General features: G+C 46.8%; 9 protein-coding genes, 1 long non-coding RNA gene and 2 pseudogenes across 18 annotated transcripts in view; 11 read left to right on the top strand and 1 right to left on the bottom strand.

The window, feature by feature from the left end:
• The window catches only part of KLK14 (kallikrein related peptidase 14), a 5,405-nt gene extending 4,315 nt beyond the window's left edge, over nucleotides 1-1,090 (top strand). For both annotated transcript variants that reach the window (XM_066371925.1, XM_066371924.1), the window contains exon 5: nucleotides 576-1,090. In XM_066371925.1, the coding sequence (XP_066228022.1) occupies nucleotides 576-728 (153 nt within the window). In that variant the 3' untranslated portion in view covers nucleotides 729-1,090. The remainder of the gene's footprint in view (nucleotides 1-575) is intronic.
• Nucleotides 1,091-15,260: 14,170 nt separating this feature from the next.
• Nucleotides 15,261-28,323, top strand: KLK13 (kallikrein related peptidase 13). The gene is made up of 6 exons (XM_066374148.1): nucleotides 15,261-15,416; nucleotides 15,895-15,981; nucleotides 21,285-21,474; nucleotides 21,738-22,006; nucleotides 24,535-24,671; nucleotides 26,682-28,323. The coding sequence occupies exons 2-6, from the start codon at nucleotides 15,930-15,932 to the stop codon at nucleotides 26,868-26,870; spliced, it is 837 nt and encodes a 278-aa protein (XP_066230245.1). The 5' UTR covers nucleotides 15,261-15,416; nucleotides 15,895-15,929; the 3' UTR covers nucleotides 26,871-28,323.
• An 8,477-nt stretch (nucleotides 28,324-36,800) lies between these two features.
• LOC136398198 (transmembrane protease serine 9-like) lies at nucleotides 36,801-46,534 on the top strand. Its single transcript, XM_066372573.1, has 12 exons — nucleotides 36,801-37,009; nucleotides 37,179-37,234; nucleotides 37,737-37,905; nucleotides 38,688-38,947; nucleotides 40,046-40,179; nucleotides 41,091-41,245; nucleotides 42,936-43,069; nucleotides 43,875-43,949; nucleotides 44,388-44,544; nucleotides 44,929-45,194; nucleotides 45,731-45,867; nucleotides 46,220-46,534. Exons 1-12 carry the CDS (start codon nucleotides 36,981-36,983, stop codon nucleotides 46,370-46,372), a joined length of 1,725 nt encoding a protein of 574 aa, XP_066228670.1. The 5' UTR covers nucleotides 36,801-36,980; the 3' UTR covers nucleotides 46,373-46,534.
• Nucleotides 46,535-49,103: 2,569 nt separating this feature from the next.
• Nucleotides 49,104-53,554, top strand: KLK10 (kallikrein related peptidase 10). Of its 3 annotated transcripts, none has more exons than XM_066374146.1 (7): nucleotides 49,104-49,170; nucleotides 49,253-49,443; nucleotides 49,570-49,674; nucleotides 50,357-50,537; nucleotides 51,186-51,460; nucleotides 51,659-51,792; nucleotides 52,964-53,554. In XM_066374146.1, the coding sequence occupies exons 3-7, from the start codon at nucleotides 49,584-49,586 to the stop codon at nucleotides 53,114-53,116; spliced, it is 834 nt and encodes a 277-aa protein (XP_066230243.1). In that variant the 5' UTR covers nucleotides 49,104-49,170; nucleotides 49,253-49,443; nucleotides 49,570-49,583; the 3' UTR covers nucleotides 53,117-53,554. The 3 variants fall into 3 exon arrangements, with proteins under 3 accessions (XP_066230243.1, XP_066230242.1, XP_066230244.1); XM_066374145.1 differs by having other exon boundaries at nucleotides 49,253-49,457; XM_066374147.1 differs by lacking the exon at nucleotides 49,253-49,443 and having other exon boundaries at nucleotides 49,115-49,170.
• A 4,759-nt stretch (nucleotides 53,555-58,313) lies between these two features.
• LOC136397417 (kallikrein-9-like) lies at nucleotides 58,314-64,082 on the top strand. The gene is given in 5 exon segments (XM_066371923.1): nucleotides 58,314-58,425; nucleotides 58,604-58,760; nucleotides 60,913-61,178; nucleotides 62,696-62,832; nucleotides 63,182-64,082. Coding segments are annotated over 5 exon segments (825 nt in total). The 3' UTR covers nucleotides 63,335-64,082.
• A 339-nt stretch (nucleotides 64,083-64,421) lies between these two features.
• On the top strand, nucleotides 64,422-112,662 carry KLK8 (kallikrein related peptidase 8). Of its 4 annotated transcripts, none has more exons than XM_066374142.1 (6): nucleotides 64,422-64,522; nucleotides 64,896-64,973; nucleotides 65,425-65,584; nucleotides 65,916-66,076; nucleotides 68,010-68,143; nucleotides 69,595-69,785. In XM_066374142.1, the coding sequence occupies exons 1-6, from the start codon at nucleotides 64,486-64,488 to the stop codon at nucleotides 69,748-69,750; spliced, it is 726 nt and encodes a 241-aa protein (XP_066230239.1). In that variant the 5' UTR covers nucleotides 64,422-64,485; the 3' UTR covers nucleotides 69,751-69,785. The 4 variants fall into 4 exon arrangements, with proteins under 4 accessions (XP_066230239.1, XP_066230238.1, XP_066230237.1 ...); XM_066374141.1 differs by lacking the exon at nucleotides 69,595-69,785 and adding an exon at nucleotides 112,463-112,662 and having other exon boundaries at nucleotides 64,423-64,522; nucleotides 65,817-66,076; XM_066374140.1 differs by having other exon boundaries at nucleotides 64,424-64,522; nucleotides 65,817-66,076.
• LOC136397416 (small ribosomal subunit protein uS15-like) lies at nucleotides 74,726-75,237 on the top strand (annotated as a pseudogene).
• Nucleotides 78,554-93,771, top strand: LOC136397100 (kallikrein-7-like). Its single transcript, XM_066371697.1, has 5 exons — nucleotides 78,554-78,626; nucleotides 79,106-79,259; nucleotides 79,363-79,610; nucleotides 79,937-80,073; nucleotides 93,703-93,771. Exons 1-5 carry the CDS (start codon nucleotides 78,554-78,556, stop codon nucleotides 93,769-93,771), a joined length of 681 nt encoding a protein of 226 aa, XP_066227794.1.
• LOC136397098 (heterogeneous nuclear ribonucleoprotein A1-like) lies at nucleotides 94,082-97,935 on the top strand (annotated as a pseudogene).
• Nucleotides 99,574-107,594, bottom strand: LOC136399192 (uncharacterized). 3 transcript variants are annotated; one of them, XR_010750111.1, is made up of 4 exons: nucleotides 107,473-107,594; nucleotides 107,037-107,097; nucleotides 100,388-100,631; nucleotides 99,574-99,741 (listed from the first exon to the last, which is right to left on the bottom strand). It is a non-coding gene; the product is annotated as an uncharacterized lncRNA (long non-coding RNA). The 3 variants fall into 3 exon arrangements; XR_010750109.1 differs by having other exon boundaries at nucleotides 99,574-100,631; XR_010750110.1 differs by lacking the exon at nucleotides 107,473-107,594 and adding an exon at nucleotides 107,221-107,407 and having other exon boundaries at nucleotides 99,574-100,631.
• Nucleotides 101,676-106,953, top strand: LOC136399190 (kallikrein-9-like). The gene is made up of 5 exons (XM_066374139.1): nucleotides 101,676-101,733; nucleotides 101,913-102,069; nucleotides 104,262-104,530; nucleotides 105,705-105,841; nucleotides 106,284-106,953. The coding sequence occupies exons 1-5, from the start codon at nucleotides 101,691-101,693 to the stop codon at nucleotides 106,434-106,436; spliced, it is 759 nt and encodes a 252-aa protein (XP_066230236.1). The 5' UTR covers nucleotides 101,676-101,690; the 3' UTR covers nucleotides 106,437-106,953.
• A 9,046-nt stretch (nucleotides 112,663-121,708) lies between the features above and the next one.
• LOC136398197 (kallikrein-7-like) lies at nucleotides 121,709-128,581 on the top strand. Its single transcript, XM_066372572.1, has 6 exons — nucleotides 121,709-121,781; nucleotides 122,262-122,415; nucleotides 122,575-122,822; nucleotides 123,179-123,315; nucleotides 125,069-125,198; nucleotides 128,415-128,581. The coding sequence occupies exons 1-6, from the start codon at nucleotides 121,709-121,711 to the stop codon at nucleotides 128,579-128,581; spliced, it is 909 nt and encodes a 302-aa protein (XP_066228669.1).
• Nucleotides 128,582-139,366: the final 10,785 nt, after the last annotated feature.

Genomic DNA, 139,366 nt, shown 5'->3' with positions numbered 1-139,366 from the left:
GCAACAGAGCTATTTCAGCACCTGAGGCCAGGTCATGGAGCCATTGTCAGTGCCCAGGGCCAACTTGCTTAAACTATTCGAGCCATGGCTGTGGGAGGAGAAGAGAGAAAGAGAAGGGGGAGCGGGAGGGGAGGAGAAGCAGATGGTCACTTCACCTGTGTGCCCTGACTGGGAATTGAACCTGAGACTTCCACACGCAGGGCCAATGGGCTACCACTGAGCCAACTGGCCAGGGCCTCATTGTCATCATTATACCTGGACACCTGGAAACCTGTGCTCAGGGACTCTAAACATCTTAATCTATCCCTGGGAGATGACTCCAGAGACAGGTGGATAAGAAGGGACACACACAGTTTTCTAGAGACCAAGCAAAGAGGAAGAGGGGTTCAGTGAGAGCCAGAGACAGCAGGAACCAAAGAAGAGGAAAGGAAGTAACCTCACCTCTGGAGCTGATAGCATCACAGTCACCCTCAGGTCTCAGCCCCTGTGGTCCCCCACGTCCACCTCTCCACATCTCTATGTACATGGCTCTGACCATCTGTCTGTGGGTGTCTTCACTGGTCTCTCCCTTTCAGGGAGATTCTGGGGGGCCCCTGGTGTGCAGAGGACAACTCCAGGGCCTCGTGTCCTGGGGGATGGAGCGCTGTGCCCTGGCTGGTTACCCTGGAGTCTACACCAACCTCTGCCAGTACTATACCTGGATCCAGCAGACCATGCAAAGGGGATGATTACCAGTGCGACAGAGTATCACTGCCCACTCGCTGTCCAGACCTGGTCTCTCCACTCAAGACCCAGGCCCCCAGCCCCTCCTCCTCCCTCAGACCCAGGAGTCCGGGCCCCCAGCCTCTCCTCCATCAGACCCTCGAGTTCAGACCCCTGGCCACCATCCTGGACCTGCCCCTGGCTCAGAACTCCCCTCGCCCAGAGCAGTCCCTCAGATGCTGTCTCCCACCCCCAGCACATCCCTACCCTTAGACACAGAGGGTTGATGCATGAAGGCAGCAGACCAGCAACATATTCCAAAGAACAGTGTTCAAAACTCTTAAATGTCTCTAAAATCCAGATAAATGATAATAAAAAAATCCAATAATCCTAAATTCCATTCATCTATTCATTTAATTCATTCAACATACATGCACACAGAAGCTCTGTCGGGCACAGCTAGGAGCCCTGAGTGACACGGGCCGACTGGAGCGTGTGTTGTTCCTTGTGGGTCCATCCTCCCAGCCACTGTACTGGTGTGAAGACAGAGCCCCCTCCCCAGCTTTGCAGTGGGACCCTGTGCGGGACCACTACTCCCCTACCTCCCGTCTGGGTCCTGTGAGCAGGGACTGCTGAGGTCCAGGGCAGGGAAAGCAAAGATGTACGCTTTCCTGGAAAACCCTATGCAAATCGAGAAGTCTTCGTTTTCCTAATTAGATCTCAGGTGAAGAGAGTTGAGTTCATCATACTCCAAAGTTCAAGTCCTGCAGAACCCTGATTTCCACCTGTCATCCCTGGCCTCGGTCTCCTCCCTCCCCACAGGCACTGACACAAATGGCCTCAAATACCAGTGCATGGTGGCATTGTGTTGCTTCTAATTTACAGGAAACCACGTGTTAGAAATTTCATATTCTTTCTTACTTTCATTGATCAATAACTATTTTATGGGGTACCTACTATGCACTAGGCATTGGTTTATTTGTTGGACACCTACTGTGTGACAGGTATTGGTCATCTTCTCAGGTACCTACAGTGTGCCAGGCATTAATCTATCTATTGGGCACCTACTGTATACCAGGCATTGGTCTACTTAATAGGGACCTACTGTGTGCCAGGCCTAGTTCTACCTGTTAGACACCTATTGTGTGTCAGACGTTGGCTTATTATTGGACACCTATGTGACAGTCATTGGTCTACTTATTAGGCACTTACTGTGACCAGGCATTGGTCTATTTATTGGGCACCTACTGTGTGCCAGACATGGTTCTAGAAGGTTCTGCTGTGAACAAGCTGGATAAAACTAAATGTTTCCTCTCACAGAGCTTACATTCTAGCAGGAGGTGACACATAAGAAACAATAAACTTAATTTAAAAGTGAAGCAGAGAGTCCTGATGAGTAAAAAGGTCAGTACAATAAACTTGGGCTGGGCGTCAGGCCCAGGATGTCCCAGAGCCAACTCATACCAGCCCAGAAGGGCCTATTGGCAAATTCTCAGGAATTTTGAAAGCAGGTTGCTACACACAGCCATTATTAAAAATTAAATTACATCAACTTACAATTAAACAAAGCATATTAAAAACAAAGCCCATAAGCACTCAAACTCATCCGTTCCACACTATTTTTTTTACCAGTATCCATGCTTTGAAGTTATTTATGTGTACCATACTACATGGTGGGCTTCTGAGCATCTCTTTCTGATTCCATGTCAAGTAGCTTTGCATTGGTACATTGATATCAGCCCAAGGGGCAGTATTTACACCACAGAAATTGGCAAGCAGTACAGATCAGAGAGCTGTTGTTAAACATTTACTGACACACTACAGAGCAGGTCAGCCTGGGAACGAGCTGATAGTCTTGGTGTCTGTCTTCTCAGAGTTTTGTGCTTGGGTGCTGCGGAGTTCAGACAGAGTAGAATGCAGTGTGGCCTCACCAGTGTCCACTTGCTATGTTGTGGGGCACAGTGTAGAATTGGAACATTCTACACTGTGTAGCAGGTCTGGGTCCTGCGTGGCCACAGCAGTTCAAATGATTGCTGGGAAATGGAGGCTGCACCTTCTGTCAGGGTGATATCGACACACTGTGGCTCTCATATGTGGCAACCAAACAACTCTGGGGGAAAGGGAAGAAAAATAGCTGGGGGAAAGGGTGACATGAGGATACAGCCTTGCTGTAGTTCTTCTATAAAGCTAAGTAAACATACTTTAAAGATGTTTACTTTCATCTGACTTCCAACCCATACTGTGGTGGTTGAGTACCATACTTTATTGCTTCTCGGATGCTCATTTCTTTCACATCTTTAATGAAAGTGGGAGGTACCTGACCAGGTGGTGGCACAGTGGATCGAGCATCCACCTGGGATGCCGAGAATCCAGGTTCAAAACCCCAAGGTCATCAGCTTGAGCGTAGAATCATAGACATTACCCCATGGTTGCTGACTTGAGCCCCGAGGTCGCTGGCTTGAGCCCCAGGTTGCTGGCTTGAGCAAGGGGTCACTGGCTCAGCAGGAGCCCCCTGGTCAAGGCACATATGAGAAAGCAATCAATGAACAACTAAGGTGCCGCAACCAAGAACTAATGTTTCTCATCTTTCTCTCTTCCTGTCTGTCTGTCTCTCTCCCTCTCTCTCACAAAAAACTAAAAATAAAAGTGGGAAGCATAGTATAACTAACTGATCGCATCTTAGCATTATGTCATAATCTCATTGACTCCCCTTTTTTCTTTCTTATTGGTATACAAAATGATAATGAAAATATGGTCCACGGCATGAACCAAAATAAGGAGGGGGCGCTCTATGAAAAGTACTTCATTCGGTGATCTGGTCATGAATTTCTAACTAGGCAGTTCATGGTGAGTAGTCATGCCCCCGTCCTGTAACTTCTTTAGTAAAAGGTTTCAAACCAGACCTGGCCATTGTTCTTGTGCATCTAGATTACTACAGCTTTGAGATGTCAGAAGTGATATCCTTCAAAGTGGGCATAATCCAATCTCCATCTTGCTTTCTTTCACCTCCATATCATCTTCCTTAGTTGCCTCCTTAATTTCAAGTGTGTAAAAGAAACCCCAAAATATTTATTCTCCCAAGCATCTGAGATCATACTTCCTGGCATGTATCTTTAGTTCAGCTCAAATAAACTCTTATAAAAATTCTCTACAGGTTTCCCTGACCAGTGGTGGCACAGTGAATAGAGCATTTACCTGAGATGTTAAGGTCCCTGGTTCAAAACTTTGAGGTCAATAGCTTGAGCACAGGCTTACCACAAGGTTACCAGCTTGAGCTCAGGATTGTCAACATAATCCCAAGGTCTCTGGCTTGAGCCCAAAGGTCATTGGCTTAAATCCCAAGGTCACTGGCTTGAGCCCAAGGTCACTGGTTTGAGCAAGGGGTCACTGGTTCAGCTTGAACCCCCTGGTCAAGGTATATATGAGAAGCAATCAATAAAAAAGAAAATGAAAAAGAAAAACTAAAGTGAAGCAACTACGAGTTGATGCTCATCTCTGTCCTTCCTGTCTCTCTAAAAAACAAAAAACAAAAATTTCTCTACAGGTTTGGATGTTTCTTACATTGACAACATTTTAGATGTAATGAAATAGAGTACGAAGGAAAGTGAGCGTGGGTGAGGAGTCAGATTGCTGTATCAAGTAGGTGACTTCATTCCACCACACAGTGATAATCTATCCATGTTGTTGTTTGCTCATCTAGTTTATTGCTTCTAACTGCCACAGTCTTCAACCTGTGTGGTCCAACATAGTAGCCACTAGCCAGTTGTGGTCATTTTAAAATTAAGATGAGCTGAGTTTAACATGTTAAATGTCTATTCCTTAGTCGCACTGACTCATTTTGGTGCTCAAGAACCAAATACGTTAGTGGCAGCTATATTGGATAGTGCCAATAAATAAAATAGAGTTGTCATAACAGAAAGTTCTATTGGACAACTCTACTCTGTACCCTTGCTTCTCATAGCATGGTCCTGAGAACAGCCGAATTGTAACCACCTGAATCTTATTAGAAGTTGAGTCGAGCCCTGGCAAGATAGGTTGGTTGGTTAGAGCATTGTCCCGAAGCGCAGAGGTTGCCAGTTTTATCCCTGGTCAGGTCATATAGAGGGACAGATTGATGTTCCTGTCTTTTCCTCTCTCTCCCTTCCTCTGTCTCAAATTAATAAAATAAACAGAAGAAGAAGAAGAAGAAGAAGAAGAAGAAGAAGAAGAAGAAGAAGAAACAGGGGGGGAGGAGGAGGAGGGGGAGGGGGAGGGAGAGGAAGAGGATGAAGAAGGAGAAGGAGAAAGAAGAAGAAGAAGAAGAAGAAGAAGAAGAAGAAGAAGAAGAAGAAGAAGAAGAAGGGGAGGAGGAGGAGAAAGAGGAGGAGGAGGGGGAGGGAGAGGGGGAGGGAGAGGAAGAGGAAGAGGATGAAGGAAAAGGAGAAGGAGAAAGAAGAAGAAGAAGAAGAAGAAGAAGAAGAAGAAGAAGAAGAAGAAGAAGGGAAGAAGGAGGAGGAGGAGGAAGAGGAGAAGAAGAAGAAGAAGAAGAAGAAGAAGAAGAAGAAGAAGAAGAAGAAGAAGAAGAAGAAGAAGGAAGAAGAAGAAGAAGAAGAAGAAGAAGAAGAAGAAGAAGAAGAAGAAGAGGAAGAGGAAGAGAAAGAGGAAGAAGAAGAAGAAGAAGAAGAAGAAGAAGAAGAAGAAGAAGAAGAAGAAGAAGAAGAAGAAGAAGAAGAAGAAGAAGAAGAAGAAGAAGAAGAAGAAGAAGAAGAGTCTTGACTGACCTGTGGTGGATCTGTAGTAGATAAAGTTTTGACCTGGAACACTGAGGTAGCCGGTTAGAAACTCCAGGCTTTTCTGGTCAAGGTACATATGAGAAGCAACTACAATAAGTTGATGCTTCCCTCTCTTTCTCACCACCTTTCTTTCTCCTGTCTCCTTTCTCTAAAAACCAATAAAAAATTGTTTTAATTGAAAAAAAGAAAAAAGAAGTTAAGTTTTGTCCTAGTCAGGTAGCTCAGTTGGTTAGAGCATCGTCCCAGTCAACCAATGCTGTGGATTCCATCTCTGGTCAGGGCACATACAAGAATCAAACAATGATGCATAAATAAGTGAAACAACAAATCAATGTTTCTATACAGGTGTGTGTGTGTGTGTGTCTTTTCCTTTCTCTCTATAATCAATAAATATTTTTTAAAATGTTAAAGAAGTTGAGTTTTGGACCCCTACTCCAGACCAACTAAACTAAAATCTGCATTTTTTAAGCTGCTCAGAAGACTCGATACATATTAAAGACTGAGAAGCACCACCCCATGGTGTTGACATAAGAAATGTCCAAACTGGCCAGTTAGCTCAGTCAGTTAGAACAGTGGTCCCCAACCCCCGGGCTGCAGACCAGTACCGGTCCGTGGGCCATTTGGTACCGGTCCACAGAGAAAGAATAAATAACTTACATTATTTCTATTTTATTTATATTTAAGTCTGAATGATGTTTTATTTTTTAAAAATGACTAGATTCCCTGTTACATCCATCTAAGACTCACTCTTGACGCTTGTCTCGGTCACGTGATACATTTATCCGTCCCATCCTAAAGGCCGGTCCGTGAAAATATTTTCTGACATTAAACCAGTCCATGGCCCAAAAAAGGTTGGGGACCACTGAGTTAGACCATTGTTCCAAAACACTAAGGTTGTGGGTTTGATTCCTGGTCAGGACACATATAGGAAGAGACTAATAAACACACAACTAGTAAAACAACAAGCGAATGCTTCCCTCTCTCTTTCTCTCTCTTTCACTGTCTCTCTAAAATCCATCAATAAAAAGAAAAAAACAGAAATGTACAAACCCGTAGAGAATTTTTATAAAAGTTTATTTGAGCCCAACTGATGCCATATGCTGAGGAGCAAGATTTCAAATGCTCTGGAGAATAACAATATCGCAGGTTTTTTTATGCATTTGAAATTAAGGAGGAAACTAAGAAAGATTACATAAAGGTGGAGAGAGCAAGACAGGGATTGGATTATAGGATAGTTAACAAGATTATGTGTTCTCTTAAGGGTGGTTATGCCTTCAAGGGGTATTACTTCTGGTATTTCAAAGGTGTGTTAACCTAGATGTACATGAACAATGGACAGGGCTGGCTTAAAAACCTTTTACTAAAGAAGTGATAAGCCTGGGCTCTGACTATCCATCATGCTCTAACCAATCAGGAATTTGCAACTTTTATCAGCACCACTTTTTCATCCATCATGTTAATGACCCAGTCCCACAGTGATGGATGGGCACACCTAAAGTTTCCTCCACTACCCAAGCAATGGCGCAATCACGATTTGGGGTGTCAACCATAAACAAAAGTCAAGTAGGTATTCAGTCACCAAAAAGGATTTATTCAGGAAGAAAGGACTACAACCCAGTATGTGCAGCCATGGCCAGCCACACAGAAGCTTATGCCAAGACAAAAAAGAAGGAAGTACTTTATAAAGAGGAAAAGAAAGCTAAGGGGAGGGGCTGTTACAACCATAGAGCTATATTGTAAACATAGAGTGGTTCCTGAAGGGTTCTCTCAACAATACAGGGTGAGAGCTCCTCCTAGAGGCCCTTCCAATTTCTGTCTAGGGTTAGGTCTCTGTCCTAAGTTTTTGTTTGTTTGTTTGTTTGTTTGTTTGTTTTTAAGTGAGTAGAGGGGAAAGAGACAGACTCGCGCATGCACCCAAAACAGGATCCACCCCACAATCCCCTTTCTGGGGCTGATGCTTAATCAACCAAGCTATCTTCAGTGCCTGAGGCTGACTCTGGGACCAGCCAAGCTATTCTCAGTGCCCAGGCTGACGCTCAAACCAATCAAGCCTCTGGCTGCAAGAGAGGAAGAGAGAAAGAAGGGGGAGAGGAAGGGGGATCAAAGCAGATGGTCGCTTCTCTTCTGTGTCTTGATTGGAGACCAAACCCAGGATGTCCACAGGCCAGGCTGATGCTCTGTCTACTGAGTCAGTTGGCAAGGGCCTCTGTCCTAAGTTTTGACAGGGCACATGCCCCTCATGTACCTATTGGAGATGGCAGGACTACTGGACCAAAAGGCCTATTTTTTGTTTAATTTTATATTGAATTTATTGAGGTATCATTAGTTAATAAACTTATACAGGTCTTGCCCTGACCGGGTAGCTCATTTAGTTAGAGCATCATCCTGAGTCAAGGTTGCGGGTTCGATCCCTGCTCAGGACACATTCAAGTATCAACCAATGATGGCAGGAATGAGTGAAGCAACAAATTGATGTTTCTCTCTCCCCCCTCTCTCTACCCCCTTACTTTCTCTCTAAAAAGAAATAAATTTAAAAATATTTTTAAAAAATAAATAAAATTGCCTTGGCCAGACAACTCAGTGGATAGAGCATCATCCCAGCGTGCTGAGGTCGCAGGTTTGATCCTTGGTTGGTGTATGTGTGAGAAGCAACCAATGAGTCCACCACTAAACGGAACAACTAAGTGGAGCAACAAGTTGATGATTCTCTCTTTCTCTCTGTCTGTCTCTGTCTCCCTCCTTCTCCCTCTCAAATCAATGAGGGGAGGGAGTGACTCTAAAAGTAAATAAATAAATAAATAAATAAATTCATACAGGGCTCTGGAATACAGGAGGACTACTAAACCTAAAGGCTTATTCTTAATCAACTTTAACAAGTGCCAGCTGATATTTGTCCAGATAAGAAGAAAAGATTTGTATTGCCCTGGCTGGATAGCTCAGTTGGTTAGAGCATCATCCTGAAACACAGAGGTTGCCGGTTTGATCCCCAGTCAGGGCACATAGAGGAACAGATAAACATTTCTGTCTCTCTCTCTATCTCCCTTCCTTTCTCCAAAATCAATTAAAAAATAAACATTTAAAAAATAAAAGATTTGTGCCTGGCCTGTGGTGGCGCAGTGGATAAAGCATCGACCTGGAATGCTAAGGTCGCTGGTTCAAAATCCCGGGCTTGCCTGGTCAAGGCACATATGGGAGTTGATGCGTCCTGCTCCTCCACCCCCTTCTCTCTCCTTCTCTCTCTCCTCTCTCTAAAAATGAATAAGTAAAATCTAAAATTAAATAAATTAAATGTTGGGTCTCCCCATACCCTCAATAATTCCAGGAGTTCATTCATTCAGCAAATAGTCTTTGAGTCCTATTATGTGCAGACTGTTCTAAGAACAAAACAGACCAACCTCTCTGCCCTCAGGGGACTCACTTCTAGAGGAGAGAGAGACAAAGACACAGGTGAGTAAGTAAAACATAAAGTAGTACAGATGGAAGTAATCTATGGAGGTTGAGGACATAGAGGATTGCAGAGAAGGGTTGCAATGTTTTGTTTTTTTTAAGTTGTCAATTACAGTTGACATTTATTATCTTTTTATATTAGTTTCAGGTGTGCAGCATAGTCATTAAACATTTATATAATTTACAAAGTGATACCTCCAATAAATCTAATACCCACCTGGCACCTTACATAGTTATTACAATATTATTGACTATGTTTTTCATGCTGTACTTTACAAGGTTGAGGGCTACAATGTTAAGTGGGGGATTGTGCCATGAAAGGTTGTGAAGTCAGTAGCCCTGGGTTGTCCAAGCCCTGAACATTACAAAGAAAGGTTTGGCCTGACCAGATGGTATCACAGTGGATAGACCATTGGCCTGGGAAGCAGAGGACTCAGGTTCGAAACCCCAAGGTCACCAGCTTGAGCGCAGTTTTATCCAGCTTGAGCGCAGGCTCATCAGCTTGAGCTCGGAGTCACCAGCTTGAGTGTGGGATCACAGTCATGACCTCATGGTCGCTGGCTTGAGCCCAAAGGTCACTGGCTTGAGCAAGGGGTCACTGGCTTGGCTGGAGCCCCCTGGTCAAGGCACATATGAGAAAGCAATTAATGAACAACTAAGTAGTCACAACGAAGAACTGATGCTTCTCATCTCCCTTCCTGTCTGCCCCTGCCTGTCTATCTCTCTATCTCTCACTAAAACAAAATAAAAATAAGCAAATAAACAACAAAAAATGGTTTGGCGTTTGCCTGGCTTCTGGGATATAACCACTAAGCCTATGCAATATCCTGTTTTTTGTTTACCTAGGTGCATTGTACCATGCCAGATTGTCTCTCCTAATAAAGTAACTTCTGGTGTAGTCCTCATAGCATGTTGTATCAGTTTGCTTTCTGAAGGTTCTAGGGACTAAGATCAGCCACAAAGGCAGATAGCTCTAACTAAGCTCTGGCCGGGTAGCACAGTTGGTTAGAGCATCTTCCCCAAATGCCAAGGTTGCAGGTTTGACCCCTGGTCAGGGCACATACAAGAATCAGGGCACATATAAGAATTACCCAATGAATGCATAAATAAATGGAACAACAAATCGATGTTTCTCTCCCTCTCTCTCTCTCTTTCCCTTCTTAAAAATAATGTCATTGCTAGGAGAATTAAGTGCTATCTGCATGATTATACTGGCAGAGGACAATAGGAAGTATGGGCTTGGTCTCTCTCTCTGCCCTGTGACTTGTATTCATTTGTTCATGGTAATCTGTAGCCTTTTGCTATAATAAACCAAAATCATGAGTATAGCATCTTTTCTGTGTCCTGTGAGTCCTTGTGGTGATTCATTGACCCTGTTTTGGGATCCCTTATTACAGTAGTTATGGAAGTCCTCGTAGAGAGTATGACAAGAATAAGAGAAACCTTGTAGACATCTGGTTTGGAAGAAGAGGGTTCCCATTGTGGGAAGAGCCCTGAGATAGGGGTGTGCCTGGCACCAGAGGGGCAGAAGGAGAAAGGTGATATCAGAGAACTATTGGGGTCACATGGTCTAGAGCCCTGCAGGCCACCCTTAGAAAACCTGACTTTCACTCTGAGTGAGGTGACAGCCATTGCAGGGCTCTGAGAAGAGGAGTGACCTGCCCTGATTTACTTTAGAAGGTCAGTCTGGCCTCCCGCTGTGTGGCACAGAGAATGCATGTAGGCGGATGGGGACAGAAACAGGGAGACCAGGTAGGAAACTTACAGTAACCCAGGTTAGGGATAATGGCTACTTGGGAGGGACCAGGGTGGCAAGGATGGAAGGCGTTGAGAAATGGACCAATTCTGAATCTCTTTCGAAGGTAGAGATGACAGGGTTTGGTAACCAGATGGATGTGTGATGAGAAAAGACATTCAAGGGCGAGGCTGCGGTCCAGGCTGAGGAATGGGAGGATGGAGAGACCCATCGATTGAGACAATGGAGTCTGCAAGAAGAGCCCGGGTGGAACGGATGCGGAGTTGGAGGACAGGAGCTTGGTCTTGGACGTGGAGATGTTGAGTAAGCAGTTGGATGCGAAGCCGAGAGTTCTAGAGTGAGGTCTGGCTGGAGACACAAATTTGGGAGTCGTCGGCATGTGGATGGTATTTAAAGCCAGGAGGCCAGATGAGATCACCAAGGGAGAGAGTGTAGACAGAGCAGAGAAGAGGACCAAGTGCCGAGCCCTGAGAGGATGCCCCACCACATAGAGACTGGGGAGAGAAGCAAACAGCATCAGACACTGATGAGGCGCGGCCACTGAGTTATGAGAATGACCAGGAGGGTGTAGTGTCCCCGAAGCCGAGAAAAGAAAAACTCTGAAGGAACAGGGAGTGATCCACCTGTTAAACACCGCTGATTAACTCAAGTAAGATGAACCCTAAAGAGCTGGCCATGGGGTTCAGCAACATGGTAGTTACTGGTGCCCTTAATAAGGGCACAGTTGGTGTCTGGGGTGGGGGGAGCCTGCAGGGAGGGGGCTAGAGAGAGAAAAGGAGAGAAATTGCAGACAGTGAACGTAGCCAATTCTTTTCCTTTTTTAATTTTTAAAATAGATTTTTTAGAGAGTGAGGAAGGGAGAGAGTGAACAAGGGAGAGAAAGAAACATCAGTTTGTGGTTCCACTTATTTATGCATTCATTGGTTGATTCTTCTACGTGCCCTGACCAGGGATCAAACCCCAAACCTTGTCACATCAGGATGACACTCTAACCAACTGAGCTACCAAGCCAGGGCGAGTATAGCTAACTCTTGAGAGAAGAATAACAGTCTCAGGGAGTAAAAATTCAGCCCGAAGAGCATGAAGGTTGAGAATTTTTTTTTAATTCTTTTAATGGAACATGGGAGAAATGCTTGTGTGTTCATGGGATAGCTCCCTGTGGGAGGGAAAAAAATAATCATGCAGACAAGGAAGCAAAGTGCTGGCTAGAACAATGTCCTCAAGAAGACAAGAGGGGATGGGATACCGGGCACAACTGGAGGGGTCTGTCTTAGACAGAAGCACAGACTGTTCGTCTGTAGAAATAGGAGAGGAGGCAGAGGACACAGGTAGGTAGCAAGCAAGGCGGCTGACTTTTCTAGTTGTTGCTATTCTGATGGGTGAAAAATGGTACTTCATCGCTGCACAGAAAAGATGGTGGCTGGGGCCAACACCTGTCACACAGGGATCTAGCTTTAAAGAATTCATGGCTCTCAATGCCTTGTGCATCTCAAGCCTGGTTTTCCTCGGGACATCTCTCCATCTCTTATGTCTTTGTGCCTTTGTCACCCATCTCCGCATTTCCTGTCCTCCCCCACCCACTCTGTCTGTCTATCTCTGTGTATTTATCCCTTTGTCTTTCTCTGTCTCCCTCACCCTTCATGTTTGTATCAGGGCCTCTCCTCTAGGTCTGGTTGTGGGGCCAACTTTCTCGTCCCAGCCAACACTGCCAACCAGAACTTCCAGTTCCAGCCTCACAAAGAACCCCATTTTGAAGCCAAGCTAGGGTGGGGCTTCCAGGAACCTCAGGCTGCCTCCATCTCCAGCTCTACCTACATAACAAGCACATTTGTGGCCCTAGGTTCCTATCAGGCTCTTGTGTAAGCACCTTCCAATATTAACTTGTTTAACCCTCCTCTACGAGGTAGGGGCTATTGACAGCATCATCGTACAAATGGGGTCGCAAAAGCACAGGGTATCTTTGTCCCTTGAACTGAGGCAGTCTAGCTCCAGAGTCTCAGCTATAAACCATTAGGAACACTGGCTCTTTTTCTAGTCTTTCCTTCTCCAGCTCTACGCTCTGAAGGGGGGAAGACAGTACACTTGGACCTGGCCTAAGTGGTGAGTGACTTTCAGCTGCTCACTGCCCTCCATGGGTTCCGGTTGCTTTACGGATCGAGTGAGGGGGTAGAACATGCCTAACCCGCAGTGGGCCCATGACCTCACTTCAACGAGAGTCAGCCAACCTAAGTCCTGGCCAATTATAAGCCCTAATATCAGCATTGACCTGGTATTCACCCTTCAACAAATGCCAAAGCCAGCCACCCTCAGTCTAGGTTCTGGCCCTTCCCAAGTGAGAAAGCCTTTTGTAAAAGTGTGGACCTAGGTCACAAGAGGGCACAGGTACCCTGACTTCCCACACAAGTCTGTCACCTCACTTGACCCATATCCTCCCACTTGCCACCTAGCCTGAACCCAACTCTACTGGAAAAGAGTGAACTCAGCATCCACTCTGGGTCCAGCCCTGGGATGTCAAGGTGGGTGGGATTCCAGGGTACTTTTCTGTCAACTTGAGAGGTGGTCACACCTATAATACTCCCACCAAAACTCTACCTCAACACAGATGCCCAACCTCATGTCTAGTCCTCATGTCAACCCACAACACCAACCTGACTGTATTTCAACACCTCCCGATCCAAAACTTCAATCTTGGCTCCATCTCCAACGCCAGCCCAACAGGACTCCATCAATGACCTTATCGCAGATTCCTCCCACTACAACTCAGTCCCATCCCCTAAACCAACTCCAGCCCCACCCTCACCACACGTCCATCCTTCTCCCCCAAATCACTTGCATCCCCAGTGCTATCATCAGAACCATTCTAAACCCAACCACAATCTCTCTTCTCAGTATAGAAAAAAATTGTGAAAGATATTGATATGGATGCAACAAGAGTCTTTGATAGAAAACTGGATGGGATAACTGGTTTGGGGGGGGGGGGCTCTCTTTTACTTCTTTTACTGCCTTTGAGCTACTTTACCACTCTGTAAATTATAGATAGCTGATCGCAACACAAATAATTCTTGTCCATTACCATGCAAATGAGTTTTGTCAGGCACAAGTACAATGTCCCTCCCACCATGTAGAATAAGAGTTTTACATCTATACTGCTCATAAAAATTAGGGGATATTTCAAAATAAATATGAAGTGATTAAAAAAAAGAAGCATTTGATTTTTTTTTATTGAACAAGAACATCAGAAAAACAAACGACAAGTCAAAGAAAGTTGTCTGATTATGCAAATGGATGCGAAACCAACTTTTATTTCATTGGTGAAAAAGCACTATACAAAAGGCTGAAAGTACTGGAGAATCCGCACATTTCCTGATCCCCTATTTTTTGTGAGCAGTGTATTTATAAATTCATTTCAGCGTTCCTTATTGCCTGTACGTATGTGGTTCTTTGTAACACCTTGCTAGTTTTATCATTTATTCATGCATCATAATCAAATCTTAGACATATGTTCATTTTATATGCATAGGAGACTCATGGTTAGACCCTTTTACAAAAATTATTTTTTAACGTGAGATCTGATCCTTATAGCCAAAGTTTAACTTGCCCCAATATGGACCACACCGGTTTTGATATTAACACTGATTCTGTCCAGCTCAACCCTTTACTCTTATCCTGACACCACTGCTCTCCTTCTAGACTTCATCTCCTTCTGGTCCCGGGTTCGCTCCCAAATTCCAACCCCACCTCTGTGCTCCCTAATCCCTAATCCTGCCCCCTCCACTCCCTAGGATTAACTCACAGCCCCACCCAGTTATGTTTCCAGGAGACTCCTACTCATTCCCCAAACACTCTCTTCCTCCTTCCTCTTCCCTCATTCCATCCTCTACCACTTTTCCCTCTCCGCCTCCATGCCCATGCACTCCTTCACCCCATCTGACCCTGCTCCCAAAAGGCCATTTGTCTAAAATACTGCTTTCCCAGGCCCAGTCCCTGCCCCTGTCCAAGTTCAATGACAGCTGACTTTCAAACACAGGGCTGAGGATTCCCTTCTTGTGCGCGATGGTTGCTAGGGGGAGCAGGAAGGGGAAATGGTAGAATCAGTTTGGACATCCCCGTGTTTTCCAAAAAAAGGTGGTGGTGGTGGTGGTGGTGGAGATGGAGTTGCAGCTGGAGATGAGGCTAAGAAGTGTAATTTAGATGTGTTGCATTTGATGTTCAGATAAATCTGAGATAAAGTTGTTTGATGGCACTGGTTTTAAGGGCCAGGCTGGGGGCCAGGGGTTTGGTTGAAATTAAGCAGGGAGATGGAAAATGGCCTTCTAGGAGCTGATCTATATTAAGGCCCATGCGCAGGGTTGGAGTGGAGATTGGAACGTGGGTTATGTTACCAGGAAGGGTCATGGGGATTTAGGGTGGGTTTGGGGAAGGGCGTGATGGGCCTTCTCTTTCCATCTAGGTGGGTCTTACTGCCTCAAAGTTCACAGTGGGTTCAACTCAGGCTTGGGCGGGACCAAATCTGGGTCCCAGCTTGTCTTGAAAGCTCCACCCCCAAGCGGAGGGCCAAGCCCAGGCTGGGGGGTGCCTGGAACAGCTTGCTGAGCCATTGGGGGTGGAGAGGGGTAGGCCAGCAACCGGGAAATGCTGAGGGCTCTGGGGGAGGGAGTTCAGGGGTTAAAAGCCATGGGTCGGGGCTGAAGTAGGAGGCAGCTGGCTGCAGAAGCTCTTCACACAGGCCCCTCACCCAGGTAAGGTCTGCGCCTGGGGCAGGGGCTGGAGCATTGGAGGGGAGGAGACCGGAGGGGACAGAGGGGGCAGAGCTGAGCCAGCGAGATGCAGGAGGAAACCAGAGGCTCAGTCAGATAGAAAGCTGCAGCGAAGGAGCCCTGCAGCCACAGGAAGAGAAGAAGTGCTGAGGGTGAGACCAGGTGTCAGAATCAACACTGGGAGGGGAGACGGGACAGAGAGGGCTGGAGAGGGCAGCAAGGACCCAGCTTCCTGGAGAGCCTGTAAGGGTGGCCACCCGGGCCCAGGGGCAGCAAGCTAGTGTCCTAGGAGGCGTGCACAGGGGTGGAGGGGGGGCAGGATGAATTTAGGGAGGGGGTGCGGATTCCTGCTTCAGGGTTCTCAGAGTGACGGGAGGAGATGCACAGCTGGGTAGTTCAGGAGCAGAGGTCAGGTATGGGGGTTCCGGCCAGCCCCGAACACCTTCCTTCAATTTCTCAGGCTCCTCCAGCCCTGCCCTCCACCCCGGAGCGGCCATGTGGCCCCAGGCCGCTGTGATCACCTTCCTGTCCATGGCCTTCTCAGGCGGTAAGCATGCGCGGGGGTGGAGGCTGGGGGCCACCCGAGACAATGGTAGGAGGGGTCAGGCCGAGGGAAGGGACCCGGACGGCGCTAGCTCCGCCCCCTGCCCACTCCGGGCAGGGTCCCGGCAGGGACAGCCCAGAAAGCTTTCTGCTGATCCCTGATTGACCTGGTTTCCTGCCTAGGGTCAACCCACTGTCCTCATCAGGCCCGTTTTCTGTCTTAATCTGCGCTGCAAAGCTCACCCCTAGCCCCTCAAATATCCCCACAGCAGAGCAGCCCCTCCCACAGTCAAGGCCTCCTGACTTGCGGAGTCACACAGACCAGGGTTTAAATCCCACCACTGCTACTCTGAGCAAGTCACTTCGCTTCTTTGTGCCTCGGTGGTTCTATCTGGAAAATGGGAACATGTAAGTCAGGGGTCCCCAAACTACGGCCCCCTGAGGCCATTTATCCGGCCCCCACAGCACTTCCAGAAGGAGCACTTCTTTCATTGGTGGTCAATGAGAGGAGCATAGTTCCCATTGAAATACTGGTCAGTTTGTTGATTTAAATGTACTTGTTCTTTATTTTAAATATTGTATTTGTTCCCGTTTTGTTTTTTTACTTTAAAATAAGATATGTGCAGTGTGCATAGGGATTTGTTCATAGTTTTTTTTTATAGTCCGGCCCTCCAACAGTCTGAGGGACAGTGAACTGGCCCCCTGTGTAAAAAGTTTGGGGACCCCTGATGTAAGTCCTTTACACAAAGGGGTGCTGTGAATATTAAAATGCGGTGAGGCCTGTCTGAGCTGAGTGCCTGGCAGAGAGAGGGATGGAAAGTTGGTTGTCACTATTACTTTGTTAGTGACTACCCACTCTCAGCCCTTTTCAGAACCTTCTAGTTCTTCCTTTCATCCTTGGGGTGACCCCAGGCTTATCTGATTCCACCCAGAGTTGGTCCCCCCCCCCTGCTGTTACTCAAATTCTCTGCAAACCCCATTCATTCATTCATTCATTCATCCATCGTACAGACGATATATTATAGAATTGTACTTCTGAAACCGATATCGGGTTCTTTTTAAGATTTTATTTGTTGGTTTTAAAGGGGGGCAGAGGAGGAGCGGGAAGCATCAACTTATAGTTGCTACTCTTATGTGCCTTTACCGGGCAAACCTGTGGTTTCCAACCAGCGACCTCAACGTTCCACGTTGACGCTCTATCCACTGCGCCACCACAGGTCAGGCTGAAACCTATGTAGTTTTAACCAATGTTACTCCAATAAGTTCAATTTAAAAAAAAACAACAAAACAGTTCTGGATGCCAGATGCTGTGCAAGCACAGAGTCCCATAGCCCAGTGGGTTCCGCGGCAGGCACTATTCCAATAATTACTCAAAGAATTAGTTAATAAGCAGTTACAATTGTAACATGAGGGGACAGCTTCAAGGGGCAAAGTTGAGAGCCTGGAGATGCAATGGTGACCCCTCCACCTGAAAGCCACCTGGAAGCCACGCCCCCACAAAGGACTAGACTTTTGAGCTGAAACCTGAAAAGAGGGAGGGGCCCAAGGGCACCTGCCCCTGTGCCACCTTGGCCTGGAGGTGGGATGGCTTGTCTCGTTTGGCCACGCTCCCAGGACTCCTGCCCATGTCCTCTCTGGGTGCCACTCCCTGGGCTAGGAGCTTCGCACGCATTGGCTTGTGGAATCCCCGATGGCACGTAGTTTTAATTACTCTTGTTTCTCAGCTGAAAAACCCAAGACTCTAACAGGAGAGTCTAACCCCAAACATAGCCACGGTGCCCGAGTCAGGACCCTAATTCATGCTACCTGCTCTGTCCCCCACATCCTGGGCTTTACATCCTGGCAAACCATCGTCATGATCTTAGACCTAATGGTCTGTGTAGAGTCGATCATTTTTAACTTAAAGTATATTAAAAGTCAAGTTTCTATCATTGTCTTAAATGGAAACCTACATCCTTTTGCTTTAAATAAAAGAGAAAAAATAAGTAACTCCTGCACTATGAAATAAACAGTATGTTTATTGGGTCGGACCACCTGACACTGTCAGACTCCCCCAAAACAGTGATTGCAGATGGCTCAACTTATACAATTTTAAGTTGCAGGCTGAGGATTCTGCTCCCTGTGGGTTTTAAAAAGCAAGCTCAACAAGGATGAGAGTAATGTTAAAAGTATATCAGCACCATCCTGAAACTTTCTTCTCGATAAAATCAGAATGAAAAGACCCTGGCTGGGTAGCTCAGTTGATTGGAACATTCATTATCCCACTAAGCCAAGGTCACGGGTTCGATCCCTCGTCAGGGCACATACAAGAAGCAACCAATGAATGCATAAATAAGTGGAACAACAAATCAATGTTTCTCTCTCTCCCTTTCTCCTTTTAAAATCAATTAATTTTTTTTAATTGTAAGAGAACTAGGCAGTTTCTGAGGCTGCGATTTGATGTTACACCTCCTCTCTATAGCACCTAAAAAGACTTTGTTCCCCCTGTGACTTCTGTCCTCAACTTTGAGAACCACTCGTATAATCTCACTCCTTATATAGGCAAGGAAGGGACTTGCTGGCCACAAAGCTGGGGACCTTGTGTTGTAGCTAATAATAAGTTCCCACTTAGTGAGTGCCATGTGTGTCTCAGATGTAGTTTTACTGGATGCTATGATGGTCCCGTGAGAGATGACACTGTTACCTTCCCTACTATACAGCTTGAGAAGAGTCAAGGCTGGTAACTTGTAACAGGACCACACAGTTGGACAGTGACACACTCAGGATGAGACTTGCTCTGTTCCAGAGTCAACTACTGTGACTCCAGTGCCAGACATAGTGCTAAGTCTGTGTCCCTCCCATATTTACACAGTCCAATATGGCGGCCACTGGCCACTTGCATCTATGGAAGATTTCAAATATGACTCATGTGCCTGAAGAACTGAATTTTATTTAAACTTAGGGTGTACTGAAAAACTCATTTCACAGAACTAGAAGACAAGAATATGCAGGGGACGTAGGGAGATCAGGTTATACTTCTAAATATGTTGGTGGTGCAGTAGCACCAGGTCTTAGATCCGTGGTATCAGAATGCACCTGGATTCTGCAACCTCAGTACTTGAGTTCTGGCTAAGAAAGAATTCAGAGCCAAGATTCAAACTATAAGAGAAAGGCAATTTTAATTTAATTTTTTTTTCATTTATACATTGATTTTGAGAGAGAGAGAGAGAGAGAGAGAGAGAGAGAGGAAAAAAAACATCAATTTGTTGTTCCACTTATGATGCCCTGACCGGGGATCAAACTCACACCTTGGCATATTGGGACAATGCTCTAACCACCTGAGTTACTCAGCCAGGGCTTGAGAAAGTTTATTTAGAAAGTCACAGCGGTAGAAGAAGGGAGCTGTAGAAGAAATGAGCTCAGGAAACAAGTGACAGAGGCAAAAGAAGGGTCCTTGGAGCTTAGGAGAGAGAGAAAGAGAGAGAAAGATAGAGGTAAGAACATGCCTGGGGAGGGGGGCAGTAGGGAAAAATGCATGTGAGCTCCGTAGGGAGAGCTGCCAAGAACTGAATTTTTTTTTTTTTTTTTTTTTTTTTTTTACAGAGACAGAGAGTCAGAGGGATAAACAGGAACAGACAGACAGGAACGGAGAGATGAGAAGCATCAATCATTAGTTTCTCCTTGCGCATTGCGACACCTTAGTTGTTCATTGATTGCTTTCTCATATGTGCCTTGACCACAGGCCTTCAGCACACCGAATGACCCCTTGCTTGAGCCAGCGACCTTGGGTCTAAGCTGGTGAGCTTTTTTTTTTTTTGCATTTTTCCGAAGCTGGAAATGGGGAGGCAGTCAGACAGACTCCTGCATGCGCCCGACCAGGATCCACCCGGCACGCCCACCAGGGGGCGATGCTCTGCCCCTCCGGGGCATCGCTCTGTTGCATCCAGAGCCATCCTAGCGCCTGACGCAGAGGCCACAGAGCCATCCTCAGCACTCGGGCCATCTTTGCTCCAATGGAGCCTTGGCTGCGGGAGGGGAAGAGAGAGACAGAGAGGAAGGAGAGGGGGAGAGGTGGAGAAGTAGATGGGCGCTTATCCTGTGTGCCCTGGCCAGGAATCAAACCCAGGACTCCTGCACACCAGGCCAACGCTCTACCACTGAGCCAACTGGCCAGGGCCTGGTGAGCTTTTCTCAAACCAGATAAACCCGCACTCAAGCTTGCGACCTCGGGGTCTCGAACTTTGGTCCTCGGCATCCCAGTCCAATGCTCTATCCTCTGCGCCACCACCTGGTCAGGCAAGAACTGAACTTTTAAGTTTCATTTTAACTAGTCTAAATGTAAATAGCGACATGTGGCCAGTGGCTACCATAGTGGAGAGCACAGGTCTCGAGAAAGGGGCAGAGAACCCAGTCTGTTTAAAGAACAGATCCACGAAACGAACAGAGTAAGTGAAGAGGAGAGAGGTGGGAGATGAGGCCTAGGAGATTAGCAATGGTCACATGACTCAGAGTCCTGCAAACTTTGAATTTGGGAACAGTTAGCCTACAGATGGTATTTGAAGACACAAAGGAGCCCAGTAAAAAGATGTTAAAAGAGGCCCTGGCCAGCTAGCTCAGCAGTAGAGTGTCGGCCCTGCATGTGGAAGTCCCAGGTTCGATTCCTGGACAGGGCACACAGGAGAAACGCCCATCTGCTTCTTCCCCCTCTCCTTCCTCTCTATCTCTCTCTTCCCCTTCTGCAGCTAAGACTCCATTGGAGCAAAGTTGCCTCAGGCACTAGAATGGCTCTGGTTGCAGCGGAGCAACACCCCAAATGGACAGAGCATTGCCCCCTGGTGGGCTTGCCAGTTGGATCCCGGACAGGTGCATGTGGGAGTCTGTCTCTCTGCCTCCCCGCTTCTCACTTCAGAAAAATACAAAAAAAAAAGGTGTTAGAAGAGAGATGGGTGGATGCTGTCTTGGAGGTAGTATAGGTCCTTCTCACTTCTACCTCTTGAAATCCATCCCCAGTTGGAACGAGAGAAAATGCAAGTGGAGAGAAAGCCAGACTTCTGCTTCACAGAAGCATCCTCATTTGGTGAACTCTTCCTTCAATCCCCAATGGAGGGAATGACCCTTCTGTGAAAAAAGCACTTTGTCATCTCTTTGCCCTGACTCATCTCTACTAGATAGAAAATGGCAACTCCCAGTGGCCAAGAAATGAACCATCAGTCCCTGGTCACCTAGGGCAAATTCTGACCCCCTCCCCAAGCTCAGGAACTACACCTCCAGGCCTCCTCCCCCTCGTCCTAAGAACCCAGTTCTCTAACATTTCCTCTTCTTCTCCAGGCGTCTCTCAAGAGTATCCCAAGATTATCAATGGCACCAATGGGACCAATGGGTTTCTCCCAGGTGGCTACACCTGCATCCCCCACTCTCAGCCCTGGCAGGCAGCCTTGCTGGTACATGGGCGGCTGCTCTGTGGGGGGGTCCTCGTCCACCCCAGATGGGTCCTCACTGCAGCACACTGTCTGAAGGAGTATGTGGGGGCCAGGGGAGCATGGGGCAGGAATGATAAAGGGACTGGTGGGGCTGCATTTGAGGATGCGGTTGGGATGGGCATGGATGAGAATGGAATGTGGAGTGGAAATGGACTTGCAGTAGGAGATCTGGGTGGGAGGGGAGTTGGTGTGGAAGGAGATGTGTTTGAGGGTGAGGAAGGGGAGACCGGGGAGAGGCTGGGGCTGGGCTGACCTGGGGAAGGGCTCACCTTCTCTAACCACCCTATTCCTGCACCCACAGCGGGTACCAAGTTCACCTGGGCAAGCATGCCCTGGGGCTTGTGGAGAAGGGAGAGCAGGTGAGGGACGTAGTCCGCTCCATCCCCCACCCTCAGTACCAGAGCAGCCCCACACACCTGAACCATGACCACGACATCATGCTTCTGGAGCTACAGTCGCCGGCCCAGCTCTCAAGCCACACCCACGTCCTGCCTCTCTCCCGCAGTGGCTGCCTGCCCCCCGGCACCTGCTGTCGGGTGTCTGGCTGGGGCACCACCACCAGCCCCCAAGGTATGTACCTGCCAAGTGGTCTGGGGCCCTGCAGAGTGGCCAGGGAAACTGGCGGACAATGGGAAGCAAGTTTGTAGAAAGATTCCTTTACATAGAAGAGTGAAAATTTTAAAGATATATTTGTCATTATAAAGAAGAAAAACAAGTCCCTAGCTAGTTGGCTCAGTGGTAGAGCGTTGGCTGGGCGTGTGGATGTCCCTGGTTTGATTCCCGGTCAGGGCACAGCACATAGTAGAAGCACCCATCTGCTTCTCCACCCCTCCCCCTATCCTTCCTCCCTGTCTCTCTCTTCCCCTCCCGCAGCCAAGGCTCCATTGGAGCAAAGTTGGCCCGGGCACTGAGGACGGCTCCATGGCCTCCAGCTCAGGGGCTAGAATGGCTCCAGTTGCAACAGAGCATCGCTCCCTGGTGGGCATGCCAGGTGATCCTGGTCGGGCACATGCAGGAGTCTGTCTCTCTGCCACCCTGCTTCTCACTTCAGAAAAATACAAAAAAAAAAAAAAAAGAAAAGAAAGAAAAACAAGAAAAGAATATAGGTACATATTAAATATATTAAATATAACGATGTATAAAGTTACATATATTTTTTATACAAAAATATACTGCTCACCAAAATTAGGGGATATTTTATCATTTCATATTCATTTTGAAATATCTCCTAATTTTGGTGAGCAGTGTAAATTTATAAATATATAGTTATATATCCTTTATAAATTGATAAATATGTTAAGTTATATATTATAACATATACATTATATCTATACAAATTCATAACTGTTACAATATATTCTACATATTGTGTGCCTATTTTAAAAAGAGACATTATACATCTGTATATAAATATGCAAATTATGAAAATCAGATTTATTTTCTACATTAGTATATATATTTATGTATTTATTTAATATTTGTTTGTGCATACATTTATTTGAATCAGCTTACATAGCTATGATTTATAAAGTACACGGTATTTTGATAGGTTGATAGTTACTATACTAAACATAATAAAACATGAACAACTACATCCTCAGTGTAGGAGATAAAGGCGATTTAAGGCCGCAGAGAAGGGTGAGTCCCCTCTGCCAGCCCCAGCGCGCCCCCGGCCTTGTTCTGTGTCTTTCTTTTTTTTTTTTTTTTTCTTTTTTTGTATTTCTCGGAAGCTGGAAACGGGAGGCAGTCAGACAGACTCCCACATGCGCCCGACCGGGATCCACCGGGCATGCCCACCAGGGGGCGATGCTCTGCCCATCCGGGGCGTCGCTCTGTTGCAATCAGAGCCATTCTAGCGCCCGAGGCAGAGGCCACAGAGCCATCCCCAGCGCCCGGGCAAACTTTGCTCCAGTGGAGCCTTGGCTGCGGGAGGGGAAGAGAGAGTCAGAGAGGAAGAAGAGGGAGAGGGGGAAGGGTGGAGAAGCAGATGGACGCTTCTCCTGTGTGCCCTGGCCGGGAATCGAACCCGGACTCCTGCACGCCAGGCCGACGCTCTACCACTGAGCCAACCGGCCAGGGCCTCGTACTGTGTCTTTCTGCTCAGCTGTTCCCTGGTCCCCTGCAGTCCTTTCCACCCCTCCTGTGTTGTCTGCATCTACAATTCTCTCTCACCATCTCTGGCTTCCTATTTCTCCCAACTCCCTTTTTCTTTGTTCTTTTTCTCTTTAATTTTTTATTTATTGATTTGAGAAAGAGAGAGAGAAACATCTATTTGTTACATTTTTTAATGCACTTATTGGTTGCTTCTTGCACATGCCCTGACCGGGGATCCAACCCGCAACATTGGTGCAGTGGGAGGGCGCTCTAACCAGCAGAGCTCTCCCATCAGGGCTCATTTGCACTCAGTTCCCTGTCCGGTCCCTCTTTATCTCTCCCTCCCCTTTTCTGTCCTGTGTCCTCTCTGCCCTCATTTCTCTCCAGGTGTTGGTTACTTCCATCACTTTCCGAAACACATATCCCATACCTCCATCATCTCCCTCTCCCCATCTGCTTTCTTTTTTATTTTTAATATTTTTTATTTATTGATTTTAGGGAAAGAGGAAGGGAGAGAGAGAAAGAGAGAGAGAGAAAGAAACATTGATCTGTTTCTGTATGTGCCCTGACCCAGCATCAAACCGGCAACCTTTTCATATTGGGACAATGCTCGAACCAACTGAGCTATCTGGCCAGGGCAGCCCCGTCTCTGGCAGAGACAGAGAGAGTCAGAGAGAGGGACAGACAGACAGGAAGGGAGAGAGATGAGAAACATCAATTCTTCGTTGCAGTTCCTTTGTTGTCCATTAATTGATTTCTCATATGTGCCTTGGCCAGGGGGCTACAGCAGACCGAGTGACCCCTTGCTGAAGCCAGCGACGTTGGGCTCAAGCAACCTTGGGGTCTTAAACCCAGGTCCTCTGTGTCCCAGTTCAACGCTCTATCCACTGCGCCACCGCCTGGTCAGGCACCCCACCTCTGTTTTCTGCCAACTTCTGTTTAGCTTCCACCTCATGGCCTGTCCAAGACAGATATCCTTAGACCTTCCTCTCTCTCCTCCTCAGTGAGCTACCCACAAACCTTACAGTGTGCCAACATTCAGCTACGCTCAGATGAGGAGTGTCGCCAAGCCTACCCGAGGAGGATCACACCCAACATGCTGTGCGCCGGCTCACCGGAAGGTGGCAAGGACTCCTGCGAGGTGAGGCCCCGCGGGCCGGGTTAGGGGCTGCCCCCAGCCAGAATGGGAAGCTAGCATGGAGGTGGGGACAGAGGCTTGAAGGGAAAGGATGTGCTTCTAGCTTTGAAGGAACCAGTCAGTCTTAAGCAGAACACTGGCTTTTGTAACTGAAAAGTCCAGAAGTCCCAGCTCAGGCAGTAGGGATACAGGTCCACACAAAATGTGTTAAAGACTCACATCAACATCTTGAGCATGACTCTCACTAGGCTGGAGCCATCATTCTGGCCAGAGCTGTGGGGTTCTCTAATGGGCCATGTCTGGGTCACATGACTAATGGTGGGGGCTGGGAGGTGCAGGGACAAGTGCATAGATCGAGGATGGGGAGGAGTCATTCACCAAACAGGAGGCTGGTACCAAACTAAGGTACAATGACAGCCTGTGTCTAACAGAGGAGAAGGAAAAGGAGGGGAAAGGCACCTGCGTGCTCCCGGAAGGGAGCCTATGGAGGAGGTTTCTTAGCTTGAGGTTTGGTTGAGTGGGAAAGGATATGATAATGAATCCATGCTGAGTGTTTTATCAGTAATGATAATGTGTTACTATTACTACATAATAAGGTTAATGTGGGCTCAGGGGGAGAGGCAGCAGACATGGGCACCAACCCTGTCCAGATCCAGTGGTCAGCAAACTCATTAGTCAACAGAGCCAAATATCAACAGTACAACGATTGAAATTTCTTTTGAGAGCCATTTTTTTTTAAGCTGGTGTTTGTTTTTTTTAATTTTATTTATTCATTTTTAGAGAGGAGAGAGAGAGGGGAGCGGAGAGAGAGGAGAGAGAGGAGAGACAGAGAGAGAGAAGGGATGAGGAGCTGGAAGCATCAACTTCCACATGTGCCTTGACCAGGCAAGCCCTGGGTTTCGAACCGGCAACCTCAGCATTTCCAGGCCGATGCTTTATCCACTGCGCCACCACAGGTCAGGCCTTTTTTTTTTTTTAATGATTTTTTATTTTTAACAAAATTTTTTTTTTAATTTATTCATTTTAGAGAGGAGAGAGAGACAGAGAGAGAGAAGGGGGGAGGAGCTGGAAGCATCAACTCCCATATGTGCCTTTACCAGGCAAGCCCAGGGTTTCAAACCGGCGACCTCAGCATTTCCAGGTCGACATTTTATCCACTGCGCCACCACAGGTCCAATTTTTTTTTAAACTTAAACTATATAGGTAGATACATTCCTTATCGAGGTAGCACCTGCACATGGTATTTTGTGGAAGAGCCACACTCAAGGGGCCAAAGAGCTGCATGTGTCTCGCAAGCAGCAGTTTGCTGACCACTGGAACTCAACAGTAAGATGGCAGGGCCTGACCAGGCAGTGGTGCAGTGGATAGAGCATCAGCCTGGGACGCACAGGACGCAGGACCCAGGTTCGAATCCCCGAGGTTGCCAGCTTGAGCTCAGGCTCATCTGGTTTAAGCAAGGCTCACCAGGTTAAGCCCAAGGTCACTGGCTTGAGCAAGGGGTCACTGGCTCTGCTGTAGCCCCCTGGTCAAGGCACATATGAGAAACCAATCAATGAACAACTAAGGTGCTGCAACAAAGAATTGATGCTTCTCAACTCTCTCCCTTGCCTCTGTCTCTCTCTCTGTCTCTTCCTTTTTCGCCCTCCCCCCAAAAAAAGTGAGATGGCAGGGAGAAACCATAACACAGGGGTGCAGGGGCACAAGGTGGGATTTGGTTGCCAGGGGAACAAGAACACGTGTGTGAGGTAAGCTGCCACCACTTTAATAAAACACAGAGGGACAGAGAAATGGAGACACAAAAGTCTCTTCCTGTCCGTCTCTGTCTTCCTATTTCTGTCTCGCATTCTCTGTCCCTCTGTGTTTTTGCCTTGTCTGTCTCCCACTGTCTCCCTATATTCCTCTGTCTCTGCCTCCATGTCTGTCTAGCTCCATCTTTCCCTCTCAGCACAGAGCCGCACCTCTGCCTTTGTTTGGTTCTAACAAGCCCCCCACATCTCTGTCTCCCCCACACAGGGTGACTCCGGCGGCCCCCTGGTCTGTAATGGAACACTCTATGGCATCATCTCCTGGGGAGACTTCCCCTGCGGGCAGCCCAACCGGCCTGGCGTCTACACTCGAGTCTCTCAGTATGTTTCATGGATCCAAGAAACTATCAAAAAACAGAACACTCAGGAGCGGAAATGGACGAAGGGCCCACAATAAAAGTCGGGTTGACTTACCCACGGCCTCACCCAGTTTGCCCAGCCCTTCTCTGCCCCTCCCAGAGTGTTCCACTGGAACCAGAGATCCCTGTTCTCAAAACGTCCCATCCCAGCTGACATTCCGTGTTTCAAAAGCACTCGGTCACCGCCAGCACCACCGGAAACATCGTGGTCCCTTGAATGTCTCAACCCAGACACGTGCCTGGTCTCCCAACTGTTTCAACATAAACCCAGATCACCATCTATGTTTTATCTGTGGAACACTTAAATACCCATCCCAACGACATTCTGTGTCCCATGGCCTTGAAAACATTCTATACCACTTCAGATATCTATTCCTTGCCAATGTTCTAGACCCCTCTTTGTACTCAAGAAGGTTCTAGACTCCCATGACATTTCATTCTGCAAATATCCTCTTGTGCCCGCAACCTTCTGCCCTGACAACATGCTAAGCCCTTCTGAATGAATGACATCACAGCTAACATGTGGGTCCTCCTAATGGTTCATTCTCACATAGACCTGAACCTCCCAAATGTCCCATCCCTACCTACATTCCACATTCTGTCAAATTCTGGCCTCTGGCAATAGTTCCTGTCTCTGAATTCCCATGCTCACTTAAATTGATTAATACTCTGGAATCTAGAGTGATGGGGTTCAGTATCCAAGGGGGCCTCCCTGCCTGGACCCTACTGTCCACCAAATATCCTGTCCAGCTGTCTCTTCCACGGACACCCTTGTTCAATACCTTTTACTATTGTTACATGACCCTAGAATACAATGATCACCCACTCACGCCACTGGAGTTCCTGCTTTGAACAAGACATAAAGTTCATCGCCTGTCTTTTCTCATCTGTAAAATGGGGCTCATAATTTTTCCTCATAGTATTGTTATGAGGATAAATGTTGAGGACTTACCACTGTTATTTGCATGGTTCCCTATAAAATACTACCTTTGGGTGTCAATAACAACCCCTTTGCAGAATGTCCAGAAGGTGTTGTATGTATTTAACTTGCTCAGCAAACATTTATTTAGTACTGAGGTGTGCAGGCACTCTCCTAAGTGTTAGTAAGTACAATTTTGTTTATTCAAATGTTTAGGCACCTTAGTAGACACTGGTGATAAACAGTGAATTAAACAAACAGGAATTTCTGCCCATGTAGAGCTTACTTTTTTTTATTTTTTTTGGTGGGGTGACACATAATAAAGAAGATGAACAGAGAAATCGACTGTGTCCTAGCCAGGTAACTCAGTTGGTTAGAGCAGGGGTAGTCAACTTTTTTATACCTACGACCCACTTTTATATCTGTTAGTAGTAAAATTTTCTAACTGCCCACCGGTTCCACAGTAATGGTGATTTATAAAGTAGGGAAGTAACTTTACTTTATAAAATTTATAAAGCAGAGTTACAGCAAGTTAAAGCATATGATAATAATTACTTACCAAGTACTTTATGTCAGATTTTTGCTAATTTGGCAGAATAAATCTTTATAAAACAACTTCCTATAGTTAAATCTATCTTTTTATTTATACTTTGGTTGCTCTGCTACCGTCCACCATGAAAGCTGGAGCACCCACTAGTGGGCGGTAGGGACCAGGTTGACTACCACTGGGTTAGAGTATCGTCCCAATACACCAACAAAGCAGATTCAAGCCACAGTCGGGCACAGACAAGAATCAACCCGTGAGTGCATTAAGTAGAACAACTCTAGGTTTCTCCATCTCTCTCTTCTCTCTAAAATCAAGAAATACAATATTTTTTATTTCTTTTTTTAGATGTTTTTTTATTTATTCATTTTTATTAGAGAGAGAGAGGAAGAGATAGAACAGGGAGCATCAGCTCCCCTATGTGCCTTGACCAGGCAAGCCCGGGGTTTTGAATCGGTGACCTCAGAATTCCAGGTCGACGCTTTATCTACTGCGCCACCACAGGTCAGGCAAGAAATACAATTTTTTAAAAAAGAGTTCTTATACAAATCACCGATTGAGCTCTCTCCATTTGAAGATTAAGAGCTGTATAAATAAACATTTTTTAAAAAATATCACAAGCTTCAGTGGGCTCTTGGAGAGATTAATAGTGTTAACATGGCCTGACCAGGCAGTGGTGCAGTGGGTAGAGCGTCGCACTGGGATGCGGAAGACCCAGGTTTGAGACCCTGAGGTTGCCAGCTTGAGCGCGGGCTCATCTGGTTTGAGCAAGACTCACCAGCTTGAACCCAAGGTCACTGGCTCGAGCAAGGAGTTACTCGGTCTGCTGAAGGCCCACGGTCAAGGCACATATGAGAAAGCAATCAATGAACAACTAAGGTGTCACAACAAAAAACTGATGATCGATGCTTCTCATCTCTCTCTGTTCCTGTCTGTCTCTATCTATCCCTCTCTCTGTCTCTGTAAAAAAATTAAAATAAAAAAAATAGTGTTAATATGTGAAAAGCACTCCAGGCACTGTTCCCCATCTGTCCCTCTAAGTTCCCCTCTTCCTTCACAGGCGTGCATCTCTTAAAGTCTAAGGGTCCCCTTGCAACCAGGGGAGCAGTGGGCAGCAGCAGCTATGGGACTGTCCCCCTAAACCTTTCTCCAAGGCCCCCTTTTCTCTGGCTCCCCTGTTGCTTCTTCTATCCTAGACCCTTCCTTGTTTCACTGTCCCCGGCTTTAATAAATGTACTCTCAAAATAATATATATATATACACACACATACATATAAAAGAAAGCTCTCAGAAGAACACAGAGTACTGAGTGCGTGCTTAGTAAGTGACAGCTGTCATTAGTATTGTTGTTCTCATTGATATAATTGTTATGATACTATGTCTCCCAGGCTGCCAGGACTAGAGCAGGCTGCCTTGGGCGACAGCTGAGGATTTGTGAGAGGGAGAGGCGGCCGCCCAAATCCTTCCTGTGGAACAGAAAATAATGACATGCCTGAGCTGGAGACTGTGACTGCCCACACCTGAAATCAGGAAGGCCAGCTAGGTGGCCGGGCTTTGAGGCTTCTCAGCCTTTTCTCCTCCCCTAAAAGCTAAGCGATCTTTTCCTGTTTTTGCCCTGGGAAATATTCACAACAATGGGAGACCTGGGGAGAGAGGAATTTGGAAAGCTGGGGGCAGGGGCACGAGGGAGGGGTGTCGAAGAGATGACAATGCTTGCAGACACTGGTCTGGCATATAAAGCCCTTTCCATTCACCCAAAGCTCCCATTGGGTTTACAGATGTGTCCACTAGACTAGGGAACATTCACCAGTGGGTTGAACCCATCCCAGCTGATGGGGACACATTCTTGTACTTCTTCCCTAAGAACGTTCCCAGGGGCTTCTCTCTTGTAGTCCGGAGGGTCCAGGCCAAGCTCAGACACTGCCCCAACTGTGAGCCTGGTATAGAAGGAACGAGGGGGGACTTTCCCAAGCTAATAGGGGTTATTGGTTTCTGCATCCAATTCCAGTGTGGAGGTTGGGTTTCCTCCACTTTACCAAGCAATTCTTAGACACCAGCTGAGTGTCCTACAAACTCAACTCTGACACTGTCTACCCCAAGATAGTTATAGCCCATGGATTACAGGCTCAGTCCTACAAGATTGTTCCTTCCTCCCCCCCACCACCACCCCCACCTCCTGCTCATCTTCAGATGCCAATCAAAAGTCCAGGTTGTCACCTGTGCTTCTGAACACCAGCTATAGATCTAAGGTTCCAATGACCCTCTCTCTGGTTTCAATTAATTTGCTAGAGCAGGCCTAGTCAGATAGCTTGGTTGGTTAGAGCAGCGTTCTAAAAAATCAAGGTGGCCAGTTGTATTCCTGATCAGGGCCACATACAGAAACAGATCAATGTTCCTGTCTCTCTCTCTCTTTCTCTCTCCCTCCCTCTCTAGCTAAAATCAATAAGTTAAAAAAAAAATTTTTTTTTGCTAGAGCGGCTCATAGAACTCAGAGGAATATTTTACTTACCAGATTGCTGGTTTATTATAATATATATATATATATATATATATATATATATATATATATATATATATATATAACTCAGGAGGAGCCAGATGGAAGAGATGCAGAGGGCAAGATATGTGGGGGAAGGGGCTTGAAATTTCTAACCCCCCCAGTGGAAAAAAAAAAAGCCTGACCTGTGGTGTGGTGGCACAGTGGATAGAGTGTCTACGTGGAACTCTAAGGTCCCCTGTTCCAAAACATTGGGTTTACCTCGGCCAGGCACATAGAAAAAGCAACTATGAGTTGATGCTTCTCATTCTTCCTCTCTCTCTCTCCCCCCTCTCTTCTCTCTCTCTTAAATCAATAAATAAAATCTTTTTTTTTTATTTTTTTTATTTTTTTCTTTTTTTTTGTATTTTTCCGAAGCTGGAAGCGGGGAGAGACAGTCAGACAGACTCCCGCACGCGCCCGACCGGGATCCACCTGGCATGCCCACCAGGGGCGACGCTCTGCCCACCAGGGGGCGATGCTCTGCCCCTCCGGGGCGTCGCTCTGCTGCGACCAGAGCCACTTTAGCGCCTGGGGCAGAGGCCAAGGAGCCATCCCCAGCGCCTGGGCCATCCTTGCTCCAACGGAGCCTCAGCTGCGGGAGGGGAAGAGAGAGACAGAGAGGAAGGAGGGGGTGGGGGTGGAGAAGCAAATGGGCGCTTCTCCTATGTGCCCTGGTCGGGAATCGAACCCGGGTCCCCTGCACGCCAGGCCGACGCTCTACCGCTGAGCCAACCGGCCAGGGCCAATAAATAAAATCTTTAAAAAGAAAAAGTTATCTCATCAGCCTAACAAAAGATACCTTTGTGCTCTTTCCACTTAGGAAATGCTAAAGGTATTAGAGATTCTGTGCCAGAATTGAGGATGAAAATTAAACATATATTTCTACTTTTTTTAAAAGTTTTATTTATTGATTTGAGAGAGGAACATCGATTCATTCCTGGATGTGCCTGACTAGGGATCAAACCACCAACCTCTGAGACTTGGGATGAAGCTCCAACCAACCAAGCTATCCAGCCAGGGCCAAACATACATTTCTTATTGTAAATTATAATATCACAGGGTACAATGGGCTTTAAGTCCAAGCTTTGATTTAACAAGTTCAGTGATCGGTGAGGCAGACAGGTTGTGGGAGGACTGAGAAGGCAAGAGATCCAGGTCAGGCTTTTGGGTTTTTTTTTAAATTGATTGATTTTAGAGAGAGAGGAAGGGGGACAGAGAGAGAGAGAGAAAGAAACATCAACTTGTTCCACTCATTTATGCATTTATTGGTTGAGTCTTGTATGTGCCCTGACCAGGAATTGAACGCACAATCTTATATTTTTTTTATAATTTATATTTCTTCATAATTTATTGTTATTATTTATTTTTTTAGAGTGAGGCAGGGAGAGAGAGACAGGAACATCAAGCTGCTCCTGTATGTGCCCTAACCGGGAAATCGAACCGGCAACCTCCGTGCTCCGGGATGACGCTCCAACCAACTGAGCTATCTGGCCAGGGCTCAATATTTTTTATTCATTGATAGAGAAAGAGAGAAGGAGAGAGGGAGGAGGGGAAAAGGAAACATCAGTTTGTTGTTCCACTCTGTCGTGCACTCATTGGTTGCCTCCCGTGTGTGCCCTGACCCGGGATTGAGCCCGCAACCTTGTTTGTTTCAGGACACTCAACCGACTGAGCGAACCAGCCAGGGCGTCTTCATAATTTATAATAGAAAATACAATGAGCTATCTGACCAAGGCAAGGTCAGGCTTTTGGGAAGCAAGACAGACTCGGACCCCAGGAGCTCAGGAGACAGATCTCAGAGACAGGGAGCAGGTAGTTCAAAAGAAATAAAGTAACGTAGGTCCTTGATAGAATTAGAGTCCCGAGGGTCTAAACCAGGGGACTAGGTGGATGGTGGGACCACCGCACAGACAGAGTGGGGTCTGAAAACATGTCAGTGGGGACAGAAGGTGATCTCGGTTCGGGTTACTCCAGGAAGCTGTTGGAAGCACAAGCCTGAAGCTGGGGAGAGGCCTGAGAACCAGCCTACCCCAATGACAGGTGACAGATGGAACTGTCAGGTGCATGCAGTCAGTGGTTTAGGACGGAGTCCCGGGAACACCCTTGTTTGTACAGACACCAGGGAAGGGAAAAAGGCCTATTCATGCAGGAGGCCGGGAAGGAGAGCCAACAAAGTAGGAGGAAAACCAGAAATGCGTGGCGTCCGGGAGCCGGGAGAGGAGCGGCCAGCATGTGGAATGCGGCAGAGGGTTGAGTAAGAAAAAGGCAGGCAGGTGACCACTGGGTTGCTCAACATGGAAGCTGGTGGAAACGCAGACAGAGCGTGTCTGCAGGGTGCCAGCAGTGCGCAGCTCTCCGTGGAGAAGTTTTGTTGGGGAGGACAGTAGGGTTGCGGGGCTGCTTCTGGTCACTCTGTGGTCCCAGCATCACCCAGCAGAGCATCAGCCACACAGGCATCTCAGAGTGCTTGTGGAGTGACTGACTAAGTGAATGAATGAGTGAATCAGCAGAGGAAACAAATGAGAGAGGTGGAAAGGTGGACGGGAAAGAAAGAAATCGTAGCATCAAGTTGTAGCTGATATTTCTTCACACCTGAAGAAAAAGAGATTCTGTCATCTATGTCAACTTGCCACATTTTTAATAAAAACATTGACTTTCCCTGTCTGACTTTATTTCACTTAGCATAATAACCTCTAGCTTCATCCCTGTTGTCACAAATGGTAAGATTCCTTTCTTTTTATGGCCAAGTAGTATTCCATTGTTTATATGTACCACCTCTTCATTCTTTTTAATTTTTATTTAAAAAGAGAGAGAAAGGGGAGGAGGAGGAGAGAGAGAGAAACATCAATTTGTTTTCACTTATTTATGCATTCATTGGTTGACTCTCGTATGTGCCCTGACTGGTGATCAAACCCACAACCTTGGCACATTGGGACGATGTTCTAACCAACTGAGCTGGCTGAGTCAGGGCCCATATCTACTTTATTCAGTAATCCACTGATGGATACTTAATTGTAATTAAAAAAAATAAAATGCAAAAAAATAAAAGGTAAATTGATAAGAGTAACTTTGATAGTGTCTACAGTTTACTTACCTGATAGCCCGCTTGTCTGTGTAACCATGTTTGATGACCCCAAGAGGAAGCCATGTGTAGACATTTAACTTCCTCCCAGTCCCACTTTTCAGACGGGCCAACTGAGATCAGGACAAGCAAGTAGCTCAGTGGCCCCCAGTGAGTCATGGGATGAACTGAGCATTCAACCCAGTCTGCATGATTCCCAAAACTATTCTCTTTCTTTAAAGTCTGTGGGAAAGGTCATACATTCCTCTATTCACACGTGTACTCATTCAGTCAGTCATTGTTTGTTCATTCATATATTTGGACAGTGATTAACACTAGAGCCCCTGGAGACAACCTGTGTGGGTTCAAACTCTGGTTCTGCCACTTACCAGCTGTGTGGGTGACTTCATCTCATGGTGCCTCAGTTTCCACATCTACAACCAGGTGTTGGGGTGGTTGAGTTCTCTCTGGGCAATGATCTTCATATTGTGTTTATGAGTAAAGCGGGAGGTATGGGGGCTTCCTGGGGAGACCTGGCAAAGGTGCTCAGAGCTGCAAGCCAATCCTTGCTCTCTGAGCTTCCTGTGAGAAAAAAGATGGGATGGGCTTTATTTGGCCAGAACCACAGCCTGTGGGTCTGTGTGTCAAAGAGAACCACTGAGCAGTCACTTCTCAGCCCCCATTCCCCTCAGGCCCTGGCAACCACTAATCTGTCTCCATGGCTTTGCCTATTCTGCACATTTCATATAAATGGAATACTATAGCATGTGACCTCTTGTGTCTTTCTCTTTTGTTTTTTTGTGTGTGTGTTTTGCCCAGCCTCATGTTTTCAAGGTTCATCCATATTGTAGCACATCTCAGTACTTCATTCCTTTTTATGGATGACAGATATTCTATTGTGTGGATGGGTCACATTTTATTTACCCAGGTAGATGGACACCAGCTTAATGGGTATGGGGTCTCTTGAGGGTGATCAAACGTTCTTGAATTAGATGTGATGGTTGCACAACATGGTGAGCGTAGCCGAATTCACTGGATAGATTTTAAAGTGGGTCAAGCCCTAGCCGGGTAGCTCAGTCGGTTAGAGGACTGTCCCGATACACCAAGGTTGCAGGTTTGATTCCTGGTCAGGGCACATCCAAGAATCAACCAATTGATGCATAAATAAGTAGGAAAATAATTTCATGTTTGTTTCTCTTCTTCTCCCTTCCTCTCTAAAATCAACCAATCAAATAAATAAAAAATTTAAAAAGTGGATCAAATACCCATTTTATGTTTTGTGAGTTTTACTTAAAAAAAGGTAAAGGCAGAGAGAAGAAGAGGGAAGCAGGTAGAGGGAAGGGAAGAGAGAGAAATCTGTGTTGGAGTGGAGTCATATTTGTGTTTTCAGGGTGGGTGGGGGGACAGGAATTGACTAATGTTTAAAGCTGGGAAATGTTCCAACATGAATGTGAATTTCCAGCTCTCCTTGAAAAGTCGAGGATACAGCAACACTGGGCCCAGGCTCCCAGATGGGCAGCTCCTGACTGAAGCTAAAGGGTGAATTTTATTGTGTGTAAATTGCATCCCAATAATCCAGATCTCCCAAAAAATCCACAGAAAAGGAAAGGCTGAGTTAGGTGGTGTTTCAGAACAAATCAAATGTTGAACTTTTTTCTTCTCTTGAAAAAAGCTGAAGTTTTGTGATTCTGAATTCAGAGAGGAAAAGAGAAGCATGATCACCCAAAGAGATAGTAGAGTACGGAGCCCTCTCCTCTTTCTCTTTCTCTCTCTCTCTCTCTCTCTCTCTCTCTCTCTCTCTCTTCACTCTCCTCCTTTTCTTTCTCAGTGGAAGCCTTCAGGCAAAAGAAAACAAAAGCTTTAATAAAATTCAATAAACCAATGCTATACATATAAAAAAAACCTTTGAAGCAGGAAGCAGAGTTGACTGTGCATCTAAAAAATTCAGTTAGTTAACAAGAAAGAAGAAAAGAAGGAAGGAAAGAAGGGAGGAGGGGAGGGATGGAAGGAAGGAGGGAGAGAGGGAGGGAGGGAGGGAAGAAGGAAGGAAGGAAAGAAGGAAGGAAGGAAGGAAGGAAGGAAGGAAGGAAGGAAGGAAGGAAGGAAGGAAGGGAAGAAAGAAGGAATAAATAAAGAAAACTAAAGAAAAAAAGGAAAGAAGAAACCATAAAAAAATAATTCAGTTAGGGCTTGGCTGGCTAGCTCAATTGGATCAAGTATTGTCCCAATATACCAACTTTCTGGGTTTGATCCTTGGTCAGGGCACATACGGGAATCAACCAATGAATGCATAAATAAGTGGGACACAAATCAATGTTTCTCTCTCTCTCCCCCTCCCTTTCCTCTCTCTCTAAAAAGCATTAAAAGAAATAGTATCAAACATTTTAGTTAGAATCAGACTTCCATGGAGCCCAGTTTGGAAACCCTCTTCTGTCTCTTCCGGACACCTCTTGTGAAATCTCTTCCTTCTCCTCGTCTCTTTCCCTGGCTCTACCTTAGGTTTCCCTGCCTCTCTCTCCCACCCTCTTGCCCCTTCCCTGTGCTGCATGGGAAGGGGCCCAGGTGTCCATGCACCCCACCCTCCCTGAGCATTTGTCACTGGGATTGGGATTGGGATTAGAACCCAGCCCCCAGATCACCTTGAGTCATCAGCAGGGGGAGCGAGGGGCTGCTGGCCGGCTTGAAGAGGAAGGAAGACCTGGGGTCAGGGACAGGGTCTTCCCCCCCAGAGCCTTCCTGGGCTCCTTCCCTGCTCCCCTTCCGCCATCTGCCTGTGAAGCTTGATTAAGCCTCATTAGAGTCAGGAAGAGTTTGCTGGGGATTAGAGGGTGCCCCACCCCATGTTTCCTTGTCCCCTTCCCTCAACCAGGAAATTGAATGGGCTGGAACAAAGAGAGTTAAAAGCTGTGTCAGCTGCCGCCTGGGACAGACAGACTGAAGGAGGGGGACAGCAGAAGAAGCAATGACAGCTGGCTGAGAAGCCAGGTGGAGAGTAGGAGCAGTGACCAGCCGCTGATGACAAGACAGGCAGGTAGGCGGACAGACTGATAACAGAGACAGACAAGCTAGAAGGGCAACAAGCCACATGGAGGACCCGGCAGGCAGAGAGCCAAGGTGAGGAGGGGGCAGGCAATCCCAGGTGAGGGGGTGGGAGCAGGAGACTGGGGGAAAGAGGGGAGGGGGGCAAACCCTCCTCCTGAAGCCCATGTGGGAAGGATGAGGGAGGGAGGGGCAGGGTGACCAGGAAAAGGCCATCTCAGAAAAACCTCTGCCTTTTCCCCAGGACCTGGAGGTGGCCCACCATGGGGTCCAACATCTTTTTGCTCCTGTGTGTTACTGGTGAGTTCCCCGTGGAAAAGGAGAGCCTGTCCCTCCCCCATGAGGGGGCCCCCAGGACCCCGTGTCGGCTCTGGCCCAGCCGGGCCATGAGGCGGATGGGGGCTGACTCTGCGCCCCCACTCACCTCCAGCTCCCAGGGTCCTCTCACCGCTCCCTCTGTCTTCTGCTCCATCTCCCCTCTGCCCCTTCTTGTCACTACATCTCTGTCCTCTTTCTCTCTCTGAATCTGCATTTTCCCTCTATCTTTAAGCATCTCTCCCTCTCTCTCTCTCTGTCTTCCTCTCTCTCTTCTTCCCTGTCTCTCTGGTTGTGTCACACTGTGTCTCTTTATAGGCATCACTACGTGTCTCCCTGTGTCTGGCTCTCTGTCGGGGGGGTCTCTGTCTTCCTCTTGCTACTCTTTCTTTCTGTGTCTCTCCATCATTGTATCTCTGTTCCCATCTCTGACCGACCATCTCTGGGGCTCTGACCTTGTCTCTCTGGCTCACACCCTTGTCCGCAGGGCTCAGCCACACGCTCACAGAGAGGACAGAGAAGATTTACAACGGCACGGAGTGTGTCCCTCACTCGCAGCCCTGGCAGGTGGGGCTGTTTGAAGGTGCCAACCTGCGCTGTGGGGGGGTCCTTATTGACCGCAGGTGGGTCCTCACAGCTGCTCACTGCAGTGGCAGGTAAGCCCCTTGTCTGGGTCCCTTCCTGGAGTGGGCAAAACAGGGTGACAGGGAAGAGAGCGCTGGGGGTAGGGGTTCATGGGAGGGTCAAGAAGAAAGGAAATGGTCCTGCCACAAGAGAGTCTGAGGTTAGAGAGGGAGTAGGACTTTTTCAACAATGGGCGTGGGGCAGAGCTGGCTAAGGTGCAGAGGGGTGGAGAGCAGGTAAGGGTCCTGGGACCTGCCCACCCACCTCCTCCCACTCCTTCCAGTCCCAGTTCTTCCCTCTGTGTCATCTGTCACCAAACTCTGTGCAACCTCAGTGGTCCCACCTGTAAAATGATGGGATTGGGCTTTTTGTGTCTGGCACTCCAGATTTTATGTGCAAAGGAAGTTTCAGACACAGAGAGATGGAGAGATTTGGGGACAGGGAGAGACACAAGGAAGACAGAGAGCACTCACTCAGTTGACAGCATGGACAACCCAGGCAGTCGCTTAGGGGATGGGGACAGAGCAGTGAACAAGACTGACAGACGTCCTTACCCCTGAGGGCCTCACCAGCTAAGAGGATCAGAAAAGGATACAAAACGTAGTGGCGTGGGGGGACCTGGGGTGATAGAGATAGAGGCCGAGAGACTGATCACCTTAGACAGAGAAGGAAAGCAAATGGGTGAGGGACCAAGATGACAGACAATGGGCGTGGGGCAGAGCTGGCTAAGGTGCAGAGGGGTGGAGAGCAGGGAAGGGCAGGAGAGCCTGGGAGCCCGGGGGGAGCCCGCCCGCTGAGCCAACATAACCTCCAGCAGGTACTGGGTGCGCCTGGGGGAACACAGCCTCAGCCGTCTGGACTGGACGGAACAGATCCGGCGCAGTGGCTTCTCCGTGACCCACCCCAACTACCAGGGAGGCGTGGGGAACCATGACCACGATCTGCGGCTCCTGAGACTGGGCACCCCCGTCCGCCTGACCCGCAGTGTCCAGCCCCTGGCCCTGCCCACTGCCTGTGCAGAGGCTGGCACTGAGTGCCACATCTCGGGCTGGGGCACCACCAACCGCCCATGGAGTAAGGGGGCCCTGGGATTGGGGTCAGGATGGGCAAAAGTCTGGTTATACAGCGAGAAGTCAGGAGTCATGCCATTTCAGAGAAAGGATGGGTAAATGGTCAAACATCAGGATTGTAGTTTGCGGTCACAGTGGGTCAGGTCTGTGGAGTCAGTGCGGTTAGGAATTGAGTATGGAGTGAGAAGTCATGGACCAGCAATGTGGTTAGAAGTCAGAGAGCTGTCAGGCGTCATTAGACTGGAGAAAAAGGCATATATAAATAGGATCACGGGGCCATGGGTCATGGACTCTGTTGGTCCACAAAGAGGTCATTGAAGAGTTGAGGTCATGAGGTCCACATGTTGCAAAAGCTGACCACAATCTACAAACGAAAATTAGGGATCATTGGTCTGAGATTGGAAGCCATAGAGTATGGGGTGTGCAGCCATGGAATCAGGGTTCAAATAAACCAAGATCGGAGGTCACTTTAAAGTATGGACCAAAGGAGTCTGACCTGTGGTGGCGCAGTGGATAAAGCATTGACCTGGAATGCTGAGGTTGCTGGTTCAAACCCCTAGGCTCGCCTGGTTAGAGCATATACAGAGAAGTGACTACTGTGAATTGATGCTTCCTGCTCCTCCCTTTTCTTTCTCTTTCTCTCCTCTTTCTAAAAATCAATAAATAAAATCTTTTTTAAAAAGTTAAAGAAAAGTATGAAGCTATGGTTTAGAGAATGCAGAACTAGGGTTGGAACTTGAGGTGACGACAGAGAGAGAAGATACGAGATCAAGAGGCAATGATAGGATGGAAGGTTGAAAGTCACAGAGTTGAGACTGAAGGAGGGGTCAGGGGTAGATTCACTGTATCTGAGGTTGGAGGGACAAGGAGGCTCTAGAGTTATGGCACTCCAAGTCAGAGGTTAAAGGTCAGGGGACTGGGCCAATGGACTGGGGTGAAAGCAAGTCACAAATCTAAAATTTGGAGGTTTGAAGATTATAGTGGGGGTCACACAGAGCGGATGAAGCCCAGACTTGGAATGAGCTTCCTTGAGAGGAGGGATTGGGCCCCAAAGTGAGGAGCCATGGGGGAGGAACCTGCAACATCCATCTTCCACCCCCAGATCCATTCCCAGACCTGCTCCAGTGCCTCAACATCTCCATTGTCTCCAGTGCCGCCTGCCAAGCCGTGTTCCCCGGGAGAATCACAGACAATATGGTGTGTGCGGGCGGCCTCCCGGGAAAGGATGCCTGCCAGGTGAGTGGGTGCAGGCAATGTGTCCTCACCTGGGACAGGAAGTGGAGGACAGAGACGGGAGGGGGAGGGGAATGAAGAGGAGGGTGAGTCAGGGGAAGGAAGGTAGAGGAGAAAGATGAGGTCAGAAAGAACGGGAGGCACAGAATAAGGGAGGGAGACAGAACAAGAAGAGCCAGGGAATGGAAGACAGAGAGAGGGAGGGTGGGTGGAGAGAGGAGAGGGAAATGGGGAGGGCAAAAAAAACAGCCTGTAAGGGGAGCTCAGGCAGGTGACTGACTGCCTCTCCTGGCCTCAGTCCTTCTCATACCATCCTCCAGCTGATGCAACCCCAGGTGAGAGTTTCCAGCATGCAGCCGGGAAAGGGGGTTGAATAGCTCTCTCATCCCCAAAATTGTTACCTCGCCCTGTCCTCTTGGGTCCTCCAGAGAGGAGGTCTGCCCCGCCCGACTAGCAAGGCCCCAGCCATCAGAATTCTCATGAAGTACCGCCCTCCTTTGCTGGGATTGGTTATTGGTGCCCATGTTCTCTTCCCTCATTGGTCAGGGGTTCAGCCACTGTCCTTAAGGAAACTCTCTACCCTTTATAGAGTTCCACCCTCCCCTCCCTGGGATTGGTCATTGGTGATGGTGCTCTCTGCCTTCATTTGTCAGAGCCCCAGTCATTGTCTTTGAAGAAACTCTACTCTTTGTGAAGTCCTGCCCTCTTTCCCTGGGTCTGGCCTCTAGGAACCTTGTGTTCTTCTCTACTGTTCCGTCATTGATGCTGTCCTAACAGAACCTGGCTGTGCTCTTTCTCTGATGACCAGACTTGGAGCCACTGTCCTCAAGGCCCAGAAATGGGTTGGGGAGAGAAAAATTGGAAAAGGACTTCTCCCATCTTCAGGCCATGTTCATTTCTCCTTTTCCTTCTAGGGTGACTCTGGTGGCCCCTTGGTGTGTGGAGGAGTCCTTCAGGGGCTGGTGTCCTGGGGGTCCGTGGGACCTTGTGGGCAAAGTGGCATCCCAGGAGTCTACACCAAAATTTGCAAATATGTGGGCTGGATCCGGAGGGTCATAAAGAACAACTGACCTGCTCCTTCTACCTCCAACTCTCAGCTTGGGGGCCACTCTGACCCTCAGAGCTCCAATACTTCCTCCATCATCAACTCCAGCTCTCACTCTTCTTGGTTTGGGGATCTTCTCTTCAGAACTCCAACTCCAACCAGCCCTTCTAAGACCCATGGTTCAGGGAGGAGGGAATATGTGACTATTTGGAATAAATATAACTCGAGAAGGGGTAATGTCTGTCTGTTTGGTTGAGAGTGGAATGAGAGTTCATCGGTTTCATTACTCACAGGTGGATAGATAGAGATCAGAGAAGATGAGAGTTTTCTTTCAGGGTCAACTTCAGAGAGGAGCAGAGTAGAAAAGTTAGTTTAAAAAAAAAGTTACTTATAACAATAAAAAGAAGGGCTATTTTTCTCCACCTGACACGACAGGAACAGTAACCCACCACTTAAAATCTTTCCAAAGGCCCATAAGTACCCGAAGGGGGAAAAATACTGGCTGCAATATACCAAATGACAACTGTGAAATCAAAATTCATGACCATTTAATTAAATGTCTATAAAATGTCTGCACCACCTCTCCAGGAGGTGGAAAGAGAATTTCTCTGCAATAAATGGAAAGGGGAATTTGAGGTGTGATCACGACAGCTGTAGAAACATTTGCTGAGTGCTTACTATTCGTGGCTCTCCTGAAGTCCTCATCCCAACCCCCCAAGGCAGGGCTGTCACCCCCATGTCACAGATGAAGAAACTGAGCCTCACTGGGGTGGAGTCCCTCATCCCACGTCACCGTGCTGGGAAGAGGCATAGCTGAAGTTTGGGGCCAGGGCCGGCTGCTGTGAGAACCCAGGCCTACCCGGCAGTCCTGCTCTGCATCTGGTTAAGGGAGAGAAGAGGGCAAGACAGGGAGATCTAACCGATAACAAGCCAGGGGAAGTCAGGATTGTCACTCGAGTTTGCAGATGAGGAAATTGATGTGGCTTAGATTTGGGAAGTCATCGGACCCAGGTCACATAACAAGTAAGTGCCATGGCTGGACTTCAAGGGCCCTGGTGTTACTGGAGGACTGGGAGGTGGAAGAGAGGAGCAGAAGGCAGGGTGGGCAGAGGAGCTCTGGTTTCCCATTCTTGGGCCTTTACTCCCACAGGCCCTAGCCTGCCTCCCCCACCCTCCTGTCCTGCCCCTTCGCCTGGCAGCAGCCCCACCTCTGTGAGGCCCCAGTTCCCCCCTCCTTGGAATGGAGAAGGGAGGGGCCAAAAAGAGGCCAGGGGCCCACCTGGGCTTGGGCTATGTGGAGGGAGAGGCAGGCACAAGAGGTGATCAGGTAGAAAAACAGGGGTTTAGACACAGGGAGAGAGACAGATAGACAGATAAAAAGAGGGAGACAGGGACACAGAGACAAAGCATAAGAGGAGACCTGCAGCTACAGTCTGGGAGATAAAAACAGAGAGACAGACAGAAAGGCACAGAGTCACAGAGACACAGAAAAATGACATGCATGCAGAATTACAAAGAGGCGGTGAATGATAGATGAAGAGAGAGATTCAGAGAGACAGGGCAGGATGTAGACAGATAAACAACAGGAGAAACTGAAAGACTCTGAGAGGAGAGGGGCTTGGAGAGGAGACAGGCAGGCAGCAGCGTCTTTGAGGCCCAGGGCTCATCTGGGGAGGGCCCCCACACACACCCCGCCCCCAGGGCGATAAGGCAGGGCTGGGAGGCCCCGTCATCCTGGGCCACCCCACTCCCTCCTGCCTGCCTGGTGCCTCACGCTCCCTGCTCTGACCCAGCTTGCCGCAGCTGCCACCACCATTGTGGGCTCCCGGAGCCCCAGCCCCAGAGCCCGTGAGTCTGGGAGGGAAGGGAAGGTCCCCCTCCAGGACCAGACAGAGAGCACCAGGTGTCCTGGGTCTCGGCACCCTTTCTTCCTCTGCTCTGTCCTTCTAGGCTTGGGTGGGAGCTCTCTGTCTCTCTCTGCCTCTCCAACCGGCTGTCCCCAATCTCAGTGACCTCCAATCCTCCGCTTCTGTCACTGAGTCTAGCCCTCCACCTCCACTCCTGCTGCCCAGGGCAGATGAGGGCACTGAGCCTTCCAGCCCTGCCCAGCTCTGTCCAGCTGTCCTTCCAAGGGGCAGAGGTTCAGCAGGGCGGGATCCAGGACTCCATCCCAAGCTGAGCCCCCTCTGCTCCCCGGGGAGCCTGTGACGGGCCCATATCACCCTGGCTGGTTGTTGCTGAATGGTGCTAGTTTCCTTTCTCATCCTGCCCCAAGCTGCTGGGGCCTGGCCAGGTTTCAGGGGGGCAAGGAGAAAAACATCCTCCAAAACAAACCTCAGAGAGTCAGCAGTTGACTTAAAACAGGGCCAACCCACCACCTGCTCCAGGCCCAGCCTCTCCTAGCCAACTCCACATCCTCCTTGGATACCAGAAGTTTCTAGCCGAGATCAGGTCCATACAAGGACACCCTTCATACCAAAGATTCATCTCCAGATTTTGGAGGTTGGGGTGATGTGAGAACGAGGGGGTTCTTCAAGCCCGGTTGTTTCCCCCTGGGGACAGTCAGCACAGGCCAGGGAGAGTGGAGAGGGCATGGATCAGCTGGCCATCTCCCCACAAAGTGATTTGGCCCCTTGTACTTCCTTGTTCCCAGAAGAAGCTGGGGCCTGCCCTCCCCCACTCCAGGCTATGACGATTCTGCGATTAATCATGCTTGCTCTGGTGACAGGTACGGTGGGTCATGGGGAAAGGCATGGGCCTCCTTCTCCAATCTCTAAAACCCCCTCACCCTCTGTGTCTGGACACGGACAGGGCCAATATTCCAAATCTAGAATAACCCAAAAGGCATCTGAATGGATGTATGAGCCATAATGAGGTCCTAGAGGCCCTTTGCTGTAGCAGGTATCACCCCTTCAGGTGCGGGAATGGGGAGAGAGTCCAAGGAGAGGGGCCACGGTAGGTGGCCTGCCGGCCTGGAGGACATTCAAGGAGCTCCAGTCAGTGGCTACTGGCCAACCGCTAAGGAAGGAGCTCAGCCATTGGACTTGCGGCCCGTCCTCGCAGTGCGTCCAGGCGGGACAACAGGCCCGGGCGCAGACACCACCCTCCCTCTCTCCTGGGAGCCCTCGCGTGCCTGAGCCCGCTCTTTTGCTCTCACCCCCTCCAGGGCATGTAGGGGGAGAGACCAGGATCATCCAGGGGCACGAGTGCCGTCCTCATTCCATGCCCTGGCAGGTGGCCCTGTTCCAGAAGACGCGGCTGCTCTGCGGAGCCACCCTCATCGCCCCCAAGTGGCTGCTGACAGCCGCCCACTGCCGCAAGCCGTGGGTGCGGGGGCTGGGGCGGGCCGGGAGGGGGCTGGAGATGGAGGGATGGGAGGAGAGGGGCCGAGGGGCGGGGAGAGTGTGCACAGGGTGAGGAGAGTCAGGCTCAAGGTGCGCACAGGAGTGGGGTGGCGCTAGCATCGATAGTGGGGCCCACTTGGGACGGAGGGGAGGGAGGGACGCTGTTGGGCCTGAGGCTGGGCGCTGGGCGGGGATACAGTCTGGAAGAGGGCTTCGGACAGGAGTGAGGTTGCAAGCGAACGTGTGGCCCCTCAGCCCCCTCGGGTGCATCTGTGTCTCCCGGACCCCACACCCCATGCCTCTCTCCCCATCTTCCGCCTTTCCCGACCCTCCCAGCTCTGACCACCGTCTCTCCCACCTCAGCCGATACGTAGCCCGCCTGGGGGAGCACAGCCTTCAGTGTCCCGACAGCCATGAGCAGATCCGAATCGCCACGGAGTCTTTCCCCCACCCAGACTTCAACAACAGCCTCCCCAACAAAGACCACCGCAATGACATCATGCTGGTGAAGATGGCGGTGCCAGCCTTCATCACCTGGGCCGTGCGACCCCTCACCCTGTCCAGACACTGTGTCGCTCCTGGCACCCGCTGCACCATTTCCGGCTGGGGCTCCACGTCCAGCCCCCAGTGTAGGCGCCCCGCGGGGGAACGTGCTGGGGGTAGCGTGGTCGTGGTTGTGGAAGGCCATGGGAAGCCAAATGAGTCACAGTGATAAAAGAGAGGATGTCGGTGGTGGGACCAGGTGGCAGGAAGAGTGAGGGCTGGTGTGCTGGTGGGGGGCTGGGGTGAGGCCGTAGAGACAGAAGTCTGGGCCTCGGAGTCAGACAGTTAGGATGTGCAGCCCCAGGTCCACAACCTGCCGTTGCAGGACCTCGGGCAGGAGGCTTCACCTCTCTCAACCTTGGTTTTCTTCTCTATAAAACAAGAATAACCACACCCACCTACCAGGGCCGGATTAGAGATATGTATATAGGGCAACGAAGAATTTACTCGATAGCTATTGCGACAAGCAGAGGGAGAGAGGAGTTGGCTGTAAGCAAGCGAGCAAGCAAGCGCAGGGACGGGCTTCAGAGCAAGGTCCCAGGCGCTGGGTGCAGAGGGAGAGCCCAGCAGTGTGGGAAAGTGAGCCAGGAGGCTCGTTTCCCACATCCTGCCGTTTCCACAGTGCGCCTGCCTAATACCTTGCGGTGTGCGAACATCACCATCATGGATCACAGGGAGTGTGAGAACGCGTACCCCAGAAACATCACAGACACCATGGTGTGTGCCAGTGTTCAGGAAGAGGGCAAGGACTCATGCCAGGTCAGAGGGCAGGGCCTACGTCTCCAACCTCCAGTGTCTCCATCTCTATCCACACACTCATCCCGACTCTAACCCTCTCGGCCCCCTGCCATCCCAAATCCATTTTCACACTTGGTTTCCATTCCTAACTAATGCCATCCTTATTTCTACCCTAACCAGCCTGAAATCCATTTTCAATCCTAACTCCATCTTTGTTCCTACCCATAACCCCAGCCTCATCCTCGAGCCCCTCTTCAATCTCCACCACACTTCCAACACCATCCCCACCTCCTCCCAGAACACCGCACCGGACACCTTCCCCTCTCCCTTAGCCTCCTGTCCTCTCTGATTGGGTATCTCTCCCCATCCCCAGGGTGACTCTGGAGGTCCTCTGGTCTGTAACGGGTCTCTTCAAGGCATTATCTCGTGGGGTCAGGACCCCTGTGCTGTCACCAGGAAACCTGGTGTCTACACGAAGGTCTGCAAATACATGGACTGGATCCAGGAGACAATGAAGACCAACTAGCCGGGACCAGCTCACCGCCCTCACCAGCACCCCATCCTTGCGCGGTGATACGGTTCCTGTTTGTTATTGAGCTGAGCCAGGACAACTTTATATGTTTTCTTGGGGCCTCCAGAGAGATACTGGAGCTCAACAAGGAACTCGGGTTTCAAATCCAGCCTGTTAGTAATTTGTGACTCGGGGTGATTATTAACAGCTGTTTGGTTCACTATTGTATTATCCCCAGCCCCAAAGACAGTACTGGCACAAGATTTCAATAAACAAATGAATTCTGAATGCTTACCATGTGCCAGATCCTGGCCCAAGGGCTTTGAAATGTATCAATGAGCCCTAGCAGGGTGGCTCAGTGGATAGAGCATCATGCCAGCGTGCCGAGGTCATGGATTTGATCCCCGGTCAGGGCACATAGAAGAAGCAACCAAAATGCCCAACTAAGTGGAACAACGAGATGATACTTCTCTCTCTTTCTCCCTTCCCCTCTCCCTGCCCCACTGGCTAAAGTCAAAGGAAAAAATGTATCAATGTATTCAGTTAGAACAGGGGTAGTCAACCTTTTTATACCTACTGCCCACTTTTGTATCTGTTAGTAGTAAAATTTTCTAACCGCCCACGGGTTCCACAGTAATGGTGATTTATAAAGTAGGGAAGTAACTTTACTTTATAAAATTTATAAAGCAGAGTTACAGCAAGTTAAAGCATATGATAATTACTTACCAAGTACTTTATGATGGATTTTTGCTAAGTTTGGCCGAATAAATCTTTATAAAACAACTTACTATAGTTAATATCTTTTTATTTATACTTTGGTTGCTCCGCTACTGCCCACCATGAAAACTGGAACACCCACTAGTGGGGGTAGGGACCAGGTTGACCACTGAGTTAGAAGGATCAATGAACTTAATCTTCACAAAAGCCTAATGAGGTCAGCGCTATTGTTTTACCTATTTTGCAGATGGGGAAACTAAGGCACAGTGAAATGAAGTCACTTGCTCATGGTCAAACAGCCAGTAAGCAGAAAAGCAAGGAGTTTGAAACAGGGGTGATTCCTTTTCTTTTTAAATTTATTCATTTTTAGAAATAAAGGGAGAGAGAGAGAGAGAGAGAGAGAGATCAATTTGTTGTTCCACTTAGTTATGCATTCATTGGTTGATTCTCACATGTGTTCTGACTGGGGACTGAACCCACAACCTTGGTATATCAGGATGATGCTCCAACCAACTGAGCTACCCAGCCAGGGCCAGGGTGGCGGGGGTGGGGGTCTTCACTATTAAGCAGTACCATCTTGATACTCAGTTTGTCTCCTTACCTGTCAAGTTGTTCATGCAAAAGGTACGCTAGTAGGCAAAATCAATCCGTCCACATACAGAGAACACTGAATGATGGGACCTTTCCGGCCTTCATGATGGGGTGGTTCACTATTGTATTATCCCCAGCCCCAGAGACAGTCCTGGCACAGTCCTGGCATGAGACCCGCACAGGCCAATACTGTAGCCACTAACCACATGTGACTATTTACATTAAAATTACATAAAATCAGAAGTGTCACTCTAAATTATCTTTAAATATTTTATTGATTGACTTGAGAGAGAGAGAAATAAGTGTTGTTCCACTTATCTATGCATTCATTGGTTGATTCTTGTATATGCCCTGACTGAGGATCAAACCCACAGCCTTGGTGCATTGAAACAATGGTATAACCAACTGAGCTACCTGGTCAGGGCCCAGAAATGTCATTCTTTAGACCCATTTGACACTTATCAAGTGTGCCATAGCCACATGTGTCTGTTGGCTGCCATGCTGGGTGGCATAGAAGAGCATTGCCATTGTCGCAGAGGCTGACTTCATAGCGCTGAGCTGGACACGCTCTGGAACTAACTGACTTCTCACTGGAGAAGTGGCAGGGCAGATAGTCCGGCACCTAGGTCCTTGGCCATTGTCCTGCTCCCCTCGCAGGGGAGGTAGCTGGCATAGGGTGTGGGGGAAGAGCCCAGAGCTGGAGCAGGAGCCTCCTGGTTGTTAGGCGGACTTGCTGTGTGTGACCTCCGTGAGTCAGTGCCCTCTCTGAGCCTCTCATGTCTCACCTAAAACAAGGGAGTTGGCTGAGGTGATGTGGACACAGCCTCCTGTGATTCATGGGCCTGGAGGCACACGGGTGGCAGGGAGGAGGTGACATGACCACACATGGGGACGACGCAGAGCCCCCAGCACACACTGAGCCCACTGCGCTGGCTGTAGGGTTGGCCTCAGGCACAGAGCATCCCTCTAGGCCGCAGTCTCTGCCTCCCACTCTCCCTGCCAGCCTTCTGGACTTTCCTATGTTGCCACTCCAGGTTTTCATCTCCCTGTATATTTGTTTCCCAGGCAAGCATTTTCCTGTTTATTTCCTTCCCTTTTGCTCACGATCACCTATCTCCAGCACTGTCCCCGCCACCTTCAGACCCCCTGGTACTCTTTATTCCTACACGGGAAGATTTCTTGGAACTGGAGACCTAGGGAAATCCCCCACGGAACCCAGCTCCAAAAAGGGTGTTTCGGGCATTGGGAGAAGCCTGTATTCCCGGGCCCCTCCCAGAGCAGGAATCTGAGGCCCAGGTTGAGTGACAACCGCACCCACGGTATAATTAAGGAGAGGGAAAGGGAGGGGGTGATTCCCGCGGGGGAGGGGGAGGAAGTTTCCGGGCTCTCCGAGGTTAAAAGGGAAGGCCTGGCCAGGGGTCCCTGGGCAGAGGATCCCAGCCACCCACAAGGCAGGGCAGAATCACTCCTTGGTGTCCTTCCTTCTTCCCCTCGGCGACTCCCAGGTGAGGCGGGACGCACCTCACTCTGGCTGAGGACCTTCGAACGGCAGGCAGCAGCCCAGCTGGAGCCTCCGTTTCCTTTCAGACCCCCCCACCCTAGCTGTGAAGGAGAGCGAAACCTCACGCCCAAGAGGCTGTCTGCCGGGACGGCCCCGGCCGGGAGGGCGCTCCCCTCCGCTGTAGGGAGGTCAGGACGACGCAGCCAGGGGCATCATTAGGATAATTGCACCCATTACCGCTGTTCCGGTTGGAGTCGCCCTTCCACCCGCCCCTAAGGTTGTGGGTCGCAGGCAGGTTACACTAGTCCCCGCGGGATGGGGTGGCTTAGGCTGGGCAGACGGGCACGGCGGGATGAGGGTCTCTGTTAGCACATCTTTTTAAACCCGCCCCTCGTCCCCCTAGCCCAGGTCTTGGCCATGAGACCCCTGCACTTTCGCCTCTCCGGCACCACTGGAGCCCGGGCCCCGGTGAGGCTGCTGCTGCCGCTGCTGATGGCGCAACTCTGGGGTGAGGCGGGGTCAGGGCTCGGCGGGATGCTCCGAAGCCGGGGGCGATGGGACAGTGAGCTCTCACTACCAACCTCCGCACTCCGCTCCTGCCCTGGGGACCCCAGCACCCACCCACCGGCCCGGGGCAGACCGCGCCCCCGAGCCAGCCCCGCCCCGTCTAGCTCCGCCCGGGTGCCGCGCCCCCCACGCTGCGAGTATCCTCTCTCCCTTTTCTTCCAGCCCGCGTCCTTTCCTCGCCCCTAACTCCACCCGGTGCCAATCCCGTCCCCTCACTCCGCTCCATTCTGCGCCGGTCCCTTCTTACTCCGCCCTATTTCATCCCAAGTCTTGCCTTAGCGCTTTTTGCGCCCCTTTGCCAGGACTTGGCGTTATTCCCACACCTACTCCTCACCTACCCCGCCCCGCGCTCTATCCCCGCCTCCTCTGTCCCGGCCACTCCGGACCCACCCTGTTTCTCCACCCCGCCCTGTGCCCGCCTTCTTCCCTGTTCACTCCTATTTTCTTCTCCCACTTCTATTAGTTCCCAGCCAGATACCACCCCCCTCCCCCGCTTCCCACCTTCTCACGAGTTCTGGCTGCGCCCCTCCCCGCACCCCTCCTACGTCCGTGGGCCTCACTCGGACCCTAAAACCCAGCCTTTGCCCTGCCCTGCCTTCTCTGATCGCCACCTCTTTCTCCAGCTGCAGAGGCGGCGTTTCCCAGAAACGACACGGCTTGGGACCCCGAGGCCTCTGGTGCCCCGTGCGCGCGCGGCTCGCAGCCCTGGCAGGTCTCCCTCTTCAATGGCCTCTCGTTCCACTGCGCGGGTGTCCTGGTGGACAAGAGTTGGGTGCTCACGGCCGCGCACTGCGGGAACAACAAGTAGGGGAGCTCCTCGGATCGCCACAGAGGCGCTGTGGAGGCAGGGCTGGGGAGGGGGCTGGGAGAGCTGGGACACTTGAGGGTACAGAATTGTCCCTGCTCCTTGTAGGGTCAGTCCTGGAGGGCTTCCTGTAAAAAGAGAGGTGGGGAGAGGGCTGTGCTGTGGCCACCAGGAGGCGCTGTGGTCCTTATCATTTCTAGGCCCTTCCATCACCTCTGGCCACCTGATTCTCCTTGGGTTCCATTTAGGTGTAGACAGGTGTGTGCAACAGGCAAAAGTTGAGGCCTGGTGTGGTTAGGAATTTAGAACTAAAAGAAATTGTTCATCTCATGAGTCCTCATCGGGGATGCAGGAAAGGATAGGCTTACCCAGGTTGACCCCCAGCAGAATCAAGGGACCCAAATACCTGATTGTTCTTCCCCATGTCCCAAGAAGTCAGGTCCCCAGATATCCTCTGCTCCACTCACTCCTTAGAGTGAGTGGACCCAGGATCCTGGGTCCCCAGTCCCCTCCTCCCTCAGACCCAGAAGTCCCAGGCCCCTTCTAGGACCCAGGGCTCTACCCCAACCCTGCTGCCTGAACCCTCCTTCCCAGAAAGATACAGTCTCTACAAAGGCTTTGCCTCCAGATGGCTCTTCCCTCCCCAGGCAGCTGTGGGCTCGAGTTGGGGACGACCATCTGCTGCTTCTCCAGGGTGAGCAGCTCCGCAGAACCACTCGCTTTATTATGCACCCCAAATACCACCAGGGCTCAGGCCCCATCCTGCCCAGGCGGACAGATGAGCATGATGTCATGTTGCTGAAGCTGGGCAGGCCTGCTGTGCTCGGGCCTCGCATCCAGACCCTGCGCCTGCCCTACAGCTGTGCCCAGCCCGGAGAGCAGTGCCAGGTCGCTGGCTGGGGCACCACCGCCTCCCGAAGAGGCAAGAGCTGGGGCCCTAGACTCCCGGGTCTGAGGTGGGAGGGGCTGGGGGCCGGACTCCGGGCCTGAGGGGGAGGGGCCTGAGGGAGGAGGGGCGGGGCCTTGGCAGTGGGGATGGAAACAGTTTGCTTGTCTGGACTCCTGTGTCCTGGAGCATTGGGTCAGGATCCTGGGATAACCTGATGTTTTCTCCCATTAGTGAAGTACAACAAGGGCCTGAGCTGCTCCAGGGTCACTATCCTGAGCCCTAAAGAATGCGAGGTCTTCTACCCTGGCGTTATCACCAACAACATGATGTGTGCGGGACTGGACCAGGGCCAGGACCCCTGTCAGGTAGGGTCTGTCCAGTGAGGATCTCAGACCCGTGGAACTGAGTATCGGGAGATTATGGGAAAGCAATTAACCCCATTCTTGTCCCCAACCCCATAGCCACCCAGCCCAACATCATCCCCATGTCCAACGCTATCCCATCCTTACCTCAGTTTCATCCCTGTCAACAAAAATACACCCAAACCTATATAAAATTTCTATGAGTTTATTTGAATCAAAATTTTCAGGACATCCCTGGGAGCAAGATCTCAACGAATTGGGAAAATGCTCAGAAAAGAGCAGGCCTGCAGTTTATTTTATACATTCAGGATCGAAGGGGGTTACATGAAGCCTGTGGGTGGTAGAGTGAGGAGGCAGGAGAAAGCAAAGCCGGGAGATCTCTGGATTTCACATTGGCGGGCACAAGAGAGTTAGCCTCTCGCATTTGCACTAAATGATCCAGAGAAGGCATGCGGGCCACGAGATAACAAGTTCTGGGGTTTTGATCTGGTGCCAGCAGCTGTACCTACCTCCAAGGGGTTTGGAAAAGAAGGGTACTCTCACATTTCAAAGGCATGTCAACCTAGATGCATAAGAAAGATGGCCAGGGTTTGATTAAGGTCAAGGTTGACCTTTGGTAAGCAAGCTGTGGGCCTGGGATGTGGTGACCTGCCATGACCTGCCCAGTTAGGAATGTGTCAGCAGGCCATCCTGAGTGGTGACGTTCAGTCTCAGCATTGGTCAGGCCTGTCCTGTAGCCCCCTGAGCTGGTCAGACTTATGACAAAGCCCCTTTTCTACTCAAACCCCACATCCAACTCTGCCTCCTTGAGCCCGTCTCCTCCTGCCCAACCCTGTCCCCAGCCTTGCCCCCTTCCCACGCCATCTTGAACTTCATTCCCATCCTTAAGCCATTCCTGCACCACCATCCCCGCCCGTCTCTGCAGATCCATCTCCATCGCCCCCTACCCCATCAGGAGCTAGAATCTCAGCTCCATCTTGTCTTCATTCTCACTACTTGATCCAACACCCATAACCCGAGTTCAGCTCCACCCCATCTCGCCCTGCTTCGTGCCTAATGCACCCAAACCCCATCTTCATCTCGACCCCCTCCTTCTCCATCACTGTCTCTGACCCCCAAGTGGCAGCCCTCACTTCCATGTATTTATTTGATCTCCACTTCCTCCTGCCCCCAGAGCGACTCCGGTGGCCCTCTGGTCTGTGATGAGACCCTGCAAGGCATCCTTTCCTGGGGTGTCTACCCCTGCGGCTCCGTGCCACATCCAGCGGTCTACACACCGATCTGCAAGTACACCTCTTGGATCGAGAAAACCATTCGCTCCAACTGACCCGGCAGTCCTGTGACTCCTTCACTGTCCGCTGTGTTTCTGGCACAGTCAGCTAGACGCTCCTCCTCCCCATTCCAAACACTGCCCCACACCCTGACCTGCTAACATTTCTTCTCTTCCCTCATCTTCCTGCCCACTTATGTTCCCTGCCCCCGATGAAGCTGGAGTGTGGGAAGTGAGGACAATGTTTTGTTCGAGAGAGGCAAGGTAGCAGGTGGTCACCTGGTTTCTGAGAGAGGTTATCCCAGTCTGGCTTCCTCTACCATTCTCTGCTGTGTGACATTGGGCAAGTCAAGGACCTCTCTGAGCCTTGGCTTCCTCACCTGGAAAACAGGGACAAAGAAGTGCCTACCTCATAGATGTGTTGTGAGGAGACTGATGTAATGTATGTCTGAGTGTAGATTATTGATTCCCAGTAAAGCATTAATTAGCATGGTAGGTGGTGAGCTCTGACTAAATATTACTTGATGTCGCGATCTGTGAAGGGGTCCTGGGAGACCATGGACAGGGGTGGCCCCCAATCCTACCCCCTTCACACTATCCGCATGTCCATCCCTCAAGGCTGAGGGGGAAATCATGTCCATCCTCTTCTGAAGTTCTATGAAGCACCTCTTAACCATTTTCTCCTCCCCTCCCACTGTTCCCCATGTCTGGGTCCACCCAACACCAGTTCGTCCTGTCCCAGCACGAGCTGGGCTGGCTCTGAGTCATCTGGTATCTTCTCTGCCTTCCTGGGGCCCCTGGGACCCAAGGGGCCTCACCCTGCATCCATGCCAGCCTCTAACACCAGAGGAACTCTCCTCACCTCAGTTGTTAGGTTCACACAAAGAAGCCCACTGCCATTTAGGGGAACTTCTTCTGTCTGTTTGTTTGTTAAATCCACCTGCACCCCCTCACCAGAGGAAGGCTGCACTCCAGCCAATCGTGTCTTCATGCTCATCCCTATCCAAGCTCATAATCCAAGTCTAACTCCATCCCCGCCCCCATCCCAAACTGTTTCAGATTTGTTCTGAAAATGGGGGAAGAGGGCTTCTTTTCCACTCTCTGAAACTGTCTCTGTGAGACTGTGCCTGGGCTGGAGGCGAGCTCGGGGTGGGCCGGGGGTGGGCTGGTGGATGGGGCAGTTATACACAGCATCCACATGAAGCTAACAAACGTTCTGCCTTCTCCACTCCGCCTGGACTACGTAGCCGTGATGTAAACTGAACATATGTACAAGAGAAACTTACCATCCGGCACACATTGTTTTTGTTTCTTTTTCAGTTGAACTTAGTGGAGTAACACTGGTTAATATATATATTGTAAGTGTACAGGCAATTATACAGGTTTCAGGTACCCAATTCTACAACACATCTCTGTGGACCCTACTGGGTGTTTCCCTCCACTCCCAAGTCAAGTCTTTGTCCATCACCATTCATCCCCCTTCTACCCTCCTCCATGTATCCCCTATTCAAACACCAATATATTGAGCATTTCTTAGACAGGAGCCTGGTGCTGGGCTGGGAACATAGTGGTGACTGTAAGGTCCCTGCCCTCACTGGCCACAGAAGGATGGTGCACAGTCCTCTGACTCTTCCCCGCTCCCATTAGCACACCCAGGAAACAGCAAGGGGGCATATCAGCCAAGTTTGTAATGCAAAGATCAGAATTCAAAAACTTGATTCGTTTAAAGGCAATTCACCCGATCATTTAGTCATGCCTCAAGTGTTTACTGAACTCTGACCTACGTCAGGTCCTAGAGATGAATCAGACTGGGCCCTACACACAAGGAGCTGCCAGTCAGGTCAGGGAGACAGGCGAGCCTTACATTCTTGGCATTCACAGCTCTACTCAAAGTCACCCCCTTAAGGAGGCCTTCCAGGATTGCCCTCCATAAGGGTCCCCCCCCACACCCAAAGTCACCAATTTATTGTTTTATTTTTTTTATTTTAAAATTTTATTTATTGATTTTAGAAGGGGGGAGAATGTGTGAGACAGAACCATCCATCTCTTCCTGTATGTGTCCTAACCAGGAATCAAACCCACAACCTTTGCATATCAGGACAACTCGAACCAACTGAATTATCCAGCCAGGGCCATTGCTTTCTGTCTTTTGCAGCACTTGTTATAGCTGAAAAGGTCTAATTGATTTGTTTATAATGATCTGTTTCCTCTTTCCTCCCACCCAATCTATGAGGGCAAGAACTTTGATTTCTTCACTGTGATTTTCTAAGCATCTACTACACTGCCTGGAACACAGAAGTAATTTTTTTTTTGTATTTTTCTGAAGTTAGAAACGGGGAGGCAGTCAGACAGACTCCCACATGCGTCCAACCAGGATCCACCCAGCATGCCCACCAGGGGGCAATGCTCTGCCCATCCGGAGCGTCGCTCTGTCGCAACCAGAGCCATTCTAGCACCTGAGGCAGAGGCCATGGAGCCATCCTCAGCGCCAGGGCCAACTTTGCTCCAATGGAGCCTTGGCTGCGGGAGGGGAAGAGAGAGACAGAGAGGAAGGAGAGGGGGAGGGGTGGAGAAGCAGATGGGCACTTCTCCTGTGTGCCCTGGCCGGGAATCAAACCCGGGACTCCTGCACACCAGGCTGACACTCTACCACTGAGCCAACCGGCCAGGGCCAACACAGAAGTAATTTAACACATTGTTGAATTAAAAACATTAACACAGGTCAGCCTGACCTGTGGTGGTATAGTGGGTAAAGCATTGACCTGGAATGCTGAGGTTGTTTGTTTAAAACCCTGGGTTTGCCTGGTCAAGGCACATATGAGAAGCAACTACTGAGTTGATGCTTCCTGATCCTCCCCAGCCTTTCTCTCTTTCTCCTCTCTCTCTCAAATCAATCAATAAAAAATTTTTTTAAATGAGAAAACAACACAGATTGATCAATGCTGTAACAGGAAGAGGTACAGAGTGCCCCAGGGAGGCACCAAGGACTCTTTCTGAAGGAGTCAAGTAAGTCTTCTCAGATGAGGAGGCATTGTGTGGGGTTTTAAAGGATAAGTAGGAGTTCACCAGTTACAGAAGGAAGTGTATTGCTATCACTTCCTGTGTGACCTGGAATGCTCTACTTCAACCGCCCCCCTCCCACACACACACATTGTGAATTAGAGGCTGAAAAGACTCTTTTGAGACGTAATAAGGAAGTATACAGGAAATGCTTCCCTACCTGCCAAATACAGAGTCAATACTAGTAAAGGTAGCTGTGAGATGTTCTTAAAAGTAGGTGGTACGGCACTTAGCTCATGGAGGTATTTAGTCCTTAGTCTCAAGACCTCCTTATCTGGAGAAGAAATAAGACAACACCAGCCATAGGAGGCAGTGCCTGGCTCTGTAGGAGACAAACAGACATATTGTTATTGAATACTTACAATGTGTCAGACACTATCGTTCTTCTTAAGTGGGAATTCACTAATCCCTCTACCACCCTGTTACTACCGCTACCTAATGAATGGGGCAATGAATAAAGGTCCAGTGACCTGCTCAAGTTCACACACCTAATTATTGTCAATGTTGAGATCTGGACCTAGGCAGTCAAGGTCCACATTCATGCTCCAAGCTGCTATGCCATTATGCGGATGCATTCACAGGGAACACAGACCAGGCGTGTTCATCAGGGTTGTGAAAAGTAGAAGAGGTTGTGAGTGCTAATGGGAAAAAAAATAAAATAAAAAAGGACTCTGGAGCAGCAGTGAAGGCTTTCTAGAGAAGGAAGGGTTGTTTAGATTGGGTCTTGAAGGATGAGTAGGAGTTCACCAGGAAAAGAAGGACCTTGAGAAAGACATTCAGTCTTTGGATTAACATATTCCAAAACCTCCCATGAGCCCAGCCAGCACTGTGTGATTCTGAGGACAAAGAGAGAAGTCAGACCAGAGCTTGGCCCTTCTGGGGTGACCCACCTGATGATGAGGGATGGGAGGAGAGGCAGTAAGAATGGGGTGATGGAAAGAACAATAGAGGGGAGGAGGGGAGTGAGAAAAAACAAGAGAATGTTCTCCGGACTTAGCCAAGATCTGGTGGTAATAAGAAAAAGGGAAATGTGGCCCTGGCAGGTTGGCTCAGTGGTAGAGCGTCGGCCTGGCATGCGGGGGACCCGGGTTCAATTCCCGGCCAGGGCACATAGGAGAAGCACCCATTTGCTTCTCCGCCCCTCCATCCTTCCTCTCTGTCTCTCTCTTCCCCTCCCGCAGCCGGGGCTCCATTGGAGCAGGGATGGCCTGGGCGCTGGGGATGGCTCCTTGGCCTCTGCCCCAGGCGCTAGAGTGGCTCTGGTCGTGGCGGAGCGACACCCCCCCCCCCGGAGGGGCAGAGCATCGCCCCCTGGTGGGCAGAGCATCACCCCTGGTGGGCGTGCCGGATGGATCCCGGTCAGGCGCATGCGGGAGTCTGTCTGACTGTCTCTCCCCGTTTCCAGCTTCAGAAAAATACAAAAAAAAAAAAAAAAAAAAAAAAAAAAAAAAAAAAAAAGAAAGAAAAGAAAAGAAAAAAAAAGAAAAAGGGAAATGTGCTCAGTCCCAGGCAGGTCAGCCACCTGGGTCCTGGTGCTGCTGAGGACGTGAAGAAGGGAGTGGGTTATGACAGAGTGGGTTAATCTGGTTGGCACCATATTTCTCAAACATCTTTGTGGTCTCTGCCCCCCTCAGTCTGAGTCACTCTCTCTCTCTCTCTTTCTCTTACTCTCCCTGGATATTTCTGTGCTCTAACTCCCTCTCTATCTTATTTCTTTCTCTTTCCCCACCACACCTCCATCCTGTCTACCTGTGTAGCTTCTTCCCTCTGAGTTCTGGTCCTTCCTGCCTCCTCCAGCCTGATTTCTGGGCAGTGCTCCTGTACTTTGGTCCCAGCTCACCACAGCTTCATTAGATAAACTTGCTTCCAACCCAGGACTCCGCCTTAGGGATCTTCCTTCCCACCTACTTCCTCCTCCAGGCCACAGAATATCCTGTATCTAGATCCTGCATTGAGAGGTCATGAAGAATGAGGGATTCCCTCTTTAGAGACACCGGGAGGATTTCATATCCTAGGCCCCATCCCTTATGTAGCCAAGCCCTGACTCAGCAGCCAGCCAGCTCTTCCCAACAGGGGGTCCCCCTGCATGGCCTCCCTTCTCAGGGCCTCAAGTAAATGCCCAAGGATTCCTCCTCCCCCAGTGACATTCCCCAACCCCCATTAATCACAGGGTGTCCCAGGGAGGAGGAAGGAGATGGCATAGTTTACCATAAAGAGGCAAAGATACTAGAACCAGGCTCCAGGGTCCAGGCGCCCAGAGGTCATGAAGCTGGGACTTGTCTGTGCTCTGCTTTCTCTCCTGGCAGGTGAGGCTCCTGCCATCCATCCTGATCACCCCACTGCCCCTCTGCTGCCACAACTGTCTCTCCTCATCGCCCTTTGCACCCCCAGCCTTCGGTTCCCGCCCTCTAGGCATCTCAGCATCCTTCCCCAGCCCTCCCACCCTGCTCTTCATTGACCCCTCTGCCTCCCACCTGCCCCCAGGGACCAGCCGGGCAGACACCAGAGCCATTGGGGCTCAGGAATGCCAACCCAACTCGCAGCCCTGGCAGGCTGGACTCTTCCACCGCACCGACTATTTCTGCGGAGCGACCCTCATCAGTGACCGCTGGCTGCTCACAGCTGCCCACTGCCACAAGCGGTGAGTGACCACTCTGGGCAGGGCCTGGGGGTAAGGAAAGGGTTAGGGTGCCTTTGGTAGAGGAGGGAGGGAGTTGTAGGCAAGAAGGGCTGAGCCTCTAGTGCTTAACTCAGACTTACAAAGGGTCAAGTTTTCCTAATTTTATACTTTTAAGTATTCTAGTTCTAAGAGACTAAGATTCAAAATTTACACTCTTAGAATACTAGACTCTAACCCAGGGAAATTCAGAATCATAGACTCCTAAAATCTTGGTTCCATAAGATTCTACATTACCCTCAGATAATTCTAGAATGCATGGATTCAGGCACTACTAGAATCTCAGTGTTTAGGACAGCACTGCCCAGGAAATATGATGCTAGCCAGGTAAGTTGAAGATATCTAGTAGAAACATTAAAAAAGTAACAAAAACAAACAAAAAAATTTTAATAGATTTAACTTTATATACTCAAATATATTATTTTAACATGTAATCAATGTTTAACCATCTATGAATGTCATAATTTACTCTTTTTTGTGTATAAGGCTTTGAAATCAAACATGTATTTTATACATATGACACATCTCAATTTGAACTTACCACATTTCAAGTACTCAATACAGTAGTTGTACTGGATGGAGCAATACTAGAATCTTAGATTCAGAGTATTGTGGCTTGGTTCACCAAATATAGATGCTCATAGTCTTAGAATCTTTCACTCACAGTATCTTGGAATATTGTGATTTATAGAATTCCAGAATCTTGAACCAAGAAAATTCTACAAAGTTATATTGATAAATGTCTAGAATTTGGTGAACTTAATATACCAGAATGCTATCACTCCAAATTCTTTAACTCTCCAAACTTTTAATTGCAAGCATTCTAGAGTCTCAATCTATTTGAACCCTTGATTCTTAAATTTCCAAAATTATATTCTAAAACGATGATATTTCAGTCTTGTTGTTCCAAAACATTAGAATTCTAGGTTCATTAGGTTCCAGACTTAATTTAGATAATTTTAAAACCTTAGCATGTTTGAGCCAGAGAAATCTAGAACATTACCATCTTGGATTCATAACATTCTAGAACCTGAGCCTTGTAGAATTCTAGAATTTGTGGATTCCTGTGGTGCCTACATCCTAGAACACTAGAACTTTAGATTCTGGGCATTCTAACAGAAACCTAGAATGTACCTGAGGCAGAAACCCTGCCTACATATCTCTGGACAGATCTGTCCATCCTGCTCTCATGTTCTTCCGTCCAGGAATGAAGTGTAAGTAAAGTTGATCCTACAGGATGCTATGTGGGAATTTCCCATGATGCATTGTTTCATGATGGGACTGTACACCAGTCTAGGAGGGCAATCTTCAGAATCTAGCCTCACAGACAAAGATGGAGAAAAGAAGAGCTATGGAGGTAGAAAAAATTCGGGGGCAAGGACAAGTTGGGGTGGGGAAGGGCTCATTTCCCAGATATGCAGCGAAGGCAGCAAGGTAACAGAGAGGCAAAGGGATAAAAATAACCATATGCTACACAAACCCAAACTTCTCATTCACTAGCCTGGTCTCTAACCTGAGAGGTCAGAGGCTGGGGGCTGATATGTGGATCCCAGATGGTCCCCAGCTGTCCAGGGCATGAACCCAGAGCAGAATAAGTAGACCTCAAGAGGGAATGCATTGAGGGGTGAGAGATATGGCACACAGGGAAAGCCTGAGGCCACAGATGACCCCAATTTGGGGATTTTCCATATCCCATCTCCCTCCACACATACACACCAGAACACACACAGAGCCACTCCCCACAGAAGTCACCAGACCTGTGGGGACAGGGGGTGGGGCTGTTGTTGTGTTGTAAGCAGAGGACCCATGTGCCTACAGGGTTCCAGGGGACCCAGGTTGCCACCAAGGCTCCAGGAGGGGCAAGGAAGAAGGAGGTTCACTTGGCATGGACCTAGGAAAGGGTGTGACTTTGGGGAGACAGCTAAGAAAGCAGAGGCAGACAAAGGGTTAAAGTGGAGAGCAGGGGCCCAGAGAGGGTGTGTGCCTTGCTTAAAATCAATCAGAACTCTTGGGTCACACATAAATGATGGGGACCAAGAGAGGATATCCGGTTTGTGGTGAGTCGCACAACACCTTGGTGGACACTCATCTTGACCCCTGAGCCTTGTCCCAGCAGGTATCTGTGGGTCCGCCTTGGGGAGCACCACCTCTGGAAATGGGAAGGTCCAGAGCAGCTGTTTCGGGTCACAGACTTCTTCCCCCACCCCGGATTCAAAAACAACCTTAGCCCCCAAGACCACAACGATGACATCATGCTGATCCGTCTGCCTAGGAAGGCACAGCTGGGACCTGCTGTACAGCCCCTCAACTTCAGCAAGAGCTGCGTCTCCCCAGGCACCGAGTGCCTCATCTCAGGCTGGGGGTCCGTGTCCAGTACCCAGGGTACGGCCTTGTCCGTGACACACTCCCTTGTGTCTTATGCTGAGAAACTAAATTCCTCCTCCTTCTCTGTCTCTCCCTTTTTATGTTTATCCTCTATCTATTGATCTACCCATCTACCCATATATTCTATCAAATCTAAGATGCTACAAATTATAAGTGCATTGTATTTTCACAGCCCACTGACAATGGAGGGGGGGGGACTTATTGATCCTCATGTGACACCATTTATTGGAAGACATATCCTGATTTTAGGGTATTTAAATATGAAAATACATGTCTCTTAGAATGATAATAAAGGCTGCATCTCTCAGTCACAAATCAACACCATATTAGCCACGTGTTTGGCTTTCCACATTAGTGCTGGTTTTCTTTTTCCTTTATTTTCTTTTAAAGTGAAAGAGGAAGGCAGAGAGACAGACTCCGCATGCGCCCAGACGGGGATCCACCTGACAACCCCACTAGGTGGCGATGCTCTGCTCATCTGGGGTTGTTGCTTGGCAAGGGAGCCATTTTTTTTTTAGCACCTGAGCCTCTGAGGCAGAGGCCACATAATCATTCACAGTGCTCGAGCCAACTCACTTGAACAACCAATGGAGCCATGGCTGTGGGAGGGGATGAGAGAGAGAGAGAGAGAGAGAGAACAGGGAGGGGTGGAGAAACAGATGGTTGCTTCTCCTGTGTGTCCTGACCAGGAATCTAACCCGGGACATCCATATGCCTGGCCAGTGGTCTACCGCTGAGCCAACCAGCCAGGGCCTAGTGCTGGCTTTCAAGAATAGTATTTAAAGAACAGTATTTCTGAATTTGTTGCTGCCAACATCTAAAACCTGGAGACTTTACATAAAAGTCAAGTTTCTGTACTCACTTGGGAAGAACTGGTGATGCTGAGCTCACTTTCTCAAAATAGCAACCATTGCCAGATAGAAAGAGCGAAAGTGGTCTCCTGCTTACCAAACCTGGACTGTCCTCCCCTCCCCCACTTTCATTTACCCATCGAACCCCTAGATGCATCTGAGTTTGCACGCATATGTAATATAGATTACATATGCATATTTACATCCAAATCTATCTCTATATGCTGCAACTCCATCTCCACCTACTATCTCTAAATCTTCATCTCTATCAATGACCATCTCCCTATAAGAGCCTCCACTCCTTTTACATGTGGCCTTCTCACTGGGTATCTCTGGCCCATTTCTATTTCTTCATGGTCCCCTCTGAGAACTTCTTTCACCTTAAGAGGTCTCTAGCTCCACCCACGGTCTCTGTTTTTTTCTATGTAAATTATATATGTGTCTCTTCTTGTCTATAGGCTCTTGGCATCTTTCTGTTTCTCTGTTTCCCTCCCCCCCCCCTCCCTCTCCATATACATCTGTTTCTCTTTCACGCTCTGTGTCACTAGCTCTTCTGTTGGAGAATCTTACGCTATGGCTCCATGGATCCTCCTTAAGAAAGGGTGTGTGTGCTGAGTGTGAGAGGGACAGTTGTTGATCCTCTATGACCTCCTTCCCCAACAGTGCAGTATCCAGTCACGCTGCAGTGTGCCAACATCAGCATCTTGAAGCCTATTTTCTGCCATTTTGCATATCCAGGCCACATCTCCAAGAGCATGCTCTGTGCCGGCGTGTGGGAGGGAGGCCGAGGCTCCTGTAAGGTGAGATTTCATGTGGGAAAAGGAGAACGGGGCTATCCTGCTGGGACACATGGCTCTTGGGAGAGAATGGGGTCAGGACCAGAATTTCTGGATCTAAAGAAGGACGGAACTGGGAGTCTGGACTCTGAGTCCTGGGAGATGAGGGTGTTTGGGCCCAAAATGTTAAGTCCAAGGGAGAGGTGGAGGCTATGAGCTTTTATTCCTAGGTCTGAGGGGAGAGGTCCTGGAGGCTTGGTCGTCTGGGTGTGGCAGGAATTAGAACTGGGCATCCACGGGGGAGAGAAAATGGTCTGTGTAATGTCATGATTAGACTGGCCTAACAGTTTCTCTGCTCTTTTACTGCGCACAGGGCGACTCTGGGGGCCCTCTGGTTTGCCGTGGGGCTCTGGCTGGTGTGGTGTCTGGGGGCGGGGAGCCCTGCTCCAGCCACTGGCGCCCTGCGGTCTATGCTGGCGTATGCCACTATGTGCACTGGATCAGAAAGACGATGGAGGAAAACTGAACCCTGGTGCCTTGGACGACCAAGAGAAGAGGGTGGGCGCAAGCCAAGGGGGTCTGCAGCTTCATATACGTCCACTCTTTTCCTCAGCAGACCTAGAGAAGCCTTCACAGTATTTAGGCTCCGCCCTTTCGGAAATGGAGCAGAGAGACAACTCTACCCTAGTAGTATAGTCTCTATGATTTCACCAAAAACTATCACCACCTGGTGAGGAACATCACCACCTGGTGGCTCTGGCCCAGACACGAAATCCACCAAATAGCTCCTCCCCACGGTTCATTGCCCAATGAGACGCTCCCAATAGACTGCACCCGTGTGGCCCCGCCCCCATGGCTTCAGAGGCTCTTCAATTTCTCCCAATGAATTGGGGCGTCGGTCTAGCTCAGCTCCTCGTGGTTCATCTTTATACGTGTCCTGGGCTTGAAACTTGACCGGGACCGTCTGGAAGAAGTTGAGGGGAGGATCATGATCTCTTCAGAGCCAATGGATAATTTTGCAATAAACGCGCGGAGCTGTTTCTTCTTTCTGTCTGTGCTGTAGGATGGAGGAAGGGCAATCGGGTGGGCGGTGGAGGGCAGATCCGCGACCGCCACTACCTTAATATTTCCCTTGAGCCTTTTGTCGGTCCTGCCTGAAGTCTGTCTCCATCAGTTCTATTGCAGCAAGCCTCCTGGGTTCTGCTCAGGGAAGAGAAACCAGGTCACGGTGCCTCCCAAACCTGCCTTCCCAGATCCCGGTTCTCTCAGGGGACAACGGGCGGGGCCCTTCCGCCTTCAGATGTTGGGACCACGAAGACTTGCCTTTCTTTTCTTTGGGGTTTTGGCAGCAGCCCCCTCTTTCCTCAGGCTCAGAGTCCAGGGCCCCTAGCCCCTCCTCCCTCAGACCCAGGAATCCGGGGCTCCGGCCCCTCCTCCCACCCCAGATGTCGAGCCCCCAGCCCTTTCTGGTTCAGGCCCAGGAGTCACAGCACTGAGCCCCTCTCCCTGGCCTGCCCGAGATTCCAGCCCCTCCTCCCTCAAGAATGTCCCTTCCGCCCCTCAGTCCCTACTCACTCAAGCCCAGGGACGCTCTGCCAGCTCCAGCGCAGGAGGAGGCGGAGCAGGAGGCGGGGATTCCCAGTTAAAAGGCTCCAGATTTCCGGACCTGGCAGAGAGATGAAGTACTGGGACCTCTTCCACAGGGGACGAATCAGTAGGTGACCCCGCCCCCTGGACTCTGTCAAGTCTCCCACGCTGACATCTGTACCCCAGACCCCTCCTCCTTCAGACCCATGGCATTAACCTCATATCCCTTCTTCCTTCAAGACCCGGGAATCTGAGCCCCAGCCTCCTCTTCCCCGAGATTCAGGAGTCTAGGATACTACCTCCCTCTTCCTGGGCACATGAAAACCTAGACCAGCAGCACCCTCTCTCTTCAGACCCAAGAATCCAGGTGTCAGCCCCTGCCTCCCGCAGGACCCAGAAGAACAGCTCTGGATGCTCTACTCCCTCCCCATCCCTTAGAGCCAAATAGGATTTCAGGTTCCTCCATCCTCTACTCTCAGCCCCTGCTCTCCCTCCCTCAGGCCCCAGCATGGGACGCCCACCGGCTGCTGCCATGCGGACCTGGATGTTCCTGCTCTTGCTGCTGGAAGCCTGTGCAGGTGAGGAGGGCCAGAAGGCACGTGCGTGGGCCTGTGGGCATGCCATGGTGACCATGTGGGTGCGTGCGGTAGGATGTGTGAAGTGTACAATCGCATGTGGGGGCATCTGTGGGCTTGCTTTCCTGGGGGCAAGCAGAAACATGGCACTGCGGGTTGCTTGCTAATGGGTGTATACATACACACAGGAGTATAGGAGCATGTGGACACATGTGGGAGCATGCTCAGGTGTGTGGCTCTGAGTGATGACTTGTCGGTTTCACTGAGTATATGTGTGTATCCATGTGGCATGTGCAAACAGGAAGCCACACATGGGAGTGTGTGTGGACACATGAGAAGACAAACAGAACTTGGGTTGTGTCCCTTTGAACACACAGTGGTTTTCCTGCTCTCTAACCACCCCCCCCTACACTGCCCTAGGAATGGGGATCCAACCCTTTCCCTCTCGCTGCAGGACACTGGAGGGCAGAGGAGTCCAAAATTCTGAAAGGCCAGCCGTGCAAGCCCCATTCGCAGCCTTGGCAGTCGGCCTTGTTCCAGGGCATCCAGCTCCTATGTGGGGGTGTCCTTGTAGATGAAAACTGGGTCCTCACAGCAGCCCACTGTAAAAAACCGTGAGTGGATGCCTGGGGCGGAGGTGGGCTGGGTTTGGGGTAGGGGGTACTGGGAACTAACCTCAGGAAAGAGAGAGCTTGGTGGTGGGCCTCTAAGAGAGGAGGCCTGAGAGAGGAGGGGGTGAAAGGCTTAGACTCCTGGGTCTGAGGGGGGAGGGGCCAAGTCTTGGGCTCTGGAATGAGGAGGCTGTAATGATGGGGCTGGATCTCAGACTAACCCCCATCATTACAGGAGGTACACAGTACGCTTAGGAGATCACAGCCTGCAGAATAAGAATGGGCCAGAGCAAGAAAAGGCTGTGGCTCAGTCCATCCCACACCCCTGCTACAGCTACAGCAGTGGAGACAACAACCATGATCTGATGCTCGTTCGACTACGTAGTCCAGCATCCCTAGGGCCCAAAGTGAAGCCCATCAACCTGACAGATCACTGCCCTCGAGATGGCCAGAAGTGCACCATATCAGGCTGGGGCACTGTTACCAGCCCCCAAGGTAGTAGGAGGGGGAGGAGGAGCTGGTTGGCCCAGCGAACCCCAAGCAATTGGCAAAACTTTACTCTGAGAAGGAGATATGGAAGGGAAGGTGAATGCTGAGGTTGAAATTCACAAGTGGCCCATGTAAGGAAGCTTCAAGGCCAGAATATTATTAAGAATGATGGGAGAAAGGAAGCAAGCTAACACATTGTTATTCAGGGTTCAAAAACATAAATGGGTGAGTGAATGAATAGATAAATGAATACATCTCTCCTTTATGGCAGAGAGAACCCTGTTATGAGACCTTTGTTGTATAGGACTTTATATAATCTCATTAATAGACTTTGGGATACAAAAGATCTGCTGCAGTCCAAGAAAATGGACTTCTCAGCACTTTTTCCTTTAACACCCCAAGATTCCCGGCCCCAGATCACTCACAGACCCTTCATGCCCAGGACCCATGTCTAGGTTTCCAGTTCCCTCTTCATTCTGGACCAAAAACTCTGGATGTCAGAGTCCAGGTAGCTTTCCATCCTGCTTCATAGTGAAGAAACTGGGCTCATCTCAGAGAGGCGATGTGATTCACCAGGAAGTCGCACAGCCAGGGTTCAGGTCCCTGCCTGTCTGACTCTCACTTCTAGAGAAAAAAAAATCGGATGATGGGAAAACCCACCTGCTCAGGATCCAAGCAGATTTGTGCAAACCATGGCTCTGTTCATTTTTCTAAGAGCAAGTCCCTTCCCAACTCGTGAACTCACTTTCCTTATCTGCAAAATGGGATAACTAACCAATAGATTTTTAAGTTCCATAAGAGCTTGTGTTGTATCTATTTTCCTCATTGGGTGTTCCTAGTGCTCAGGGTGGTGCTCAATAAATAGTTGCTGAATGATTATGTGGATGAGTGAATGATGGAATGAGTGAATACATCCCTCCTTCCAAAAGCTGTTGTGAAAACTCAATGAGATGGAGCGCATTATAGAGCTTCTGGCACATCAAAGTGCCAGAGAGACATTTCCCCATTAAGTCCATTGTCAAAGGCTAATAAAAAAATGAATTGCACTCATTAATTAATAATTAAAGAATGAATTCTAGTTATTCATTCAACACTTACCTCTGGGATCTGGCATGCCCCAGGTACTGTACTGTATGGGTCCTGATTCCTATGAAGTTACATGCTAGGTGGGAGGAGTAGACAATAAACAAATACATATAAAATAAAATGTGAGGGAGAGTTAAGGGCTATAATGAAATACCATAGATGCTAAGAAGATAGGGAGTGATGGAGGTGTGGTGTTTTAATTAAAATGGTCAGAGCAGGCTTCTAGGAGGAGGTGACATTTGGAAGAAGTAGGATTTAACTGATATTGAGAAGCTAGTGGTCTGGGGATGGGAAGACTGGAGATAGTGGGACAGAGGTGTCACAAGAGGACACTTCCAAGTCCCCCATTCCCCTGATTTTTTTTTAATTTAATTTTTGATTTTGATTTTTTAAATTATTTTAAATTATTTTTTTATTTTAGAGGAGAGAGAAAGAGAAAGAGAAAGAGAAAGAGAAAGAGAAAGAGAAAGAGAAAGAGAAGGGGGGAGGAACAGGAATCATCATCTCCCATATGTGCCTTGACCAGGCAAGCCCAGGGTTTTGAACCAGCAACCTCAGTGTTCCAGGTCGACACTTGATCCACTGCGTCACCACAGGTCAGGCCCTGATTCTTAATTTAAAAATGACTCAGGGCACACATACAAAAAAAGGTAGAGTCCAATGGTTCTACTCTGGGTGGGGAAGAGGAAATAGCCCGAGCTATGGCTTTGTTTCATGTGTTGAGTAGCCTTGAGAAATGTGTCAAAAACTCCACTGTGTAGTTGTAGATTCACAGAAGAAAGGCTAGATCCAGACAGGGATGGAGAGAAAAGGTTGCTCTCTCTCTGGAAACTTACAACTTCTATCCCCACAGAGAATTTTCCTGACACCCTCAACTGTGCAGAAGTAGAAATATTTCCCCGGAAACAGTGTGAAGATGCCTACCCCGGGAAAATCACAGAGGGTATGGTCTGTGCAGGTGACAGTCGTGGGGCTGACTCATGCCAGGTGAGTGACTTTCTAATTAACTAATTGAAATTACTTTTATTTTCTTTGAAGTGTTTATTATTTTAGAGAGCAGGGAGAGATAGAGAGAGAGAGAGAGAGAGAGAGAGAGAGAGATTGATTTATTGTTCCACTTATTTGCTCATTCATTTGTTGATTCTTGTATGTGCCCTGACTAGAGATGAAACCCACAACCTTGGCATATAGGGACAACACTTTAACCAACTGAGCTACTGGGCCAGTGATAAAATTACTTCTGAAATAACCAATCAGAAACCTCTTTCTTCCCTCTTTCTGTAGAGGCCAGAGGCAAAGCAGCAGGTGACTCCAAAGAGTTAGCTCTTACAGAGGTCATTCCCATCTCTATAAAGTGGGAAGAAAATCAAAAGAAGGCCACACTCTCCCCACAGGTCACACAGCACAAGATCAGAGCATTGAATAGTTTCTGTCATTTTCTTTGGAATCCTTGTCTTCCGGATGAGGTTCACAGGGTGGGGGCAGTTAAAGGGGGTGAGAGGGGAGTCCATGATGGAGAGTCTGAGGCTGGAGGGCACACAGCCTTCTGCTCCCTTTTCTGAGTGTTAGTTCCTGACACTTGTGCTGACTCTGCCATCGACCAGTTAGTCAGCCACTTCTTTCTGGCACCTGACAGGGTTCCCTAGCACAGCTGCCTGCTCCTGTGATTGGTTTTAGGGGAACAAGTCTCTCTTCCCTGTTGTCCAGGAAATGGTTTCATGGACTTCAGTGCTCCTTCAAGACTCCACATCCACTTTTCATCTTGGGATTTGCTGTAGATATAACACCGTTTTCCCCATTATTGGAACTTCAATCCTGCAAGGCTCTCCCTGGCTTTGTCCCCTTCATGGAAGCCCCATTCTTTGACAATGATCGGACTCTAAGGCAATGAATGCTCCATTGCATTCTTCCCAGTGACCAGAAACAGCCATTTTCTGAGTGATCTTGCCTTGGAATTAATGTCTCTAAGTGGTTCACAGGAACAACGGCTTCTTCCTACAAAGACTCCCACAATGTCGTGTGTGTGTGTGTGTGTGTGTGTGTGTGTGTGTGTGTGTGTGTGTGTGTGTGTGTATTCAAAGATCCCTGTCCCTATCTCCTGTTTGGTGACTGGAGTCAATGATCTGTTCACCTGAAGTCAGGAATGCAGAACACATCAGCTCAGTCCCCACTGTCTTCTCTCTAGGTTGGACCTTCCAGAGCATTCTCTTTCCTATTGGTCAGGATTTCTCTCCCCATCCTTAGATTTGTCTGTTCCCTCTTACATGAAAGGCCACATGTCTCTTTCAATCTCTCTCTCACCCTAACCAGCAGCTGGAACCAGGAGACAATACTCTTATCCCCAATGGCTAGAGGGGACCAATCATGGTACAGAGCTGGTACAACATGCTGGGTACAGCTGGGCATCTGAAGTGAAACTCTACCCCTACATCCTTCAGGGTGATTCCGGGGGCCCAATGGTGTGTGATGGTGTTCTCCAAGGTATCACATCCTGGGGATCAGACCCCTGTGGGCAGCCTAAGAAACCTGGTGTCTACACCAACCTCTGCCGCTACCTGGACTGGATCAAGAAGACCATAGGCAACAGGAGCTGAGCCCAGGACAAGCTTTGGATCCCCCCCAATAAAGCTAAAACCATTGCCTGGCTCTTTGCTTGTCTTGCTTTGTCCCTGCTGGGAGGGGTGGGGGGACAGAATCTGTGCCCCTGATGGGAGGCTTGGCAGGAGGTCTAGAGAGACCAGGACCCCCATGGCCACTCTAGCCATTACCACTACCTGAAGGGACCCCCTTCTCCTGGAAGAGCTTGGAGGAAGAGACATTTAAGTTCAGCAGACAGAAGTCATATAAGTGTTTTCTAACATCCAGTGCACTGTCCTGTGAAAGACAGACTTAAAGGGTTTATGTTTCCTCTTCTTGAGCAGCTCAAGTTTTTTTAACCATGGTGGAGGGAGACTCTACTTCCTCCATTGTTTTGAAGTAAATTTGGACATCGTTTCTTTCTTTAATATTTCATTATTTCTTGCTGCAACAGACTACAGATGATAGGCCAAATCCCACAGGCTAAAAATAGACCTGTATGACAAAAAAAATAATGTGTAGTGAATAGTTAATTATTATATTTTGAATAATGTCAATTAAAAATGTGTAGAAATTTACTTTTTCCTTTGGTATGTAAGTATCTACATAATATCCTTGATTTTGTCTCTTGATCCTCAAAAACTAAAATATATACTATCTGGCTCTCTATAGGAAAAGTTAACAATCTTCTGCTCTAAAAGACAAAAATTTAAAAACATAACAAACTCACATCATCACACCTTACAGACCTACAGAGCTAAGAAATATTCTTTCATATCATTCAACATTTATGTAATATTGAAATGTCCCCAGTGGAACATAAACCAGAAACGACTGGAAGATTGGTTTCTGGTGTTAAGTAGGTGGATGGTTGAAGTCAAGGCAGTGAAGGGGTTTTTCCAAGATCACCCAAAAATTCAGGCATAAAATCATAGACTGTGGAGTGTGGCAGAGGACCAGAGGACAAAACGCGGACAAAACCTGGAAGGACCCACATAGACAGGGAGCTTCTTTCAGCCGATTCAGGGAGACTTTGGGTACAAGTGTCAGAGCCTCAGTTCAAACTGGCTGATGCATAAGAGAGGACTGGTTCACTCAGGTGGCTAAGAAGGCTGTGGACCTGGCTCATGATGACAGATGAAGTGACGTGGATACAGGAGTCCCATTGTTGAAATGGTAAGTCAGGCCAATCAGTTCTCTTTTTGTCCCTCTGGCACACTTGCTCTCTTGCTCTGTTCACCTCTGTCTGCCTCTGTTTCTCTCTCCCATATTTCTCAGCTGTTCACCTCTGTGTCTGCCCTTCTCTTATGTGTCTCTTTCTAGCCACTGTAAACTTGGGAGCAACTACAGACAGACCCAATTAAGCAAACCCAGCAAAAAGCAAGACTTCCTTTCTCCTGGCATCTTGATATTAGTCCCAGGAAAGATCTCCGATGGGTCCAGTTTGAACAGAACCCCCCACTCTTGAAGCAATAATTTCTAAGGGAGAAGTGGTGCTCTCGTTCATGCTTTCAAACAGGTGGGTGAGAGGGCTTAGAGAAGTATAGTGGACAGTGAACACCAAAATATATGAAGGAGTAGCTTCCCAAGAAGCGAAGTGATGTTTTTTCTCTTAAATTTTTTTCCTTTTTTTGTTTTCATTTTGGGTGATGTTTTTAAAGAAAGAGAAAGTAAATCCAGTAAGTCAGGAACACTTGGTCCTTAAAACCCAAGGTGATAAATGAGAAATTTCCAAGGTCAGTGTCCTGGATCCCCCTGGGGCAAGGGAATGTTGTTGGGACAAGCAGATGCCAGTTTTTAAGTGTGAGCTAGAGGATGAGCCATCAGACAGAGGTTCAGGAGACAGGTCAGAGTTTAAAGGTGGTATGAGCCAGGGTGTCTGGGAAGAATTCAGGGATGGGTCAGGGACTAAACTGAAGAGCATGACAGCCCTGGGGTTTGAGATTCTTGCCAATGAGATGGGTGGCATCATTAAGAGACTCATGGGGTCCTAAATTTGTTTTCAGCCAACTGAGAATCCGACAGTGTGGGAGAGTTTCTCAGGGAAATCTCTGTCACAAAGTGTAGACTTGTGCAATGATGAGACCCTGAGCAATTTTCCAGCCTTCAAATTCTGCCTTAGCTGAGCGAGTTTGCTCCAGTGACCTCACCTATTTTAAAACTCCCTTTTCTCATATATAAAAAAACAAGGAAGACAATACTTGCTTAAGTCTATGTGAGAAATAATGACAAGTTCCAACAAGTGTCTGACACATCACTCAGAAGTACAAGAAATTGAAGTTGCTGTATTCTCGGATGGTGTGGTAAGACAGCTGATACTAATTCAGTGCCCGCAAATGCCCATCCTTTCACCATTTTATTTAATCCTCCCATTTGCCTTAAAAAGTAATTTTGGTAATTTGGCTTGGATTTATTTAGTGTGTATGGTGTCAACGTTGGTGTGTTGTTATTTGGTAGACTCTGTTAGAGTTTTTGTGAAAGGAAGAGTCAAGGTAGTGTGCAGAGTTGAAAGGGAAGGGAAGAGCTGGGTATGAAAAGGAGTTTGGGATTTCAGGTAGAAATTGGGTGGAGAATGGGAATAGGGCTGGGGTTGGGGTCAGAGTGTTAAGATTGGTGTCAGATGTGAATTAGATGGTGGTTTCATGAAGAGGATGTCCATGTTGACTTCCTGAAATATGTATGATAACGATACGGAATGGAGTCTGAGTTGTACCTGGGTGACATTTGGGATAACTCTATGGTGACATCTAGTGTCTAGTATAGGGTTTAGTATAGCTTATAATTATGGGGCCAGGGTTCAAGTCCAGAGTCAAGTTTAAGGTTGATTGTGGTATGAGAGGGAGCTTGAATTGATATTTGGAGTCGGGAACTTGGTCAAGAAGTAGGTGCCATGTTGAGATGTAAAGAAAGCAGTACTGAGGTTTAGGATTAGTTACAACTGAAGCCATAGGTTGAGTCTTGGGCTTGTGTTGAGATTGAAGTTGAGAATTGTGTGAAAGTAAAGGCTAGAGTTAAAATTATGCTTGAAATTAGGGTCAGAAACCTTTGTCACCCTCTCATAAGCTCTTTTTTTGAGAAAGAGAGAGAGAGTAGAGGGAAGAGAAGGGGGAATGAAAGAGCTGAGAAGCAACAACTCATATGCTTCACTTTAGTTGTTTGTTTGTTTGTTTGTATTTTTCTGAAGCTGGACACAGGGAGGCAGTCAGACAGACTCCCACATGCGCCCGACAGGGATCCACCCGGTACACCCACCAGGGGGCGATGCTCTGCCCATCTGGGGCGTTGCTCTGTCACAACCAGAGCCACTCTAGCACCTGAGGCAGAGGCCAAGGAGCCATCCCCAGCGCCTGGGCCATCTTTTGCTCCAATGGAGCCTCGGCTGCGGGAGGGGAAGAGAGAGACAGAGAGGAAGGAGAGGGGGAGGGGTGGAGAAGCAGATGGGCACCTCTCCTGTGTGCCCTGGCCGGGAATCGAACCCAGGACTTCTGCACGCCAGGCCGACGCTCTACCACTGAGCCAACCAGCCAGGGCCTAGTTATTTTTTTTTTGGTTGATTCTCATACATGTCTTGAAAGGGGGTAAAGGATGCTCAAGCTGAGCCAGTGACCCCTTGCTCAAGCCAGCAACCCCTTGCTCAAGCCAGAATCCTTGGGCTCAAGCTAGTGACCTTTGAGTTCAAGCCAGTGATCTTGGGGTCATGTTGGTGATCCCGTGCTCAAGTCAGTGACCCCAGGCTCAAGCTGGTATGTCAGAGTTAACCAGCAACTTCAGTTTACCAGGGCCTTCAGTGTCCTGGGCCAATGCTCAATCTATGGCGCCACCACTGGTCAGGCACTCTGTTATAAGCTCTTGATAAACTCTGACTATGATATGCACTGAATGTTCATCAAGCAAGAGATCTTAAAACCCTAACATCTCTATCTTCCTCATCACAAGTTGCATTGAACCCATTGCCCATTGAGTCTTTAGGGTTTTCTGTGCACAATATCATGTCATCTGGAAATAATGACAGTTTTACTTCCTCCTTTCCAAATTTATTTCTTCATCTTTTCTGATTGCTATGGTTAGAACTTCCAATATCATGTTGAATAAGAGTGGTGAAAGTGGACATCCTGTCTTGTTCCTTATCTTAGGATAAATGCTTTCAGATTTCCCATTGAGTATGATGTTGGCTATAGGTTCATCATATAGGACCTTTAATATATTGAGAAATGATCCCTCTATTCCCACCTTGCTCAGAGGGGTGCTGAATTTTATCAAATGCTTTTCCTTCATCTATTGATATTATCATGTAATTTTATTTTTCATTTTATGTAAAGTATCACTTTTATTGATTTGTGAATATGTACCAACCTTGCATCCCCGAAATAAATCCAGTCAGATCATTGTGTATAATCTTCTTAATATATTTTTAATGCATCTGGTTTGCTAGTTACCATATTTTCCTATGTATAAGACACACCTTAATTTGGAGGCCTGAAATTTGAAAAAAAACTGTATTACATAAAGTTATTGAACTCAAGTTTTATTCATCATAAAATTCATACAACTCCTCATCCATGTTAAAAAATGGGAAATGCAAGTAAAAAAAAAAATCTACAACCAGTGTATAAGTTGCATCCAGTTCTTAGACCTCAAATTTTTTGAATAAAGGTGCATCTGATACATGGGGAAATACAGTATTGCATCTATGTTCATCCGGGATATTGGCCTATAGTTTTCTCTCTTTGTCTGGTTTTGGAGTGAGGATCATGTTGGTCTCATCAGAAGACCTTATGAGTCTTCCCTCCTCTTTAATTTTTTTGGAATAGCTTGAGGATAGGCATTAATTCCTTTTTGGATGTTTGATAAAATTTGCCTGTGAAGCCATCTCGCTCAGGACTCCTTTGCGGGAAATTTTTTGATTATGGCTGGCATGAAACATATCTGATGTCTGAGGGAGAAGTGGGGGTCAATTCTACTTTTAGAAATTGGCAGTCGGCCTGTCTGCTGCCATCATGGGTCGCATGCACGCTCCCGGGAAGGGCCTGTCCCAGTCAGCTTTGCCCTACCTCCGCAGCGTCCCCACCTGGATGAAGTTGACGTCTGACGACATGAAGGAGCAGATCTACAAACTGGCCAAGTAGGGCCTGACTCCCTCACAGATTGGTGTGATCCTGAGAGACTCACATGGTGTTGCACAAGTACGTTTGTGACAGGCAATAAAATCTTGAGAATTCTTAAGTCCAAAGGACTTGCTCCTGATCTTCCTGAGGATCTCTACCATTTAATTAAGAAAGCTGTTGCTGTTCGAAAACATTTTGAGAGGAACAGAAAGGATAAGGATGCTAAGTTCCATCTGATTCTGATCAAGGGCTGTATTCACCGGTTGGCTCGCTATTATAAGACCAAACGAGTCCTCCCACCCAATTGGAAATATGAGTCATCCACAGCCTCTGCCCTGGTTGCATAAAGTGTCTATGTACGCAAGAAATAAATTTTCTAAAAATTAAAAAAAAAAGAAATTGGCAGTCTAGTAATAATCTGATAATGGTTTCTGTGTTATTCAATGTAAATGCCAGAGTTGTGCCATTTCCTCAATTCCTGTGTCATCCAAGTCCTGTGATATTTCTGATCTCCTTGCCTGCCTTCCTACTTTGGCTCACTCAGTCCGAAAGTCTTCCCTGCTGGAACATTCTAGATCACCCCTTCCCTTTTCACCTGTCTGTTCACTATGCCTGGAACTCACTGACCCAAGTAGCTACATGAATTCATCCACCACCTCCTTCAAGATTATGTTCAATGTCCTCTTAACATGGAGCTTTTCCAACCACCATTCCTAATATTATAATCACAGGGATCCCTGAGTAAAAATAAGAGCTAATACTTCTCTATCTCTCCTTTTAGTTCTTCTTTTCTCCACAGCACTTACTGCCAAGTAAAAAACTATAAATTTGAAGTTCTTATCTTTTTTAATCACTGTCTTCACCCTCTGGAGTAAGAGCCTCTGTGAAGGAATATTTGTTATTTGGTTAATGCTGTGTCCACAGAGGCCAGAGTCGATTCCGGCTCAGAGTAAGTGCTCAGAGGCTACTACTGGGATGAATACAATGAATCAAGATGATTCTATGAAGAAACCCATCCCAACATTATTACGATGAAAGTGATTCAAAAGTTCTTCAGTGTGAAACAGATCCCATAAATCAGAATAAAACTATAGCGTAAAATATTATACAAAAGTATAAAGGAAGGAGAGCCTGACCAGGCGGTGGTGCAATGGATAGAGCATTAGACTGGGATGCAGAGGACCCAAGTTTGAAACCTCAAGGTCATAGGCTCGAGTGCGGGCTCATCAGGCTTGAGCATGGGCTCACCAGCTTGAGCGTGGGGTCACTGGCTTGAGCATGGGATCATAGGCATGACCCCATGGTTGCTGGCTTGAGCCCAAAGGCCACTGGCTTGAAGCCCAAGGTTACTGGCTTAAGCAAGGCATCACTCGCTCTGCTGTAGCCCCCTGGTCAAGGCACATATAAGAAAGCAATCAATGAAAAACTAAGGTGCCGCAACGAAGAATTGATGCTTCTCATCTCTCTTCCTTCTTGTCTGTCTGTCCCTTTCTCTGTCTTTCTCTGTCTCTGTTAAAAAAAAAAGTATAAAGAAAGGAGAATGCCTTTCAGATATATGCCCAAACATTGAAGAAATCACTAGGACACATCAGGCTCATGTTTTTCATAAACACAAGAATGAAAACAACACATTCGTGCTGGGACCTGCTGAATTTACTAAATCTTACTAAAAATGTATCTATATATATAAAAAGATAACTTTTTTGTCTTTTTTTTTTTTTTTTTTTTTTTTTTTTATTTTTCTGAAGCTGGAAACGGGGAGAGACAGACAAACTCCCGCATGCGCCCGACCAGGATCCACCCGGCACGCCCACCAGGGGCGATGCTCTGCCCACCAGGGGGCGATGCTCTGCCCCTCCGGGGCGTCGCTCTGCCGCGACCAGAGCCACTCTAGCGCCTGGGGCAGAGGCCAAGGAGCCATCCCCAGCGCCCGGGCCATCCTTGCTCCAATGGAGCCTCGGCTGCAGGAGGGGAAGAGAGAGACAGAGAGGAAGGAGGGGGGGTGGGGGTGGAGAAGCAAATGGGCGCTTCTCCCATGTGCCCTGGCCGGGAATCAAACCCGGGTCCCCCGCACGCCAGGCCGACATTCTACCGCTGAGCCAACCGGCCAGGGCTTTGTCTTTTTTTTTAACCCCTCTTTTTTACAAATTCTAAAAAGCATAACAAAAAATGTAACATAAAAATGTTTTTCAATATCAGAATAAATGTAATTTTGTCATACTAATTTCATTTAATGACCATAAAAGCATGCTTGGACTATATATTTTTCTTTAATATTTGACTTAATTATTATAACATATTTCTCAGAAATTTGTATATAGTGTACCTACAATTATTTGTAGAATCTTAAATACACCCCAACTTCAAAACGTTTGAGAACCACTGGAATAAAGGGTTACATTACATAATGATTTGTACGAGAAACAGATGAATTAAAATAGTAAGCATTTAGTGGGTGGAAATAGGAAAGCCTTCTGTATTGATTCATACCCATATATTAGGGTTAGGGTTGAGTTCAGGCTCAAATAAACAGCAGGGATTCAGCCAGGATAAGTTTCAGAGGTTGCAGTGTAGGGTCTAGACCAGTGGTCCCCAACCTTTTTTGGGCCACGGACCAGTTTAATGTCAGAAGATATTTTCACGGACCGGCCTTTAGGGTGGAAGGATAAATGTATCACGTGACCGAGACAAGTGTCAACAGTGAGTCTTAGACGGATGTAACAGAGGAAATCTGGTCATTTTTTAAAAATAAAACATCGTTCAGACTTAAATATAAATAAAACGGAAATAATGTACGTTATTTATTCTTTCTCTGCAGACAGGTACCAAATGGCCCACAGATGGGTACCGATCCACGGCCCGGGGGTTGGGGACCACTGGTCTAGACCACATGTAGGAGGGGATGAGGGCAAGAATATTGCCCACAGTAGAATACCCAAGACTCAGACTATTCCTGAGCTCAGCAGGTCCTTGACTCCTGTCCTGCCCCTCAGCGCCAGCACCTGTTCCTTCTACTGATAGCTGCCGCAGGAATGATGGAATTAAAATCTGTTGGGGCCAAACCCCCTAGGCACCACCCTGACCTGGCATTAGAAATGAGGGTGGAGAGAGTGCGGGCCTGTGGCATTAGCTGCCCCAGGGGTTCCAGATAAGAGAAATGCAGGTAGGGGCACCCAGAGCTGGGGGCACCTGCACTCCATGACCCTGTGGGTTGAGGTGGAGTGGGTGAGCTATAAGAGGGACACCCTGCACAGAGCTGGACACGGTTGAATCGCGATCTTCACTGAAGCCCTAATCAGATCAGACCCACTGGAGGTAAGAAGAAGTCCTATTTGTGGCGGGGTTGGTGCATTTGTACGGACAGCCGACTCTTGCTCCTCAGAGGAAAGCAGTAGGGGCTGAAACTTCTGGTTGGTTATAAAGGAGGGTCTGGAGGTCTGTAGTTTCTTGTCTTTAACTTAAAAGAAATTTGGGATATATAATTATAAGTGGGGAGGGATAGAAAGCCTAATCCCTCTGTTCTGAATGGAAGGGAGTCTCTGGCCTAAATTTTTGAGTCTGAGGAGAGAGCTGGGTGCAGAATAGATCTACTAGTTCTGGGAGGAGAAAGGGTCTGGGGACAAGGACTCCTGGTTCCTAAACTCTTTCTCTTTCCAGCCCCAGCGGAAGAGACCCTTCTTGCAAGTGACAGACCACAGAAGCTAAGAGAGGACACATGGCAGGTCCCAGTCTCTCACCCCTGCTGGCTGTACTGCTGTCCTTGGCCCTGGCATCTGCTGGACAAGGAGGTGAGGACCAGACTGGGGGGCCTGACCTTGTCCCTGGGCCTCACAGCGTCCCCGCCTCCCCTCCCCAGGGCCCCGAGCTCCAAGGAGTCCCTGAGTCAGGACCCTCCCCCTGCAGCAGCTTTCTCCCTTGGAGACAAGACTCTTCTGCTGTGTCCCCTTTCCTCCTGCTTCCTTCTGACCCCTGAGGTCCGGGTGCCCTCCAGGATGCTCCCTGCCCTCAGTGTGTCTCCCACCAGCGTCTGGCCGGGGCTGCCTGCAGACCAGACTACCCCTGGGCTTCTGGGCAGGCTCCCTCTCTCTCTCTGTCTCTGTCTGCAGCTCTCTGTGCGCTGGACTCAGTTTCTGCCTCTGCCCTTCTCCGTGCCTCCCTGTCTGTCTGCCTCTCTCTCCATCACTGTCTCCGGGAATCCATCCGCGGCGACCTCTGTCTTCCCCTGACGCCTGCCTGCCACTCATGTTTTCTCCATGTCTCCATGCAGCCCAGGACACAGGGGAAAGGATTATTAATGGAGTTCCATGTCCAAGAGGCTTCAGTCCCTGGCAGGTGGCCCTGTTTCAGGGCGATAAGTTTGGGTGTGCAGGCGTGCTGATCCACGAGCAGTGGGTGCTCACCGTGGCCCACTGCTATCTGAGGTACGTGTCAGGGGTGCCACGAGGATTCCATTCCTCTCTCTGGGTCTTTGTCCCCCCTTAGTCACAGTGTCTCCTTCTGAATGTGGCTTTTATTTTTTTGAAGTGAATACATCGTGCAATTGGGCAGTGATCGTCTGGTCGATGAGAATGCCCAGAGGATCAGGGCTAATGAGTCATTCATCCATCACGGATATGTTAACATCATAAACATTCATGACATCATGCTTGTGAAGTTAAGCAGCCCAGCTAAGCTGACATCGACTGTGAAAATAGCTGAGTTACCCTCCAGCTGCAAAGACCCTGGGACCAATTGCTCTGTTTCTGGCTGGGGCAGAAACACCACGAATACAGGTAAGACTGCCTCTGTGTGACCCAGCAGCCAAAGTCCCAGATTGGTTTTTTCTCAGATCCAAGAGACAGGCAACACACCCAAGATCTCTGACCCAGGAGTCTTGCCCTCCAGCCACCTTCTCTGTTAGATAAACGAGTCCTGGCCCCAGTACCCTCCACACTCAGATCCTGAGAACAAGCAGTCCAAGCAATCGGTCCCTTTTCAACACCCAAGAACTGAGTCATCTCTCCCCTCCTGCTTCAATATCCAGGACTCTCATTCTTTTACTTTAGCCCCCAGGGTCCATTGGCACAAGCCTCTGACTGCCCTCTAACTCTCCCAACAGTGACCAATCCAACAGAGCTCATGTGCTCGAATGTTAGCCTCATTTCCTTCAAGGACTGCAGGAAGTATTACCCTATTGTGTTGAGAAAATTCATGATGTGTGCTGCTCACCCCAACGGACTCACCTTCCCCTGCAAAGTGAGTCCCCTCCTCTCCGGCCCTGCCCCCTCCCAGCACGGAACCCTGTCTTCCCCTCCCCCCACAGTCTGCACGCCTTACCCTGCTGCTGAGCTCCCCCTCCCCCATCTTCCCAGTCCCGCTCTCCTGGCTCTCTGCTCCATCCTCTGCCTAGCTCAGCGTGGGAGTCCAGGGGGGCTGGCGTGGCCTTGTGGGTGGGCACAGAGTTCAAGGACAGAAACGGGAGATGGGACCACGGCAAGGGGAGTGAGGCACTGGCTACCAGCACAAACACTAAGGGGGCACTGAAAGCTCAGTGACCACGATAAATCATATCCCAATGAAATATTTTTATGTAATCTGCATGGAAAAAAATTTGATGAACAAAATATCAAGATTCCCAACATGAAGTAATCAGAGTTTACTAAAATTTCCATTTACTTCGGGCTTCTATATAAATCAGCACAGCAAAATACAACCTTGTTTTTATCTAAAAGTGGAATGCCATGTTTGTCATGGATTTTTTTCATATTGAATTTTGTTTTTAAGGTATGCATTAAAATACTTATTGCAGTCACTGAGATGTTCTCAGGGTTAACGTCCTCCTGATACATCTTTGCATCTGGTCCTGGTTCTGGGAAAAGAAGGGGCTCCTCCTCCTCTTGGTACCCCCTTCCTCATCTGTAACCCCCCACCCCGCTCTGCCTCTGAAAATCATCTTTCCTCATCTCTTTCTGCACCTCATTTAATTTCCTTCTTTTCCTGTGTCCGCTCTGTGTTAGGATTTCTCTCTCCCTCTCTCTCTCTCTCTCTCTCTCTCTCTCTCTCTCTGTATTCTGCCTCTGTCATCCTTTTTTTTTTTTTTTTAACTTTTTTTTTTCCTGTATTTTTCTGAAGCCGGAAACGGGGAGAAACAGTCAGACAGACTCCCGCATGCGCCCGACCGGGATCCACCCGGCACGCCCACCAGGGGGCGACGCTCTGCCCCTCTGGGGCGTCGCTCTGTTGGCTCTGTTGCGACTAGAACCACTCTGGCGCCTAGGGCAGAGGCCGAGGAGCCATCCCCAGCCCCCGGGCCATCTTTGCTCCAGTGGAGCCTCGGCTGCGGGAAGGGAAGAGAGAGACAGAGAGGAAGGAGAGGGGGAGGGGTGGAGAAGAAGATGGGCGCTTCTCCTGTGTGCCCTGGCCGGGAATCGAACCCGGGACTTCTGCACGCCAGGCCGATGCTCTACCACTGAGCCAACCGGCCAGGGCCTCTGTCATCCTTTTTATTTCTTCCATCACTGCCTCTTTTCCCAGCCCAGCCTTTCTGTGTCTCTGTCCCCCTCCCCCTCCTTTTTCTTCTCTCTGCCCCCTTTTTATCCTTTGCCTCTTCGTATCCCCAGTACATTTCCTAAAATGAGCGCTCTCAGCTTTTAGGGGCTGTGAAATGGTGTGTGTAGGAAGAAGGGTGATGGGACAAGGCAGTATGTTCTAAAAAACGGGCGGGTCCCCCTCACCCCAACTCAAGGCCTGAACTAAACCTTATTGTGCAAACCATGCAAACAGAGCCCCAAGATATGGACACCCCCATATTTGGTTTAACGCACTCCTCTTGCTGTCTTCAACTTTATATATTTAAACCTGGTGGTTTGTCATTATTTTGCACTGTGTCCTGTAAATTAGGTCATTGGTCCTGCCCCTGGTTTCCAGAACGACCCTGTGCCCCATGCCTGGGAAAGAGATCTATCAGAGACTCCCTGGACCTAATGCTCCCTCTCCCAGTGACTTGACCGAGAGTCTTCCCAGGTGGAAAATAAATGGGGCTCCGCTTCCTGAAAGCTCCGCCCTCTACATGTGATTGATTAGGACTCAAACCAATGTCTTCAGAAAATCTGGTTTGTCCTCTCAAATGGTAGTTTAAGTTCTGCCTTCCCATTGGTGCACAGAGACAATACGTCTCTTCCTATTGGCCAGAGTGGCAGGCTATGGTCTGGCACGGAAAGACTTGGTAACTGTGGGGAGTGTGAGACCTCAGTGCTGGTCGCTCTGAAACTAAAGCTAATCTGCTCTCTCTTCTGCAGGGTGACTCTGGGGGACCGCTGATGTGCGAAGGCTCCTTGCAAGGCCTGATATCTACCGGATATTTCCCTTGTGAACCACCATTTGGACCAATTGTCTATACCCGCCTATGCAAGTATGGCAAATGGATAAATGAAACCATGATAAATAATTCCTAATCTCTCCATACTCCCATCTGTCCATTCCTATGCCCTGAACAGAAAATTCACAAAAATAAAGACATCCACAACTTATACCCATATTTGAATTTACCATTTTCAACAATATTCTAATAAAGCAATAAAATTAGCAAAGACCTGGCCTACTACCTGTATAACCTTCTAAATACATTTTTGCTTTTAGTTAAAAAAAAAAAAACCTATATGCAAAACACAGAAACTTCAATTCTTGGTAAAGACACAGTAAGACGTACTGTCTTTACCACTAGAAGTGTAAATTGTTACAAGTTTTATCAAAAAAGGTTAGGCAAGGTGAATCCAGACTCTTCTTCATCACTTTCCACCTAGTAATTTTAATAAATCCAAAATATGAACGAAATTTGAATTCATCACTTATTGGTCATAGCAAAACAGTGGACACACTGAACATGTCCCAAATAAGTGGATTGTTAGCGTAAACAATAAACTGATGTAAGACAAGGATATTAATGAAGCTGGTCAGGGCAATGATTATGTAGAATTGTTAGTGTCATACTAGAATGATTATGCTATCTGCTGTTAAATGAAAAAGAGAAATATACAAAAATGTATACGCAAGTGATCCTCACCATTACAATGAAATATTCACAGAATAAAGAGCATGAACCAAACCGCATGTGGATGTAGGCATGGCTGCCTCCTTTCTTCCATTTTCCTTTCCTATGAATTTATATTCATGGGATAAAATGCGGGTGGGAACCTCTGAAGAGCTAAGGTTGGGGAGAGGAGACTTACACAGAGGGAGACAGAGAAGGAAAATGTAACTAATTTTAAACCCTAACTCTACCTCCTGCCCTCCACCAATACAGTGGCATGTTTCTCTACATTTCCCAGACATCTATTTTCCCCAGCCATAAAATGAGAGAGACAGAGATACACACACACACACACACACACACACACACACACACACAGAGAGAGAGAGAGAGAGAGAGAGAGAGAGAGAGAGAGAGAAGGAAGAGAGAAAAGGAGGGAAGGAGGACAAAAGTGTTTGCTTCATAATTGTGCAAAGAGATGAGAAAGTGGTTCTGAGCATTTCACAGGTGACAAACTGGGAGACAGGGAGGTGGTTTTCAGAAAGGATATGGTTGGCACACAAACAGGTCACTGGAATTCAACAAGGGCCTGCCACAAGTGAGAGCCCAGAATCTGGAGTAAGAAAGAATAATGGGGGTAGAAACTCAGGTAGGTGGGCTCATGTTCTCAAAAAAATGTAGGGTAGGGATCTTTGGAAAAAAGAAGAAAGGACTCTTCTGTGACTCAGAGCCAAGCAGTGTCTCCAGACTCCTGGTTCCTGGGTTCCCAGGGCAATCACACCACAGATCCTGCTGACTCAGGGATCTTCTCCAATCAAAGACTCACCCCTCCCACCATCTTTCCACTTTTTCTCCCAAGTCCCTTCTGGCAAAGATCCTCCAGATCTTTCCTCCCCTCATCTCACCCTTCTTTTGAGTTTCCCATAATCCAAAACTAAAATCCCCCATATTGCAGAAATTCTGCAGACAACAACATTCTGCACAGAGGAAAGGAGCCCTTCTCTCACAAAATACAGAAGCTTAGGCTCCTAAATCTTCCTTCCTCAGGCCCAAATACCTAGGCCCCCAGCCTTTCCTTCAGACCCAGGAATTTGGGTAACCAGACCACCTTTTTCTCAGGCTCAGGAGTTCAAACTCTTGGGCCACTCATATTTCAGACTCAGGAGCTTGGGACCCAATAACCTCTCTCAGTCTCAGAATTTCAGACTTCACCCCTTCCTATGTCAGACCCAAATGTGTGGGACCCCAGTTTCCTCTTGGTGTAACCCAAGATTTTAAGCCCTCTGGCCCTTCCTCCCTGAACCCATGTCCCCAACACACTTCTGTCTCATGTAAGAAGTTTTTTCCTTGAGACCTGAAGATGGCAGCAGAGTAGGCAGATGCACAGACTCCTAGCTCACATGACCAAACTGGACTATAAACTAATTTATGAACAATCAGCATGAAAAACCAAATCTGGACTATAAGAAAAGCTCTCAAAAACCAAGGAGCAAAGAAGAAGCCACAACAAACCTAGTAGGGAGCACCTGAATCTCCCCTGCTTACAGAAATGGGGGGCAGGGTGAGGCTGAGAGCCCAGAAAGGATTTCACTCCAAGGAAAAGAGCAGTAAATACTGCTCACAGCCACTTGCCTGGCGACCAGGGAACGAGGTGTGTTGAAAGGGCCGTCTTGTCTTCCAAAAAGAAAGGGGAGAGAGAGAGACAGATGGTGAGGGCCAGAGGAATGCAGGAAATGACCTGAAAAGCTGACTCATTCAGTGCTGGAGGTAGCCATAGCTGGGGGAGGGGCTGATCCTTCCACAAAGTGAAATACAAAGTGCTTCCAGGTCACAGATCTCCAGACATCTCTCCAGCTCCAATCACCGTAACAAGACACAGCTAAAAACAAGAAGTGGGGAAGAGGGGCAGTAACTCAGGTCTCCATGGAGATCTGAGATTCACCTCCCTCTACTGAAGCTGAGAAAACACCCTGCTCCCAGAGAGAGTAACTAGCAGAAGAGGACTTCAGAGTCTCAGGTTACACCCACTGGCATTCTTGGATACAGTTTCAAATAAGCCCCCTGCTGAGATCAGCAAACAAGACAATCACCTGTTAAGAAAACAAACAAATCAAGACTTCAAAGCTGCCCAAATCCAAACGTGGATTACAAATAATAGTGATGCCAACCCAAGAAGACCTAGAAATAACACAATTGAAAACTGGAGGCAGAGAACAACAAGCCTACGCTCAACCAGCTCTACAAACAAAACACCAAAATACACAGATATAATGAGAAGACAGAGAAGTGCAATCCAAATGAAACCACAAGAGAAACATTCAGGAAATGAACTGAGTGATATGGAAATAACCAAACTTCCAGATGTGGAGTTCAAAATAATGATTGTAAGGATGCTTAGGGATCTTAGAACAACAGTGGATGGTCATTACGAACACCTAAATAAAGAAATAGCAAGTATAAAAAAGGATATTAAAATATTAAAAAAGAATCAGTCGGAGATGACAAATACAATATCAGAAATTAAGACCACAATGGAAGGAATTAAAAACAGGATGAATGGAGCTGAGGATCAAATCAGCGAGTTGGAGGACAACTGGAATGAAGGCATGAAAGCAGAGAAGAAAAAAGAAGAGACTCAAAAAGTCTGAGGAAACTCTTAGAGAGCTCTGTGACAACATGAAGTGAAATAACATCCTCATTATAAGGGTTCCTGAAGAAAAAGAGAAAGAACAAGGGATAGAGACTTTGTTCAATCATATCATAGCTGAAAACTTCCCTAAATTAATGCAGGAGAAACTCTCACAAGTCCTAGAAGCACAGAGAACTCCATTAAAGAGAAACCCAAAGAAACCTACACCAAGACACATCATAATTAAAATACCAAAGCTAAGTGATAAAGAGAAAATATTAGAAGCTGCTAGAAAAAAAAAAGCCATCACCTACAAAGGAGCCCCCATAAGGAAGGTATCAGATTTCTCAACAGAAACACTTGAGGCCAGAAGGGAATGGCAAGATATATTCAAAGTAATGCAGAACAAGAACCTACAACAAAGACTACTTTATCCAGCAAGGCTATCATTTAAAATTGAAGGAGAAATAAAAAGCTTCCCAGACAAAAAAAAATCAAGGAATTCATTACAATCAAACCAATGTTGCAGAAAATGTTAAGGGGCCTGTTGTAAACAGATCAAAGTGGGAAAAGAATATAGCAAAAGAGGAATACAGCTTTAAAGAATAAAATGGCAATAAACAACTACATATCAATAATAACCTTAAATGTAAATGGATTAAATGATCCAATCAAAAGACATAGGGTAGCTCATGGATAAGAAAACAGGACCCGTACATATGCTGTCTACAAGAGACACACCTTAAAACAGAAGATGCACATAGACTAAAGATAAAAGGATGGAAAAAAATATTTTATGCAAATGGAAATAAAAAAAAAACTGGGGTAGCAATACTTATATCAGACAAAATGGACTTTAAAACAAAGAATATAGTAAGAGATAAAGAAGGCCACTACATAATGATAAAGGCAGCAATCCAACAGGAAGATATAACTATTATAAATATCTATGCACCTAATATAGGAGCAACTAAATATATAAAGCAGACTTTGATGAATATAAAGTGTGAGATCAATAGCAATACTATAATAGTGAGGGATTTTAATACCCCACTAACATCATTAGATAGATCCTCAAGAAAGAAAATTAACAAAGAAACAGTAGACTTATTGGACACACTAGATCAACTCGATTGAATAGATATCTTCAGAACCTTTCACCCTAAAGCAGCAGAATATACATTCTTTTCAAGTGCTCATAGTACATTCTCTAGGATAGACCACATGTTAGGGCACAAAAATGATCTCAACAAATTTAAGAAGATTGAAATCATATCAAGCACTTTCTCTGATCACAATGGCATGAAACTAGAAATCAACGACAACAGAAAAGCTAAAAAATTCTCAAACACATGGAAACTAAATAGCAGGTTGTTAAATAATGAATGGATTAAGAATGAGATCAAAGAAGAAATAAAAACATTCCTAGAAACAAATGATAATGAGCATACAACAACTCAAAATTCATGGGACACAGCAAAAGCAGTACTGAGAGGGAAGTTCATAGCACTACAGGCACACTTTAAGAAGCTAGAAAAAGCTCAAATAAACAACTTAACCCTGCATCTAAAATAACTAGAAAAAGAACAGCAAGTAAAGCCCAGAGCTAGTAGAAGGAAGGAAATAATAAAGATCAGAGCAGAAATAAATGACATAGAGGCTAAAAAACAATACAGAGGATCAGTGAAACCAGGAGCTGGTTCTTTGAAAAGGGAAACAAGATCGATGAACCTTTAACTAGACTCACCAAGAAAAAGAGAGAGAGGACTCAAATAAATAAAATTAGAAATGAGAGTGGAGAAATAACTGACACAACAGAAATACAAAATAGTGTATGAAAATACTATGAAGAACTGTATGCCAAAAACTAGACAACCTAGATGAAATAGACAAATTCCTTGAAACATAAAATCTTCCAAAAATCAATCTGGAAGAATCAGAAAACCTAAACAGACCAATTACACCAAATGAAATCAAAACAGTTATCAAAAACTCCCAACAACAAAAAAAAGTCGGCCCTGGCCAGTTGGCTCAGCGGTAGAGCGTCGGCCTGGCGTGCGGGGGACCCGGGTTCGATTCCCGGCCAGGGCACATAGGAGAAGCGCCCATTTGCTTCTCCACCCCCCCTCCTTCCTCTCTGTCTCTCTCTTCCCCTCCCACAGCCAAGGCTCCATTGAAGCAAAGATGGCCCAGGTGCTGGAAATGGCTCCTTGGCCTCTGCCCCAGGCGCTAGAGTGGTTCTGGTCACGACAGAGCGACACCCCGGAGGGGCAGAGCATCACCCCCTGGTGGGCAGATCGTCGCCCCCTGGTGGGCGTGCCGGGTGGATCCCAGTCAGGCGCATGTGGGAGTCTGTCTGACTGTCTCTCCCCGTTTCCAGCTTCAGAAAAATACAAAAAAAAAAAAAAAAAAAAGTCCTGGGCCAGATGGCTTCACAAGTGAATTCTACCAAATATTCAAAGAAGAACTAACTCCTATCCTTCTCAAGCTATTTCAAAAAATTCAAGAGGAAGCAAGACTTCCAAGCTCCTTTTATGAGGCGAACATAATTCTGGTTCCAAAACCAGGCAAAGACAACACAAAGAAAGAAAATTATAGGCCAATATTCATGAAGAATATAGATGCTAAAATTCTCAACAAAATATTAGCAAACTGGATCCAACAATATATAAAAAAAAAATCATACACCATGATCAAGTGGGATTTATTCTGGGGAGACAAGGCTGGTACAATATTCACAAATCAATCAATGTGATTCATCACATAAACAAAAGGAAGGAGAAAAACCACATGATAATTTCAATAGATGCAGAAAAAGCATTTGATAAAATCCAGCACCCATTCATGATTAAAACTCTCAACAAAGTGGGAATACAGGGAACATACCTCAACATAATAAAAACCATCTATGACAAACTCACAGCCAACATCATACTCAATGGGCAAAAATTAAAAGCAATCCCCTTAAGATCAGGAACAAGGCAGGGGTGCCCCCTTTTACCACTCTTATTCAACATAGTCCTGGAAGTCCTAGCCACAGCAATCACACAAGAAGAAGAAATAAAAGGCATTCAAGTTGGAAAAGAAGAAGTAAAGCTATCATTATTTGCAGATGATATGATATTGTATATAGAAAACCCTAAAGTCTCAGTCTAAAAACTACTGGACCTGATAAATGATTTCAGCAAAGTGGCAGGATATAAAATTAATACTCAGAAATCAGAGGCATTTTTATACACAAACAATGAACAATCAGAAAGAGAAATTAAGGAAACAATTCCCTTCACTATTACAACCAAAAAAATAAAGTACCTAGGAGTACATTTAACCAAGAAGACTAAAGACTTGTACTCAGAAAATTATAAAACATTGATAAAAGAAATCAAGGAAGATACAAACAAGTGGAAGCATATAACATGCTCATGGTTAAGAAGAATAAACATCATTAAAATGTCTATATTACCCAAAGCAATTTATAAATTCAATGCAATACCAATTAAAATACAAATGACATACTTTAAAGATATAGATCACATATTCCAAAAATTTATATGGAACCAAAAGAGAACACAAATAGTCTCAGCAATCTTAAAAAGAAGACTAAAGGGGGAGGTATCACACTTCCTGATATCAAGCTATACTACAAGGCCATTGTACTCAAAACAGCCTGGTACTGGCATAAGAACAGGCACATAGATCAATGGAACAGAACAGAGAACCCAGAAATAAACCCACAGCTCTATGGACAACTGATATTTGACAAAGGAGGTAGAGCATACAATGGAGTAAAGACAGCCTCTTTAATAAATGGTGTTGGGAAAATTGGACAACTACCTGCAAAAAAATGAAACTAGACCATAAACTTACACCATTCATAAAAATAAACTCAAAATGGATAAAAGACTTAAATGTAAGCCGTGAAACCATAAGCATCTTAGAAGAAAACATAGGCAGTAAGCTCTCCGACATCACTCGCAGCAATATATTTGCTGACTTATCTCCACAGGCAAGTGAAATAAAAGACAGGATAAACAAATGGGACTATATCAAACGAAAAAGCTTTTGCACAGCCAAAGACAATAAGAACAGAATAAAAAGACAAACTACACAATGGGAGAACATATTTGACAGCACATCTAATAAGGGGTTAATAACCAAAATTTATAAAGAACTTGTAAATCTCAACACCAGAAAGACAAACAATCCAATCAAAAATGGGAAAAAGAAATGAATAGACACTTCTCCAAAGAGGACATACAGATGGCCAATAGGCATAGGAAAAAATGCTCAACATCACTAATCATTAGAGAAATGCAAATTAAAACCACAATGAGATATCACCTCACACCGGTCAGAATGGCGCTCATCAACAAAACAACACAGAATAAGTGCTGGTGAGGATGTGGAGAAAAGGGAACCCTCCTACACTGCTGGTGGGAATGCAGACTTGTGCAGCCACTGTGGAAAACAGTATGGAGATTCCTCAAAAAATTGAAAATCGAACTGCCTTTGACCCAGCTATCCCACTTTTAGGAATATACCCCAAGAACACCATAGAACTGTTCCAGAAGGAGAAATGCACCCCCATGTTTATGGCAGCATTGTTCACAATAGTGAAGATCTGGAAACAGCCCAAGTGTCCGTCAGAGGACGAGTGGATTAAAAAGCTTTGGTACATATATACCATGGAATACTACTCAGCCATAAGAAATGATGACATCGGATCATTTATAATAACATGGATGGACCTTGATAACATTATACGGAGTGAAATAAGTAAATCAGAAAAAACTAAGAACTATATGAATCCATACATAGATGGGACATAAAAATGAGACTCAGAGACATGGACAAGAATGTGATGGAAACAGGGGGTGAGGTGGGGGGGTGGGGAGGGGGCAAGAAAGGAGAGAGAGGGGGTGGGGAGGGGAGGGGCACAAAGAAAACCAGATAGAAGGTGACGGAAGACAAGTTGACTTTGGGTGAGGGGTATGCAGCATAATCAAATGTCAAAATAATCTGGAGATGTTTTCTCAGAACATATAAACCCTGATTTATCAATGTCACTGCATTAACATTAATAAAAATAAGATTTTTAAAAATAGAAGTTTTTTTCCCAATCCATTCATCCCTCAGATTCAAGAGTTGAGACCTCTAGTCTTGTTCTTTTTCTGGATCAGTGACATGTTAGACAATGTTTGGGATATTTGGCCACCCACCCCCATTTAGCTCCATCAACTCCTCTCTCCAGCATGCTATTCCAAGTCCATATTTAATCTAAAATTTTAACAAATAACAAAGCATGGCAGTTGCACCAAGTCAGGCTGGAGACACCGAGCTCCGCCTCTCAGCTTCCTTATACAAGTCTGGAGGTGAAATTCTTTGCAATGACTCTGGACAGTCCCCTGTTGATTTTTTCAAAGTAAAGCCGGCAATATCTCTAGGATTGCATGGAAAGTAAAATGGAGAGATACTTGTTTCTTTTACAGGGTGATGCAGGATAGTCAACAGCCCACATGAATAGTTTACAGTCATGAGGGTAAAAGATAACCATGAGGAATGTTGTGGGCATCTCCTCCCAGTATCAGGGTATCTGTCTCTGCGGGTCTGGAGAAGAGATCATGCTGACATTTAAAGTATGTTATTATCTCAGATGCAGAAAAAATGATGGATGGCTTATTGAAGATAAAAGTTAACTTATCATATAGACCTTAGGACATGACTTCAGGTAATACTCAGTTAGATTTTTTTTTTTTTATGATGAGAACATCCCTTGAAGTTAACTTTCAGTGACTGAGGTTGAAAGACTCAATAGTCCAGTTCTTGTTCATATTTCTTCACATCTCATCACTTTCACCTCTCTCTCCTAGTCCCAACTCTTCCCCCTTCTCCATATTGTGGAAATTCTGCAGCCACTGATTTCACTGTACACACGAGGTTAAAGCCCATTATCTCCCAGACCTTACCCATTATACTCCGTAGTCCAGGTCCTTCCTACTACAGGACCCACCATCAACGTCCCAACTCCCTTTCATTCTGAATACAAATGTCTGGACAACCATGGAGGTCTTCCTTTTGGAACTTTGGAATTCGGGTAGCCTTTTATCCTTCTTCACAGTGAAAAAATTGGAGTTCATCTTAGAGAGATGATGTGATTCACCAGGAAGCAGCAAAGTCAGGATTCAGATTCCTCCCTGTCTGACTCTCATTTTTAGTGAGACCTGAAAAGTCTGTGGGAACCCACCCACTCATTTATCAGACAGATCCATGCCAACCATGGCTCTGGTCCTTGTCTCTGGGCAAGTCTTTTTCCATCTCTCTTTCCTCATCTGCAAATTGGAGATAACTAACCAATAGCTTTTTTAGGTCTATGAAAGCTTATGTTATATCTGTTTTCTTTATTGTGTATTCCTAGTACAGTATTCAGGGTGATGCTTAATAAATATTTGTTGAATGAATGTTTTACAGGAGTGAATGAAGAAATCAGTCTTTTGCACATGCAAAAAACTGTTGTAGGCTCTCTGCTCCTCCTATTCAAGTGCCTTGTCTCCTCGTCATGCTAGCTGGGACCCTAAGACATGATAGTGAATGTCACAGTGAACAAATTTGGTGTTATAGTGTGCCTGATCACCAGGGTTGCATTTAACACCGGAAAACTGAATAGTGTCACTAGCAAAGACCCCTTCATTGACCTCAACTACATAATCTACATGATCCAGTATGATCCCACCCATGGAAGGATAAAAGGCTCAGTCAATGCTGAGAACAGAAAGCTGTTCATGAAAAGAAAGCCCATCTCCATCTACCTGGAGTGAGATTCCTCTATCAACAAATGTGATGTTACTGGAGTGAGGTTCTCTGGGGTCTTCATTACCTTGAAGATTGGGACTCATTTGAAGGATGGAGCCAAGAGGGTCATCATCTCTGCTTCTTCTGTGGATGCCCCCAGTTTGTGAAATGTGTGCACCATGGGAAGTATCACAACACTCTCAAGATTGTCAGCAATGCCCCCCTGCACCACCAACTGTGTGGGCACCCTGGCCAAAGTCACCATGGCAAATTTAGCTTTGTGGAGGGGCTCATGACATGAATCAATGCCATCACCTGACCAGGTGGTGGCACAGTGGATAGACTGTTGGACTGAGACGCAGAGGACCCAGGTTTGAAACCCCGAGGTCGTCAGCTTGTGCACGGGCTCTTCTGGTTTGAGCAAGGCTCACCAAATTGAGCCCAAGGTCAAAGGCTTGAGCAAGGGGTCACTCAGTCTGCTGAAGCCCCCCAGTAAAGGCACATATAAGAAATCAATCAAGGAACAATTAAGATGCCGCAACAAAGAATTGATGCTTCTCATCTCTCTCCCTTCCTGTCTGTCTATTCATATCTGTTCCTCTCTCTGTCTCTCTCTGTCTCTGTCACACATAAAAAAAGAATCAATGTCATCACTGCCACCCAAATGACTGTGGATGACTCCTCTAGAAGCTGTGGTGTGATGGCCCAGGGGTTGCTCAGAACATCAGCTCTGCTTCCACAGGTGTTTCCTGTGAAAGTTTGTGGGCAAGGTCATCCCTGAGCTGAATGGGAAGCTTACTGGCATGACCTTCCATGTTTCCACCCCCAATGTGTTGGTTGTAGATTGATCAGCCATGGACAGAAAGCCACTAAACATGATGATATCAAGAAGATGGTGGCCCTGGCTGGTTGGCTCAGCGGTAGAGCGTCGGCCTGGCGTGCGGGGGACCCGGGTTCGATTCCCGGCCTGGGCACATAGGAGAAGCGCCCATTTGCTTCTCCACCCCCACCCCCTCCTTCCTCTCTGTCTCTCTCTTCCCCTCCCGCAGCCAAGGCTCCATTGGAGCAAAGATGGCCCGGGCGCTGGGGATGGCTCCTTGGCCTCTGCCCCAGGCGCTAGAGTGGCTCTGGTCGCGGCAGAGCGATGCCCCGGAGGGGCAGAGCATTGCCCCCTGGTGGGCAGAGCGTAGCCCCTGGTGGGCGTGCCAGGTGGATCCCGGTCGGGCGCATGCGGGAGTCTGTCTGACTGTCTCTCCCCGTTTCCAGCTTCAGAAAAATACAAAAAAAAAAAAAGAAGAAGAAGATGGTGAAGCAGGTGTTGTAGGGCCCCTTCAATGCATCCTGGGCTACACTAAAGTCCAAGTTTACACTTACACTTCCACCTCCAATGCTGGGCTGTGATTTCCCTCTAGGACCCCTTGACAAGCTCATTTCCTAGGATGACTATGAAATTTGCAACAGCAAAAGGGTGTTCAACCTCATGGTCCACACGGCCTCTAAAGAGTAAGGGCCCTGGGACCACCAGTTCCAGCAAGAAAGGGGGTGGCCCTCAGCTAATGGGTAGTCCTTACCTCAGATTGACCCCAACACACTGAGAGTCTCCTGACCTCTGCAGTTACCATCCTAGACCCAGACTTTTTCATGAATCATCACTACATTTACAGTGAAGGTTAAATGAGATGTGAGCATATACCTTCTAGCACATAGAGGTGCCAGACAGACATTTTCCTCCTCAAGCCTGTTGCTCATAGGCTAAGAAAAAACATAAACTCCACTTTTAGTCATTAATTCAACACTTATTTGTGTGAGGATTAAGCATGTCTCGGGTACCACACTGTGTGAGTCTCTTACCTTATAGAATTGCACGCCAGGTGGTGAAAACAGACAATGAGAAATCATATAAAATAAAATGTGATGTAGAGTTAAGTGTTATAATGAAATATCATGGATGGTAAGAGGACAGGGTGTTTTATTTAGAATGGTCAGAGAACACTTCCAGCAGGAAGTGATATTTGAAAAGAGAAACTGAATTTAGAATAAGTATCGTTGAAGCCTCCCTTTCTGCATTTGTCATGCCGGGGTCAATCTTCCAAAGACCCAGAATAGATGTGGAAGCTCTTCATCAGAGTTCTGAGCTTTGAAACAACCGATTAGAGTCTGAGGAGACACGTTGAGCATTGGGGCACGCTCACAGACTGTGTGGGTAGAGAAACCCAAGCACCCAGCACTCCAGAGGCTTTGGGTCTGTCACGGTTGCCACTGTGGAGGAGGTGGGTGCAGCTGTGAGGGCAAGGCCACATGAGGTGGGTGGAAGAGTTGTGGGACCAAACAGGGCTGCCTCCAGAGAAGATTCTCAAAGACCTGTTGCCCCCTTAACAGTGAAAAAACAAATTTTGTCAGTGTCTGTGGTATTTAAGAAGACACTGAAGAATGTCACCAATGAGATCATTTTGAACAGAATGGGTAAAGTGGGCGAAATCATGACTGACCAAGGCAGTGGTGAAAAGAGAGGCTTTGCTTTTTTAACCTTTGATGACTATGATTCTGTAGACACGATATTCAGAAATTCCATCCTGTGAACAGCCACAACAGTGAAGTCAGAAAAGCCCTATCTAAGCAAGAGATGGCTAGTGTTCCATGCAGCTAAAGAGGTCCAAGTTGGTCTGGAAACTTGGGAGGTGGTCGTGGAGGTGGTTTTGGTGGGAATAACAACTTTGGTCATGGAGGAAACTTCAATGTTTGGGGTGGCCTTGATGGCAGCTGTGATGATGGTGGATATGCTGGCAGAGGTGGGGGATGGGTATATGGATTTGGTAATGATATAAGCAATTTTGGAGGTGGCAGAAGCTACAATGATTTTGGCAATTAAAACAATAAATCTCAAATTCTAGATACATGAGAAGAGGACATTTGGACGACAGAAGCATCGGCCCCTATACTGGTGGAGGCCGATACTTTGCCCAACCACAAAACCAGAGTGGCTGTGGCAGTTCCAGCTATGGCAGTGGCAGAAGACTTTTTTGTTTTGTTTTGTTTTAATTTTATTTAGAAAATTAAATTTCATGGAATGACATTGATCAATAAAAAGGGTACATAGGTTTTAGTAAACATTTTATAGCATTGGAACTGTTGATTGTGTTGTGTGCTCACATCGTCTCCCTAGAAGGTTATAATTGTCACCAGGAAACAGAGCTTGGCACGAGAGGAGAGCCAGAGAAGTGACAGGGAACTCAGGCAAATCTGTGAACTCAGCCACGCACAGTGGTGGCAGGGTCCAGCTGCTACAAGGATGACATGTTTCAGACAATATTTGTGTGAATGGGAAAAAAAACTTGAGGGCTGTATTTAAGACTTATTGTATTACATAATAGGTTATCTTAGTTTCTGTTCATTGCTAAGTGTTAATAGTCTAATCATGACGCTGAATAAATGTATCCTTTATTAAATGTGCTGTGTAAAGTTAGTATGCTCTGAAGCCATCTCGGTAAATTACTCCAACAGTGTGAAATTAGTATTCCTTCAGGGTGGTGCCAAGTTTCATGGGAAATTCATCTACAACCTGCTTGGGCACAAAAGCCATTGTCTCCAGAAACCTTAGTTGGCATGACAGTTACTGTGTTGTAACCTGGAGTTCATCATTAAAAGGGTCACCCAAGCAGAGTCATAGGGTTATCTGGTTATCAGTGAGTGTTGGCATGTCACATGGTACATATGTAAATTGAATTACATTACCAGATAAAATTATACATGGGAATGGAGCTTGTGTATCATTCATCATAATGTGTAATCAATAAACAATTTACTATCCTCTTGAAAAAAAAGAAAAAGGAACAAAAGTAGGGTCAAGTGGTCCTACTCTAGGTGGAAAAAAGGAAACACCAGGAACCATGGCTTTGTTTAATGTGGTGAGAAGTGATAAGCTCTGTGAAGTGGGTCAGAAACTCCCCTATGCTGGCCCTCCCTGGCCAGCTGGCTCAGTGGTAGAGCATCGGACCAGCGTGTGGAAATCCCAGGTTCCATTCCCGGCCAGGGCATGGAGGAGAAGCACCCGTCTGCTTCTCCACCCTTCCTCTCTCCTTTCACTCTATCTCTCTCTTCCCCTCCAGCAGCCAAGACTCCATTGGAGCAAAGTTGGCCCGGGTGCTGAGGATGGCTCCATGGCTTCTGCCTCAAGCACTAGAATGGCTCTGGTTGCAACAGAGCAACATCCCAGATGGGCAGAGCATCACCCCCTGATGGGCATGCTGGGTGGATCCTAGTCAAATGCATGTGGGAGTCTGTCTCTTTGCCTCCCCACTTCTCATTTCAGAAAAATACCAAAAAAAAAAAAGAACAAGAAGAAGAAAGAAAAAGAAATTCCCTTATGCAGCCATGGATTCACAGAAGAAAGGTAGGTCATAACAGAGATGGAGAAAAGGGTTGTTCTCCCTAGAAACTAACAAACTCTGCCCCTCAGAGACATTTCCTGATGACCTAAATCGTGCAGACTTTGAAATCTTTCCCCAGAAGCTGTGTGAGGATGTGTACCGTGGGCAGGTCACGGAGGCATGCCAGGTGAGTGACCTCTGAAACCTCTTTCTTCTCTCATTTCTCACACCCTATAAAAGGTGAAGACATGGCAATGGGTGGTGCCAAAAAGTTGGTCTTACAGAAGGGGAAGCAATTTCAGAAATTTAGAAACAATTGGCATCCAGAGCCCAAGGTGCTAAATCAGAGGGTCCCAAGATCAGTGTCCAGAGTCCCCCAGGGCAAGGCACAGCTGGCAGGACAGGCAGGTACCAGTGCTCTGGTGTGATTGTGAGCTAGGGGATGAGTCACCAGGCAAAGGTTCAAGGGACAGATCTGAGCGTGAGGGTGGTAGGAGTCTGGGTGTCTGCGTAAAATTTAGGAAAAGATCAAGGACTAAACTGAAGGGCATGTCAGGGCTGGGGTATAGGACACTTGCCAAACTGTGGGGTGGCATCATGAATAGGCTCATGGGGTCCTCAATTTGTTTTTGGCCATATGAGACCCTGAGAACATGTCAGGGTGTTCAGGGAAATGTCCTCTCAGAGTGTGGGCTTGGGCAATGGTCAGACCAGGTGCAGTCTCTCCAGCATCTGAATTCAGCTCCTTCTGACTCTTCAGCTGAATGACTTGGCTCAAGTGAGTTCACCTCTTTCGAACCACCGTTTTCTCATTTATAAAAACAAGGAATGCAATCATGGCTTGGATCTATGTGAGGAATAAAGACACGATCAAACAAGTGTCTGACACATCACTTGGAAGGTACAACAAGAAATCGAAGTTGCTGTATTCTCTGGGTGAGGTGGTAAGATGGCTGATATTAATTCGCTGTGTGTTAGGTCCCCATCCATTTTTCTTTCATCATCTTTGTAATTCTTCAATTTACCTAAGAAAGTACATTTGGGGACTCAGCTTAAACGAATTCATCATTATGGGATTAACGTCAGTATGTTGTTAGTGGACTTCATTTTAGATTTTTGTGTGTGTGAAAGGAAGACTCAGGGTGGAATGTAGGGTTCATGAACGGGTGAAGGAAAGAGTGAGCACGGAGGTAGGCATTGGGAACACAGACTGAAATTGGGTGAAAAGTGAGAATCCAGGTAAAGCTAACAAATGTCCTGCCATCTCCACTCAGCCTGGATTTCGTCGTGGTGACATAAACTGAACACATGCACAGGAGAAATTTTTTATCCAGTACAGGTGTTTACATTTTCCCTTTCAAACACCAAGTTATTGAGCATTTCTTAGATGGCAGGCCTGGTGCTGGGCTGGGAACATAGTGGTGACTGTAAGGTCCCTGCCCTCACTGGCCACAGAAGGATGGTGCACAGTCCGTTCCTCTGACTCTTCCTCCGCTCCCATTAGCACACCCAGGAAACAGCAAGGGGGCATTTCAGCTGAGTTGGTAATGCAAGGATCATAAGCAAAGTGGGTGTTAACTCGAAAACTTGATTCATTTTTAAAGGCAATTCACCTGATCCTTTAGTCATGCCTCAAGTGTTTACTGAACTCTGACCTACGTCAGATCCTAAAGATGAGTCAGACTGGGTCCTAACCCCAAGGAGCTGCCAGTCAGGTCAGGGAGACAGGCGAGCCTTACATTCTTGGCATTCACAGCTCCACTCAAAGGTCACCTCCTTAAGGAGGCCTTCCAGGATTCCCCTCCATAAGGGTCCCCCCCCCACCCAAAGTCACCAGTCCATTGCTTTACTTCTTTTGAGGCATTTGTTATAGCTGAAATTATCTCATTTATTTGCCTACTGTATAATGATCTGTCTCCTCCCTTTTCTCACCCTGTCCACAACGGCAGGGCTCCGATTTATTCATGTGGTTTTCTAAGCACCTAATACAGTTCCTGGCATACAGGACTACTCAGAACATTGTTGAATTAAAAAAATAACACAAATTGCCTGACCAGGTGGTGGCGCAGTGGATAGAGCGTCGGACTGGGATGCAGAGGACCCAGGTTCGAGACCCCGAGGTCGCCAGCTTGAGCGCGGGCTCATCTGGTTTGAGCAAAAGCCTACCAGCTTGAACTCAAGGTCGCTGGGTCCAACAAGGGGTTACTCGATCTGCTGAAGGCCTGCGGTCAAGGCACATATGAGAAAGCAATCAATGAACAACTAAGGTGTTGCAACACGCAATGAAAAAGTAATGATTGATGCTTCTCATCTCTCTCCGTTCCTGTCTGTCCTTGTCTATCCCTCTCTCTGACTCTCTGTCTCTGTAAAAAAATACATAAATAAATTTTAAATAATTTAAAAAAACACACAAATAAATCATTGCTGTAACAGAAAAAAATACAGTGGTCCAAGGAGGGACCAAGGACTCTTCCCAAAGGAGGCAGGGAGGGAAGTCTTCTCAGATGAGGAGGCATTCATTGCGTGACATTTTAAAGAATAAGTAGGAGTTCACCAGTTACAGAAGGAACTGTATTGCTATCACTTCCTGTGTGACCTGGAATGCTCTACTTCAAGCCCCCCCACACCCCCCAACACACACACTGTGAATTAGAGGTTGAAAAGATTCTTTGTGAGAAGTAATGAGGAACTATACAGGAAATGCTTTCCTACCTGCTAGGTACAGAGTCAATATCAATAAAGGTAGCTGTGAGATGTTCTTAAAAGCAGGTTGTACGGCACTTAGCACATGGTGCGTATTCAGTCGTTAGTCTCAAGACCTCCTTGTCTGGAGAGGGAATAAGACAACACCAGCCATAGAAGGCAGTGCCTGGCTCTGTAGGAGACACACAGACATACTATATAATATATAGTTTTAAATTTATGTAGTTAAATTATTTATTGATTTATGTATACATTTATTTATTTATACATTTATTCATTTGTTTATACACTTATTTTTTCATTATTTGCACACTTAAACACTTATCTATACATTTAATCTATCCTTATTTGGTCTTGATGGGTTGGGTCTTGATGGGTTGGGTCTTGATGGATGAGTTGGAGTTCACCTGGAAAAAATGGATCTTGAGAAAGACAATCATTCATTTTATTGTTGCAATGATTACCGTTTCTATATCGATAACGATGTTTCTCAGAGCCTAGGAGCAGGAAACCAAGTGAGCCCGGTTGTTTCTCTGTCCACAAAGGGTACAGGGCAGAGGAGTGACCAAGATGCTGCAGGAGGGGCATGCTTTGCTTCACGGAAATTTAAATCCTCCCATGGACCTCTGGCCCTATGTGGGAGCCCCAAGCTGAAATCTTCAAAGGCCACCCATGTGGCCATTTATCTGCATGGCAGGAGTCCATCCTTGACAGGCAAATGTCCCTCTCCCAAGGCTGGGGAGAGTGATAAAGAGAGACTGAGAATTTTCTAAGCCTCCTTCTGCTGCCAAGGCCAAGCTCCTGAATGGGGGCAGCCATGCGTGTCCCCTACCCCTGCATGCATCTCCCCTTATCCCCATCGACGCGGTGGTGACCATCTGATCCCTCCGGCTCACCGTAGCTCCCAGTAGTCCCATATATTTTCCGAATGCTTACAATGTGCCAGCCACTTCATTAATGCTAATTCACCAATCCCTCTACAACCTTCCTACTATTGCTACTTAATAGATGGACAACAGAGAGAGGTCCAGTGACTCGCTCAAGTTCACACACCTAATAATTTTCAGCATTGAGATTTGGACCCAGGTAGTCCAGGTCCAGAATTCATGCATCAATTGCATCCAACTGAAGATGCATTTGCAGGGAACACAGGCCACGCATGTTCATCAGGGCTGTGGCAAGCAGAGGTGGTTGTGAGTGCTCATGGGAGAAATAAATAGACTCTGGAGAAATCAGAGAAGGTTTTCCAGTGGAGGGGATATTTAGGTTGGGTCTTGAGGGATGAGTAGGAGTTCACCTGGAAAAAAAGGATCTTGAGAAAGACAGTCACCCATTCAATTAACATATTCTGAAACCTCCCATGAGCCCAGCCGGAACTAGGTGATTCTGAGGGCACAGCGATGAATCAGACCTGGGCTTGGCCCTTCCGGGGTGACCCACCTGATGATAAGGGATAGGAGGAGAGGCAGTAAGAATGGGGTGATGGAAAGGACAATGGAGGGGAGGAGGGGAGTGAGAAAAAACAAGAGAATGTTCTCCAGACTTAGCCAAGATCTGGTGGTAATAAGAAAAAGGGAAATGTGCTCAGTCCCAGGCAGGTCGACCACCTGGGTCCTGGCGCTGCTGAGGACGTGAAGAAGGGAGTGGGTTATAACAGAGTGGGTTAATCTGGTTGGCACTATATTTCTCAAACATCTTTGTGGTCTCTGCCCCCCTCAGTCTGAGTCCGTCTCTCTCTCTCTCTTCTTTCTCTTACTCTCCCTGGATATTTCTGTGCTCTAACTCCCTCTCTAACTTATTTCTTTCTCTTTCCTTGCGGCACCCCCATCCTGTCTATTTGTGTGGCTTCTTCCCTCTGAGTTCTGGTTCTTCCCACCTCCTCCAGCCTGATTTCTGGGCAGTGCTCCTGTGCTTTGGTCCCAGCTCACCACAGCTTCATTAGATAAACTTGCTTCCAACCCAGGGCCCCGCCTTCAGGATCTTCCTTCCCACCTACTTCCTCCTCCAGGCCACAGAATATCCTGTATCTAGAGCCTGCATTGAGAAGTCATGAAGAATGAGGGCTCCTCTTCTTTGTGGGAGTCCCAAGAGGATTTCATATTTTAGACGCCCTCTGCTATGTAGCCAAGCCTTCATTCAGCGGCCAACCAGCTCTTCCCAACAGGGGGTCCCTCTGTATGGTCTCCCTTCTCAGGGCCTCCAAACAAGGCCCCAGGGCTTCCTCCTCCCCCAGTGACATTTCTCAATTCTAATTAATCAGAGGGTGGCCCCAGGGAGGAGGAAGGAGATGACATGGCTTACCATAAAGAAGCAGGGATACTAGAAACGGGCTCCAGGGTCCAGGCGCCCAGAGGTCATGAAGCTGGGACTTGTCTGTGCTCTGCTTTCTCTCCTGGCAGGTGAGGCTCCTACCCTGCTCATCCTGCTCACCCCGCTGCCCCTTTGCTGCCACAATTGTCTCTCCTCATCGCCCTTCTCACCGCCAGCCTTTTGTTCCTGCCCCTTTGGCATCTCAGCATCTTTCCCCAGCCCTCTCACCTGCTCTTCATTGACCCCTCTGCCTCCCACTTGCCCCCAGGGACCAGCCGGGCAGACACCAGAGCCATTGGGGCTCAGGAATGCCAACCCAACTCTCAGCCCTGGCAGGCTGGACTCTTCCACCGCACCCACCTCTTCTGTGGAGCGACCCTCATCAGTGACCGCTGGCTGCTCACAGCTGCCCACTGCCACAAGCGGTGAGTGACCACTCTGGGCAGGGCCTGGGGGTAAGGAAAGGGTTAGGGTGCCTTTGGTAGAGGAGGGAGGGAGTTGTAGGCAAGAAGAGCTGAGCCTCTAGTGCTCTCAGAAGTTCAACTCGGACTTACAAAAAGTCAACTTTTCTTCATTCTAGAGTTTTAAATAATCTGGTTCTAAGAGTCTACAATTCAAAATTTATACTCTTAAGAGTCCTAGACTCTGACACAGAGAAATCCAGATCTTGGACTCCTAAAATCTTGAGTCCATGAGATTGTATGTTAGCCTCAGATAATTCTAGAATGTATGGATTCAGACACTGCTAGAATCTCAGTGTTTGGAGCAGCACTGCCCATGAAATATGATGTTAGTCATGTAAATAGATGTCTAGTAGACACACTAAAAAAGTAACAGAAAACAAAATTTAATTTAAATAATAGATTTAACTTTATATACTCAAAATATTATTATAACATGTACTCAATGTTTAAATATCTTTGACTGCCATAGTTTCTTTCTTTCTTTTCTTTTCTTTTTTTTTTTTTTTTTGGTGTAAGCCTTTGAAATCAAACATGTATTTTATACATATGACACATCTCTATTTGAACTAACTCATTTCAAGTGCTCAATAAATAGTGGTATTGCATAGAGCAATACTAGAATCTTAGATTCAGAATAATCTGGCTAGGTTCATTGAATATAGATGATTAAGACCTAGAATCTTTGATTCACATTATCCTGGAATACTGTGACTTATAGAATTTCAGAATAGCGAACTAAGAAAATTCTAGAAGTTTATATTCATAAATGTATAGAATTTGGTGAATTTAATATCCCAAAATGCTATTATTCCAAATTCTTTAACTCTTCAAATTTTTAATTCAAAGAATTCTAGAGTATCAAAATATTTTAATTTTAGATTTTTAAATTTCCAAAATCATAGATTTATAGAATTCTAGAATGATGACATTCTAGTCTTATTGCCCTAAAGTATTAGAATTCTAAGCTCATTGGGTCATAGATTTACATAAAGTAAATTAAGAATTCCAGCATGTTTGATCCAGAGAAATCTAGAACGTTACAATCTTGGATCCATAATATTCTAGAACTTGAGCCTTGTAGAGTTCTAGAACTTGTGGATTCCTGGGGTGCCTGAATCCTAGAATCTACCTGAGGCAGAAATACTGTCTACATATCTCTAGAAAAGTCTGTACATCCTGTTCCAATGTTCTGTCCAGCAAGGAAGTATAAGTAAAGTTGCTCCTACAGGATGCTATGTGGGAATTTCCCATCATGCATTGTTCCATGATGGGGCCTCTTTCAGCTCAAGTTCTGTACACCAGGATAGAAAGGAAATCTTTAGATTTCAGCCCAAAGACAAAGAAGGAGAAAAGAAGAGATAGGGAGGTAAGGAAGAATTCAGGGGCAAGAAAGAGTCGGGGTGGGGAAGGGCTAATTTCCCAGATATGCAGCGAAGGCAGCAAGGTAACAGAAAGGCAAAGGGATAAAAATAACCTTATACTACACAAACCTGAACTTCTCAGTGACTAGCCTGGTCTCTAACCTGAGAGGTCAGAGGTTGGGGGCTGATATGTGGATCCCAGATGGTCCCCAGCTGTCCAGGGCATGAACAGAACAGAACAAGTGGACCAGAACTACAGTGAGAAGGCTTGAGGTTAGACCTCAGGAAGAAATACATTGAGGGGTGAGAGATATGGCAGACAGGAAAAGCCTGAAGCTACAGATGACCCCTATTTGGGGATTTTCCATATGCCATCTCCCTCCACACATACACACCAGAACACACACAGAGCCACTCCCCACAGAAGTCACCAGACCTGTGGGGACAGGGGGTGGGGCTGTTGTGTTGTAAGAAGAGCACCCATGTGCCTACAGGGTTCCAGGGGACCCAGGTTGCCACCAAGGCTCCAGGAGGGGCAAGGAAGAAGGAGGTTCACTTGGCATGGACCTAGGAAAGGGTGTGACTTTGGGGAGACAGCTAAGAAAGCAGAGGCAGACAAAGGGTTAAAGTGGAGAGCAGGGGCCCAGAGAGGGTGTGTGCCTTGCTTAAAATCAATCAGAACTCTTGGGTCACACATAAATGATGGGGACCAAGAGAGGATATCCAGTTTGTGGAGAGTCGCACAACACCTTGGTGGACACTCATCTTGACCCCTGAGCCTTGTCCCAGCAGGTATCTGTGGGTCCGCCTTGGGGAGCACCACCTCTGGAAATGGGAAGGTCCAGAGCAGCTGTTTCGGGTCACAGACTTCTTCCCCCACCCCGGGTTCAACAAAGATCTCAGTGCCCAAGACCACAACGACGACATCATGTTGATCCGTCTGCCCAGGAAGGCACACCTGGGACCTGCTGTACAGCCCCTCAACTTCAGCAAGACCTGCTTCTCCCCCCCAGGCACCCAGTGCCTCATCTCAGGCTGGGGGGCTGTGTCCAGTCCCAAGGGTATAGCCTTGCCCATGACTCACTCCCTTGTTTCATGCTGATGGTCTAAACCCCTTCTCCTTCTCTGTCTCTGCCTTTTTATGTCTAACCTCTAACTATCTAGCTATCTATCCACCCACATATTTTATCAAATCTAAGATGTTATAAATTATAAGGTCAATCGTTATTTCACAACCCACTGAGAAAGGGGGGAAAAGGACCCATTGATCCTCATGTGACACCATTTACGGGAAGACATATCCCTATTTCAAGATATTTAAATGTGAAAATACACATCTCTTAGAATGGTAACAAGGCCTACATCTCTCAGTCACAAATCAATAACCTATTAGCCACATTTGGCTTTCCACATTAGTGCTGGTTTTCAAAGTGTCTTAAAAAAATAAGTCTGAATTTGTTGCTGCCAACATCTAAAACCTGGAGATTTTACATAAAAGCCAAGTTTCTGGATTTACTTGGGAAGAACTGGCAATGCTGCTGAGCTCACTTTCCCAAAATAGTGACCATTGTCGGATAGAGAGAGTGAAGGTGGACCCCTGCTCACCATACCTGGACTGTCCTCCCCTCCCCCACTCCATTTACCCATGGAGTCTCTAGATGCATCTGAGTTTGCACTCATATGTTATATATCAATAGATGGATATATGATATATGTACATTTACATCCATATCTACCTCTATATGCTGCAACTCCATCTCCACCTACTATCTCTAAATCTTCATCTCTATCAATGACCATCTCCCTATAATAGCCTCCACTGCTTTAACACATGCCCTTCTCACTGAATATCTCTGGCCTGTTTCTATTTTTTCATAGTCTCCTCTGAGAATTTCTTTCACCCTAAGAAGTCTCCTAGCTCCTCCCATGGTCTCTGTTTTTCTCTATGTAATTTATATACTGTTCACAAAAATTAGGGGATATTTTATAGCTTCATATTTATTTTGAAATATCCCCTAATTTTTGTGAGCAGTATATATGTTTCTCTTCTTGACTGTTGGCTCTTGGCATCTTTCTGTTTCTCTATTTTCCTCCCTCTCTCCCTCTCCATATATATCTGTTTCTCTTGCATGTTGTGATTCTGTCTCTGTGTCACTGTCTCTTCTTAAGAAAGGATGTGTGCATTGAGTGCGACAGGGACAGCTGTTGATCCTCTATGACCTCCTTCCCCAACAGTGCAGTACCCAGTCACGCTGCAGTGCGCCAACATCAGCATCCTGGAGCCTCATCTCTGCCGTCGGGCTTATCCAGGCCACATCTCCAAGAGCATGCTCTGTGCTGGCGTGTGGGAGGGAGGCAGGGGATCCTGCCAGGTGAGGAGGAGGAGGAGGAGGAGGAGGAGGAGGAGGAGGAGAAGAAGGAGGAGGAGGAGGAGGAAGAGGAGGAGGAGGAGGAAGAGGAGGAGGAGGAGGAGGAGGAGGGGGAGAGGAGGGGGAGGAGGAGGAGGAGGAGGATGGTATGCCCTGGGACATCAGGGTCCTGGGAGAGGGTGGGGGCAATACCAGAATTTCTGGATCTAAAGAAGGAGGAAACTGGAGGTCTGGACTCTGAGTCCTAGGGGAAGAAGGTGTTAGGGCCCAAAACGCTAGGTCCAAGGGAGAGGTTATGAACTTTTATTCCTGGGTCTGAGGGGGGAAGGTCCTGGAGGCTTGGATGTCCAGGTATCAGGGGAGTTACAAACTGGGGATGCACAGGAGAGGAAGTAGTCATAATTAGACTGGTCTAACAGTTTCTCTGCTCTTCTCACGCACACAGGGTGACTCTGGGGGCCCCCTGGTTTGCCATGGGGCTCTGGCTGGTGTGGTGTCTGGAGGTGCGGAGCCCTGCTCCAGACCCCAGCGCCCTGCCGTCTATACTAGCGTATGCCACTACGTGCACTGGATCAGAACAACGATGGAGAAAAATTGAACCCTGGTGCCTTGAATGGCCAAGAGAGGACGGTGGGCGCAAGCCAAGGGGGTCTCCAGCTTCAAAAGTCTCCGCTCTTTTCATCAGCAGTTCTAGAGAGAAGCCTTTGGGATATTTAGGCTCCGCCCCCTCGGGATGAAATTAGGGAGACATCTCCAACATCATGTCCCAATCTCAATGATTTCACCCAAGAACTGTCACTTCATGTGGAACAGCATTGCCAGGTGGTTCTGACCTAGACACTTAATCTAGCAAATAGCTCTTCCCCTCGGAACTTTGCCCAATGAGACGTTCCCGCTGGACCTTACCCGTGTGACCCCGCCTCCTCCGCAGAGACCCCGCCCCATGACGTCAAGGGCGCTATAATTTCCCGCAGTAGAACGCAGGAAGGGCGTGGCTCCACCCCTCCTGACCAGGGGTTCTGGGAGAAGTGAATGGGAGGCTCTCGATCTCTTCAGATACAATGGATGATTTTGCAATAAACGCACGTAGTTGTTTCTTCTTTCTGGCTGCGTTGTGGGATGGAGGAAGGGCAACGGAATGGGCTGTGGAGGGCAGATTGGAAACGCCTCTGAGTTAATATTTCCCTTGAGCCCTTACCTTAGTCCGTCCTGCCTGAAGTCTGTCTCCATCAGTTCTGTTGCAGCAAGCCTCCTGGGTTCTGCTCAGGGAAGAGAAACCAGGTCACGGTGCCTCCCAAACCTGCCTTCCCAGATCCCGGTTCTCTCAGGGGACAGCGGGCGGGGCCCTTCCGCCTTCAGATGTTGGAACCACGAAGACTTGCCTTTCTTTTCTTTGGGGTTTTGGCAGCAGCCCCCTCTTTCCTCAGGCTCAGAGTCCAGGGCCCCTAGCCCCTCCTCCCTCAGACCCAGGAATCCGGGGCTCCGGCCCCTCCTCCCACCCCAGATGTCGAGCCCCCAGCCCTTTCTGGTTCAGGCCCAGGAGTCACAGCACTGAGCCCCTCTCCCTGGCCTGCCCGAGATTCCAGCCCCTCCTCCCTCAAGAATGTCCCTTCCGCCCCTCAGTCCCTACTCACTCAAGCCCAGGGACGCTCTGCCAGCTCCAGCGCAGGAAGAGGCGGAGCAGGAGGCGGGGATTCCCAGTTAAAAGGCTCCAGATTTCCGGACCTGGCAGAGATGAAGTACTGGGACCTCTTCCACAGGGGACGAATCAGTAGGTGACCCCGCCTCCTGGACTCTGTCAAGTCTCCCACACTGACATCTGCACCCCAGACCCCTCCTCCTTCAGACCCATGGCATTAACCTCAGATCCGTTCCTCCTTCAAGACCCTGGAATCTGAGCCCTAGCCTCCTCTTCCCCGAGATTCAGGAGTCTAGGATACTATCTCCCTTTTCCGGGCACATAAAAACCTAGACCAGCAGCACCATCTCTCCTCAGACCCAAGAATCCAGGTGTCAGCCCCTGCCTCCCGCAGGACCCAGAAGAACAGCTCTGGATGCTCTACTCCCTCCCCATCCCTTAGAGCCAAATAGGATTTCAGGTTCCTCCATCCTCTATTCTCAGCCCCTGCTCTCCCTCCCCCAGGCCCCAGCATAGGACGCCTACCCGCTGCTGCCATGTGGACCTGAGTGTTCCTGCTCTTGCTGTTGGAAGCCTGTGCAGGTGAGAAGGCAGACAGGGGCATGGCACTGGTAGGCGTAGGTAGGAGTGTGTCAGATTGTGCTGCTAATTTGCATGAGTGTACCAAGCCTGCAGGCTGCTGGCTGAGGGGTGCACATACACACAGGAGTGTAGGAACATATGGATGCATGTGAAGGCATGTGGTAGCATGCTTGGGTGTGTGGCTCTGATTGATCACCTTTAGCCTTCAATGAGCGTACATGTATATCCTTGCGACCGCGTGTGCAAACCGGGAGCCCTTCATTGACAATGTTTGGACACATGAGGAGGCAAACAGACAACTGGAGGTGTGTCCTTTTGAACATACTGTGGTTTTGCTGCCCTCCAATCCCCCCCTAAACTGCCCCAGAAGTGGGGATCCAACCCTCTCCTTCTCGCTGCAGGACACTGGAGGGCAGAGGAGACCAAAGTGTTGGGGAGCCAGCCGTGCAAGCCCCATTCGCAGCCTTGGCAGTCGGCCTTGTTCCAGGGCGTCCAGCTCCTATGTGGGGGTGTCCTCGTAGATGGAAACTGGGTCCTCACAGCAGCCCACTGTAAAAAACCATGAGTAGATGCCTGGGGCAGAGGTGGGCCGGGCTTGGGGAAATGGGTGGTGGGACTTAAACTCAAGAATGAGAGAGCTTGGTGTCGGGCCTCTAAGAGAGGAGGCCTGAGAGAGGAGGGGGTGAAAGGCCTGGACTCCTGGGTCTGAGGGGGGAGGGGCCAGGTCTTGGGCTCCAGAATGAGGAGGCTGTAATGATGTGGCTGGATCTCAGACTAACCCCCATCATTACAGGAGGTACACAGTACGCTTAGGAGATCACAGCCTGCAGAATAAGAATGGGCCAGAGCAAGAAAAGGCTGTGGCTCAGTCCATCCCACACCCCGGCTACAGCAACAGCAGTGGAGACAACAACCATGATCTGATGCTCGTTCGACTACGTAGTCCAGCATCCCTAGGGCCCAAAGTGAAGCCCATCAACCTGACAGATCACTGCCCTCGAGATGGCCAGAACTACATTATTTCAGGCTCAAGCACTGTTACCAGGCCCCAGGGTAGCAGCAGGGAGAGGAGGAGCTGGTTGGCCAGTGGACTACAAGTCATTGGCAAAATTCAAAGCCCAAGCCCTTCCTGTCTCGGGACCCATTGTCTAGATTCCCAGCTCCATCATCATCTTGGACCAAAAACTCTGGACTCTCACAGAGTTGCTCCCTTTAGGACTTGGAGTCCATGTAGCCCCAACTTGTGCTGCACAGTGAGGAAACTGGGGTTCATCTCAGAGAGGCACTGAGATTCACCAAGAAGTCGCAGAGCCGGGATTCACGTCCCTGCCTATCTGACTCTCATTTCTAGGAAGAAAATGAGATTATGGGAAAACCCACCTGCTCAGGAACCAGGCAGATTTGTGTGAACAGTGGCACTGTCCATTTTTCTCAGGGCAAGTCCCTTCCCGACTCTTGAACTCACTTTCCTCATCTGCAAAATGGGGTTAACTAACCAATAGATTTTTACAATAAGTTCTATAAGGGCTTGTGTTACATCTATTTTCTTCACTGTGTATTCCTAGTGCTCAGGGTGGTGCTCAATAAATACATAGTTATTGAATGATTATGTGGATGAGTGAATGATGGAATGAGTGAATACATCCCTCTTTTCAAAAGCTGTTGTGAAGACTAAATGAGATGGTACACATAAGAGAAATTCTGACACATCAAAGTGCCAGATAGACATTTTCCCATCAAGTCCATTGTCAAAGGCTAACAAGAAAGATGAATTTCACTCATTAATTAATAATTAAAGAATGAGTATCAGTCATTAACTCAACACTTACTTGTGAGGATCTGACAGGCCCTAAGTGCCAAGCTGTATATGGATCCTTATGGAATGCATGCTGGCGGTGGGAGGGGGGAATAAAAAATAAGCAAATACATATAACACAAAAGAGGAGGTAGAGTTAAGGGCTACAGTGAAATATCGTGCATGGTAGGAAGATAGGGAGTAAAGAAGGGGTGGTGTTTTAATTAAAATGGTCAGAGAAGACTTCTAGGAGAAGGTGACATTTGGAAGAAGTAGGATGTAGCTGAGATTGAGATCCTGGTGGTCTGGAGATGGGAAGACTGGAAAAAGTGGGACAGAGGTGTCCCCAAGGGGGCACCTCCAAGTCCTCCATTCCTCTGATTTATTTTTTTATTGATTGATTTGAGAGAGGATGAGGGAGAGAAAGATAGAGAAAGAGACTGAGAGGGAAACATCAATGTGTTCTTGTCTGTGCCCTGACTGGAGATTGAACCTGCGACCTTTGTGTATCGGGATGATGCTCTACCCAACCCAACTATCTGGACAGAGCCCACTCTCGATTCTTTTTTTTTTTTTTCTTTCTTTTTCTTTTTTCTGAAGCTGGAAACAGGGAGAGACAGTCAGACAGACTCCCACATGCGCCCGACCGGGATCCACCCGGCACGCCCACCAGGGGCCGACGCTCTGCCCATCAGGGGGCGATGCTCTGCCCATCCTGGGCGTCACCATGTTGCGACCAGAGCCACTCTAGCGCCTGGGGCAGAGGCCACAGAGCCATCCCCAGCGCCCGGGCCATCTTTGCTCCAATGGAGCCTTGGCTGCGGGAGGGGAAGAGAGAGACAGAGAGGAAAGCACGGTGGAAGGGTGGAGAAGCAAATGGGCGCTTCTCCTGTGTGCCCTGGCCGGGAATCGAACCCGGGTCCTCCGCACGCTAGGCCGACGCTCTACCGCTGAGCCAACCGGCCAGGGCCCACTCTCGATTCTTAAACTGAGAATGACTGAGCAAAAATCAAACAGTAGAGTCCATTGGTCACACTCTGGGTGGGAAAAAGGAAACAGCAGGAGCCATGGATTTGTTTAATGTGGTGCAAAGTAGTGAGGCCTGAAATGTTCAGAAACTTCCCTGGACATCTGTGGATTCACAGAAGAAATGTTCGATCCAGACAAGGATGGAAGGAAAAGGTTGTTCTCTCATGTAACTAACAATCTCTACCTCCTCAGAGAATTTTCCTGACACCCTCATCTGTGCAGAAGTGGAAATCTTTCCCTGAAAGAGATATGAAGATATCTATCCTGGGCAAGTCACAGAGGGTATGGTCTGGGCAGGTGACAGCAGAGGAGCTTATTTATGCCAGATGAGTGACTTCCTAATTAACCAATGGAAATTACTTCTGAATTAACCAATCGGAAACCTTTTTCTTCCCTCCTCTTTTACCGCTGTAGAGGCTGGAGTCATGGCAGTTGGTGACCCCAAAGAGATAGAACCCAGAAGAGGTCATTCCCTTCTCTACAAAGTGGGAAGAAGATTCAGAGGAGGCCACAATTTCTGTGCAGATAGTTGCTGCCATTTTCTTGGGAATCCCCATCTGCTGAGTGATGTTCAGTTCACAGGGTGGGGGCAGTTAAAGGGGGTGAGAGGAGAGTCCATGATGGAGAGTCTGAGGCTGGAGGGCACACAGCCTTCTGCTCTCTTTTCTGAGTGTTAGTTCCTGACACTTGTGCTGACTCTGCCATTGACCAGTTAGTCAGTCACTTCTTTCTGGCACCTGAATGGGTTCCCTAGCACAGCTGCCTACTACTATGATTGGTTTTAGGGGAACAATTCTCTCTTCCTTGTTGTCCAGGAAATGGTTTCATGGACTTCAGTGCTCCTTCATTGACTCCCATCCCCAAGATGACAAATCCTACAATTATCCACTGATTTAACACTCTTTCCCATTGGCTGACCTTCAGTCCTGAAGTTCTCCCTGGCTTTATTCCCTTCCCTTGACAATGATTGGACCTTAAGACAATGCTCCAATGTCTTCTTCTCCAGTGACCAGAAACATAGTCATTTTCCGACTGATTTTGTCTTAACATTGATTTCTCTGGATGATGGAATGAATAACTACATCCCTCTTTCCAAAAGCTGTCTTGAAGTCTAAATGAGGGGGGTTTATAGAAACAATGGTGTCTTCCCAAAAAGACTTGCAATTGGTGTGTGTGTGTGTGTGTGTGTGTGTGTGTGTGTGTGTGTGTGTGTGTGTTCAAAGATCCCTGTCCCTATCTCCTGTTTGGTGACTGGAGTCAATGATCTGTTCACCTGAAGTCAGGAATGCAGAACACATCAGCTCAGTCCCCACTGTCTTCTCTCTAGGTTGGACCTTCCAGAGCATTCTCTTTCCTATTGGTCAGGATTACTCTCCCCATCCTTAGATTTGTCTGTTCCCTCCTACATGAAAGGCCCCATGTCTCTTTCAATATCTCTCTCACCAAACCAGCAGTTGGAACCAGGAGACAATACTCTTATCTCCAATGGCTAGAGGGGACCAATCATGGTACAGAGCTGGTACTACATGCTGGGTACAACTGGGCATCTGAAGTGAAACTCTACCCCTACATCCTCCAGGGTGATTCCGGGGGCCCACTGGTGTGTGATGGTGTTCTCCAAGGTATCACATCCTGGGGATCAGACCCCTGTGGGCAGCCTAAGAAACCTGGTGTCTACACCAACCTCTGCCGCTACCTGGACTGGATCAAGAAGACCATAGGCAGCAGGAGCTGAGCCCAGGACAAGCTTTGGATCCCCCCGCCCCAAATAAAGCTAAAACCATTGTCTGGCTCTTTGCCTGTCTTGCTTTGTTCCTGCTGGGAGGGGTGGGGGGACAGAATCTGTGCTCCTGATGGGAGGCTTGGCAGGAGGTCTAGAGAGACCAGGACCCCCATGGCCACTCTAGCCATTACCACTACCTGAAGGGACCCCCTTCTCCTGGAAGAATTTAGAGAAAGGGAAAGTTAATTTCAAAGGACAGAAGACATGTAAGTGTTTTCTAACATCCAGTGCACTGTCCAGTGAAAGACAGACTTAAAGGGTTTATGTTTCCTCTTCCTGAGCAGCTCAAGTATTTTTAATCATGATGGAGGGAACTCTACTTCCCCCATTACTAAAATTTTGAGATATGCACAGTAGGGCACAGGATATATATAAAAAGCTTAAATTTACACTCATGAACACCCATAAAACCACCACCTGTGTAAAAGACGTTGATAGCCCCCAGAAGTCTGAGACACCAATTTTTTCCTCTTGGGAGAAAACAACCTTCTCACAGCTTAGAGTTCTCAGGAGATAACTGCTGTGGTAGAGGGAAGTGAGGGACGTTATTGGGGTTTCCAAACTGAAGTGTGAAGAAGAGGAAATTTGGGACAGTTATTGAAAAAGATGAGTGTGAATTGGGTAGTTTTGTGAGGACAGCAAAAAAAAAAAAAATACAACAAACAAGATGCAGACTGGCTCCCCTCTAGGTCTATCTCCTGGCTCTTCCAGTATGTTCCATGGCTTTCTTGCTAACAACTATCAAACTCATCTATTCAATGTTATAACTCCTATCTCTACTGCTTCTGCATTTTCAGTGTCTGCTTCTCCATGCTCCCCATCTTTCTTTCTATTCACAACCTTTCAATGTCACCTTCAACCACCACCTGCTCCACTCTCCCAGAATTGCTCAGAGCACATTTTCATGAAAGAAAATCTAATTGATTCAGCTTACCTTTTCTTCTTCAGCCACATCACAGGTCACTGAATAACCAATGGTGTGACTGCATTCTGGTCAGGTGACCAATCCTATTCAATCATGTTCTGTGAGTCATGTGGATGGAGTTGTGGATGTGTGAGATGCCTTGAATGCATCAGCCCTCCTCACCCTCCATGGAAATCCACTAATGCCAGAAATCCAGAGGAAGTCTTTCATGCCTGACACTAAATCCCTGGTGCAAGGGATGTGTGTCTGAAGGGACTATCTCAGGGTCATCTCAGCCTAAAGAATTATAACAATGCTTATGTTGGAAAATTTCAAACCTATATAAAATAGAGAAGATAGCATAATGAACCCTCATCTGCCACCACCAGTCTTAACAATGAACAATGCAAAACGGGTTCTTGTTTCACTCACACTCCTACAGTCTTCCTTAATGCTGGAATATTTTGAAGAAAATTTGGCTATCATTTCCTTCTTAAATATTTCATCATGTTTGCTGAAACAGACTAAAACAGGCTAAATATAAAACCGTATGACAAAATAATGTGTAGTAAATAGTTATTATATGTTGAATAATGTCAATTAAAAATGTGTGGAAACTTACTTTCTCCCTTGGTATGTAAGTATCTACATAATATCCTTGATTTTGTCTCTTAGTTCTCAAAAACTAAAATATATACTATCTGGCTCTCTATAGGAAAAGTTAACAATCCTCTGCTCTAAAAGACAAAAATTTTAAAACATAATGAACTTACATCATCATGCCTTATAGAGCTAAGAAATATTCCTTCATATCATTCTACATTTATGTAATATTGAAATGTCCCCAGTGGAACATAAACCAGAAACGACTGGAAGATTGGTTTCTGGTGTTAAGTAGGTGGATGGTTGAAGTCAAGGCAGTGAAGGGGTTTTTCCAAGATCACCCAAAAATTCAGGCATAAAATCATAGACTGTGGAGTGTGGCAGAGGACCAGAGGACAAAACATGGACAAAACCTGGAAGGACCCACATAGACAGGGAGCTTCTTTCAGCCGATTCAGGGAGACTTTGGGTACAAGTGTCAGAGCCTCAGTTCAAACTGGCTGATGCATAAGAGAGGACTGGTTCACTCAGGTGGCTAATAAGGCTGTGGACCTGCCTCAAGATGACAGATGAAGTGACGTGGATACAGGAGTCCCATTGTTGAAACGGTAAGTCAGGCCAATCAGTTCTCTTTTTGTCCCTCTGGCACACTCTTGCTCTCTTGCTCTGTTCACCTCTGTCTGCCTCTGTTTCTCCCATATTTCTCAGGTGTTCACCTCTTATGTCTGCCCTTCTCTTATGTACCTCTTTCTAGCCACTGTAAACTGGGGAGGAAACATAGCTGCTACAGATAGACCCAATTAAGCAAGCCCAGCAAAAAGCAAGACCTCCTTTCTCTTGGCATCTTGATATTAGTCCCAGGAAAGATCTCCAATGGGCCCAGCTTGAACGGAATCCCCCACTCTTGAAGCAATAAGTATTTCTAGGAAAGGAGTGATGCTCTTGTTAGCTTTGCCTGGTTCACGCATGCAACCAAGTAGGTGGAAGGGCTTAGAGAAGTATACTTGGCAGGTACACCAAAATAGATAAGTTCAAAGTTTCCCAAGAAGTTGAAGGAAAAAGTGAATCCAGTAAGGTAGAATAAAACCGGTCTTCAAATCTAAGGTGATAAATCAGAAGATTCCAGGATCAGTGTCCAAGATCCCCCAGGGCAAGGCACAGCTGTCAGGATGGGCAGGTGCCAGTTCTCAGGTGTGATCATGAAGATATACAAGATATATTTCCAGCCATCTTTTCTAATACTATAACCCCAGAGGATCCTGAGAAGGAAAGAAACCAGTAATTCCCTGTCCCTACTTCTGCTCTTATTTTTCTCCTTAGGGCTAACTGCTGCTACCTAACAAACTTTGTATATTTAACATTTTTTCTTTTTTACTCAAGGTCTCCACCCATAAGAAGTACAGCCTCTAGGAATGAATGTTTGATGTTTTCTTGATCCTGTGTCCTCAGAGAGCAGAATTGTTTTTGGTATTGAGTAAATGAGTGGATACTTCTTGAATGAAGACGCTGAGCAAAGATTAATATTCAAAGAAATTCATCCCAACATTATTATAATAAAAACTATCCAAATGTACTTCTCTGTGAAACTGATCACATAAATCAGGATAATAGTGTAGTATAGAATATTATGTAACAGTATAAATAAAGAATATATAATTTGAATGTATTGAGGAAAATTTTTTAAAAATATTTTTAGAGTGAATAAACATTTACATTAGGTAATGTTTAGTATAGATATGTTTGTTACAAATACATACTATGTATAGAAATTTGTGAAATATTATGAGATAACAGTGTTTGACTTCTAGTCAAGATGGCGGCATAGGTAAACGTGGTACTTGAGTCCTGTCACAACCACATCAAAATTACAACTTAACTACAAAACAACCATGATTCAGAACTGCCTGAAATCTAGCTGAATGAAAATCCTACAACTAACGATATGAAGAAGCCACATTGAAACCGGTAGGAAGGGGAAGCAAGTTTGGCAGTTCAAAATAAAGAGATATATGGCCCTGGTCACTCAGTTGAGTTGGTTACACTGTTGTGCCCATACGCCAACGTTTGATCCCTAGTCAGAGCACAGAAAAGAATCAACTAATGAATGCACAACTAAGTGGAGCAACAAATCAATTTCTCTCTCTCTCTTTCAAATCAATCAATCAACCCATCAAAATTTTAAAAAATTGAGAGTTATATCTCGGCTGCGGAGAACCTCCCCACCCCGTGAGGAGCAAGGGTCCCAGCCCCACATCAGGGCCCCTAGCCCAGAGTGCCAGTGCTGGGTTCTGGCTGTAAAAACCAGCGGAGACGGTGGCTGAGTCAGAGGCAGGGCTGTTAGAGTCCCAGGTGATCTTCTTAAAGAACTCACACATCGACATACTCAGACTCACTCCTTCAGAGCTCCAGCACTAGTGAAGCGGCTCAAAGGGCACCAAGGACATATGGGGAGGAACTGAATTGTCAGGTATCAGTGCAAGAGCTGAGGGGATAGCTTTCTCCAAGACTAAAGTGCTGGCAGAGGCCGTTAATCCTTTTGTGACACCCTTCTCACAGAGCCAATAGGTGGGTACCATATCTGAGTCTCCATCAACCTGGCTCACACTGTTCTCCCCATCCTGGTGATTCCCTTGGACCTTGTCCCACCCAACTTGTGGGCCCATCCATGACATTTCCAGTGGCTTTTTTATACAACTGGCCTCTCTTGTCTCATACTTCAGATTCTCTTAAAATCTCAAACAAGCAGCATCTGGCCCCTGCATACCCAGTATCTCTTGCTATGTGGCCTCAGGCTTGGCACTGGTGGCAGCCACTTTGGTTCACATCTTGGCCTCTCCTGGGCACTTCCAACCCCAGCACAAGTAGCAGCCACCTGAAGATCAATATGTAGGTCATGCCAGGTGTGCCTAAGCAGGGCACCAGTGGTGGTTGACCTTGCACCTTCCAGGAGGACCTAGAGCTAGTGCACCCAGTGGACAGCATCAGACCACACCAAACTATAATCCTACCACTTTTGTGAGCAACACACTCAAGAGGTGGACTTGGTGAGTACCAAAGCCCCACTAAAGCAAGTCCTGCTCCACTGGTGTGACTCCTGCACAGCATCTCCTCCTCTGTAGTCACAGCTGGTCCTCACAGCCAATTGGTTTGGGGGTCAATCCCTCCTAGTGACACCAACAGCAATCAAGGATCAACTGCAAGAGGAGAGTGTACACAACCTACACAGGGCACACTTGCGGTGCCCAGCTCCGGTGCCTAGGGCAGCTGTACCTGTGGGCCCTACTGCACATGGCCTCTCTACCAAGTCAGGGAGATGTAGCATCTCTACCTAATACATAGAAACAAACACAGGGAAGTAGCCTAAAGAAACAGGTCCCAAATGAAAGAACGGGAGAAATCTCCAGAAAAAAAGAACTAAATAAAAATAGAGGCAAGCAAACTACAAGATATGTAGTTCAAAACAATGGTAATAAGGATGCTCAAAGAGCCCAACAAAAACTTCAACAGCATTAGAAAGAACATAGAAACCATAAAAAAGAACCAGTTAGAAATGAAGGCTACACTAGCTGAAATAAAGAATAATTTACAGAAAATCAACAGTAGAGTAGATGACACTGAAAATCAAATCAGCAATTTAGAATATACGGAAACATAAAACAGCCAATCAGAACAGAAAAAAAAAATCAAAAAGAAAAAAATTGAGGAAGGAAAAAAAAAGAAAAGAAAAAAATGAAGATAGTGTAAGGAGCCTCTGGGACAACTTCAAGCATACCAACATTTGCATCATGGGGTTGTCATAAGGAGAAGAGAGAAGTAAATTGAAAAACTATTTGAAAAATAATGACAAAAACTTCCCTAACCTGGTGAGAGAAATAGATATACAAGTCCAGAAAGTTCAGGGAATCCCAAACAAGATGAACCCAAAGTGGCCCACACCAAGGCCCATCATAATTAAAGTGCAAAAGATTAAAAACAAAGACTCTTAAAAGCAGCAAGAGAAAAACAGCTAGTTATCTACAAGGGAGCTCCTATAAAACTGTCTGCTGACTTCTCAGCAGAAACTTTGCAGACCAGAAGGGAGCAGCAATAAATATTCAGTGATCAAATCAAGGACCTACAACCAAGATTACTCTACCCAGCAAAGCTATCATTTAGGATCAAAGGACATATAAAGAGCTTCCCAGACCAAAAAAAAAAGCTGAAGGAATTCATTACCACCAAACCAATATTACATTGAATAATAAAGGGGTCTACTTTAAGACAAAGAAAAAAAGGATTTAAAAAATATGAACAATAAAATGGCGATAAATACATTATCTATCAACAATTGAATCTAAAAATAAAAATAAATGAACAAGCAGAGCAGAAACAGACTTCATAGAGAAAGAGAATATTTTGACAGTTGCCAGATGGGAGGTGTGTTGGGAGAATGAGTGAATGAGTTAAAGGGATTAAGAAATACAAAAAGGTTGTTACAGAATTATCATGGGGATGTAAAGTATAGCATAGGGAATATTGTCAATAGTATTCTAATAACTATGTACAGTGTCAGATGGGTGCAAGATTTATTGGCATAATCATAGTAAATTATGTGATGACTAGTCACATGGGGCATATATCTGAAACTAATATAAAATGTATATCAACTGTAATGGAAAAATAAAAAAATAGTTTGTAAAAAAAAGAAGAAGAAAACAGTTTTCCCAGGAGTAACCCAGTGGTCTTCTCCTCATTCTTCATTGACCAGAACTGCATCACATGTCCATTTCTAAAGCAATCCCCGAAAAGCTGATGGGCTCCCATGCATGGTGCAGTAAAGCTTATGTGTGATCACAATGAGGACAGCAGGTTATCCAAATTAAATGAAGTTTCCAATAAATGGCAGAGAGAGTGAATGCCTGGGTAGGCAACAATGTCTATTATGGGTCAAATTATGAGAGATAAAACAATTGGATTAGAGGTCAGAATTGAGATAAAAAAATGGGCTCAGACTAAGAAATAAAACATATGTTGGTTTCTAATATAAAAATGGAGGTCAAATCCACTATTAAAAATTGGCTGTCTAGTAATAATCTGATAATGGTTCCTGTGTTTCTCAAAGTAAATGTCATACTTGTACCTTTTCCTTAATTCCTGTGTCATCTGAGTCCTGTGATGTCTCTGCTCTCATTGCCTGCCCTCCTCCCTTTGGCTCACTCAGTCAGAAAGTCTTCCCTGCTGGAACATTCTAGATCACCCCTTCCCTGCTCATCTGTCTCTTCACTATGCCTGGAACTCACTGAATCAAGTTGCTACATGAATCCATCCACCACCTCCTTCAAAATAATGTTCAGGCCCTGGCTGGCTGGTCCAGTGGATAAAACATTGGCCTGGCATATAGACATCCCAAGTTCGATTCCCAGTAGGGCACAAAGGAGAGGTGACCATTTGCTAACCTTCCCCGCTCTCTCCCTCTCCCTCTTCCCCTTTTCTTCCTCTTCTCCTCCTGCAGTCAGTGGCTCCATTGGTTTGAGCATTGGCCCAGGGTGCTGAGGATAGCTCAGTTGGTCCAAGCATGTCATCATCATGTGCTAAAAATATCTCAGTTGCAAGCATCAGCCCCAGATGGTGTTGTCAGGTGGATCCTGGTCAGGGTACTTGCTGAGAGTCTGCCTCACTATCTACCCTCCTGTCACTTGAAGAAAAAAAAAAAGATTATGTTCAATGTCCTCTTCACATAAAGTCTTTCCCACCAATGATCCTAATATTATAACCGCAGGGGTCCCTAAGAGAAAAAGGAACCAATAATTACATATGCCTCCTTCTGGTCCTACTTTTCTCCACAGCACTTACTGCCAAATAAAAAACGACAAATTTGAAGTTTTAATTTTTTTTACTTATGGTCTCCACCCTCTGGAGAGAGAGCCTCTGTACAAGAATCTATGCTGATTGGTTGATGCTGTGTCTTCAGAGGCCAGAGTTGATTCTAGCTCAGAGTAAGTGCTCAGTGACTACTATTGGGATGAAAATAATGAGTCAAGATGATTCTATGAAGAAACCCATTTCACAATTACTACAATGAAAGTGATTCCAAGGTACTTCAATATGAAACAGATCCCGTAAATCAGAATAAAGCTGCAGCTTAGCCTGACCAGGCAGTGGAGCAGTGGATAGAGTGTCGAACTGAGACACGGAGGATCTAGGTTCGAAATCCCGAGGTCGCCAGTTTGAGCGCAGGCTCATCTGGTTTGAGCAAGGCTCACCAGTTTAAACCTGAGGTCGCTGGCTTGAGCAAAAGGTCACATGCTCTGCTGTAGCCCCCCGGTCAAGGCACATATGAGAAAGCAATCACTGAGAAACTAAGGTACCGCAACAAAGAATTGATGCTTCTCATTTCTCTCCCTTCCAGTCTGTCTGTTCCTCTCTCTGTAGCTTAGAATATGATACAAAAGTATAAAGGAAGGAGAAATGATCTCAATGTACTAAGAGGAACAATTGTTCAAGATGTTCTGTAGAGTGAGTGAAAGATTACATTAGATAATGTTTCGTATGAGACACAGACTAAATGAAACAGTAAGCATTTAGTGGGTGGAAATAGGAAAGCCCTCTTTTTTGATTCATACTTATATATTAGGGTTGGGGTTGGGTTCAGGCTGCAAGATGCGTCTGGGATTCAGCCTGAATAGCTTCCACAGGTTGCTCAGTGTTGAGGTGTAGGAACTAGACCACACGTGAGGGGGGCTGAGGGCAAGAATACTGCCCACAGTAGAATACCCAAGACTCAGACTATTCCTGAGCTCAGCAGGTCCTTGACTCCTGTCCTGCCCCTCAGCGCCAGCACCTGCTCCTTCCACTGATAGCTGCCTCAGGAATGATGGAATTAGAATCTGTTGGGGCCAAACCCCCTAGGCACCACCCTGATCTGGGTGATCAGAAGTGAGGGTGGAGAGAGTGCGGGCCTGTGACATTAGCTGCCCCAGGGGTTCCAGATAAGAGAACTGCAGGTAAGGACGCCCAGAGCTGGGGGCACCTGCACTCCATGACCCTGTGGGTTGAGGTGGAGTGGGTGAGCTATAAGAGGGACACCCTGCACAGAGCTGGACACGGTTGAATCACGATCTTCACTGAAGCCCTAATCAGATCGGACCCACTGGAGGTAAGAAGAAGTCCTATTTGTGGCGGGGTTGGTGCATTTGTACGGACAGCCGACTCTTGCTCCTCAGAGGAAAGCAGTAGGGGCTGAAACTTCTGGTTGGTTATGAAGGAGGGTCTGGAGGTCTGTAGTTTCTTGTCTTTAACTTAAAAGAAACTTGGGATATAGAATTATAAGTGGGGAGGGATAGAAAGCCTAATCCCTCTGTTCTGAATGGAAGGGAGTCTCCGGCCTAAATTTTTGAGTCTGAGGAGAGAGCTGGGTGCAGAATAGATCTACTAGTTCTGGGAGGAGAAAGGGTCTGGGGACAAGGACTCCTGGTTCCTAAACTCTTTCTCTTTCCAGCCCCAGCGGAAGAGACCCTTCTTGCAAGTGACAGACCACAGAAGCTAAGAGAGGACACATGGCAGGTCCCAGTCTCTCACCCCTGCTGGTTGTACTGCTGTCCTTGGCCCTGGCATCTGTTGGACAAGGAGGTGAGGACCAGACTGGGGGGCCTGACCTTGCCCCTGGGCCTCACAGCGTCCCCGCCTCCCCTCCCCAGGGCCCCGAGCTCCAAGGAGTCCCTGAGTCAGGACCCTCCCCCTGCAGCAGCTTTCTCCCTTGGAGACAAGACTCTTCTGCTGTGTCCCCTTTCCTCCTGCTTCCTTCTGACCCGTGGGGCCCGTGTGTCCCCCAGGCTTCCCCCTGCCCTCAGTGTGTCTCCCACCAGCGTCCGGCTGGGGCTGCCTGCAGACCAGACGCTCCTGGGCTTCTGGGCAGGCTCCCTCTCTCTCTCTCCGTCTCTGTCTGCAGCTCTCTGTGCGCTGGGCTCAGTTTCTGCCTCTGCCCTTCTCCGTGCCTCCCTGTCTGTCTGCCCCTCTCTCCATCACTGTCTCCGGGAATCCATCCGCGGCAACCTCAGTCTTCCCCTGACGCCTGCCTGCCACCCATGTTTTCTCCATGTCTCCATGCAGCCCAGGATACAGGGGAAAGGATTATTAATGGAATTCCATGTCCAAGAGGCTCCCAACCCTGGCAGGTGGCCCTGTTTCAGGGCAGAGAGTTCGAGTGTGCCGGCGTGCTGATCCACGAGCAGTGGGTGCTCACCGTCGCCCACTGCTATCTGAGGTACGTGGCCGGGGAGCCACGGGAACTCCATCTCTCTCTCTGCATTTTTGTCTACCTCTTTTTCTGTGTTTGTCCCACTGTCTCTGGGTCTTTGTCCCCCTCTCAGTCACAGTGTCTCCCTCTGAATGTTGCTTTTTTGTTTTATTTTTATATTTTAAGGGAGTACATGGTACAAATGGGCAGTGATCTTCTGTTTGATGAGAATGTCCAGCGTATCAGGGCTACAGAGTCATTCATCCATCCCCGGTATAACAATGTCACAGACTTACACGACATCATGCTTGTGAAGCTAAGCTACCCAGCCACACTGTCATCAACTGTGGAGATAGTCCTTCTGCCTGAAGTCTGCCAAGAAATTGATACAGATTGCACTGTTTCTGGGTGGGGCCTCACCTCCATGAATGCAAGTGAGTCTACTACCCCTGTGACCCAGTAGCCCGGGCCCCCAGCCCCACCCTCCCTCAAGATCCCAGACACTCAAACCTCTTCTCCCTTGGACCCAGATGTCTTGGCCTCTGCCCTCCCCCTCCCTTAAACACAGAAGTCTTGACCCCAGTACTCTGCACCCTCACACCCAGAAGTTCAGAAACAAGCCCCCTCCTCCCTCAGAATCAGCAGTCCAAGAGATACGTCCCTTTTCCTGACCATAGTATTGACTCACCCAGCCCTTTCCCTTTCAATATCCAAAGTCTCTGTTCTATTACTTCAGCATCCAGAGGTCAACAAGACCAATCCTCTGACTGACCCCTAACTTCCCCAACAGCAACAAATTCATCAGAGCTCATGTGCTCGAATGTCACCCGTATCTCCATCCCAGAATGCAAGAAGACCTATGATTCTGTTGTAGGAAGGTTCATGATGTGTGCTGATTCCCTGGACAAACTCTCCTGCATCTGCACAGTGAGTCCCCTCCTCTCCTCACAGTCTGCACACCTGACCCTGCTGCTGAGCTCCCCCTCCCCCATCTTCCCAGTCCCGCTCTCCTGGCTCTCTGCTCAGTCCTCTGCCTAGCTCAGAGAGGGAGCCCAGGGGGCTGGCATGGCCTTGCGGGTGGGCACAGAGTTCAAGGACAGAAACGGGAGATGGGACCATGGGAAGGGGAGTGGGGCACTGGCTACCAGCACAAACACTAAGGGGGCACCAAAAGCTCAGTGACCACGATAAATCATATCCCAATGAAATATTTTTTAAAATGATCCATGCATCCTGGCCAGTGATCTCGGTTAGAGCATCTTCCCAATATGCCACGGTTGCAGGTTGGATTCTCAGTTAAGGCACAAGCAAGACTCAACCAATGAATGCGTAGATAAGTGGAACAACAAACCAGTGTTTTTTTCTCTCTCTTTCCTTCTCCTTCTCTCACTAAAAAAAGAAAGAAAGAAAGAAAGAAAGAAAGAAAGAAAGAAAGAAAGAAAGAAAAGAAAGAAAAATTAATAAGAATTTAAGAATAAATAAATAAATAATCTATGCAAAAAAAATCCATGATGAACAATATATCAAGAATTTTTTTAAAAAGCAATCAAAGTTGACTGGATTTTACACTTTCCTCAGGCTCTTATATAAACCAGCACAGCAAGGTACTGACCCTGTGTTTATCTAAAATTGAAAAATCAGATTTGTCATGGATAGTTTTCATATTAAATTTTATTTTTAAGGTATGCATTAAAATACTCATTGCAGTCACTGAGATGTGCTCCGGGCTAATGTCCTCCTTATATAGCTTTGCATCTGGTCCTGGTTCTGGGACAAGAAGGGGCCCTCCTGTTCTTTGTCTCCCCTTCCTCATCTGTAACCCTCCTATCTCTGTCTCTTTCTCTCTCTCTCTCTCTCTCTCTCTCTCTCTGTCTCTCTCTTAGGATTTCGCCTCTGTCACTTTTTTTATTTCCTCCATCTCTGCCTCTTTCTCCAGCTCAACATTTCTGCTTCTTTGTACCCCTCCTCTTCCCTTTTCCTCTGTTTCTCTCTCTGTCTTACCCTTTGCCTCTTTGTATCCCCAATACATTTGCTGAAATGAGCTCTCAACTTTCAGGGGCGGTGAAACAGTGTGTGTTAGAAAGAGGGGTGATGGGACAAGACTGTATGTTCAAAAAATGGGAGGGTCCCCCTTGTCCCCACTTAGCACCTAAACTAAACCTAATTGTGCAAGCCATGTGGGAACGGAGCCGCACAATATGAACACGCCCACATTTGGTTTAATGCACTCATCTTGCTGTCTTAAACTTTATACTGTATATGTAAACCTGGTGGTTTGTCATTATTTTGCACTGTGTCCTGTAAATTAGGTCATTGGTCCTGCCCCTGGTTTCCAGAACGACCCTGTGCCCCATGCCTGGGAAAGGGAATGTATCAGACTGCCTGGACCTAATGCTCCCTCTCCCAGATGGAAAATAAACGAGGTTCTGACTTCTTGTAAGCTCCGCCCCCTCCCTGTGGTTGGCCAAGGCTCAAGCCAATGTCTTCAGAAAACCTGGTTGGTCCTTTCCATGATAGCATTAAGCTCTCTCTTTAGTTCACAGAGACATTGAGTCTCTTCTCATTGGTCCAGGTGGAAGACAGTGGTCTGGCAGGACAAAGACTTGATTACCGCGGGGGAGCGTGGGGCCGCAGTGCTGGTTTCTTTGAAGCCAACGCTAATCTGCTGTCTCCCTTCCAGGGTGACTCAGGAAGTCCACTGATGTGCAATGGCTACCTGGAAGGCCTGGTGTCATCGGGACATTTCCCTTGTGTACCACCCTTTGATCCAGCTGTCTACACCCGTGTTTGCAGGTACCGCAAATGGATAGGTACAACCATAAAAATGAATGCCTAATCTCTCCATACTCCCATCTCTCCAGCCTTATGCTCTGAATGGGAAACTTACAGAAATAAGGACATCTATGACTAACAGCCACATTTGACTTTGCCATTTAAAAAGTCAGACTAAAACATTCATCATATCCTGATAAAACAATACACGTAGCAGAAACCTATTAGCAAAACACAAAACACAGAAACTTCCGTGCTGGCAAAGATACCGTGAGACCTGCAGTCTTCAACACTGGAACTACAAATTGGTACAAGCTTTACAAAGAAATGGTTAAGCAAGGCGAATCCAGAGCCTTCTTCATCACTTGGACCTAGTAATTCTAGTAAATCCAAAATGTGGGCAAGGTTTGAATTCATCACAACATTATCTGTCAAAAACTGGAAACACTGAACCTGTCCCAAATTAGTGGATCGTTTATGTAAACAATAAACTGATGTAAGACAGGATACTAATGAAGCTGTTCAGGGCAATGATTATGTAGAATTGTTAGTGTCATGCAAGAATGATTATGCTATCTGCTGTTAAATAAAAAAAGAAATATACAGAAATGGATATGCATGTGATCCTCATATAAAATGAATTAGTGCCAGAATAAAGAGCATGAACCAAACTGCATGTGGACGTAGTCACGGGTGCCTCATTCTTTCAATTTTGTCTCTGTGCCTGTGCACTTTTATAACCTGAAAAATATGGTGAGAACCTCTGCAGAGCTAAGGTTGTGGAGAGGAGACCTTAACAGAGAGAGACAGGGAAGAAAAATGTAATTGATTTTGAAACCTTGCTTTGCCTCTTGCCCCCCACTAATACAGTGGCACATTTCTCTACATTTGCCAAGCATCAGTTTCCCCATCCATAAAATGAGAGAGAGTGAAAGAGAGAGAAGGGAAAGAGGGAAGAAAGGAAGGAGGACAGAAATGCTCTCTTCATAAGTACAGAAAGCGACATAAAGGTGGGTCTGAGCATTTCACAGGTGACAAACTAGGAGACGGTGAGGTGGTTGGCACACAGACAGCTCACTGGAATCCAACAAGGGCCTGCCACAAGTGAGCACCCAGAGTCTGGAATAAAAGAGAACAATGGAGGTGGAAATTCTGGTTGGTGGGCTCCTATTCTCAAAAACTGGAAACATTGAAGATGGGCCAAATTAGTGGATCACAAGTCCACTCTGCAATCTCTGGAAAAGAGGAGGGAGGACTCCCCTGTGACACAGAGCCAGACAGGGTCTCCAGACTTATGGTATCCTGGGCTCCCCAGGCAACCACACCACAAACCCTGCCAACTCAGGGATCTTCCCCAACCAAAGACTCACTCAAGTCCCTTCTGGCCAACATCTTCCAGATCTTTCCTCTCTTCATTCTCTCGCTCTTCTTTAGAGTTTCACTTACTACACAACTAAACTCCTCCATATTGCAGAAATTCTGCAGACAATAATATTCTGCCCAGAGGAAACCAAGACCCCTTCTTCCACAAAATACAGGATCCTAGGCTCCCAAAACCTCCTCGCTCAGGCCCAAAAGTCTAGACCCCCAACCTCTCCTTCAGACCTGGCAGTTTGGGCACCCAGACCCCTCCTTTCTCAGACCCAGATCAAATCCTTGAGCTACTCATATCTCAAGCCCAGGAGTCTGGAACACAGAACCCTTCTCTCTGACCCACAGTTCTGGGCTTCAACCCCTTCCTGTCTCAGACCCAAAATGGTGGGTCCCTAGCCTCCTCCTTATACTAACCAGGAGTTAGATTCCTGGCTTCTCTCAGCCCAGGACACTTATCTGCAAGACACTGTCTCTCAGGTGAGAAATTCTGGACCCAATCTCACATATTTTTCAGACCCAAGGGTTCAAGCCTCAAGCCCCCCTTCTTCAGACCCATTAGTGTAAACCCCAATCCCTTCATCCCCAGGATTCTGGGCTCAAATCCTCTGCTCCCTTAGAGCCAGAATTTCAGGCCTCACTGCCTCCTCCTTCAGACTGAACTGTCTGGGCCTCTGGCCTCTTTCTTTCTCTGGATCACTGATAAGTTAAAAAAATGTTTGGGGTTTTGAGCCACCCACACCCATGAAGCTTCATCGTCTCCCCCTCTCTCCAGCATGCTACCCCAAGTCCATATTCAATCTAAAATTTTAACAAGCAACAAAGCATGGCAGTTGCACGAAGTCAGGCTGGAGATGCCCAGCCCCGCCTCTCAGCATCTTTATACAAGTCTGGAGGTAAAATTCTTGCAATGACTTGGGACGGTCCCAATGACTAGATGATCTAGTTGAACTTTTCATTCTGAACAGAAAAGTCTGGACATCACTTGAGGCTCTCCCTTTGGGACTTTGGAGTCTCGGTAGCCCCTCATCCTTCTTCACAATGAAGAAATGGGGGCTCATCTCAGAGAGGTGATGTGGTTTACCGGAAAGCAGCAAAGCTAGGTTTCAAGTTCCTGCCTGTCTGACAGTCACTTCCAGGGAGACCATGGAATTCCACTTGCCCATGTATTAGGCAGATCCAGGCAAATCACGGCTCTGCCTCTGGACTCTGGGAAAGCCCTTCCACCTATCTGGGCCTCACTTTCCTCATCTGCAAAATGGGAATAACTGAGCAATAGATTTTTAAGCTCTATAAAGGCATATGTTATATATGTTTTTCTTTATACTGTGTGCCTAGTGCTAGGGTGGTTCTCAGTAAATACCTGTTGAATGCATTTATTAAATGAGTGAATAAATAAATGAATGAATAAATCCATCTGTCCTTCAAAAAGTTATTGTGGGCTCTGGGCTCCTCCCATTCCACAGAATGTCACGTCTCCTGGACAGTGCTAGTTATACCTGGTTAAGGCCCTAGGGATTTGATTTGGACATATTGGGCACATGATCATCAGGGCTGTTTTTAGCTCTGGAAACATCAGTGTTGTCACCAGCAATGACCCTTTCATTGACCTCAACTACATGGCTTACATAACCCAGTATGGTTCCACCCATGGAAGGGTAAAAGATTCAGTCAATGCTGAGAACAGAAAGCTGTTCATCTAAGGAAAACCCATCTCCATCTTTACAGGAGAGAGACTTTGCCAACATTAAATGGGGTGATGCTGCTGCTGAGAATACGTGGAGCCCACTGGTGTCTCCACAAACTTGGAGAAGGCTGGGGCTCACTGGAAGGGTAGAGGCAGAAACGTCACCATTGTCACCCCATCTATGGATGCTCTCAAGTTTTTGTGATGTGTGTGCACCATGAGAAGTGTGACAACTTCCTCGAGATGGTCAGCATTGCCTTCTGCATCACCAATGGCATGATCCCCCTGGCCAAGGCCATCCATGACAACTTTGGCCTTGTGGAGGATCTTATGCAGACAGTCCTTGCCATCACTGACACCTAGGTGACAGTGGACAAATCCTCTGGGAAGCTGCGGCATGATGGCCGAGGATCTGTCTAGAACAGCGTCTCTGTTCTACAGTTGCTGCCAAGGCCATGGGCAAGATTATACCTGAGCTAAATGGAAAGCTCAATGGTATGACCTTCTATGTCCTCAATCTCAATGTCTCCATCTCAAATCTGACCTGCCACCTGGAGGAAGCTGCCAAGTCCAATGACATCAAGAAGATGATGAAGGAAGTCTTCTAGGCTCCCTTTAGCTGGCTCCCAGGCATGCTTCCACCTCTTCCACTGTTTCAGTGCTAAGGCCCTTTTAGCCGAGAATTGAAAGAAAGAGAGATTACGTTTGATTTGAGGCCAAAATCCATGACCCAAGGGAGCAGATGCTGAACCGCAGCAAGAACTCCCAGTCCAGTTTCCTGTAAACCAATCAGAAACATGGCCTCTATGCAATAGCATGGGTGCATATTGGCAAATAGAAGCAAGAAGGAAATTATAAGGAGTCCACAATGGTGGTAGAGTTAGTGGAAGCCTCACTCACTACTTCCCAATACCGAACTGAAGTTACAATGAAACTATACAACAATTATGCTGAATAACCACCTGAAGACCAGCTGAAGAGCCTTCTTAAAACCAAGGATTTGGTCAGAGTAATGGCGGGGTAGGAAGCGATACTGATAAATCTCCTCCAAAACTCAACAAGATCTTCAACCAGAAACATAAAAACCTATACTTGGAGCCTCCAGATGCTTCGCAATACACCCGAAGGTATGGTCGAGTGAAAAATTGGCTAAATATATAACCAAACCCTGAAGGAATTAGGGAGTAAGAAATGCTCCGTCTTCCTCACTAACCTAAACAGGGCGGCTTTCTCTGATAACTGTGAATATAGAAACTGAGGCGGGCAAAGGGGGTGAATAGATCCAGGCCGCGGCACAAACGGCTGAACCAGGCTGTGGCACGGAGATCCAAGCCGAGGAAAAACTGATCCTGTGGCAACCCAGGCAATACAAGCTAACACTCGCGCCAAACCCAAACAAAGAAAGACAAGCGGGGCAGCCATTTTACCCGATCTCCTGGTCGGTGCGCAGTTAGTGGGCGAGAGATTTCTTCCTAAGCCCCGGGAGTGGGTGCCCGTGTTACCCCACAGAGAGGCAGAGTCAGAGGCCTTTCTGTGGGCCAAAAGCAGAATCTCTGGGCAGCTCCAGCGCCCTGGGAAAGCCATGCATGGGAGGGAGCAAGAACTAATTCCAATGGTGGAAATTTTCCGTGCTGATGGGGGTTGTACTCAGAGGGAAATGCGGCCGGCCTCATATTCTGGTCTGTGCGCGCAGATAGTGAGTGAGAGATTCCTCCGAGTGCCTCGGGAGTGCACGCCCGTGTTATCGCACAGAGGGGCAGAGTCAGGGGCCATTGTGTGGGCCAAAGTGGAATCTCGGGCCGCCCCAGCGCCTTGCAAAAGCCGCGCACGGGGATGGAGCGTGAGCCAATTCCAACGCTGCAACTTTTCCATGCGGTTGGGGGTTTCACTCAGAGCGTGAGACTGCTGGCCGGATATCCAGGTCTGCGCACGCAGTTAGTGAGTGAGAGTTTCCTCTAAGTGCCCCGGAAGTGGGCGCCCGCCTGTGTTACCGGACAGAGTGGCAGAGCCAGAGGTCTTTGAGTGGGTGGAAAGCCCGCCTGATTATGCTAGCATCTCAGACTGACTGAGCCTTACCCAGAGCCCTGTGCTGAGTGAAAATAGAGTGGGGAGTTGCCAGCTCTTTGAGCCTCTTACTACCCAGGCAGAGGCAGCAGCAACCCCATAGCTGGATTATCAGGCTACTAATTGAGGAAGGAAAGACTAGGAGAAAGGCTCCAGGAACACAGACTCTCTCACTGTCGGAGCCTATAAATGCTAATGAGCCTCGACTGCCAACGAGACTAAAGCACAATACATGACATTGCCATAGAGACTTATCAACTGCAAACCTCCACCTGAGTGTGCCAAAGGGGCAGAACCCGGGGTACAGAGTCACCGACCAGGAAGAGGGAGAGAAAAGAAAAAGCAAGAAGATAACCTCTCAAAATCAAGAATAATCTGCAGACTTTATAACCTATCCCACTTTATTATATATGTTCGTTTGTTTCTCTTATCTTCATTCTTGATACTTTTTTTCCTCCTCCAATTTGGCTGATTAACTCTCTGCCGGTCTTACTCTCTCCTCTCCTTGAACTACACTACCCATAAGTGTTACATCTCCCATTATCTTTTCTCTCCTCTTCCTTTCTCTCTATGAGGGTTGCACTCCAAAACCCTTAACTCTCTCTCTCTCTCCTTTCTTTTTTCTTCTTTTAGTGGTTCCCGCTTTTTTTTCTCTCTCTCTTTCTTTTCTCCCTCTATATTAGTTTCTTCCTTTCCCCTTTACATCTCCTCTCATTCAAACCTCAATAACAAACAAATTATCTTATCTGGGACTCAAACTTATGTTTGTGGCATTTGGGGGGATTTTTATTTCACCTTTTTAACTCACTAGCAGTGCTCCCATCCCTGGCTCTCCATTTTATCTAGTTCTTGTTCCACTAAATACAATAGTAATTTTTTAATTTGTCCCGCATTTTTCCGTTTTCCTCTTATTCCTCTCATCATAACTCTTAGACAACCAACACCTAAAAGCAAATCATTTTATTCTTGACCTAAATTTTTTTCCTTATTTGCTTTTTGTGGGCCCATACCCCCATTTTTTTTCTTGTTTTTTTTTCTCTTTTTTTTTCTTTTTTTTGCCCCTTTATTACTTTTCCTCAATTCAGGCCCTCCATCACAGGCATTGTTTGTTATAATTCACAGTTCACCACAAGATTTTCTCAAGAAAGAGGGGAGAGGAGAGGAGAGGAAAAAAGGAGGGGGGGAATAATTTCCTTTTTTTTTAAATTTTTTTTATTTTATTTTTCTTTATTTCATTATTAATTTTTTTTTAAAAAAACATCTCTTCGATTTTTTATTTTTTTATTTTTTTTAACTTTTTATTCTTTATTAAATCTCATTAATACTATCAACAAAACCACCCTCAGATGCCATTAAGGAAGAGAAAATCGAATATCATGGATACAAAAGAAAGAGAGGTAACACAGCTAGATGAGGAAAAATCTATGGAGAAAAAATTTAATATATTGGAAACCTTGGAGCTAAATGACAGAGAATTCAAGATAGAAATCCTAAAAATCCTCTGAGATATACAAGAAAACACAGAAAGGCAATTTAGGGAGCTCAGAAAACAACTCAATGAACACAAAGAATATATGTCCAAGGAAATTGAAACTATAAAAACAAATCAAACAGAGATGAAAAACTCAATACACGAGCTGAAAAACGAAGTAACAAGCTTAGCTAATAGAACAGGTCAGATAGAAGAGAGGATTAGTGAAATAGAAGACAAGCAACTTGAGGCACAACAGAGAGAAGAAGAAAGAGACTCAAAAATTGAAAAAAATGAGATAGCCCTACAAGAATTATCTGACTCCATCAAAAAGAATAACATAAGAATAATAGGTATATCAGAGGGAGAAGAGAGAGAAAATGGAATGGAGAACATCCTCAAACAAATAATAGATGAGAACTTCCCAAGCCTGTGGAAAGAACTAAAGCCTCAAGTTCAAGAAGTAAACAGAACTCTGAGTTTTCTTAACCCCAACAAACCTACTCCAAGGCATATCATAATGAAATTGACACAAACCAACAGCAAAGAAAAAATTCTCAAGGCAGCCAGGGAAAAGAAGAATGCAACATATAAAGGAAGGCCCATTAGATTATCATCAGATTTCTCAGCAGAAACTCTACAAGCTAGAAGAGAGTGGACCCCAATATTTAAAGTCCTGAAAGAGAGGAACTTTCAGCCATGAATACTATACCCATCAAAGCTATCCTTCAAATATGAAGGAGAAATAAAAACATTCACAGATACAGAAAAGATGAGGGAATTTATCATCAGAAAACCCCCACTCCAGAATTACTAAAGGGGGTTCTCCAATCAGATACAAAGAACAAAAAAAAACAGAGCCACAAGTAAAAGCTCCAAGAAGAACAGAATAAAACCAAATTTAAACTGTGACAACAACAAAAAGAAAGAGGGGGAGAAGATGGAGATTAACAGTAGCAAAGGACAATGGAGTGCAAAAGTACTCACAAAATAGTTCACTACAATGAACAGGGTAGGGACCCTTTTCATTACTCAAAGGTAACCACCATTGAAAAAACCACCACAGAAGCACATGAGATAAAAAAGATAGCAACAGAGGAAAGATGTATGGAATACAACCAAATAAAAACAAAAGATAGAAAAACAAAAGAGAAGGATCAAACAAGACACAAAACTAACAGGAAGCAAGATATAAAATGGCAATAGGAAACTCACAAGTATCAATAATTACACTAAATGTAAACGGATTAAACTCACCAATAAAAAGGCACAGAGTAGCAGAATGGATTAAAAAAAAAATCCAACTGTATGCTGCCTACAGGAAACTCATCTAAGTAACAAGGATAAAAACAAATTCAAAGTGAAAGGCTGGAAAACAATACTCCAAGCAAATAACATCCAAAAAAAAGCAGGTGTAGCAATACTCATATTGGATAATGCTGACTACAAGACAGGAAAAGTACTCAGAGACAAAAATGGCCATTTCATAATGGCTAAGGGGACACTGAATCAAGAAGACATAACAATTCTTAATATATATGCACCAAACCAAGGAGCACCAAAATATATAAGACAGCTACTTATTGATCTTAAAACAAAAACTGACAAAAACACAATCATACTTGGAGACCTCAATACACCGCTGACGGCTCTAGATTGGTCATCCAAACAGAGAATCAACAAAGACATAGTGGCCTTAAACAAAACACTAGAGCACCTGGATATGATAGACATCTACAGGACATTTCATCCCAAAGTGACTGAGTATACATTTTTCTCCAGTGTACATGGATCATTCTCAAGAATTGACCATATGTTGGGCCACAAAAACAACATCAGCAAATTCAGAAAAATTGAAGTTGTACCAAGCATATTTTCTGATCATAAAGCCTTGAAACTAGAATTCAACTGCAAAAAAGAGGAAAAAAATCCCACAAAAATGTGGAAACTAAAAAACATACTTTTAAAAAATGAATGAGTCAAAGAAGAAATAAGTGCAGAGATCAAAAGATATATACAGACTAATGAAAATGACAATACGACATATCAGAATCTAAGGGATGCAGCAAAAGCAGTGATAAGAGGGAAGTTCATATCACTTCAGGCATATATGAACAAACAAGAGAGAGCCCAAGTGAACCACTTAACTTCCCACCTTAAGGAACTAGAAAAAGAAGAACAAAGACAACCCAAAACCAGCCGAAGAAAGGAGATAATAAAAATCAGAGCAGAAATAAATGAATTAGAGAACAGAAAAACTATAGAAAAAATTAATAGAACAAGGAGCTGGTTCTTTGAAAAGATCAACAAAATTGACAAACCCTTGGCAAGACTCACCAAAGAAAAAAGAGAAAGAACTCATATAAACAAAATCCAAAATGAAAGAGGAGAAATCACCACGGACACCGTAGTTATACAAAGAATTATTGTAGAATACTATGAAAAACTTTATGCCACTAAATTCAACAACCTAGGAGAAATGGATAAATTCCTAGAACAATACAACCTTCCTAGACTGAGTCAAGAAGAAGCAGAAAGCCTAAACAGACCTATCAGTAGAGAAGAAATAGAAAAAACCATTAAAAACCTCCCCAAAAATAAAAGTCCAGGCCCTGACGGCTATACCAGCGAATTTTATCAAACATTCAAAGAAGACTTGGTTCCTATTCTACTCAAAGTCTTCCAAAAAATTGAAGAAGAAGCAATACTTCCAAACACATTTTATGAGGCCAACATAACCCTCATACCAAAACCAGGCAAGGATGGCACAAAAAAAGAAAACTACAGACCAATATCTCTAATGAATACAGATGCTAAAATACTAAACAAAATACTAGCAAATCGAATACAACAACATATTAAAAAAATAATACATCATGTTCAAGTGGGAATCATCCCAGAATCTCAAGGATGGTTCAACATACGTAAAACGGTTAACGTAATACACCATATCAACAAAACAAAGAACAAAAACCACATGATCTTATCAATAGACGCAGAAAAGGCTTTCGATAAAATACAACACAATTTTATGTTTAAGACTCTCAACAAAATGGGTATAGAAGGAAAATATCTCAACATGATAAAGGCCATATATGATAAACCATCAGCTAACATCATATTAAATGGCACTAAACTGAAGGCTTTCCCCCTTAAATCAGGAACAAGACAGGGTTGTCCACTTTCTCCACTCTTATTTAATGTGGTACTAGAGGTTCTAGCCAGAGCAATCAGACAAGACAAAGAAATAAAAGGCATCCATATCGGAAAAGAAGAAGTAAAGGTATCACTTTTTGCAGATGATATGATCCTATACATCGAAAACCCCAAAGAATCCACAAAAAGACTACTAGAAACAATAAGCCAATACAGTAAGGTCACAGGATACAAAATTAACATACAGAAGTCAATAGCCTTTCTATATGCCAACAATGAAACAACTGAGAAGGAACTCAAAAGAATAATCCCCTTCACGATTGCAACAAAAAAAATAAAATACTTAGGAATAAACATGACAAAGAATATAAAGGACTTATATAATGAAAACTATAAACCATTGTTAAGGGAAATCGAAAAAGATATAATGAGATGGAAGAATATACCTTGTTCTTGGCTAGGAAGAATAAATATAATCAAGATGGCTATATTACCCAAAGCAATATACAAATTTAATGCAATTCCCATCAAACTTCCAATGATGTTTTTTAAAGAAATAGAGCAAAAAATCATCAGATTTATATGGAACTATAAAAAACCCCGAATAGCCAAAGCAATCCTAAAGAAAAAGAATGAAGCTGGGGGCATTACAGTACCTGACTTCAAACTCTATTATAGGGCCACGACAATCAAAACAGCATGGTATTGGCAGAAAAATAGACAATCAGACCAATGGAACAGAATAGAAAGTCCAGAAATAAAACCACATATATATAGTCAAATAATTTTTGATAAAGGGGCCAACAACACACAATGGAGAAAAGAAAGCCTCTTCAATAAATGGTGCTGGGAAAACTGGAAAGCCACATGCAAAAGAATGAAACTGGACTACAGTCTCTCCCCCTGTACAAAAATTAACTCAAAATGGATCAAAGATCTAAACATAAGACCTGAAACAATTAAGTACATAGAAGAAGACATAGGTACTCAACTCATGGACCTGGGTTTTAAAGAGCATTTTATGAATTTGACTCCACAGGCAAGAGAAGTGAAGGCAAAAATTAATGAATGGGACTACATCAGACTAAGAAGTTTTTGCTCAGCAAGAGAAACTGATAACAAAATAAACAGAAAGCCAACTAAATGGGAAATGATATTTTCAAACAACAGCTCAGATAAGGGCCTAATATCCAAAATATACAAAGAACTCATAAAACTCAACAACAAACAAACAACCAATCCAATAAAAAAATGGGAAGAGGATATGAACAGACACGTCTCCCAGGAAGAAATACAAATGGCCAACAGATATATGAAAAGATGCTCATCTTCTTTAGCTATTAGAGAAATGCAAATCAAAACGGCAATGAGATACCACCTCACACCTGTTCGATTAGCTATTATTAGCAAGACAAGTAATAGCAAATGTTGGAGAGGCTGTGGAGAAAAAGGAACCCTCATACACTGTTGGTGGGAATGTAAAGTAGTACAACCATTATGGAAGAAAGTATGGTGGTTCCTCAAAAAACTGAAAATAGAACTACCTTATGACCCAGCAATCCCTCTACTGGGTATATACCCCCAAAACTCAGAAACATTGATACGTAAAGACACATGCAGCCCCATGTTTATTGCAGCATTGTTCACAGTGGCCAGGACATGGAAACAACCAAAAAGCCCGTCAATAGATGACTGGATAAAGAAGATGTGGCACATATACACTATGGAATACTACTCAGCCATAAGAAATGATGACATCGGAACATTTACAGCAAAATGGTGGGATCTTGATAACATGATACGAAGCGAAATAAGTAAATCAGAAAAAAACAGGAACTGCATTATTCCATACGTAGTTGGGACATAAAAGTGAAACTAAGAGACATTTATAAGAGTGTGGTGGTTACGGGGGGGGGGGGGGGGAGGAGGGAATGGGAGAGGGAAAGGGGGAGGGGGAGGGGCACAAAGAAAACAAGATAGAAAGTGACAGAGGACAATCTGACTTTGGGTGATGGGTATGCAACATAATTGAACGACAAGATAACCTGGACTTGTTATCTTTGAATATATGTATCCTGATTTATTGATGTCACCCCATTAAAAAAATAAAATTATTAAAAAAAAAAGAAACAAATAAAAAAGAAATTGTTACACTGAGAAAAAAAAACAAAAAAACAACAACAAGGATTTACAGAAGAAGCCAAATCAAAAATGGTAGAAAGAATGGAGATGTGAAAAAGGCGGGACCTGCTCCCACAAGTAGTGGCTGGAAGTTCTGGAGGGATATCTCACCTGTGGGGTGTTTCCTCTCAGAAGTGTGGGGTGTAATCCCCAAGCTGGGCTCCCCTTCCCAGAGCACCGGAACCAGGAAGAGGTATCCAGATAGCATCACGCTATGAAAAGCAGCAGGTTTTCTGTCCGACAGACAGAGACAGGACTTTGCTACAGACACGGCACTCTCTTAAAGAGCCAACTAACAAAATTTTGCTTGGAGCCACTAACCCTGGGCTCTCACAAAAGGAGGGCAGAGCAAACTAAAGTCACAGGAGGAAAGTCTGGGGTTTGTGACTCTCAGGAGAGAGCTGAAGAAACAGCCACCAAGATCCCTGTACTGAGTCTTTCTCCCTCAATGCAGGTGCCATCTTTCTTGGGTGGGCCACTCCCATTTGTGCAGCATCACAAATGGGGGAAAAGCAGTAGCCTCTCTCTCTGGACCCACCCCCTTGACCAACTTTATGGAACCTTTGCCTTCCTGAGAACTACACCCAGGGGTTATTACAGTGACAGACTAACATGTACCCTAAAGGTGGAAATAGGCAACCCTGGCTGGTTGGCTCAGTGATAGCGTGTCGGCCAGGCGTGTGGATGTCCTGGGTTCGATTCCAGGCCAGGGCACACAGAAGAAGTGCCCATTTGCTTCTCCACCCTTCCCCTCTCCTTTCTCTCTACCTCTCTTTCCCCTACCACAGCCAAGGCTCCATTGGAGCAAAGTTGGCCCGGGTACTGAGGATGGCTCTATGGTCTCTGCCTTAGGCACTAGAAAGGCTCCGGTTGCAACAGAGCAACACCCCAGATGGGCAGAGCATTGCCCCCTAGTGGGCATGCCAGGTGGATCCTGGTTGGGCACATGAAGGAATCTGTCTCTCTGCCTCCCTGCCTCTCACTTCAGAAAAAGAAAAAAGAAAAAAAAAAAAGGTGGAGATAGGTAAAGGCAGATCTAGTGGTGCCTTGGGACTTTAGCTGACGTGCCCCCAGGCCTGGTGCTAGTAAAAACTGGCCTTGGTACACAGCTTGGTCTTTCCTGAAGACACCCAGGCCTAGCAGAGGGGTCCACAAACTGTGGACCACTTGTACCTCCAAATAGGTTGCTGAGGGCCATCACAGGCAGTATCTTAAACAGACCAGCACAAGAGTCCTTCTGAAGACCCCCAGAACCAAGATACCCAGTGGCCAGCTTTAGATAACATCAGAGCAGGATCCAATAAGCTTCACAGTCAGCATATCCAAAGGGAGATCTTGTCAGGTGCCAGACCCTGCTGAGGCAAATGCCACTTTGTGTGGTAGCACCTGCACAGTAGCTCACATGCCGACAGACATATGAAAAGATGCTCAATGTCACTAACCATTGGAGAAATGTGAATTAAAAACACAAGGAGATATCACCACACACCTGTAAGAACAACTATCATCAATAAATCAACCAAAAACAAGTGTTAGTGAATGCAGAGGAAAGGAAACCCTTGTGCTGTGTTGGTAGGAACACAGATTGGTGCAGACTCTGAGGAAAGCAGTATGGAGTTCCTCAAAAAATTTAAGATATCCCACCTGACCAGACGGTGGCACACTAGATAGAGCATCAGACTGGGATGCGGAGAATCCAGGTTCGAGACCCCAAGGTCGTCAGCTTGAGCGCAGGCTTATCTGGTTTGAGCAAAGCTCATCAGCTTGGACCCAAGGTCACTGGCTCGAGCAAGGGGTTACTCAGTCTGCGGTCAAGGCACATATGAGAAAGCAATCAATGAACAACTTAGGTGTTGCAATGTGCAACGAAAAACTAATGATTGATGCTTCTCATCTCTCCATTCCTGTCTGTCTGTCCCTGTCTATCCCTCTCTCTGATTCTCTCTGTTTCTGTTAAAAAAAAAAATTAAAATGTCCCTGGCCGGATAGCTCAGTTAGTTAGAGCAGTGGTTTTCAACCTTCTTACACTTGGGGACCGGTGAAAGTAGGAGAATTATTTCCAGGACTGCTAAGGCAGAAATCACCCTGAACATAAGGCAAATTCAACTAAGATCACTGAGTCCATAATCTTCATACAACATTAGGGTGGTCAACTCTTTCATGGACCAGCACAAAATTTCTGGAGGACCTGCACCAGTCCACAGACCAGTGGTTGAAAAACACTGGTTAGAGCATCATCCCAAAGTGTAGAGGCTGCTGGTTTGATCCTGTCAGAC

The sequence above is a fragment of the Saccopteryx leptura genome, chromosome 3 (assembly GCF_036850995.1).
Source record: "Saccopteryx leptura isolate mSacLep1 chromosome 3, mSacLep1_pri_phased_curated, whole genome shotgun sequence".
NCBI lineage: Eukaryota > Metazoa > Chordata > Mammalia > Chiroptera > Emballonuridae > Saccopteryx > Saccopteryx leptura.
The sequence above is the reverse complement of the archived record's forward strand: the minus strand, read 5'-3'. Positions and strand labels throughout refer to the sequence as shown.

Excerpts from the sequence above, each read along its gene's own strand:
- KLK13 (XM_066374148.1), top strand. The coding sequence starts at position 15,930 with ATGTGGCCCCAGGCCGCTGTGATCACCTTCCTGTCCATGGCCTTCTCA. Across the intron at positions 21,475-21,737 it reads GCAGCACACTGTCTGAAGGA|CGGGTACCAAGTTCACCTGG; the intron begins GTATGTGGGGGC and ends CTGCACCCACAG. Across the intron at positions 22,007-24,534 it reads CACCACCACCAGCCCCCAAG|TGAGCTACCCACAAACCTTA; the intron begins GTATGTACCTGC and ends TCTCCTCCTCAG.
- LOC136398198 (XM_066372573.1), top strand. The coding sequence starts at position 36,981 with ATGGAGGACCCGGCAGGCAGAGAGCCAAG. Across the intron at positions 37,235-37,736 it reads TTTGCTCCTGTGTGTTACTG|GGCTCAGCCACACGCTCACA; the intron begins GTGAGTTCCCCG and ends CCTTGTCCGCAG. Across the intron at positions 41,246-42,935 it reads AGGGTCATAAAGAACAACTG|GGCTGGGAGGCCCCGTCATC; the intron begins ACCTGCTCCTTC and ends GCGATAAGGCAG.
- KLK10 (XM_066374146.1), top strand. The coding sequence starts at position 49,584 with ATGAGACCCCTGCACTTTCGCCTCTCCGGCACCACTGGAGCCCGGGCC. Across the intron at positions 51,461-51,658 it reads CACCACCGCCTCCCGAAGAG|TGAAGTACAACAAGGGCCTG; the intron begins GCAAGAGCTGGG and ends TTCTCCCATTAG. Across the intron at positions 51,793-52,963 it reads AGGGCCAGGACCCCTGTCAG|AGCGACTCCGGTGGCCCTCT; the intron begins GTAGGGTCTGTC and ends TCCTGCCCCCAG.
- KLK8 (XM_066374141.1), top strand. The coding sequence starts at position 64,486 with ATGAAGTACTGGGACCTCTTCCACAGGGGACGAATCA. Across the intron at positions 64,974-65,424 it reads GCTGCTGGAAGCCTGTGCAG|GACACTGGAGGGCAGAGGAG; the intron begins GTGAGGAGGGCC and ends CTCTCGCTGCAG. Across the intron at positions 66,077-68,009 it reads CACTGTTACCAGCCCCCAAG|AGAATTTTCCTGACACCCTC; the intron begins GTAGTAGGAGGG and ends CTATCCCCACAG.
- LOC136397100 (XM_066371697.1), top strand. The coding sequence starts at position 78,554 with ATGGCAGGTCCCAGTCTCTCACCCCTGCTGGCTGTACTGCTGTCCTTG. Across the intron at positions 78,627-79,105 it reads GGCATCTGCTGGACAAGGAG|CCCAGGACACAGGGGAAAGG; the intron begins GTGAGGACCAGA and ends GTCTCCATGCAG. Across the intron at positions 79,260-79,362 it reads GTGGCCCACTGCTATCTGAG|TGAATACATCGTGCAATTGG; the intron begins GTACGTGTCAGG and ends ATTTTTTTGAAG.
- LOC136399190 (XM_066374139.1), top strand. The coding sequence starts at position 101,691 with ATGAAGCTGGGACTTGTCTGTGCTCTGCTTTCTCTCCTGGCAG. Across the intron at positions 102,070-104,261 it reads GCTGCCCACTGCCACAAGCG|GTATCTGTGGGTCCGCCTTG; the intron begins GTGAGTGACCAC and ends TTGTCCCAGCAG. Across the intron at positions 104,531-105,704 it reads GGCTGTGTCCAGTCCCAAGG|TGCAGTACCCAGTCACGCTG; the intron begins GTATAGCCTTGC and ends CTTCCCCAACAG.
- LOC136398197 (XM_066372572.1), top strand. The coding sequence starts at position 121,709 with ATGGCAGGTCCCAGTCTCTCACCCCTGCTGGTTGTACTGCTGTCCTTG. Across the intron at positions 122,416-122,574 it reads GTCGCCCACTGCTATCTGAG|GGAGTACATGGTACAAATGG; the intron begins GTACGTGGCCGG and ends TTATATTTTAAG. Across the intron at positions 123,316-125,068 it reads AACTCTCCTGCATCTGCACA|GGTGACTCAGGAAGTCCACT; the intron begins GTGAGTCCCCTC and ends TCTCCCTTCCAG.